The sequence below is a fragment of the Sarcophilus harrisii genome, chromosome 2 (assembly GCF_902635505.1).
Source record: "Sarcophilus harrisii chromosome 2, mSarHar1.11, whole genome shotgun sequence".
Taxonomy (NCBI): domain Eukaryota; kingdom Metazoa; phylum Chordata; class Mammalia; order Dasyuromorphia; family Dasyuridae; genus Sarcophilus; species Sarcophilus harrisii.
In genome coordinates, this window is record NC_045427.1 from 167,429,401 (window position 1) to 167,573,579 (window position 144,179).

Here is a 144,179-nt window from a genome sequence, read left to right on the forward strand (position 1 = left end):
ACTTATCAAGCAAAGCCAGAATTAACAAAGGCAGACAAGCTTATATTAGATATTGACATTATTAGATATGACCTAGAGAAAGGCATAGCCAAAAGGCTCTGTATCCAGAAGCAGCAAGAATAGATGGCTTCCATACCCGAGTAATCATAAAGTTCCAGAATGATCAGAAATCAACATCAGAAACCTGGTGCAAGCCACCAGGACAGTATCACATTAGTGTGACATTAGTCTGGGATATCCCATATACCCAGGGAATTCAAGATCTTTAGTCCTGAAATGTTATACAAGACCCTGAAAATCCAGTGCTCTGATACCTAAAGCTTCAGAATAAGCAATCAGAATCCAAAGCAAGAATAAGATATATGGGCAACCCCTCTCAACAAGTCAGCATAGATAGAACCTGGCAGAAAGCTCCAATTAAGAAACTATAGCTGAAGAGATGGGTAAACTGAATAAGACACAGAGTAGTATCAAAAATTATTGTACATCTAGTACCATCCAAAACTCCATTGAAGAGGGAGAGAATAACTATAACAGAAAGCAGTCACTACAAAGGAATAACTATAACAGAAAGCAGTGACTACAAGGAGATAACTATAACAGAAAGCAGTGACTACAAGGGAAATGTGTTTTCCATAAGGACTACATGAATATCTAGAAGAAATGAAGCAAAACATTTTAAAAAATTAAATCTCTAAATCAGAAACTTGGAAAGAAATTAAATAGCTGAAATAGTAAATAGTAAACCAGATAAAATAGTAAACCAGGCCCCAGAAATGGACTCCTTAAAAACTAGAAGAAACCAAACAAGAATTAATATTCGAAATTCAGAGTGAATTAGAAATTTTCTCTTTTTAAACTGATGCCCCCTTCCCTTTCCTTGACAAATCAAATGAGATTCAATCAGCACACCAATCCATATCTCCAATTCCACATGTGTCTCTGGACTCTTGAAGAGAATTAATCATCATCCTTTCAAGAACGCCCCCTCTCCCAGATTGTACTAAACAATCATAATGAAGTGCATGTGTCACAATTCTTCTTGGCCTTTCATGTGTCAAATTTACACATACACACACACACACACACACACACACACACCTCATTTCCTTCATCATTTATTTTATATATAAATTATAATAGTTTCTTTAGTATCATTTTAGACAAAAATAAAATTCTAGAAATTTGACTCATTTTTTATTCTCTCACTGTTAGAGTCCTTCATTTTACCCCTCAATTGATTACTATGATATACAACTATAGAACTAAGGACTGCTTATTCAGATGCCCTAAGACTTCAAAAAAGTCATTCAAAATCAAAGAATTCTTTCTCCTTTCACATATAAATATAATTATCTTAAAACTTCTTTCAGTAACTCTTTACAGGGTCAATTGGGCCATGGTGGCCATTACTAATGACAGTCTCAGCAAAGGTAGATCAAATCTCATTCTTCCATATTCTTTTCTAATGAGAAAAAAAAATATTTTCAATCACACACAACACAACACCACAAACACAATCAATCCCTCCTAGCTGCTTTAAAAGTAAACTGAGCTCTGAAGAAATCCCCAAGTAGAATTCAGAAGAGGCTTAAATTAGTACACTGAAAGGTCAACAACAGCCTAAGTGGTGGATCTAAAAGTCAGCTATTTACCACAACTATATTCCAAGCACAAAGTTCTTAAGAACAGAGTATACTCTCATTCCTCTCTCCTTGCTGAATGGCCACAGGAAATTTACTTTTCAATCTCCCAGGGAGATTTTGTTGTTCCATTGCTTCAATCCTGTCTGACCCTTCATGACCCCATTTGGAGTTTTCTTGACAAAGATACTGGAATAGTTTACCATTTCTTTCTCCAACTCATTTTACAGATGAGGAATTTGAGCCAATAAATATTGAGTGATTTGCACAGCTAACTGTCTGAGGTCAAATTTGAATTCAAGTCTCCCGACTCCAAGCCAGGTACTCCATCCATTGTGCTACCTATCTGTCCTGGGTTAGAAAAGACAGGACCCATCTCTATCTTAGAGATAGAATAAAGTAAAGCAGAACTGAAGCATTCTTTAAATAGCATTCCTGGAGTCTGTCAGTAATTAGGATAATAGGTGGAAATTCCTCTAGGGCTTGGTCTCTGGTGTGAGTGGAAAGTGATTTTGAAGAGGCTGTGAAGGAGGAAGCCTGAGAGAAGGAAGTTCTTTGGACTAATGGTGTCTTTTAGCAGGCTTTTAAAAGTAAACATATTAAAGGAGCTCATGAGTTATACTTTTAGAGGCTACAAATCCACCGAACAGCTTTCCCTTGGGAGAGAGGAGAACAGATGAACCTTTCCTACAAATTTAGATACAGTCTAGGCACTACTAAGAGCAGCTAGTAGTTAACAGAGTGCTAGGTTTGGAATTAGGAAGACTCATCTTACTGAGTTCAAATCCACCCTTACACATTTACAAGCTGTGTGAACCTGTGAACCTAGACAAGTCACTTAGCCCCATTTGCCTTAACTTTCTTATCTGTGAAATGATCTGAAGAAGGAAGTGGCAAATCACTCTTGTATCTTTGCCAAGAAAACTCCAGAGTCACAAAGAGCCAGACAACAATAGGCACTAATGATACTTTCTTGAGAAAAGATTTCAATAAATGACTATGAAGAAATTATGAGACCATTAAGTATCACAGATAGGGGCATTCCTTGTTGTTTTTTAAAGCATTTCCTGCTAGTATAGAAAAAGCACTGGAATGGAATCAAAAATACTGGAGTTATGTTTCAGCTTTACCATTTCATATCTGTGTGACTTTGGACAAGTCACCTATTTATACTGTTTATCTCTCAAGTGAAAAATGAGAATAATAAATACAACTCAGTTATATAATACTTTAGAGTTTGTTGCAACATTTCAATAACCCTATTAATAACAAAATTAATAACAAAATATGACACCAAGACACAACAGTTAAATAACGTGCACTATTACAATAGCTTATTGCTGTTCAGTCATTTCAATCATCTCTGACTCTTTGTGATCTCATTTGGGATTTTCTTGGCAAAGGTGCTGGAGTATTTTGCCATTTCCTTCTTCACAAAAGGAAAATGAGGCAAACAGGGTTAAATGACTTGCCCAGAATCACACAGATAATAAGTGTTTGAGACTAGATTTTGATTCAGGAAGATCCAGGTCTGGCACTCTTATCCATGTCACCACCTTACTACCTCATTGCAATAGCTAGTTATAGCTTTTAAAAGTCTTGTCTAGGACTTTTTCCATTATAGTGGCATTGCTTCTCTAGTTTTCACAGAGCTTTTGTGAGGATCATAGAGTTGAGACAGTCCTTAGAAGCCATTGAGACCAGTTCTCTCATTTTACAGATGAGGAAAACAAAAAGAGATTGAGTGACTTGCCCAGAATTGTACAGATAATCTCTGAGATAGAATTTGAATTCAGGTCTTCCTGAACTCCATCCAATTTTGTCCATTATGCAAACAGGTCAAAATGCATATTACTCCAGAAGATCCCTAATAGACAACTCAATTTTTTTAATAAGGTGGCTTCTTGACAAAGGAAATATTTTTTGAGTAGGATCCTTTCATTATTCTACTCTTCAGTCTCCCTACAGATTAGGAGAAAAATAAGGTCAGTCATTTGATTGTGCATTGTTGGATCTTTTGTTATTGTTGTTTTTGTTTTAGCAAAACTACAACGTATGAAAGATAAGGGAAATTTTTCTCCTTGCATCTCCAATAAACTCCTTTTCACTTCAGGGAAGTGAAATATGTGTGTGTGTGTGTGTGTGTGTGTGTGTATGTTTACATATACATGCCTATATTTAAACAGGAAAGTGACAATAAGAAATGAAACAGTGAAAAATATGGGAATAAACCAAAGATTCTGAGAAGTTAAAGATAATTAAAAAAAAGGTTTTCTATAACCCAAGAATAGATATACTGTGCAAAAAATCTTACTCCAAACCATGGAGAATTATATTTAATAAACAGGACCACAGTGGCATCTACTGGGAACAGCATGCTAAAGCAGCTGAAATGTCCATCAACCAAAACCATTTTATTATATACCATAACAACAAAAAACTCAATACTTGTTGAATTCCATATATTCTGACATACTAATTTTGGTTTGGTTGGGTTTGGTTTTTAGAACAGTGAAGAATTCAATGGATAGCTTAAAAAATGAAAAAGAAAGTAAAGATGAGTATCATCATTATAGATAGTTTTAACTATGTGTAATGAAAATAACCCCAATTGTAGAGAGTGGATCCCACATGTGTAGTGAGATTCACGTATTGGGAAGCGCTTTATCCCCATTTCTATCATGGAAATGACTATGTGGGGCTCAGAGGAAAGCAGAACAGACATCTCTAGACTCTTCTCTGCAACCCTTTACTCTTCTAAAAGGGAGAGTTTAATTCTTGCAAGAAGCAGGAAGTTGGGCCCAGACAGAAAGGTGCTGGCTAGAATAATATCTATATGCTCTTCTCTCTTAAATATTACAGTATAGGGGATATGAGTGGGTTCAGTTTGACTTATGATCACTATGTCATTTTCATTGTATGTAATGTAATTCACCTTGATCAAGAGGGAAAGAAAATTCTGGATCTCATCCAAGGGGAAACTCCCTGAAGTCTCTAGTATAGTAGGCTGCTTCAAGGACATGGTAGAGACTGCTAGCTCTTCTCATATCTATTCAAAGATTGAGGGGTTTTTTTTTCTCTATTCAGCAACCTGAAGTGGATTCCTCTCTCTCAAAGCTGGAAGTCAGAAGCCCCCAAAGCAACTCAATGATTGAAGAGTCCTGAAGAAGGTTGAAGAAGACTGAAGCTCTCCTACTTTTGCCAACTCCATCCCACCTATTTATTAGTTCTTTTTTTGAACAGTGATAGCATCTTTCTTCATATGTCTTTTATAGTTAATTTGGGTATTTATAATAAATAACTGATTGATTCAAAGTCATTCTTAAAACAATATTACTATTACTGTATGCAATATCTACTTGCTTCTGTTCATTTTACTCTTATTTCATTACATTACATTACATTATTTCACCCAAGTCTTCCCAATTTTTTTCTAAAATCACTGATTTTATTATTTCTTATAGAGCAGTAGTATACCATTACAATCATGTATCACAACTTGATTAGACATTCCCTGATTAATGTGCATCCCTGCAATTACCAATTCTTAGCCATCACAAAGAGAACTGCTATAAACATTTTAAATTATATAGGTTCTTTTCTGTTTTCCCTAATCATCTTTGGAAGGGACCAGGTAGTGGTATTGCTGGGGGAGAGGATATAGATAACTTAATAATTCCTTGAGTATAATTCCAGATTGTTCTCCAAAATGGTTGCATCATTTCACAATTCTACCAACAATGAATTAGTATCCCAATTTTTCCACATCTCCTCCAATATTTGTCACTTTCCATTCTATCATTTTAGCCAATCTGGTAGGTGTAAAATGATATCTTAAGGTTATTTAATTTGCATTTCTTTAATCAATAATGATTTAGAATATTTTTTCATATAACTATAAATTGTTTTGATTTCTTTATCAGAAAACTGCCTGCTCAGATCCTTTTACCATTTTTATATATTTAGACATAAGAATTTTATCTGATAAACTATAATTTTTCCCCACATTTTCTTCTTTCTTTCTGATCTTGGCTACATTTGAATTTATTCTTAAAGGAAGCCAGGAATTCTAAAGAAATGGGGTAAGGAGGGAAAGCATTCTAAGCAAAAGAAATATTAAGGCCATTAGATTTGGGAATTAGGAATTGATAGTAACATTATAGATAGCAGTTTTAATTTAATAATAAGGTCTGAAAGAGGATTACAGAAGAAGTGAGAGACTGCCAAAAAGAATGAGAGAAATGGAAGCAGAAGCACCAAGTGTTAACAGCTTTCTTAAGGAATTTAGCAAAGAAGAGAAGAAACATAGAGTAATAAAAAGGATAGATAGTAGGGTCAAGTGAGCATATTTTGAAGATGGGGGAGAAGGGTTTGTAAGAAGCAGGAAAGGAGATAGAAGATAAGAAGAGACTACAGATTAGAGAACATTCCCTTCCTCCCCCTGTATATGTCCCCATATGTTAAGTATCTTTCCACTTACATAGCCAATAGATAGAAGATACTGAAGGATGATGATGGGGATGATCTGCTGAAGAAGGAAGAAGAGGTAGGATTAAGGGTTCATGAAGAAGGGTTGGGCTAGATATAGATAACACCACTTCATCCGAGAAGGAAATGATGTCAGCAAAGTGTGATTGAGAGGGAATAAAAATGGATCAAATTTTTTTTTTGGGGGGGGTGGAGAAGTGTTAGTGAGATCCCCATCTGAAAAAGTAGGGGGATGGAATGCCAGGATGGGTCTAAGCAATGATGAGAAAGTTTAGAACAAATGATCTTTTTGTTGAGTGTGATAGAGCAAAATTTAATTAGAAAGCAAAAAAAGATATTGCCTTGCTATTGTGAGGACCCAGTTGAAACTAAATAATATAAATTTGTAGTATACTCAATCATTATGGATTTGGGACTTCCTACAGTTCTACTGTGCAGTTTGTGAAGGTAAGGGGAACCAACTTGTTTCATAAATAATTTTTTAATTATTCTGAGCTTAATTATCTAGTTTTTATTAACTATTTAACTATATATAGTCCATGACATTATAAGAAAAGTACAGAAAGTAAGCAAAAGAGATAGTTTGATAACTAAATATCATGTTTTAGCAGCTCTAGAAAAACATTTTGGTATTATTTAAGCATCACAGAAATTTGATAATTATTAGCAGATTTCAGCTAGCTAGTCTATATCTACCTACATCTACTATACTTTTGGATAATCATGAATTGAAGGTACACCAAAGAGTCTACAACTTAAAGGCAAAATTGTTCCCATTTTATAGAGAGACATACCAGATAGATAGCCCAGAGAAATTCTATAGCCATTTAGAATTATTGAAAATTATTGTAGTTCTTAACTTCAAGTAGAATGATAAAAGACTCATTCAAGTAGGAATTAATCCTACTGTATTCCATAGTCATTTAAAAAAATACTAGCATTAACTTTTCAAACTGTGTACATATCCTTTTATCCTAACAAGGCTAAGAAATTAATATCCCAGAAAACTACAAAAAAGGTAAAAATGATTTTCCCAAGAAGAAACTAGTTAGTAGCAAGTTTGACACTAAAATTGAGGTCTCCTGACTCTCCTCCAATATTCTTTCCACCAGACTCTGCTGTCAAAGTCCTCAAAGCCTGAATGTTTAAAAAAAAAAAAAAAAAAAGTTTCTAATGAGTTCATTCTCCTATTATCCTACTTATCTAATCAGAGGTAACTTTTCATTGGCAAAGCTAATAGCCCTCTTTTAAAGTGTATTCAAAATTCACTAGGTTTTAAATGGCCTTAAAAAGGTTTTCCAAATGGGTCAGGCTTGCTACTCTGAAAGTATCTATTGCTGCCTTTTTTCTGACTGGTGAGACAGAAAAACAAGTGAATAGATGTTATTAATGAAGAAATGGGAGCATCTCAAAATGTTGCTATGAAATCATTGAATTCTAGTAAGTTCAAAACCACTGATTTTATATAAATAGAAATTAATGCATAGAATAACTAAACACTTTACCCAAAATCACATAGACCCAAAATTGGTGTCAAAACTAGGATTAGAATCCAGGATTCCATTACCAGAGTTTTTTCCACTATGTCGTTACAATATGAGTGAGTACTGTATATATGAATAAAAGTGCTGAACAATGAATTACATGTTTTAAAAGAAGAGAAGAGCTCAGGGATACTGTTTTCTCAGGAGAATGATCTTTCAACTGGAAAGCCTACAATAGTTATCTGGGAGCAGAAACCCAGGACAAATGCAGAGCAGGTCAGACAATATCTAACTTCCTTCAATCAGTTTAAGTTACCAGTGTTGGTTGACCTAATTCTTGGATAATGAAAGAACTAGTTTATGGGATTGATGTGCCATTGTCAGTTACCTTGGAAAGTTCTTCATTAATGGGAATGACATGCTATTGATTTGGAGAAGGTCAAATGTTGCCCTGATTTTCAAAAAAAAATAAGAGATTAGAGGCTACAAAATATAGACCAAAGAACTTTACTTTATTACTGGTAGAGTTGCAGAGCACAACTTTTGAGCATTCAATGATGTTGTTTAGTCGTTTTCAGTCTTGTCCAACTCTTCGTGACCCCATTTGGGATTTTCTTGGCAAAGATACTGAAATGGTTCAACATTTACTTCTCTAGCTCATCTTCCAAATAAAGAAACTGAGGCAACTTCTCTAGCTCATCTTCCAAATGAAGAAACTGAGGCAAAGTTAATGCTAGTATTTTTTTTTAATGACTATGGAATACAGTAGGATTAATTCCTACTTGAGTGAGTCTTTTATCTTTCTACTTGAATTAAGTGACTTGTCCAGGATTACACAGGTAGTACATGACTGAGATTGGATTTAAATGAATCTTCCTAACTCCAGGTCCAACATTCTATGTACTGCACCATCTAGATGTCAGTAAAACATCAAAACAGATCAATAATAATAAACATTTACATAGTATTTACTTTGTGACAGACACTGTTATGAAGCACTTTACAATTGTTATAACAACCCTGAGAGTTAACTAACTCCATTTTTACAGAAGAGGGCAACTGAGGCAGAACTTAAGTTACTTATATCATTTCTTTTTTTTAATAGGATCTACCAAATAGACAGTCAGAGGAATGCTGTAGAAAGAGAACATTTTTAAAATTATTTAATGAGATCTTGTATTATCTACATGAAAAGGATAGACAGATAAGGGCTAGATCAGAGAATTACAGAATTTCAGAGATCTAAGGTATATCAGTAGATAAATGGAATTAAAATAAAATAACTATACCAACAACATACTTCATTAGTGAATACCCAGCTTTTGTTTGAAGACCTTCAAAGTAGGAAAACTCATTGCCTTCCAAGGCATACTAATCCATTTGGAGATAGCTTTAGTTTTTAAGAATTTTTTCCTTATATCAAGCCTAAATTTGACTGCTAGTTTCTGTTGTTACTCTCTAGAACCAAAACAACAACACAACATTAAGGGAATCCTTCCTTTTCCAACACTTGTAGAAGACGGTGGATCATGAATCAATTTGTATAGTTATCTGATAAATCTGGTGAGATTACAGAGAATTTGGAGGCAACTGAAAGCTACTTCCTGAAATATGAACATGCACACCTCCATGATACTAATTGTGTTTCAGAGATTGTTAACTGCCTCTTAAAGACTAGCTGAATTCAGGATCAACTGCTCAGTCATTCCTTGTGGTCCATAAAAATTAGCTACAACATCCACTTTGTCCATTTTTCATCTACCTTTGTCCTCTTTCCTATTTTCCCTTGTACCTTCTTTTGTAATGTAGCTAGGTGGATAAGTGTATTTGTTCCATCTCCTTTCACTTAATCCCAGAGCAGTCAATAATGGTGATTTACAGGAGAAGCACATAAAAGTGGTAGATGTATACTGGAACATGATCTAAGAAACTAATTAATAAGAAATATTGGTGAACCTTAAGTCTCCTGAAGATTTCCTTATCTTCATAGTCCTTAGACAAAGAAGCAAATATCCACATTGTTCTTGTGTAAGCTCCCAAATGAAGAGCAAAGTCACTCAGGCCATGTAAGTCTAATGAGAAGGAGTTTGCACACTCTTCAAATATCTTTATAGTCCAAGGGGCTTTTAAGTGGCATAGGGAAAATATGTAGGATTCTGTGGCAAAGATTCATCAGAATAACAAATGATTACCCCAATAGCGATTCAAAGTTCAGTTCCTTCTTTCTGTGTCTAGTGATAAGCTGCTGCATTTTCCATGGGGTAAAGTAAAGGCTGCAGATACCTAATCTTTATATTATACATTGAATACCTGTATAGGCATTTGGAGTTCTGTTCCTCAGAGAGACACAAGTTATCTGCAGATACTAAAATGGATCTGTGATTTTCTTGATTCAAAAGTGCACTCCAATGATAAAGATTACAGCCTCCCTTCTTACTTATGCCTATCATTATTATGAGACTCATCCAAAAAATTTGCCAGAGAAGTTCCATCCAACATTTTAAAGACTTACCTTGATTTCTTCTGATATTTCTATAGAATACTCTGGCTTCCTACATGTCATCCTATGATAACATCTATGTCATCCTATCTTCCTTTCTTAGTGTATAAATTATTTGATGACATTATTTTGATCATGTTATTTAAAATTATTCATTGGTTACCTGTAGCAGACTAACTATTCATTTTTCATTGCCTTCTAGGTGATACTCATTTTTAATTTGTGAAAACCTATTGTAGTCCACACTTTGTTGTAATAGAGCTGTAGAATGTTGATATTTAAAAAGACTGGCTTTGCTTTCATGGGAAGTTTGCATTCATTAAAAAGAGCTTCACAGTTTTCCTAAAATAATCCAGTATGTTCTTCCTGTCCAACTCTAGGTCCAACTCATCTATCTGTTCATCTATATAGGAAACAATTAATTTAGATCCCTATTTTATTGAGAATCCTGGCTAGTAATATTTAATTGAGTTTTATTCCATAGGGGCAATGATTATTACTGTTGTACTTGTTTATTGACATTCAAACTAGTAAATCCACTTGCTTACCCAATGCCAGATGATTAAAGGACCAAGCAGTGCAGTAAAGATGACATAATAGTATGGAAAACTCCGCAACTATTTCTTATTGTACCTTCTCCTTTGTCAACCCTTCCATAGGAAACTCCTCACATTGGCCATGAGTATTTGACCATGACCCTGTCTTCACATTGCAAGAGCTGTTGGTGAATCTATTCCCCTATCTATTGCCCAACATGGGGCCAATGAAAGATCATTAGCTCTACCCATGTTTAGATATCCTCTACCTATTAATCTATCACAAGCATAAGCTGAAAGTTCACCTAAAGGTTAAGATATAGGTCTATCAATCAATGAGACTACATATTTTACTTTGGCTCTTCTGTATCATCCAGGAGACAAGCATCATAAAACTAAGATTTTAAAGAAGGGGAGCATCTCATATCATGAGGAAGATCTGAGATCCTGTTCATTAGAGAGGGCCAGGGACCTTTTAATAAAATGCAATTGGCTCAGAGCTTTGCCTTAGCTGCTTTTATTATAAATTGGAAAAAATTGGACCCCATATCTGTAGTGTGTCCTAGATATACATACTTATTGACAAACTTTGTAGGTGATTTCTCCACATGCAAGTAATAATCCAGAAGTAATTTGTAGCCTCTTTTAGGTATGCACAGATTTGTTTGTGGAAAGGGGAAAAAACATGCATCTTTTAGAGAAAGCAGCCCTCAGAGAAAAGCAATTAAATGAAGTCAAAGATGCCCAAAAACTTCATTTACACAAAATGAGTATCAGAACTCTCGATCATTAGAAGTTTTGGTGACTGTCATTAGGTTTTTCAGCCTAAGATAAAAATGATTTCTCACAAGGAAACTTTATTTTAAAGCTGTAGAGTAATAGAAGTCAAGGAATAGAATAAAAACAAAGACTGTCCATAAAACAAAGCAAAAGATAAAAGAAAACTTAAGGGGAGCCACTAAAAGTAGCAACTAGTCCCTGCTACCCTTTGAAAAGAGCCAATCTCAGCTGATGTAGAAAAGGATGTTTTATAATAGTCGCTACTGGATGTACAATTCCAACTTGGTAAATGCCTTAGCTATAAACTATTCAAGTCTACAGTTGATTATTAATGGGAAATACACTAGTAGGAGTTCATGATCTGTACTTTTAGAAGTTTAAACCCAAACAGTATCCTCTAATTGGAAAGTGATAGTAGCTTCTAAGGAAGTATCCCAGATGGATTATTACAAATTGATTGATTCAAAAATCTGAAGAGCTAGTATGTAGGAAAGAAATTAAACTTATTCCCAGGGTGCTAATAAGTAGGAGTTGGGAAACAAAAGGGCAAATTTAGGCTTAGTGTTAGAAAACCTTCCCAAAAATTGCTTATCTTTTCAAGGAAAGGACATGGGTGGGAAGGAGAAAAAAAAATTGGAATTCAAAATATTTTTAGATGATTGTTTAAATTTTTACATGTAATTTGGAAGTATTTAATGAAATAAAATAATTACAAAAACCCTTTCCAACAATAAGAACTTCTGCAAAGTGGAATGATTTTGCCCTAGAAAATACTAAATTTTCTTTCATTGGATATTTTCCAGGAAAGACCAAATGACCACTTTAGAAAATATTTTTGCAATGTTTGTTTTTTAGATCTAGGTTGGAATAGATATCTATTGAGATCCTTCCAACTCTGAAATTCTATAATGCTAGAAAGTAAAAGGACCAGAGAACATGACATTTGAAGGCTTATTGAAAGAAATAGGGATTTTTTTAGCCTATCCCAATAAAATAGGGATCTAAATTAATTGTTTCCTATATAGATGAACAGATAGATGAGTTGGACCTAGAGTTGGACAGGAAGAACATACTGGATTATTTTAATAAAACTGTGAAGCTCTTTTTAATGAATGCAAACTTCCCATGAAAGCAAAGACAGTCTTTTTAAATATCAACATTCTACAGCTCTATTACAACAAATTTAGGATGAGAATGAGAATAAAATTCAAGAATTGGCAGAGCTTTGTAGAACAGGGAATACACTTCTGTTTAGCCATAGAACGCAGAAGTAGAGACAAGATGGAAAACTGAAAAACACAAATTTAGGCTTAATGTTGTAATGTCAAAAGAAACTGAGCAAGACAGAGATTAGAGACCAATTCAATAATTTATTAAATGGAGAGAAATACTGGGACCAATGGATCCCAGGGGCTAGACGAGACTATCATCTCAAAGAGTCTAGCTCCCAACATCGGGACAGCAAGCCTTTTATGGAACAATGACATAATGCAGAGATCTAGATGGGGATAGCCTCATAGATGGAGGTTACTGATATTCTAATGACATTAAGGAATGTCTATAACACCTTTATCTCAAAATTTAAGGGAAGGTCATAATTAAGAAATACAAATAGGACAATGGAGGAAACTGGTCACCCCATTAAAGTGACCTTTTATTACATTCCTTTTTCTCTTGAACTATTCAAATCTTTGAATTCCTTCCTTAAAAGGCCTTCCTATAATTTGAACAACCCTATGTGGAAATAAAATAAAGCTAGACCAATGCAAGGGCAAGTCCTCCCCTAACCCAGAATTTCAGTATATACAAAGTTCCTTATTTCAAGTATTTTGACAATCAATTGTCAGATCCTCTCAGTTGGGGAGCATTGAGAGCTGTGGTCATTTGTGTGACTCGCCTCTGCTTTAAGAGCATCAGGGTGGCGTTAGGTGTTGCCCATTAAGGGGCAGCCGGTCCAGGAGAGAAGGGCGAGGCTTGGGAGCCCCACCTTCCCACCCAGAGGAATAAACAGGGCTGCCACTAGAATAAGATTTTACAGATTATGCAGTTAGACCAAGGCAGGCAACCCAAACTTTAGGGTCTATATCAACAAGGTCCTTTTAATACGCTGAAAACTAATTGGACCTGGGGTAAAGGAATGGAGAAACAGATCAAGACTGCCAGTTCCAAGACAGGTATCCAATTTCTTTGTTTCAAAAATAATCCCACAAACTGAGTCTGCCAGGGCAACCAAAGAATAAGGGATTTCCAAGTTAAACACAACCAAAATCGTGTCTAGTAAATTTAAGCAAGGAGTAAAGAACTCCAAAAATTTAAACTAGCAAGATACCGTTTTAACTTCCAATTAAATCTGAACTAGAAAAGTTTTCCCAATTTCTATTTTTCTCCTCCTTTTTTTTTTTGAAAGGAATTATCAAATGACCATCCCCAATACAAATATAAATATGATATACATAAAGACTAAAAGTCCTCAAAATAATAGCAATAGTTAACAAGTTTAAAATTTCCATTCCAAGTCTTAAACACAGCAGTAATACAGTGAAAATTTAAAAGTCCCACTTTCCAATTTCCCCCCATCAGTCCAAATTAACAGGAAAAATGGACATGACTGTATTTTTTTCCAACTGAAAGGAATGCCGATCCAACGGGGATGGGCGTAGGTGGGCTGAAAACAAATTTATCTGGGTCCCAAAAGCAAGTCAATATATCGCAATTTGACCAAATCTAAAATAAAAAAATCAAAAAGAAAAGTTAGAAAGTCTGAGATGAAAGACCATCCACAAGGATCACAAGATGTCCTCCATTAGTTAAAAGCCTTAAAAACTTGAATATCCAGACACAATATCTTAACCAATAGATGACCAGATAAATACTTATTTGCTGCATTTAGGATATAGTGATTATACATAACCAGATTGGAAACAGCAAGATATGACATAATTGAATTAACAATTTCTTATTGACCATTATAGAAATCAGTTACAGGAGGGAAAAAATGCAGTGTATATTAACTACAAACCCAAGATATTTTACCTCTAGTAACAATCCTAAACAGATATTTACTATAACCTTATCAGTTTGCTGCTTTTAAAATGTCTGGAACAGTTTAGAGGGGGGAGAATAGAATTCCATGTGACTACCCTTCCCCCAATTCCACAAGGGTGGGGAGCGAAATCACTCCAGGCTAACTAAATGGCTCCTATAGCTGAAGTAGCAGCAGTGGGGAGGGGGGAGAGTTTAAATCTTTACAAAAGATCCCTACCCCACCCAACATTTAAAGTCGCAGAAATCAGTGGGTGGGTGGGGGAATCCCATAAAACTAAATGTCCAGCAGAGCTGGATTTAAAGCATATAAAGCATATAAAGCTTTCAGAAAAGTCCTTGTTACATACTTGTAGGTAAAATTAGAGGCACATGATCTCTTTCAGGCAAGTTAACAGAACTTCTTTAACAAGCTATTGTTCCTTTAAGATCTTATACTTAAGGAAAACCAATTCATTTCCCAAATTTAGAATCATCTTTAAATTCCTAATCAAATGTTTTCACCAGCTGGAGTTCAGTATTGAAATAACCAATTCCCAAATTTGATCATTGTACTTAAATTTAACAGAGCTCTTAAGTTACCGAAACAGACAAATTACAATTTCACAAAAATCACATGGAACACAGAGCACAACTAGACTGTCTAATAACATACAAGACATACAGAACACTGATCACACTTAGACTGCACAATTACAAGATTCAGTAGGACACTTAACATTAAAGCCAAACCAAATGGCATTTTTAAAACCCCCAGTCTTTGTAGATAGCCCTCTGAGCATGCAAAAGCTGGAGGGGCCGGCAATACTCTAACTAACACAGGATAATCCAAACAGGGAAACTGAGTCCCACTTTCAAATGTATATACTTCCTACTCGATGGAAGAAGTGGGAGGACCTCTCTTAGAAATGCAAAGGACAGGCCTTTGTCTCTGGAAAAGAGTTGGACAGAAAGTTTCCTCAAGCAAAGCATCTGCTCCAGGAAGAGTTTTGAGGTGGTGGAATGTCTAGATTGCAGACAAGTAAAAACTTAGTTTTCCCAACCTTTGCAGCCTCCCTCGTATCTCTTTTTAGAGAAAGAGCCGCAGCAATTCCTAAAGAATTGTGCCAGAGCTCCCAAGAGCTCCAAACAATGACTGCAGTCTTGATGACTGCAGTCTTGATGACTGCAGTGTCCACCACAAGATAAGGAAAGAAAAAGTCTTTTATCTTGTCCAAAATTCCATCACACTCCAGTAGTGACCCCCTGCGTCCAGTAGGTCACTCATCAACCAAGCAAATGGCACCCCCAAAAAGGGCACCCCAAGTGACACCCGCGTCCGGTAATTCACTAATCAACCAAACCAACCGGTACCCCAAGAAAAGGGCACCCCAAAAGTGACAACCGTGCAACACGGTGAATCCGGTTATTCATCAACCAAACCAAACAAACAAAACAACATGGTACCCCAAAAGGTACCCAGACAAACTTACTCTCCTGTGGCCGAAATGGGGTTGTCTACCATCAGGCTATTGTAGCTGGAAACTGCTCTCTTTCCCAGAAGCTCTGGAAAGAAATCCAGGAGGGCACGACCTCTCCAGGCCAAGAGTTCAGATTCGCAGTCACCCCGGCCCAAGGCAGAGACCCCAAAGTCTCATCTCTTATCCTGCTCATTTTCTGATTATCTCGCTGGGGAGCTCCAAATGTAATGTCAAAAGAAACTGAGCAAGACAGAGATTAGAGACCAATTCAATAATTTATTAAATGGAGAGAAATACTGGGACCAATGGATCCCAGGGCTAGACAAGACTACCATCTCAAAGAGTCTAGCTCCCAATATCGGGACAGCAAGCCTTTTATGGAACAATGGCATAATGCAGAGACCTAGGTGGGGATAGCCTCATAGATGGAGGTTACTGATATTCTAATGACATTAAGGAATGTCTATAACACCTCAACCATTTAGAGGGGAAGGTCATAACCTTAAGGCAGAATACGAAATAGGACAAATGGAGGAACTGGTCACCCCATTAAAAGTGACCTTTGTCATTACAATGTAAGAGAAAGCTTTCTAACAATCGGAGCTATCTAAAAGTGAAATGTGTTGCCTGGGAAGGTAATGGTCTTCAAGTAGAGACTGAAGGGCCACTTATAGAGGGGTCGCTTTTCCCTTTTTCTTTTTTTCCCACCAATGTATTATTAATTTATTTATAGCATTAAAAAATTGTTTTAATTCCAAATTCTTTGTCTCCCTACAATCCAAACTTTAACCTCTGAGAAGACAAGCAAGATGATATAAATTACTATTTCCATATTAGCCATGTCACCAAAAAATAAGCAAAAAAAAATAAAGACTATGAGGAAATTATTCAGTTTGCACTCAGTTTATCAGTTCTCTCTTTGGAGGAAACAGCAGTTTATACCATGAGTCCTTCTGAATTGTCTTAGATCATTATTTTCATCATAGTAGCTAAGTCTTTTACAGTTAATCATAATCACAATATTATTGTTTCTGTATACAGTGATCTCCTGGTTTTGCTCACTTCACTTTATACCAGTTCATATAATTTTTCCTAGTTTTTTATGAAACCATTCACCCTCATCATTTCTTATAGCCCAGTAGTATTGCATCATAATCAAATACAAGAGGTTCAGCCATTTCCCCACTTTATGGGCAAAGGAAGATGCTTAGATTCTGTAATTCTGTACAATGATCTGACTTCAGCTAATCCCATTGTAGTATAAAAAAACAAAAAGTCAAGTGATTAAGAATAACCTATATAAACCATTATGATGGAACAAATGGAAGATACAATTATGATGTCTCGACACCTAAGATAAGATTTGTTTCTAATGTAGTCACTAGCAGAGCATTATAGATATTAAGGAGCAGGGGAAAAAAAGAGTGAAATCATAAATAAACTTCTACTGCAAAAGCAGTGGCTATGAATAAACTAAGTCAATCAGACATACTGAAATGCTGAAGAAAAAGAACCTTTCATAACTATCACCAGGTGGCAGCATACACTGAATCATTTTGAATACAAGCCAGAAATACACATGATCCAAGAACCTGTAATTCTTAAGGATCCCAGGGATAAGTAGTAATTTTAATTTTCCTAGGCTTAAATTAAAATAAATGCTTTTCCAAATTTAACTATTAGTATATATTCACTTCGTCACTGAACTTGGCAGAATTAGATGAGGTGCCCAGATAAAACAAGATTCTTTTCTTTTCTAAACTCTATTTCTTCATCTTTCTTTAAGTGAGTCTTTCTGGTTGTTAAAATTCTAATGATTTTAATAACTATTTACTATATTCATGGTAACGCTTCAAACAATCAACAGGATTCATTAAGAATTTACAATCATGCTAAGTGCTAGGGATATAAAGGCAAAGTAGAACCTTCAAGGAACTTACATGATAATGTAGGAGAGAATAAATAAAAATAAAAGCATATTCAGAAACAAGTTGTGTGAAAAGAGGATAGCCAGGAGGGTGGGGGAGTAGAGAAGGGAGGAAAGGAGGATTAACTAAAAAAGGCTTCATGAAGAATGAAATGTTTGACTGAATCTTGGATAAACCAGAGATTCCAAAAGGTAGAGTTAAGATGGAGGTGGATTCCAGACATGGAGAATTACTAGTACAAAAAAAAAAAAAAAAAACAATAAGATGGGAGATGAAAAATCATATGTATAGAATATGGATAAATTAAAAAATGAATGGGGGAAGTTAAGTATAAAAAGATAGTAAAGGCAGTAAGACTAGGTCAGCTTTATAGTTAGATTGTAGGATTGTTTCAATATAAAATCAGTTAAAATGGCATATTTACATCAAAAAGTATTATGAAAGCTTTTGATAATGTTACTTATTTCTGTCAAAAATCTTAAATCTCAGTAGAGAAGTGGTCAAATAATACAAACAAATGGTTCTCAAAATAACAAACTGGTAATAGCCATTTGAAAGAATACTCCCACTCACTAATTAATAAAAGAAATGTGAATTAAAGGACCCTAAAGCTTCATTTCACCCCCATCAGACTACTAAAAGCTGGAGGAATTGGAGATAGACACATTAATGCCTTGTACATGAAACTATGATTCAGTAAAGCCATTGGAAAGCAATTTTTAATTATTCAAATAAAATAACTAAAATATCCATATACCCTTATCAGAAATTTACTGATAGGTATATACTTCAAGAATATAAATGATAAAAAAGAGGCTTCCTATACAAGAAAAAATTTAAAGTCACAATTTTAATGGAAGCAAAGAACAAGAAACAAAATGGAAGCTTATTCGTTGGGGAATGGAATGCAATGGAATATTATTGTGCTACAAGAAACCACAACTATGATGACTATTGAGAAGCATGGAAGGACTAATGGCTGCATTAGTGGGTAACAGTGTCCGAGGAGAAAAGAGGACATATACAAGAGATGGTGTGAGGTTGAAAATGACAGGACTTGGCAACAAATTTGGTACAGAAGGTGAGAGAGAATGAAGAGTCAAGGATGGTCCTTTGGCTAAGAGATTGAGTATTTGAGAGACAATAGGGAAGTCAGGAGGGCAAGATGTGAGACTGGAGGTCAGAAGAGAAATTAGGGCTGGATAAATAAATCTGAGAATCATCTACATAGAGATGATACTCAAATTCATAATTTGATGAAATTACCATAGAAGAGGAACCAGGATAGAGCCTTGGGAGACACCTGCAATTAGCAGGCATTACCTGGATAAGGATCCAGCTAAGGATTCTTGAGTAGTCACACAAATAAGGGAGCCAAGTAAGAGCAGTGTGATGAAAAGCTAGAGAATAGTGAGGAGAAAGTGATCGATAATATCAAAGATTGTGGACTGACTGAACTGAGCCTAAGAGAAATTAAATGACATATCCAAGATTACCTAAGGTAAGGCCAACATTTGTACAACTTAGACCAAATTTAGGACTTTTCCCACTGTGCCAAGCAAACATATCACCTTTTACATTCCAATTCCTACTACTTCAAAATGAGCTCTGTCTCCATTAAATCGTTTTCCTACTATCCTAAATTCCTATCCCATACTCACTGAGAACTAAATATTTCTTTTTCCCCAAGCCATAAATGAAACACAATCATCTCTTCTTATTCTCTTGCCATAAAATCTTTTCTAATAGTTCTTTTATTACTTGAAGAGGAATAGTTCCTCTTCAAATTGACTAAATCTCTATGATTTCTATTTTGCCAAAGTTTTATTTCACCTACAACAGCAAGTGAACTCAAGAAGAGAAGTCTTTCAGAGCATACTGACATGATGGTAACAGGAGGAAATAATTATAAAGGTAAAGATATCAGACTGGTCCTTTCTGAGAAGGAAAGACAATGCACAACAATTAGAAGAGTAGAGTTTTTGAGAAAAGAAATTAATTGAGTGGACTAAATAATACAACTGCTCTTATGTTTTAGTCTTCAAGCAAAGGCTGGATGGCCACTTATGAAAAATATTATAAAGGGGATTCTTATTCAGATACAAGTTGAACTAAATAGCTGATTGGATCCTTTCCAATTCTTAAGATTCTGTAATTAAAAAGCCCTGTCTGAATAGCGATCACATGGATTTAAAAAAAAAAGAATACATGAAAGAAATGAAAGCTATGATAAGTAACTAAAGATGAATAATACAAGAGAGTAACACTCTACAAGAATAGTTTCAGGAAGCCTAAAGTCCAATAGAAGTTCACATTAAGATTAAATATTAAGGACAAATAAAAGGTTTTATTTGAATGCTTTTAAATACATTTAGAAGCAACAGATAGATCAAGAAAGGGATTCTGCTTGTGGAATATAGGGGAAAGATAATTGAGTGTTGAGAAAAAGCAAGATAAATAAACTCCTTTTTTATTTCTGTTTGCTCTACTAAAGGGAAATTCTGAATTAGGAGAGGGATATTAAACATTGTTTAGAGAAGTGAAACCTAAAATTAAGAGATGAATGCTAAAAAAAAGATCTTACTATTCAAAAATGTCAAGCACTTTGTGTCAAGCACTGTTCTAAGTATTGAAGATACAAAGAAAAATTCTTTTATTTAAAAAAAGTCCCTTCCCTCAATAAACTCACACTTTAATGGGAAGAAATAACATGCAAATAACTATGTGTTTTAGTATGGCAAATACAGAGTATATTGGGAAAATCTTAGCATGAAGATAATAATGAGGAAAATCAGGAAAGGCCTCCTAAAGAAGATAGGATATTAATTGAATCTTGAGGAGGCAGAAAATAAGGACAGCATTGCAGACAAGGGAGACAGCCAGTGAAAGAAAGGCACAAAGTTGAGAGATGAAGAATTGAATAACAGGAAAATTGAGACCAGTGTCATTGAGTCAGAGAATAACTAGAAGGAAATAAAGTTTAAGATTAAGAAGGTAGAAGGGGACAAAGTTGTAAAGGATTTTAAATGATGGAGGATTTTTTTATTCAATCCAAGAAATAATAGATGAACTTTATTCATTACTGATTACTGATTACTGAAAACAATCTGGCAGTTATGACTAAAGAACTTCTGTCAGTGAACTTTAAGAAATCAAGTAAATGAACCGTTTTTTTAAGAATAGAAAGAAAGAAGATATTTTGAAAATATAGATAGATATTTCCAACAGGTATATATTTGGATATATAGGCAAGTAAACAACAATTTGGGGAAAATTCTACAAAAAGATTATTAAAGGAGAGTTTTGCAGTCAGTTAGACTGGGAAATAGTTAATATTAGGAGCTAGTACAAGTTTATTAAAAACAAATTATGCAATAATAATAATCTCTTTTTACAGATCATGGTAAATCTGTAGATATAGTATATTTTGGATTTTATCAGAGCATTTGAAAAATGTCTCAATATCTTTGTTAATAGTAGACAAAGGTATAAATTTGATAAAAATACAGTCAGATGAATTACAGTCCAGTTGGCTAATTACCCTCATTTTATAAAGGCATAAACTGAGGCCTACAAAAGTTAAATTATTTGGCCAAGATTATATAAATAGCAAATGTCAAAGACAAGATTCCAACTTTAGATCTTTTGACTTTAAATCTAATACTATTAACACTGCACTATATTTGAAAAATTAATGTCTCCCAGTCACGGTTGTTGTCAAAACTATGAATGAAAAATATCAATTTGTAAATGATGCAAAAATAGGAATGATAGCTCATCTGTTAGATCATAGAATTGTGATTTGAAAAGATCTCAAGAGACAAAAGAGCGAAGCAACACAAACAAGATGAAATTTAATGGAAATACACACTAATATACTAATATACACACACATATATACAATAAGTAAAGGGAAAGGGGGAATCATGGCTAAAAAGTAATTCAAACTGAAATATCTAAGGATCTAAGTGTAAACTCAATGAGTCAGCAATTTAATAAAGTGGAAGCCAAAAAAAGCTAATGTACTCTTAAGTTAATGTAACAAAATCCTATGATGCTACATTTAGAGATGGAAAGGACCTTAGATTATCTAATGATCTAAATTTACAGATGATGAAACCAAAATTCAGGGGCTAAATGACTAGCCCAGGGTCATGTAAGTAGATAAACCACAGGGCCAAGATTCAAATTTAAGTGAACTAATTAAAATTAAGACTTCTATAGTGTTCTATGATGAAAAAATAGCCTTTATTGTACTGTATCTTGGTCAGTGTACTTCTGTAGTATTGTGTTCAATTCTGGGAAAGGGCCACCTTTCAGAAGGAATATTGGCAAGCTAGAATATGTCATGAGATAGACAGGTAACCAAGATGGTGAAGGAACTTTAAATAATATCATAAATTAAACAAGTTAAGGGAGCCAGGGATATTTAGCCTAGTCTTGAAGAGCACATGAGAACAGTCTTCAAATATTTTAAGTTGTTTTATGGATAAAAAATTATATTTGTCCTTCTTAGACCAAGAAGGCCATAGGGACTAAGTCTAGTGGGTGAAAATTATAGGGATATAAATATAAGTCCAGAATAAAGGAAAACCTTCTAACAGTTGAAATTGTTCTAAAAAAAAGAATAAAGTTCCTTTAGGGGTAGTGATTACCCATTGGTACAAGTCACCAAGTAGACTCTAAAAGACTTCTTACTAGAAATGGCAGGTTTGGAATTTGGGATTTTAATAAAAGCTAAACTAGATGATATCTGGGCCATTTTCATTCAGGTCTAAGTCTTATAACTCCTGGGGTTCTTTCCAGTTCTAAAATTCTGTTTCCTTATAAAAAATAATATAGGGTAATGGGTTATATCCTGGGAGTGGGTGAAACCTAAGTCATCAGGGGTAGCAAAAGGTGATCTATTTTGACCTTATTATTGAAAAATAATATGGAAATTTAGAAAAAGAACAGAAGGCTCTAATCACCATAATACACTGTAGCACTCCCAACTATTCCAAGCTTTTAAAACCTGGCTCAAACTTGGTCTCATGAATTAAGGCTCATAAATAATTGAACTGAATTTTTCCTGAAAGACTAAATGTCTTTCTACTGATAACATGACATCTGTACTGGCAAAAACAAAAAAAAAAAAAAAAAAGGTAAAAAATCAGAGTGAAAAAATAAGGAATAAAACTGAGATCATGTACTCACTCCTTTACCATCTATTTCCCAAAGTACATCCTCCTTATACTATAGTTTCCAGAAGGATATATAAGTTCACAAACCTTTGCTTCCCTTAGTTCTAAATTGCAATCAATAGACCACAAAAGGGAATAAGGACTTGCTTAATGAACAAATAATAAAATCTCAATGCTTGTGACAAGTAGTATCTCTCACAAAGTAAATCTCCAAAATTAGTAGGTAGTAGGAAACTCTGAGAAAACTATGCAGGGGTCCTGGTATTTGTAATACACTCTGCAAATCATCATTGAAATCTGGGCTGCTCTACACAGTGATCGGCTATACACTCTGCTCCCAGGCAATACTATTTCTACCTTCTTAACAAGGTTGTTTCTGATAATTACATAAAGATGAGAAATAGCAGGCATTAATCTTCTACTACAATATAACTTTCTCTTTAGCATTCCTTTTCCCTATTTCTCACAGCTGCCCTTCCTATGCTCAACTTTTGCAATGCCTCATGAGATCCTAGCTGTCTGCTCCAAAGTTTTATAAATATGCATGTCTATTACACAGATACTCCTATAGTTACAAATATATAATTTGCAAATGAATGCACAGCCATGTTCTTAAGCACTTTTTCTCCCCATCCCCAACTCAGCTCACAAAGTTAAGAAATCAAGTTACCCCATATTTGCCTCTGGGAACAGTCTGATCTATCATTTCTTTCTCAATTCCCTTAGAGGGGATTAAATTCATATGCTGGCAAAGGTATTTTTCTCTGTCTTTTATGCCCATGAATGAAAACCATAGAAATAGACTAACTCTGTAAACTGAGAGCAGAGTCACAAGATCATAAATTTTTAAAAACCAATCTTCAAGGGTATGCAACAAAGAAAGGGAATGACTGATGATTTGGAGGGTAACCAGAGTGGCAAAAGACCTCAAATCCATGCCATGTGAGGAATGAAAGACTGGGGATCTAAGGTAATAACAGCTATCTTCAAGTATTTGGAGAACTGGCAAAACTTGATCTGCTTGAACCTAGATGGTAGAACCAAAAGCAGTGGGTAGAATTTGCAAAACTGTGAAGTTAAGTTTGATCTAAAGAAAAACTTCCTAATTGAAGTTACTCAAACAGTGTAAAAATGGATGCTTCAAGAGGTACTGTATTTTCTCTCAGTGCAGATCTTTCATCAATGACTTTAATAAATACTTTTTGCCTATGTCAGAGAAGGATTTCTATGGACACTAAGTAAGGTTAATTAAATGAAACCTATTTGTTAGGCACCTTCTATTGTCAAGCAATGTACTAGGCATTGAGAATACAAATACAAAAAGAAAAAAAAAAAGAAGCAATCCCTTCTCTCAAGAATATGTGTGCAGATATGTGTGACCCTCCATTTTCACAAGAGTAATGACCCAGAAAATGGAGCAAAAGTCAAAAATGGAAGCATTGATATAGTGAACCTAGGGAAAATGCCACTACAAAAACTATAATCTTTCACTAGAGATTAATGAATATATACTTTTCTGAATACAATTCTTTATAACAAAACATTTATTCTGATAATATGTGCTTTTTCTAATATAACTATGACATAACATAGAAAATGCAGTAATCAAAAAAATCATAATCGACAAAACATATTTTTGCTAGTACAGTAATTCCCTAGAATTCTGCAACCTTTTAAACAAAAATTTCAATTAAAAATTTTATTTCAAAGTACATTCACTTTTAATAACACATAAAATTTATAGTACCATAAAACATAAAGCAAATAAAATTCTCAAAACTGAAATACTTTTTAACCTAAATCTTATATTCCACTGTGTCAGATGGTCATATAAGGACATTGTACCATTTATTCTACAGCTATAAATCTCTCTGAAAACCAAGGGAGAGATTGTGAGGACTTTAGTAGCTTCTATAGGAAGAACAGAGAATGATAAAGTCTCAACATCACCTCCAATACTTTGTTCTTCATGGTTTCAATAGCATTAGAAATTATGAAGAACAAAAATAGCATGGTAGAAATTAGGTACTAACCAACATCTAAACCTTATATCAAGATAAGGTCTAAATGGGTTCATGATTTAGACATTAAGAGTAAATTATGAAATGCAAAAAGAATAATTTTGATTACATTAAATTAAAAAGATTTTACACAAACAAAACCAATGTAGCCAAGATTAGAAGGGAAGCAGAAAGCTGGGGAGGAGTGGGAATTTATAGTCAATATTTTTGATGAAAGCCTCATTTCTAAAATATATAGAGAATTGAATCAAATTTGTAAGACTATAAATCATTCCTCAGCTGGTAAATGGTCAAAGGATATGAACAAACAATTTTCAGATGAAGAAATTAAAGGTATTTCTAATTATAAGAAAAAATGCCCTAAAGCACTATTAATTAAAGAAATGCAAATTAAGATAACTCTGAGGCACTACTTCATACTTCTCAGATTGATTAGCATGATAGAAAAAGAGAATAATAAACAATGGAAAGAATGCAGGAAAACTGGAATATTAATGCATTGTTGGTGGCATTGTGAAATGACCCAACTATTCTTGGGAGCAATTTGAAACTATACCCAAAGGGCTATAAAAGCATACATACCCTTTGATCCAGCAGTCTCACTACTGGGTCTGTACTGAGGTCATAAAAGAGGGAAAAGAACCCACATACACAAAAACATGTTTGTAGCAGCATTTTTGGTAGTGGCAAGGAACTGGAAAGTGAGTGGATGCCTATCAGTTGGGTTGAATGGCTGAATTAATATAAGTATATAAATATAATGTAATATTATTGTTCTATAAAAAATGATGAGGAAGTTGATTTCAGAAAAGCTTGGAAAGACTTACATGAACTGATGCTTAGTGATATGAGTAGAACCAGGAAGAACATTGTACATAGTATCAGCAAGATTATGTGATAATTAACTGTGATAGACTTGGGTGGACCGGGAAAGGTTTCATTGATTAAGAAAGCAGTGCTTCAAATTTCTGCTTGAAAGAAGAGACAAATGATGCTGTATGTCAAATGTAGGGAGGGATTGCTTTCCATATCAAGTGCAAATATACCAACACAGGAGATAGAATATTATATGTATGGAACAAAGAGGGCAGTTTGGCTGGATCAAAGATAATTCTGTTTGGGACATGTGAGTATAAAATATCCTTTAGTTTCTAGTTTGAAATATTTAATGGACAGTGAGATTGAAAATCAAGGGAGACACTGAGACTGTATATACATACATATATATGTACGCATATGTGTTTATATACACATATATGTAAATTAAGGGCAACTTCTTTCTCCATCATAACAGCATGATGGTTTCAAATACATGACAGCTCATGATCACATGTTGGCCTAGAGCCAGGGGTCCTCAAACTTTTTAAATAGGAAGCCAGTTCACTGTCCCTCAGACTGTTGGAGGGCTGGACTATAGTAAAAACAAAAACTTTGTTTTGTGGGCCTTTAAATAAAGAAACTTCATAGCCCCGGGTGAGGGGGATAATCATCCTCAGCTGCCATATCTGGCCCAAGGGCCATAGTTTGAGGACCCCTGCCCCTAGACAATAAACATTTATTAAGTGTGCTATGTCACAAATAGTATTTCTTTGAGGGGGGAAAAACCCTCTAGCAGATTGATACATTTAAAAAGTCTAAAAATCTGCAATATGTATAACCGGTGGACCTCAATCTCCATGAAATAGTAGCTTGGGATTGTCTTCTCATATCTCTTCATTTGAGCATTATGTAGCAACATAACCGATGCTAACAGACCCTGCCAAGCTTTAGATTGGATTTCAAAGCTGCAACTGCCTTTTCTGCTTTGTATTTCTTTTCTGAGTGGCTGACTGAGTGATTCTGTTATTATTAATTCTATTTACGCAAGCAAGTTTATGAGTTCAAGAACTTAGAAGCTTCTGAACCTCAGTCAGTATCAGCTGAGCTTCAAGAGTAGCTCCTGTGGCTATTCCACTGGTTCTTAGAAGTGATATCCATAGACAGGTGGGAGACACCAGCCCCTGATTTACCTTGTCAGTTGATGTGGATCTGGAAGACTGCTGAGTCCCACTGAAGGTAAAATGCTGATTCAGCAATCCTACAAAAATGCTCCATATTTCAATTTCTTGTATCAACTTAACAAGAGAGTATGACAATAGTTAGGAATTAGTTGTTATTAAGTCTTTGTTAATTCGTGTTTGTGAAACTCTTGGATTAAGCATTTCATAATAGCTGCACTGTCTACTCCCTTTAGGGGAAAGCCCAGACTGAACAAAATGATTTTCCCTAGAGTTCAGTGTCTGAGCATAAAAAGCCAGAGAATAAAAATAAAAGAGCTTGACACCATCACCCCCTTTTCCCTCCCTTAGGTGCCAAGTTCTCCCATAATTGAACATAGTCTGTAAGACTAAGTAAAAAGCTGAGTGGACCTCTTAGTGGAGAGAAATGGGCTAGTGCTCCAGCCACCCCCAGCTAGAAATAACCAGAATTGGCTCAAATGAAATAATGGATATAAAGTACTTTGTAAATCTTTAACCACTATAAAAATGTAAGTTATTATTATTATCATTATTACCATCATCATCATCATCATTATTATTATTAGCCTCCAGTTAGCAGGCCTCTGGTCTGGCAATGATTTCATTCTCTGGGCCTTCTACTACACTCCTTCTGAGCTCAAGCAATGTTTATGGAGAAATGCAAGGTGTGCCTGTAAATATTTAACAAGTGGGCTGGGGTGGGAGGGGGGGAGGATGGAAGGGAGGAAATGTATGCACACACATTTTTAAAATTTAATCTACATTATTAACACTTTCTTAAGACAATCAATAAAATAATAAATCAAGTTCTGATTTATAACTGATTGCTGATTTTATGAGGTGTAAATGCCTACACTGAAAATTTTACAATTACAATGGACTTTCCCAAGCCACTGAGAGGTAGCTCTATAGCATACCTCCTTGCTATACACTGCACTGAAAGCACCAACATTCTACCTGAATATCCCAGAACAGAGTAAAAAGAGAGTAGCATACTACTTACTGTTAAAGGATACCAGGAAGACAGGATCTTTGAGATGATTTACCTCCTTGTTTTAAAATAAGAAAAATGAGAACCAAGAAGTGAATTGTCTAGGTTCATACAAATAGCAAGTTGCAGACAGTATTTATGCCTAAATGTTCTGACTCTAATAACCCAGAGTGCTTTCCACTACACCATTCATTGGGAAATTTCCCCTATTTAATTCCCAAGGACTCAAAAAGTATTTTTTACTTCTGCTGTCCTTTCTTTGTCTATGATATTAGTAGCTAATGGGAACAATAGCTAGGATATATAAAGATATATATATATATATATTTTTATGCACATATACATATCACTTTAAGGTTTGCAAATACACATATTGTATCATTTAGGCTAAAGATTTGCTGAAAAGATTTTAATGAATATGCTAAGTATTTGTCTGGACTAAACAAAAGTTCAAACAAAATCTCTTCCCTCTCACAAGCTTTCCTGTTCTTTCATCTGCTGAATCTATAGGAAATAAGTTGCTAGCAATTAAATTGACTAAGACCCTTGCAATCACAATACTAGTTTATTTCAGACAGGGAATTAATTCATTAATTTTAAGAGAGGGAGATACAAATTAATGAGTTCAGATCATTTTCTTCTCATATAGACATATACTAGACACAGCCAGACTTTCCAGGAGAACCTTACCTCTCTGCAAATACCCAGAGGTCAAGTATCCACAAATAAATACTATTTGTATTTTTGTAGTTTGAAATTGGAGGATATCTTCACCCTTTGAAAACCACAGTCCCCCACATTTATTACATTTAGAATCATTAAGATAGAGTTAACCTGCTATAGAAAATTCTTAGCTAAGTAAATTCATCAACTTCTCTGAAACTTGCAGTCATAGAAAGCAACCTGGAATATTAAGAGGAATATTCAAAGTGATCCATGTGGGAAGAAGCATGTTTAGGACTCAAATCCAAATTTCCTGACTCCAAATTTTTCCAATAAATAAAACTGCTCTATGTACTCAGTAAATACCTGTTAACTGATGCTTATCTACAGGGCATTTGGAAAGCCCAAATTTTGTTCTGCCTATTGTTTTATTTTAAATGCTTGTAGTTTACTTAACTATTCTGGGTCTCGCTTTCATAATTATACAATGAAAGAAATGGAGTAAATTTTCCTTAAAATCTCTTAATGGAGGAAGTCATATTCTATGAAATCTGAAGAAAGAGGATGGTGAGAATAGGATAATGAATAACAAAGCTAAAAGATATCCTGGGGAATAGAAATCTAAACTAAATTGAATCTTTAGCTTAATTTGTATCTTTTCAACTAAAATGGAAAAGTGCAAACCTTGAGGAAGCATCTCTCAAACTGCAAACAAGATATTAAATTCAGTCTGTCCTCAATCTGACATTTTGCAATTTGCCAAAAGCTTGCTTAATAGGCTCTCTGAATTATAGGATAGTCTATTGGGATGGAATTAGATATGTTTTTAAAAAGTGGGGTGAGATTTGCAATTGGCCCTCTTCTCATGTGCCACTATAACAAAATGAGCAAGCTTTACCCAGTTAAAAAATAGTTTCAGAGCTCTTGGTTAAAATTAAATTCAGCATCTTATGGAATATAATTGTTCTGTAAGAAATGACCAGCAGGATGAATACAGAGAGACTTGGAGAGATTTATATAAACCGATGCTAAGTGAAATGAGCAGAACCAGGAGATCATTATATACTGCAACAACGATACTGTATGAGGATGTATTCTGATGGAAATGGATATCTTCGACAAAGAGAAGATCTTACTCAGTTTCAGTTGATCAATGATGGACAGAAGCAGCTACATCCAGAGAAGGAACACTGAGAAATGAGTGTAAACTCTTTGCATTTTTGTTTTTCTTCCCAGGTTATTTTTACGTTCTGAATCCAATTCTTCCTGTGCAACAAGAGAACTGTTTGGTTCTGCACACATATATTGTATCTAGTATATACTATAACTTATTTAACATGAATAAGACTGCCTGCCATCTAGGGGAGGGGGTGGAGGGAGGGAAGGGAAAAGTCGGTACAGAAGTGAGTGCAAGGGATAATGTAAAAAATTACCCAGGCATATGTTCTGTCAATAAAAGTTATTTTAAAAAATTAAATTCAGCATTTATCTCTAATGAACAAATTACTTTTAGATTTGATTTTTAAATATTTTTAACATCTATATTAAACATGACCGACAGGGACTCTTTACTCAATTAGTTCAAGGCAACAAATGTTTATTAATTAATTACCTTCCATGGACAAGGAACTGTATTAGGCTCTGAAGGCATAAGATAAGAACAAGAGTTCTTGTCTTCTAAGAGTTTATATCTAACTTGAATTTATGTCCCATAAACTCAATGTGAAAGGTAAGATGTATATAATATTTCTTTTATAGAAAACTAATGTCATATAACCCAAAAGTTTGAATGTGAAGGATTTTCAGTAAACCTATTAATAAAATAATGTAACACATTTAGCTCTCCTTCCATTTTTACAGTCCCTTCTTCTGGTCCCAATTACTTTTCTCCTAAATTTTGTAATAGCCTTATGACCAAGTAATAACCTTGTAAACTCAAATCTTAACTCAAAGCCACCCTATACAGCACCCACCAAAATAATCATCGCATAGTCCAGTTCTGATAATGCCATTATCCTATTCAAAATCCTTACTACAGAAATAGAATAAAACAAGTTTTAAGTGAATGGGGCTTTGCCCCAGTGCATTTGAGGAGGAAAGTTTCCTCCCTCCACCATTCCAGTGTCTCACTTTATGGTTCTCCATCTTATTCTTTATCATCTCCAAGGTCCTTTGCTTTGAGTCTTGCTTCAACTCCCATTGGTCCCTATAACTTACCCCGAAGGGATGAGAACAAGACACTCAGGAGAAAGGGCAGTCCCTTCTCATAGCTTGGCAGCATCCTCAAAGAAATTCCTTTCCTGCCACTCCCTCCAAATGCTCTTTCCCCAAGTGGGAAAAAAACATCTATTTAAAGCTTCACCCTCTACAAATTAGCACCAATCTCCTTTTCCAACTTTTTTTTTCCATGCATCTCCTCTTTGTGTATCCTATGCTCTAGCCTAGAAAAATGGACCATTTGCCTTTCTCATCTCTCTTTTTATGACAACACTGTTGTTGCCTATTTGGGGAATTGTACTCTTTCCCTGGCCATTCCCATGCTTGAATGCCCAACATAGGTTCTACATTTTCCATGAAGTTTTCCTTGATTCTTGACTAAAGATGATCCAATTAAATCCTTTGAACTCTCATACCATCTTTTCCACATCTTTCTTAAATATTACTTGTATTATATTATATATACATAACACAGTATAAATGCTCAGGATGCTTCCCTGTCTTGCTAATTAATGCTAATAAGGAGGTAGACTAGAAAGAGTGGAAAAGTCAATGGAATTAGATTTAAAGCAGTGAACAAAAACTGAAATTAAGAAGACACTGAAGAAATTTTTACTATAACCTTTGACTGATTCAGTGACTTAAAAATGGATTTCAATCGCATAATATTAAAATATATAATTTCATGTACTTCAAATACTTAATTATTAATGCAGGTAAGGACATGATTACTCATACTTACTCCCTATGAAAATGATGCATTCTGCATCAGCTTCTAATCAAAAATTAATTCAACCATTTGTTGATATTACTTTTAAGTTATGTTCAAGTCTACATGATCCCATGTTTATCCATGGTATTTTCTTGACAAAGATACTGAGGTGGTTTATCATTTCTTTCTCCAGTATGTCCCTATTTTACAGATGAAGAACTTGGGCAAATAGAGTTTAAGTGACTTGTCATGGGTCACATACCATATATGAGCTTAGATCTTCCTAACTCCAAGCCCAGTACTCTAACCATTCCACTACCAAATTCAGGTTGAATTTTTTTATTTTTTTATTTTTTTTTGGATTGTAAGTTCTGGAAGTATACTTTTTAAAAATTTTTATTCATTTTACTTTTTATTTTTATTATTTTTGTTTTATTTATTTAATTTATTTTTACTTTTAACTTGTGAGATAAAAGAAACACTTCCACAATATAATATAATTTTAAAAGATGATTGCACATGGAACTGCAAATCTATTATGTACAAAGTGCTGTAAAGTTATCATGTAAATTTCTTTTTCTTCTCCTCCATCCTAGAGATGGCTACCATTAGAACTATAAGTTCCAGGGAGCAGCTAGTTGGTACAGTGATTAGAACACCAGCCCTGAAGTCAGAGGACCTTTAGTTCAAATCTGGCTTCAGACATTTAATACGTCCTAGCTGTGTGACCCTGGGCAAGTCACTTAACCCCAATTGCCTCGGCAAAAAAAAAAAAAAAAAAAAAAAAAAAAAAAAAGAAAGAAAGAAAACTAAAAGAAATATAAGTTCTAAAAATCTACTTTTCTGAAATGTTCATTTCATCCATATTAAAAGTGTATTGATCAGTGTTGCCAGTTTCTTTGATTATTTTTTGCAAAACATCAGTATATTTATCTATCATGTCCTTACCTACATTAATAATTATTTGAAGTACATGAAATTATGTATTTTAACATTATGCAATTGAAATCCATTTTTAAGTCACTGAATCAGTCAAAGGTTACAGTAAAAATTTCTTCAGTCTCTTCTTAATTTCAGTTTTTGTTCACTGCTTTAATTAAACTCAAAGCTTTTTTTCCCAAAAGGTTGCATTGCTAAGATGAATGTATTTTTATTTTCAACCTTCAATCCAAAGAGCTAAAACACTCTACCTCATGGGCAGTGATATCCTCCCAAGCCACCAGACTTATACCTTAGATGTCATCCTCACTTCCTCACTATTTCTAATCCCCCCAATTCAATCTGTTGTCATGATTTCTTGATTTTACTTTCTTACTATCTCTAGCATATGGCCCTTCTCTCTTCATCACCTTGGACCAGGCTCTCATCATCTCATACCTGGACTATAGCAGTAGCCTACTAGTGGGTTTGCTGATATCTCTCTGCACTTTAGTCCATCCTCCACCCAGCTGCCAATGAGATCTTCCTGACTCATAGGTTTGACCACATCACCATGACACGCCATTCAATAAACTCTAGTGGACTCATATTCTCTTCAGATATAAATTCTGTGGCATTCAAGGACCTGTCCCCTCCTACCTTTCCAATATTATACTCCATTCCCCCAAATACTTTTTGATCCAGTGACAATGGTCTTAGTGATGATTGTTGTTTGTGCTTCGTTCTTGAAGAGGACAGACATCAGGAAGCTGATGCCATGACAGGCAAGTGAGTTGGATTTAGGTGAGAGAGGCTGTGCAAGATCACCCACCTCCCTTTGCCCTTTAGAGCCATCTGGATCTAGTGGTAAACTATAGATCAAGAGTCCTGGAGATGGCTCTAGAGGCAATGGGAGACCTTGTCCTTTTTAAGCTAAGGTCTTCACTAGGTCTCAATTTGACTGAGGCTGAGCCCATGCAGTGATTAAGGCAAGATGGCAATTGAGGCAAAGAATCTCCTCTTTCACCCAGCCCCCCAAAAAAATCAACAACAACAACAATTAATTAATTAATTAATTAGTTGAGCTGGGAGGGGAAGACCCTCAGGATTTCTGGCAAAGCCGAAATGACTGCTATTTACATTCAATCTGAGCCAATCAGGACCCAAACAGTGACCAAATGGGGTTTGCTTAGGACTTATTGGTGGCCAATTAGAATCAGATTGATTTTGGTTTAAAGCCTGGTCCTTAAGAAAAAAATATAACCAGTAAACTCCAAGATGTTTTGAGAGGGTTCAGAAGTGCGAATAAGGAAAAATATGCTTTTAAGAGCATTTGTAGGTGAGGGTATTTTCAAGCTCCAATTCTCAAGGGTGACACAACACATATAAAAAGTTTTAGCTGCAAGACAAACTGTCCCTCAGGAAGAGTGGCAAAGCAATGGTAATGTCTCTTAAATACATTATGTAGGTGAATAATGAAGAGATGATAGATGTGCAAAACGAAGATTTGACAGAATATATGTATCAATATTAATTCATTTGTAAAAAGAAAAGTACTTTATCGGTATTCATTTAATCCAATTCTAAAAATTTATTTTGTTTAATACTAAAAAATCAGGCTACAAACATTTCAAATTTTCAAATTTAAATTTTAAAGAATTAAACAAAAAATATATGTAAGGTAAGCAAACATAACTACTATAACATTTTAGTTACTGCATTCTAGTACCAAAGGAAATACTTATATCTCATTGACATGTAAATGGTGTGGTCATTAGCATCCTTGATGAAAATGTCAATTCTTCTGTGATTTGTTTAAAAAAAAAAAAAAAACTTCTAGAGTTACTATGACCTCTGAAGCCAACAATAAATCTTTTTTAACCATACTGGTCCATTGATAATAGGCATACAGCTAGTAAGTAGGCACATTCTTAGAAACATTTAGAGCTTTAAAGGACCTGCCTTTGTACTGACTTCAGAAATTCCTAGAAAGACTTACATGAACTGATGCTTAATGAAGTGAGTAGAACCAATAGAAATTGTAGGAGCAATAAGTGTAATGACTCTTCAACGATGAGGTGATTGTTCCAAGGCAATTCCAATAGAATTGTGGATGGAAGGGGCCATCAGAATTAAAAGAAAGATTAAGACATTCTACTCAGAAAACTTTCCATAATCGTTTATACAGCCAAAAAAATGCTTACTTTCCTCATTTCTGTCTCCTGGCTTCCTTTAAATCTTAACTAAAATATCACGTTCTACTATAATACTTTCCAGATCCTTCTCAATCCTAGTGTCTTCCCTTTATTGATTATTTCCAATGTATGCTCTATATAGCTTGCTTGCCCAGAGTTCTTTACATATTGTCTCCCCCCATTAGATTGTGAGTTCCTTGAGAACAGGGGCTATTTTTAATCTTTCTTTTTCCCCCTCTTCTTTTTTTTTATACAATGTTTTTATTGATGTCTTCTGTTTCTTCCACCAGCATAGTTAACCCCAGTATCTTTCTCTCCCTCTCTGAAAGTCATTCCATGTCACAAATAGTATTTCTTTGAGGGGGAAAAAACCCTCTAGCAGATTGATACATTTAAAAAGTCTAAAAATGTGCAAAATGTATAACCGGAGGACCTCAATCTCCATGAAATAGTAGCTTGGGATTGTCTTCTCATATCTCTTCATTTGAGTCATTTGATTTTGTTACTTTTATTTCTAATTTTTTGGTGTGGTTATTCTCTGTATTTACATTTATGTGGTTATTGTGCATATTGTTTTCTTGGCTCTACTTATTTCATTCCACATCAGTTTATGTAGATCTTCCCATGCTTCTCTGTATTCATTATATACATTATTTTCTACAGCTCTGTAATATTGCATCATGTACATATACTACAATTTGTTTATCCATTCCTCAATTAAAGGATATCTCCTCAATTTCTTAGTCTTTGCTATCACAAAAAAAGTGCTGCTCTAAATATTTATATATGTATATGGGGAATTAACTTCTTACAGATAGCTTCCTTGGGATATAAGGATATATAGATTCTCTAACTGAAAGGGTATGGAAATTTTAGTCATTTTATTTGCCAAATTCCAGATTACTTTCCAAAATTTATCTTCTTAGTCTTCAGAATTTAGTACAAGATAGGAACTTAATACATACTTATTATCATTAACTATTGACTGTAACAGTGGCATTTCTTGTTATTTATAAAGCACAAAAACTGAAGCAATTTAGTTTTTTCTTTAATTTCAATGTGTTTTATAATATTTTGTACTGTACATACAGCCATTTGAGCTCCTCTCATTTTAAAGTTACTGTGACCAAAATGTGTACTGTTATATTACATAAAATTTTATTCTAATGTAATAAAATTATTTCTTTCTTTTGCCCTGAGATTTATTTTTATCCATTTTGTTAGGTGTTCTTTAAAAAAAAAGGCACATTTGATAATAAAAGAACATCACATCCATAGCCATGATAGATAAATGTATAGTGAAGATTAAGCAAGCCAGGTTTCAGCTTGTCATTAAATGCAACCTAGTGTTATTTTATAATTTGCATTAAATGGAATTTCTCCTTATTCTAACATTAATTCAGAAGTAGCTACTTGATTACTATATCTTTGATGTTAAAATACTACACTTTATAATATCAATAGAAAATGAGACACTACATGAAAATAATCTTGCAAGCTGGATTGATTTAACAGGGATAGGCAAAAATCAGGGTAAACTCCATCTGGCACTAGATCAGGTCGTCAGGATATCTTTAGGATTTGACAGATCATTTACTAACCCTGAAAAAGAGAGTGAAGTAGTAATTAGTGACAAAGATAGAACAGGGATGTCCAGACTTAGCAAATTCACCAGATGAGCCATAACAGGAAATTTGGAGTCATTACTTCATTGGAAATTTTTTTTTTTTTGGTGAGGGGAAGGCTGCTAGGGTGAGTTAACAAAGCAGTGGTACATTTCCCTCTTTTGTTGCTTCCCTCCTGTCTGAAAAGGACTACACCCCACGTTAGGGTTGGGACATTATTGGGGGGAGGAGTGTTACGTCATTTTGTTACTCAGAAGGCTCTTAAGTCTTCTTTCTTTCCCACCCCTTCAACATAAGTCTCTAGGATGTGAGAATAGTCATTTGCCTTTTTAACACATTTTTATCTCAAGGAAGAGAAGTCTTTGAACAAGAGTTTAGTCAGCCGCCAAAAAAAGAAAACAAAACTGGCTTTTGAGTCCCGTAGAAAAAATCCAGCGGAAACCTGTGGCTGGAGGGTGAGCAGAGTACAAACTTGAATCATCAGGGTGCATCTCTGGCAAAATTTCAGAAGCCCAAACCCGACGCCCCAGGATCTCAGGGAGAAATTTGGAGGGGTCAAGCGGAGAGAACTGCTTAATGCAAGCGGGACCTGGGACGATCATGTCCAATCCAGCCTTTCATCCCTAGTTAGAAATGGGGTTCTTGAGGTTAGTTTGACTATCTAATGTCCAGAATAGAGTCTGAGGAAGGCGCCTCCTCCCTGAAAGGAATGAGACTTAACACGTCTGGGGCTGGGCTGGGTGGGGCGGTATGGGTTTTCTCGTGACCCACCCCTCTGCTCCCCGAACCCTGCAGGCTAACTTTTTGCTCGAAGAGCTGGGGAGAGGAAAAGGCTGCTGCCGGGTTTGCTTAGGGGCGGGTGTTACGCGGAGGAGGTCCCGGGGGCGGTAGTGCGGCTGCTCCCCAAACTGACCTGTAGTTACCTGTCGCGGAACAATCGGAGACGAGCCGCCCGGCCCCGCCAGACTAGGCGGGCTCTGCTCCTCAGAGTTGCTGTAGCTCTGCCGCTTCCACTCCGCGCCCAGCTGGCATCCTTCCTGGGACGCTGACCCAGCCTCCCTAGGACCAGGGGGCGGGGACACGGGGGCAATACCCAGGACTTATGAGCTCCGCTTGTTCCCACCCTCCCAAGCCTCCTCCCGAGCCCTAGGGAACTGTGCCAAACTTGGGAAGCTGTCTCCCCTCTGCTCTCTGGGAGCTGCAGCTGAGGCTGGGAGGCAAGAGGGAACAAGCCCACAGGAAAGGAGGTGAGCTCTGAAGGGGAGACTCCTTTTGGGGTCAGGAGGCTTCAGTGGGGCTGGGGTGAGGGGAAGGGATGCCGTTTCTCCGGGACTGCTGCGCGGTCTAGCAAAAAGAAATCCGGATCCTTCCTAAGTCTGCCCCGCACTAGCCGTATGATCTTGAGCAAGTCTCTTCCCTTTTTAAAGAATCTCAATTCCCTATTAATTTGGAGGGCAGGAGTTGGATTTGATGGGCCCGTTCGGTTCTAGCTACGATCTTCTACATCCCTTAACTTTCATTGACTTTTATATGTTTAGGTGCCAGCCTATACTATCTTCACCCATTGCCCTTCAAACAAGTTAGCTAATCATCCCAGCTCAAAGATGAAAATAAAATATAGAGAGAGATCTCTTTTTTTCTCCTCCTTCTACCTTTCCCAGTGAATGGAGCTCGCTGATATCTCCGAACTGGCCTCCCCTATTTGCATGGGTGCCTTCTGGTTTGGAGTGTCTCTTCCCCAAGATGTGGAAAAAAGTAACACTTAGGGTTTTGAGGGAAGGAGGGAGCTTTTCATCACTTTTACGGTGAACACAGGTGAAAGGTGATGGATGAGCTCTTTTCAGAAGCACTTATACACAGGATATAGGGAATCCCTGCCATACTTATATTTAGAGTAGATTTGAACCAGCTCTCTTCTTTTATAAATGAGGAAAGGGAGACCCCGAAAGGGTGACTTTACCATAGTTCACACAAGTTTTGAGAAGAATCAAGGTTTGAACCCAGAGCCTCTGATTTCAGATGCATTGTTCTTCGTATACCACAGTGTCCTATTTTTGTTTATTTTCAATCCCAACAGTCTTCGGGTCAGTTATCTCAAAAATTGTTTGCTATAACAAGTAACAACTTGCATGGAAGAAATTATGTTCAAAGTTCATTCAAAAATGAAGGCTTGAGAGGAAAGGCTAGAAAAGGAATGTGGGGGAACCAGATTTTCTTATTTTAGATTGAAATTGTGTTTCAATAAAATAACCATCCCTTCCATAAATCGAATGTTTGTTTCCCTAGACTGAGAAAAGGTCAGAGGGGAACGTTCTCACTAAATCACTACAGTACTTTATTTGGTTCTTTAAATGCTCTACTAGAGAAATAACGATCTGGATTGAATAGAAGGAGCATTTGTGTTAACCAAAAAAAAAAAAAAAAAAAAAAAAGAGTAAACAAGTACTGTTTGTTAGCTTAATGTGAAGTGTATTGAAGACTTGTCCCATATAAAGATTTAATCAGTCCTGGCAAAGTCAGACCTAAAGTTGAAGAACTTTTCCATGAGCTTTTCCTCCAAAAACAAAATTATATTCAATGGCGTAAGTTGTACATTCATTTATGTGAGAATATGTGTGTATGTGTATAAATGTTACCTAATAGGGCTTTCTCTAAGATCAGATGACCATTTAAGATACACAGGCTACTTAGATTCTGACAAACTATTTTTTTAGTCTGCTCTAAATAGGGGAGCTTCACTATAATTATCTTTGTGAATATTTGCATTTGTGAACCAGTATGACTACTAAATTATGTTGGTTTTTTTAAGTCCTCGTGATTTCATGGTAGGATAAAGATAGTGGTTCTAAAGGAGAACAGAATACTTGCTAGTCCTGGTTTTCTATTTCATAATTGTGTATTTTGAGGTTTTTTTTTTTGGGGGGGGGGGGAACTACTTGTCCTTAAAACAGAAAAAAAAAATCCCTTCCCTATTGAATCCTTGGCTTCTTTCAAAGCACAGCTCAGAGTCTACCTCCTTCAAAATAACTTCTAAATTCCATCCTCCTTTCCTGCTCTCACCCTCCAAACCCAGTTGTTAGGACCTTCCCTTGAAATGGCCTAGTAATACTTCTTGTTACTTTGTACTTTGTATCTATTTGTCCATCTACATGGTTTATTCTGAGTGAAAAGCTGGAACTGTCTGATTTTATTCCATCCCCTTGGCCTTGCTCACAGAAGGTGTTTAATAAATTCATGTTGAACTTAAGTGTTTATTTTTGTTGTTTTGCACAAATTTCTAATTCATATGGGTGAAGGCTTGTGGAGCATACCATATTTATTGAAATTTGGTTATATGTTATATATATAATTTTGGTTATATATGCTTAAATATGCTTAGATTTTAAAATCTAATATATTTAAATCCTTTGGAAAGTATCTAGATTGTAAACTCTGGGAGGGCAGGGATTGGCTTTTGCCTCTATTTGTATCCCCTGTGTTTATCACAATCTTTACCCTGTAGTATGTGCTCAATACTATTAGGAACTTTTTTTTAGTAGAAAAGGAGTGTGATTAGATTCTTCTCATCATGAGACCTGAATGTGAAGGAATTCATTAAATTAAATTAATAAAATCTACTCTATATACCTCTCTAGAAGTAATTCCCTTTTCCAAAATTTCTCATGTTATTTTGAAAGAATTGATTTTAAATAGTATAAATGCTTTTAGAACGGTTTCTCAATGAAGGAAAAAAGTAGCTTTTCTACTTAGACCTCTTTACATATTATAGAACTAATCCTCTATCACTTCATTTATAACTCACATAAAATAATACCCAAGATGCTCAAAATATAAAGTATCATTAATATTTATGTTATTATAATAACAGATTAGAAGTGACTTTAGTTCTCTTATATTATGCTTGTTGGATTTTCATATTCAGTAAGGTACTGTTAACAATCCTAGGAAGAGACTAGTAACATGGAAATTTTTTAAAAGAATATTCTAATTTTCAAAAATCAGTTAAATGTAATGGCCTTTCCTGAAGTCTTTATTTTTTAATGCCTATGTATGCCTATGTAAGGCCAACTTTGTGTAATTTATATGTATATGAAAAGCCAGCTTTTCCATTTATAACTTAGTCAAATCTGTTCTTTGGTTTTATATGATCCTGTATCATTTCATCTGTTTACCCTTTTGAGTACTCTGAGGCTACTAGGGTAGCCTACAGCCAGAGAAAAATGATTATATATGGAGAGAAGAAAAGGACATACAGTCCAATATTAAAAAAACAAAATATACAACATAAGTTACTACATATAAGGCTGGTTACTTGTTAACAAACTTTATTAAGTGCTTACTGTGCTAAACATTAGAGGTAGCAAGAAAGAAAAACATACTTTGCTTAAAAAAGCACTTAGTCTAATAAAAAAGACAGCATGCAGTCACTTATATACATACAAGATAAATGGAGAGTAAATGGAAGGTGATCTCCACTAGAAGGCAACATGGCAGGGTAAGAAGAGAAGAAAGCTGTCTCTAATTTTGAAATGAGCTGTAGAACCAGAATTGGTTTTAAAAGAGATTATCTCTCATCCAGTTTTAGCCTAAAAAGGTATTTAGAGTAGAAGGAGTAAAGAAAGGAAGGAATATAATTGATTTATAACTTTATGGGCCACATGGAAATCTAGCTATCCTTCAGACTAGGATTGGACTGCCCAAACTAGAGCAAACCCCTCAATTCCCTCCAAATTAATTTAGACATAATTCTTGCTCTCAAGGTGCTTCAAATTGGGAACTGAGGGAGGATGGTCAAGTTATACCTAAGACAGCTAGTAATATAGTGACTATGTCTATGTGATTATGTGCTAGATAGTATATATCATACTAGAGTTGAGAATGATGGGAGGAAACATAGCGGAATATTAGAAAAGAATGCACATGAAATAGCCACCATTATTTGAAAGAGGAGGATGGAGGAATAGTAAAAGATGGTTGTAGATGCCTTTAAATTAAGATTCCACATTGAATACTCTGAGTTATTGGGAACATTAGAAATTTGGTGAGGAATTAACAAGCTTGGAGGGGCAAAATTTGAAAAATTGAAAAACAAAGAGGCCAAATTCTCTTACTTTTTTTTAAAATACATTATCTTGATTTTGATTTTGATTTGGCAGGTTTTTGTATTGCCAAGATGTTTTCTTCTAGTGACTATGGAACCGCCTCCTGGGAGCTTATTATCCGTGTTGATCACCACTATGAAGAAGAACAAAAAGAATTCACACTTAGAGTATCTGGAGATTTGCATATTGGGGGAGTCATGCTCAAGCTAGTAGAACAAATCAGTAAGTTAATTTTAATGTTTTCTAAAATTTCTAAAATTTTCACTCTTTCTCCACATGCACAAATTAGAGAGGTCTTGGTGATACTTTTCATCTCTTACTTGATCATGTATTTTATTTCTTATGTGTGTAATCAAACAAATGAACAGGCTACATTGTATTCATCATCCTGTGTTCAATATTTTAACAGATTTGTTATTTCATAAATGTGGGTACTCACTAATGGTATTGATTAGTCAGTGACAGATAGTTGTAACCCAGCCATGCCCTTAAAACTGTAAAATCATAATTTGTATAGGGTCCCTAAAGAGGATTATTTCTCTTATACTAGTTAGCTCCAGACAGTGTTAGTAATATTGCTTCTATTAGTCATACAGAGATAAGGTCTGATAACCAGGTGTTGTCTGATTTGATTCATGATGATCTGTAGTTTTTTTACAACATTCAGAAAGATTTCTGTTCAAGTAGAACATCAGCTCTGAGCTGCCTCAGCTACTTATGTAATCATCAGTACCCCAAAACACTGGTCTGTGCCTGTTGAAGTTTTAATAGGAATTGCTCACATGCACACAGGAAAGAAAATTGGGCCACAGGTATGTAGAGGAGAGTAGCAAACATATTGTTTATATTGCCAGTGATTTCATCATGAATTTTGCAAGCAAGCCAAAATTCAGAGTTTGGGGAATGTAATGAAGGCAGAAAATCGAAACATTAAGCAAAGTGTGTTCTAGGCTGAGTTATCTGCCAAGTAATTATAAAATTTTAAAAAATGCAGCCTAGAGAAATAGAAATTAAACTTATAAATAATAGCTGATAATGCAACACTGTGGTGGGCACTGATTATTTAGTTTAGTCTCTGGTGAATAAACCAGTTGTATAAGCAAAATAAAGGATTTTAGCTTTCTCGTACCCCCACCCTAACTCCTCCCCACTTCTGGGAACATTCTAAATTAGCAGTGCATGTCCTTTCAAATAGTTTCAAGACAGTTCATTATAAACCAACTTTAAAGCAAATTCCTTTGTTTTGATTCAAACACAAGTGTTAAAGGATTTCATAGAGAGTCTGATAATTTAGTTACAAAGCTCTTTTAAAAGAAAATGTTAGAGAAAAATATCAGCTTACTCATTTACAAAGTAGTCAAGTGGTCTAAATAAGAAGTTACATATTTACAGAAAGTTAAAACTGATATTATAATAATAGCCTTATATTTATATAATTTATATTTGCTTTTAGAAATAATGAGGTTAATGCTATTGCAACCTGTGTAGTAGATTTTGGTAAAGACAATTGGATGACCTCCAAAACTCAGGATATTTGTTTGATTTCTGGTACTAAGTACATTAAGTAGCATCCTCAAAAATTGTTGGTTCCATTCTCTGTCATATTCATCTTTCTTTTTTCTTTTTTCTTCTCTCTAATTATGCCTTTATTCTTCCATTGGCACCAACAGTCAGTCAGTCAACCAATGAACATTTATTAAGTAGCTTCTGCACTCCAGGTACTGGAGTGATAGGATTACAAAAAAAAGGCATAAGACAGTCTCTGCTTTTAAGGAGCTCACAGCCACAGCTTTACTGACTACTTTATTAGCTTGCTGACTTCTGTTCTAGATGACTGTAATACTAATTTGGATTTGAAATGACAGATTTAGAATTGACTTGCTGAACAAATATGCTTTTTCACTGTGGTTTCTTCAATTCAGTGAGCAGATTCAGAAAGTCAATGAAATCTTAAGATTCTGTTTTAGATGACAATATTGAGTCCTTTTGGTATTCCCCTTGCCATTCATTATAAAGAGTTGGCTTCATAATAGAACTATTTTTATTTAATCCATATTCACAACTTCATATAAGGCTTTGAAAGACAAACTGAAAATTGTTTTATGCTACCTGCTTTCTGGAGAAACTCTTTTATCTCAAAAGATTTAATTGAATTGAGGGAGGATGCAAAAGGAATTACTGTGTTTCAAAACTAATTCACTTATTAAGCAACTACTTTATGTAATACACTGTGCTAGATACTGGGAAAAATTGTTAAAGTAGGTCTGGGTACTCGTAAAACTTTACAGTTTAGCAAGAAGACACAAATATGTATAACCGTCCATCATAACATATAGGAGTGTTACAAAGAATAATCTTGTGCAAAGACAGGAAGAGAAACTATTTCCAACTAGGGAGAAGTATGCCCCAAGAAAGGTTTCCTAAAGGATGTGGCACATTAGCTGGGCCTACAATGATAAATATCTTAAAATATAAAGCAGAGAATAAGGCAAGTCTTCCCAAATGTACAGAACAGGGAGGTGGTCTGAATAAAGGTAGGACAAAAAAAGTGGTGAAAGTATTTTACAGGATATGGAGTAGTCTATTGTTACTGAAATGTAGTGTTAGTAGAAAATTTTGAATTCTAGATAAAGAAGGAATTTATCTAATGGGGAGAGTTTTCTTAAAAATTCTCTTATATTGAATATATTGTAAGATATGTTAAATTTATTAGTTTTGCTAAACTTATTTTTCCTCTTTTCAAATTATTACAGAGCATAGTTCTCTGGGGAAGGGAGTGGAGAGGGAAGTATTTGGAAATAAAAGTGATGTAAAAGCAAAATATAGCAACAAAATTTTTAAACTAGCATAATGAGTCATTTTTCAAGACAGAGCCCAAGATTATTCACAAAAAATAATGATGTTCTACTTACTAAATAGCTACACAAGTAGAACCTACTTGTTCTAACTAGTCATACAATATTTGAGCATATTGTTCTCTTTACTTTTAAAGTAAATCCTTTTCTACTTCTCTTAAATTATACCCACTTTTTAAAAAATCTTGATTTGTTTAATCACTTCCACTTATGACCCATTCTTAACATTCAGTTGGGGCAGCTAGATGGTTCAGTAAGTAAATTACCAGTCCTATACCAGGAGAACTTGAGTTCAAATCCAGCCTCATACATTTACTAGCTGTGTGACCCTGGGCAACACTAATTGCTTCAGAATGAAAGGAAGGAAGACCTAGTTACTATAAATCCTAATTATGAAAAATTTTAAATGCTAAAAATAAATTTATATTTTATCCTTGAAAGAGTAGAGTAGGGAAGTTAGAGATGAGCTTTAAGAATACCAGTTTTATAGTTCTGTGGAAGATGGAAGTTAACATGTTACTAGAATAATTTTTAAAAAAAAGATGATGAGGGCATTGCAGTATCAGTGGAGAAAAGTTAACTTAATATAAGAGATTTTGATGAAAAGCACAACTTGGCAACTGTTTGGGTAGTGAGGGTTAAAAGAGTGAAAAGCCAAGGATGTGAATTAATGAGTGGAAAGATTGTGGTGCATATAAAAGAAAGAGGAGGATTAGGAGGAGGAGTGGGTTTAAGGGCAAAAAGTGTTACATTTTTAATATATTGAATTTTAGATGCCTGTGGGACACTGAAGGGAAAATGTCAGCAAGAATTTAGTAATGGTACAGCTCAAGAGATATTCAAAGAAAAAAAAATATTTAGGTATCTTCTACATTAAGATGATTACTGAAAATAGAAATTGATTAAATCATAAAAAGTGATGAAGAAAAGACAAGGGGGTCCACCTGTAGTACATCTATCCATAGTGATCCAACAAAGGTGATTGAGAAGGGAGAATCAGGGAGGAATAAAAAAAAAATGTATGGGGAGAATAGGATTAAAAAAACAATTCCAGGTACTGAAAGATTTTTTAATTTGTCAATCATTGGTGACCTTGGAGAGAGCAATTTCAGGTTAGTATTGTAAAACAGATGACAAAAGGCTGAGTAGTGAGGAAATGAGAATTTTTCCTCCAAGTTTAGTTGTGAAAGAGATGAGAAAAGTAGTTAGAGGGATTGTAAGAGTCAAGTCAAGATTTTTAAGGATAAGAAAGATTTGGGTGCTTTTGTAGATACAGAAAAGCTAATGCTGAGACTTAAGAATACAAAAGATTTGTTCAGTGGGTTTTTAAACTTTTCAATTTAAAGTCCTTTATACATCGTTAAGTCATTTCAGTCCCATATGGGATTTTTTGGCAGACACTGGTTTGCCATTTTCTTTACCAGATGATTTGACAGATGGGGGAAAATGCAGCAAACAGGATTGAATGACTTGTCCAGGGCCACATAGCTGATAAGTATTCGAGGCCAGATTTGAACTCAGGAAGATGAATCTTTCTACTAGGTCCAGCACTATCCATTGTATGACCTTGAAAGAGAAGGGATCATCAAAAGGGAAAATCTGGAAGGAGTGTGGGGTCAAGGGCAGAAGTAGAAAAGTTGACATTGGCCAGGTAAAGAGCCACCTTTCTTTTTGAGCCCAAATGAAAGGAGGGGACAATGGGGGATTTTGAAGGGATTTAAGATGTAGATTTGAGAAAAGGGAGCTCTCATAGTGGCTGATTTCTGTTTTCTTTGTATCAAGTACTAACAAACATTGTGGAGAATACTTTTTAAAAGCATAACACATGGTAGCTACTCTCTAAAAGTTTACAATTTATTTGGGAACATGACATCTGTTAGACAAATAAGTAACAATACAAGGAAGCATGTGATTTAAAGCTAATATGAGGGGTGGAGACAACATATGCTATGAGATTTTGGAGAGGAGAGAAATCAATATGTTAGAGTGATCCAGGAAGCACTTGTGGAGAAGGTGAAACTGGAAGGATATCCTTAGAGGAAAGATAGAGCACGGAGCATGTAGGAGGTCATTCTAGGTGAGAGGAATCAGTAAGAGCAAATCAGCAGACAGTCAGAAGCCATGATGGCCTATTCAGGGACTATCCCTCTTAAATTTCATTAGATACCTTACTTGATTGAAGTTATAAGATTAATGTTGTGGAGTAGAGGGAGATAAAATTTAATATGCAGGGGGGATACAAATTATAGATAGGCTTTTAGTGCTTATATTTTATACTACAAGTATAAGAAATTCCTAAGCAATTAAGTGTTTTATAAAAATTTGGCAAAAACACATAGGTTCAATCAGTTTAAAGAATGGAATGAGGTCAGAATCAGGGTTGTCATTTATGTATGAGGTGTTGCTGCAATACCCTAATTATGAATTGATGAAAGTTTAGACTGACTTGCTGGCAATAAGAATGAAAAAGGAAGGCTAAATGTGAGAGACATATCAAAGTAAGATATAATAAATTAAGATATAATAATAAATTAAAATATAATAATCATATCCCCTGCTAACTGTTCTGTCTTAGATGGGGCAAGAGTAATCTCAGTCATTAATTAAATATAATCTTATCTTAGGGCCAGTGGTCAAAAGCAGAGATGACTGGTTAGATTGTTGTTTAGTTTCAGCCAGGATCAGAACCGTAAACTGTAAAGGAGGATCAGAAGTTAATAAAATTTAGAAAATACTAATAGTTAATAGGGGACAATTAAGTGGCACAGTGCTGGCTCTGGAGTTAGATAGACTCATATTCATGAGTTTAAAAATCTATACTCAGACACTTACTATCTGGGTGACTCTAAGCAAGTATATAACCCTCTTTGCCTCATTTGTAACAGAACTAGAGATGGAAATAGAAAACCAGTCCAGTATTTTTGCCAGTCAAACACCAAATGGGGTTATGAAGAATTGTACACAACTGAAAAATGACTGAACAAAAACAAATAGCACTGAAAAAGGAGATGGCAACTGGAGCAAAAAATGGCAAATTACTCAAGTATCTTTGCCAAGAAAACGATGGCCATTATGATTCACAAGTTCATGAAGAATTGGACAAGACTAATGGACTGAACAACAATAGCACCTTGGTCCCTTCTGCCGCATAAAGGCAAATTAGTTTAGCACCGAGTAAGCAAAGATAATTAATTACAATAATCAGTTCCTCCCTATGTCATAGGCTCCAAATAGTGACCTGTTAGATGATTTTGTGTCTCTAATCACAAGAATTCTGTCTCTCTCCCCGAATGAATTTTTCCTTAAAATTTGAAGGGACTTTTGTTACTTGACCCAAAAGATATTTTGCATTTAGAATTCTTTTCTCGCATCTAAAACACAATCAGTTTAGCCAGATTTGGGGGGGGAAGGATTAGAGGATGTTCTTAATCTTTTTCACCCTGAAAATGTAAGTCAACCGACATTACCAGTTTTTATTACGACTTCTACAACAACAACATTACAAAAGTAACCGACATTTATATAACACTTTGAAGTTTGCAAAGTGCTTTATATTGTCTTCACAACAATCCTAGGTGGTGGATGATAAATGCTGTTATCATCCTATTTTACAAATCAAGACATTAATCTAAACAGAAATGAAATGGCTTGCTCAAGGTCAAGTTACATAAGTATTTGAGACAGAGGAATGATATCTAATTGAGCAGGTCTTGTAGGTTTCTGAGCAAAGGGACAGCAAAAAGAGAATAGTTTGTCATGTGCGCAATAAATAGGAGGTAATAGAGACTAGAGTCAAAGAGAACAGATAGTTCTTTCCAGTAATCTAGAGATAGGATCATAGAGGTATAATTGATGAAGTTTGCAGAGTAAATGAAGAGAAAGGAGCAAATGGGAAAGCCTTTTCCAGAGAAAGTAACAAGGAGTGAATGACAGGAAAAAATCAAAATTGACTTCCAGGTTTCAGGTTTCAAGATAGAAGAACGATGTTACTCAACTGCAATAATGTGATCAATTGAAATTTGCACTGTTGTTGGCAGTTGGAATAGTATAACATTGAGTTTATAGGCTATTTATTTGTTCTTTAACTGGAGATGATTAGCAATTTCTTGCTCAATTTTTGAGAAATAAATAATGTTGGTTAAATAGAGCCATGTTCTATTATACTATCTCAGAAGTTAACTGTAAGGAGAGATTTGGCATTGTATCATGAGCAATTTTCTTATCTAAGTGCTTTCTTTACCAATTGGTTGGACACTGAAGATGAAGTTCAACAACTATTAATTTTTTTATTGTTAAGAAATTTTTTTATAAGACACTTAGAGAGAAGCCATATCCTGTTGTACCTATAGAAAAAAAAATAGGAGTTTCTCATCAGAAGTTATTGAGGAAGAAGAAAATCCGTAAGATTTGTTTCCTCATTCTCCCAGTTTTTATCCTCCCTTTCTCTTTAGTCATCTCTGCATGATTATCTTAGGCAACATCGGGAACATAATTTGCAAGAGCTTAAATTGCCAAGTTAAAAAAAACAACATCGGAATTGTTGCAACTGTGAGACCTGATCTCATTTTTCTAAGTTTTGCACAATGAGAATATAAATTGTAAAATATTCTTTGGTTAATTTTTCCATTCTCTGCCTCTGACGTTTGTAATTTTGTGGAGGAGGGAAGCCAGTTTTAGTCTCTTTATTATCGACATTAACAAAGGTCAATACATTGCTAATGTTGCTCAGTCAAAGAAGCTGCTAAGCCTACGTAGCAAGGTGAAGATGGGAAAGGAAGAGGTGGGAGTGCTAATTCTACTCATCGTGTCTTCTTCAAATAAAAATATATATTTCTTATTTTTACCTTTCATCAAAACAGCAGCATCTCTTTATGTCCTTTTAGATTATCAGCAACTCTGAGATTAAACTGCTGTCATTTTTCTTAATTGGCAGAGAAATAAACTAAGGACAAGCTAGTTAGTTTAAAAAAAAAAAAAAGCTAAGAGTAAATGGAGGAGGGGAAGAGGGTGCTGCAATAGGTGGGGCAGTAGATAGAGCACCAGCCCTGAAGTTGGGAAGACCTGAGTTCAAATGTGATCTCAGATACTTATTAGCTGATTGTTTTTTAACCCTGATTGTCTCATTAAAAAAATACATCTTTGTATTCTCTTATCTCCGGATTCTCTCCACTAGTAACAGAGCTAGAAGAGAAATCAGGTTTAAGGAAAGAGCAACTTCTTTGTTTCCCTTACATGGCAAAAATGATTACAGATAACAAAAACCTGGAACCATGTTTGTCCCTATTTATTTCCATTCTTTTGGAGTAAAAAATGCAAGATATCAGACAGTGAGTGACATTTTACTCCATTCAGGATGATCTGGGAGGAAAACACTATATTATCTAAAGAATAAAAAAAATTCCTACAGTGATTTCGTTTAGTGGTGTGTAAGTAGGGTCCTTGAAGGAACTGATGGGAAGATATAAATCTAAAAAACTCTGTCAAATTGAAAAATTGATGCTGGGTCAAGTGACTTGTGTCATTGATCCCAAGACTCATCTTAGCCAAGTGGGAGGGAGCCTTATAACTTGTTCACAAAATAATGCATGCGTTAGCCATGGCAGCTCACAGAAGCTCTTAAAGTGTAAAGCAGTTCTTTGAAGGAAATAACCACAGTAACTGGTAGCACAAGTCCTTAAATCATTGAAGTAAGGGGCAGTTTGGTTTTCCACATGGAAGAGTTCTCAAGGTGAACTTTACCTAATCCACTTACCTCAAAAAAAAAAAAAAGTTTTCTTCGCCACAGAAATAGTTAATACTTTAAAATAGATGGTGTTTCAATATCTGTCGCTCATAAATTCTGTAATTACCTATGCATTTTGAATTATCATTTTGTAACTTCTTACAGAAATTCTTACTTCTAACAAAATGTATGTATCTGTGAATTTTTGTTTTAATTGGTAACTTATTAGATAAGTTGGTGGGAAAACAATGCTAATGAGACCAAAGTCATGGGTCTTTGAAACCTTTTTGAGCTTTATCTTCATTACTTTCCCAAGTAAAATTGCCTTGTAATTTTAACTCTAGCTAACCATTTCACAAAATGCACATTCCAGCTTTGTTTATTGCCTGCATATATAATGACAGCATGATCTTGGATGAATCATCATCTTAAGGCCTCCTCAACTGTAAAATGAGAGGGTTGTTCTTGATAACCTCTGTAAGGTTCTTTTCACAATGAAATCTATGATGATTGTGCTTTGTCAAACATACTATTAAGCTAGGGCCTATTGAACAAGTATATAGGAATATCTGTGAACAAATACATCATTTCTACATCTAAGCATCTTATTGTTATTATTGTGACAAAAAAATCCTTAAAGTTTGGCATTTTGGTTGATTTTCTCATGTAACAAAATTGATTTTGAAATTACCCTACTCTGTGTTTTTTAATTACCTGCCATTTTATTCATCATGTTTTTGTTCTTGCAGATATACCTCAAGACTGGTCAGATTTTGCTCTTTGGTGGGAACAAAAACATTGCTGGCTTCTAAAAACACACTGGACTCTGGACAAATATGGTGTCCAGGCAGATGCAAGGCTACTTTTCACACCTCAGCATAAAATGTTATGCCTTCGCTTGCCAAACATGAAAACTGTGAGACTAAGAGTCAGCTTCTCATCTGTTGTATTTAAAGCTGTTGGTGATATCTGCAAAACCCTTAGTAAGTACATTTGGAATGCATATAATCCTCTGAAAATCTCTTACTAAAGGAGGACAAGAATAGTATATCTACTCTATACTTTTCAAAAACAACCTGAGGAAAATGCAGGCACTAGTAGGAGAGTGGTATCTGTCTTTTTCAAGTCTTTTCTCACTTTCAACTTCTCCCTCTCTACTAGGTCCTCTCCTCTGTAGGCTTAAAAAGATTTCTATTTATTCTATCTAATTTTTTACTAGCTACTTACTTTTTTACCTGTTTCCAATTTCTGTTCTCACCACTCTACTAAAACAGATCTCACCAAAAACATTAATTATATTCTTATCATCAATCTAATGAATTTTTTTTTCTTTTCTTACCTTTGACCTCTTAGGAATTTGATGCTTTAGACCATTTTTTGTGGTTAACTTTTACTATTCTATCTTTATAGCATAGAATTTTTAGGGTTCACCTCCAACTACTCTGTTCCTTTTCTACTTTCTTTGATGACTTCTTATAGTCCTTCCCCTAAAATATATGTATTTTCTAAGGTTCTATCATAAACCCTCTACATTATTTCTCCCTTGTTGATCTTCACTGTGCCTCCCTGGTGCCTTCAGAATGCACATTTCACTTCCATCCTTAAACTCTCATTTTATATCTCATTAGATATCATCCCATAATTCTCCTTCACTTTGTGACAAAACTCCTTGAGAGAAATATTTACACTTAGTGTCTCTCATTCCCTTCCTCTCTATTCTAACCCCTTGTAACTTTATCACTCAAATGAAAGCACTATCCAGAAATATCTTAATTGCCATATCCAATGGCTTTTTCTCAATTTCATTCTTCTTCAAAACTCTGTAGTCTTTGACATCATCTATAACATTTTTCCCCTGGATATTTGGTCCTCTCAGACTTTTTGTAACACTGTTCTTTCCCAATTTTCCTCCTGCCTTACTAACTGCTCCTTCTCAGTTAGTTAGATCTTCATCCATGTTCATGTCCAATAATGGTGGATGTTCCCCAGGACTTTTTTTTCCAATTCTTTTTTTTGTATCCTTCTATACTAGGGATCAGCAAACTGTGACCTGTGAGTCAAATCCACCCATTACCTGTTTTTAAAGCACAACCTCAGCCAAGAATGGTTTTTACATTTTTAAATAAAGTTTTATTGTAGTTAAAAGTGAAATTCTAGGCTTCATTTATAGACTGTAGTAAAACAGATGATGAGCTTTGTTTGACCCTTAGTCAATAGTTTGTCAGTGTCTGCTTTAAATTGTCTTTCTTGGAGATCTTATCAGCTCCCATGGATTCAATTATTATCTTTCTATAGATGATTCTCGGCTCTCTAACTCTAGTCCTAACTTCTTTTCTGAGTTCCAGTCTCTTATGACTACCTTTTGCATAACTGGAACTGGATGTCCATTGACTTCTCAATCTCAACATATTAAAATAGAGCATTGTAATATCATAATTACTTCCTCAAAACTTAGCTCCATTAATTAGCTCTATCTACAGAAGTCATTTGTGAAATTTTTATTAAATCATTCCAAAGAGCTTTGCGATACAAATTTTCAATTACAAGTTTATATATCTGTCATGTTGACTGATGCTATCATTAACAATCATTTAAGTATTTGTTATGTGTAAAGTACTTTTCTAAGTGCATAGGATACCATTAACAAAAGACAAAAATCACAGGCTCTCCAGGAGGTGTAAATTTTACACAAATGCTCTTCCATTACAAAGGGACCCACAAAAGATGGGTAATCTACTCCATAGACATTTTTATATTTTGCAATTAACAAAGAATGTGGAAGGACTCATATGTGGGCCTCAAAGAAAAGAAAAATATAGCAGTTTAGTTTATACCAGTCATTTTAATAATAAAAGTCATAAGTGCTAAAATTATTTTCAACATAGGGGAATAAATAAGAGACATGCAAATTATCCTCTAGTTTTCAATAAAATACAAATGAGTCAGAACCTATATTTGAAAAGACTTCACATTCCATCTATTCTAGTAAAATAAAAATCTTGCAGAAAATAGCAGGGTCAACAAACAATGAGACCAGTTGAACTTTTTTCCTTAATAATTTTTTTGGTGGTTCTGACTTAATTTTGCTTTTAATGTCCTCTCTTCAATATATAATTGATATTAGGTCACTATAAATATACAGTTGATTTAAATATAAATTTGATTAAGGATACCATGAGGATGATTTTTCTTACAATTGAGAGGGGGAAATAAAAAAGTACATACTAGCCATATTTTTAAAAATTATAGTAAATTAAAATTGAAGTGAAATGAAGTGAATTTATAGTGAATTGACTGAAATAATGAGAGAAGTCTTTATAATTCTGAATTCCTTGTTCACTACAAATGAAAATCAATTATTCCCAATATCCACTGAGGAACTAGCTTTAAAAGGCAGTATGTGTATGTTTTAAATATACCCTTGAATAAAAAGTAAAAGGACAGCATGACTTCTCAAGACTTAATGGAGTCTTAAGAGATTTTGTTGTTGGGATGGAGATGAAGGGTGGTTCATAAAATGTATATAGAATTCTGAACTTAGTTGAGGAGTTAAATACATCATAGATTTGTAAAGCAAATCAAAAAGCTTCCTTTATTTCTGGGTCATTATTTTTCTCTGCCATTTCTTAAAAAAAAAAAAAAAAAAAAAAAAAAACTAACAATGGAAAAATTGGTATTCAGCCCAATTATTTATGTTTTGAACATTACCTAAGCTTCACTCAGATTCATTTCAAAGCATAAAGTAACCTCATGCAAATCTTTTTGTTTTAATCTTTATTCCATCTTCCCCTACCAAAAAAAATTAATTTACTTTTTAAGGACTTTCTGAGCAGTGATGATTTTGATTGAGTAAGCTTTTATTAAAAGGTCTGTTGTATACAGAACAGAGAATACACTAGGTACTAGAATATTTGGAGGGCTATATAAATTTGAGCTATTGTGATTTGGCATTATTAAATAAGATGTGTCCCTGCCCTCGTATAAATTACACTATGGCATAAAAAAATAACAAGTATGAAATAATGCATGATGAGCTTATTAAAAAAGTATTTGTCAGTGTGTAAAGTTGTGGGAGTGGGGGAAGATTACTATTCACTGTCAGAGGTTTCATTTGAAACCAACATTTGAATTGGGCTAGATAATAATTTAAAAGATTACTACAGCAGTGTGGAAGTCGGGGAACAGTATAAACAAAAATATGGTGACAAGAAAATTCAGTATGTTAGGTGACAGTTTGTTTGGAACACTGAATATTTAAAGAGAACTATTATAAAATAAGATTAATCATGTTGGATGATGCTAGATATGAAAGGAACAAAATTTCACATTTTTAAATTGCTGCCTTAAACTCTGAATCTTATTTTTTTCTTTGTTCTTAAGATATTAGGAGATCAGAAGAACTCTCTTTGTTAAAACCATCAGATGATTATTTTAAAAAGAAAAAGAAAAAAGAAAAGAATAACAGAGAACCTATAATTGAAGACATTTTAAATTTAGACAACTCTCTAACTATTTCAGGGTCTTCAGGTAAGACTACAAAGTAATGTTGTATTTGTATTTATGGTATTTCTTAAAATCAAGAAAAGAAATGATTCTTCTTTCTTACACTAAAAAAAATTGCTGTACTTAGAAAATATCTCAATATCTTTGAAGTAAACTATTTCTAATTTTCTCCAAATTTTTCAAAGCACTATTTGACAATTTATTTAAATGCTATTATTTTTCTAACAATCTACAAATAAATTCAGTGGCATAGCTATAAATTGGAGAGGTACCAGTTAAAAATTTCAAAGAGGTCTTGTTTACCATTTAATAATTATAAAATGAACACACTTCTCTTTCCCTTACAATACAGGGGCTAGCTACTTGGGCAGTATTTACTCCTAGGGAAGAAGGGAGGAGAAAATTTATAGCTCCCCTATGCAAACCAAAGCCAGGTGAGTTATTAACACAAGCTAAGTACTAATCTTCAGGAAGGGAGTGTTTAATTTAAAGGATTTATCTGGAATGATTATGGTATGTAACTAAAAAAGAGACTTGAAAATCTCTGCTAACATTGTAAGTTCTCCTTTGTAAATTAGTAGGTAGGAAGTATTTCCCCTTCTCTGAAATCTGAATGTGTTCGCTTGGGACCTTTTCAGCCTCTGGGTCACAAACCTTTCATGATCTCAGAAGATACTATACCTATCTATAAATCCTATAAATGCTTTTTATCTACAGATGCTTAGGGACCATGATTCATAAAATAGATTATTTGAATTTTTAAAGTTTAAAATATGAAAATTGTTTTGGTAAAGTAGGGTGGCACTACAGAGAATTTGTCTTAAGAAGATTTGGCATCTAGGTAAGCATCTGAAATATATTGAATCTGTGATCTTGTATTTCTCAGTGCCCTAAACCTCTCAGACTGTAAGTTGCAAAAGAGTAGAAGATTGTGCAGTAGAAAGTTTTATTTTTTTCATTGAGGGCTTCTTACAACAATAATGCTACAATCCAAACTGTAGCTTAAGTGATTTAATATGTTTTAATGAGGTATATCCTTAGATTGTTGTTACCTATAAGTTCCATATTACATTTTGTGTTTCTTTTTGCCTTACAGCAAGTCCTGGCTTATACAGTAAAACAATGACTCCTATATATGATCCTGTCAATGGAACACCTATTTCTTCTACCATTACTTGGTTCAGTGATAGTCCTCTGAGAGAACAAAGCTGTAACATACTTGCTTTCAGCCAACCCAGCCGTTCACCAGAAACACTTGCTGAAATGTTTCAACCTCGGTCTCTACTTGATAAAGCCAAACTTAATGCAGGGTAAGAGGTATCTCTCCTGATTGAGCCATTGTAAGCTAGTATTGGCATGATAAAATAAAATTATATTGGGAAGCTGTGTGCTTTAAAAAAAAAATCAGTGCTGATTTTGATATAAAAATCAGGATTTGGAAATTTAAATAAATTCATAAATTTAATAAACTTGACATACTCAACTTATATATTGCTTTTTACTGTTTCTCTGTAGTTGAAGTGGAAAGAGACTCGGGCAGAACTTCTAAGTCCATATTATTCCTGAAATTCAAAGTCACTCCTTTATGGATGTTTTCTTACACTGTGTGTGAGTGTGTGTGTGTGTGTGTGTGTGTGTGTGTGTGTCTGTGTGTGTCTGTGTCTGTGTCTGTGTGTATGTGTGTGTGTTTGTTTTATGGATTGAATGGATATGAGCAATCTGCCACAGATAACATATAAGTAACTTGGAAGAACTGAATGTTATTTGAGAAATAATTGAATCAAAAAGAGAGAGAGAGAGAGAGAGAGAGAGAGAGAGAAAGCCTTCTGAAATGGGCAGAACAAGGAATAATAGACAACTCAGATGCTTCCTTATATCCTCACAGTGTCAAGTAAAAGTGAGAAATTGAGAAGTCCCACTGTGGTAAACTTATGGGAGCACATGAAGAAGGGTTATAGAGAAGAATTTTTGTAAGAATTGATGAATAATTTATATGGAAACTTTTTTTAAATTACAAAGCATTATACAGCTCCATAAGTTATTAAGTCATCATCTTCATCAATTGCTTGTTTAACTCATTCTTGCCCAGTGACTTTATTTCAAGGATCTAAGCATAAGAAAGCCATAGTATAGTGAAAAGAGGATTGGATTTGAAATCCAAGGACTTGAGTTCTAATTTATCTCTGTTGTCTGCTGCCGGAGTTTCTTTGGGCAAATAATGTCTCTAGTCCTGAGTATCCTCATCTGTACAGTGAGAGGTAGGAGTATAGGACTGATGTCTTTCTAAGATACTTTCTAAGTTTTTGTATGATCCCTTGAAATAAATTGCCTTTGTAACTCAGTTTTTTTTTTTTGTTTTTTTTTCAGATGGCTAGACTCATCCCGCTCCCTTATGGAACAAGGCATTCAGGAAGATGAAAAACTATTGTTACGCTTTAAATACTACACATTCTTTGACTTGAATCCCAAAGTAAGATCCTATTTCTTTTTTAAGGGGGGGTCACATTCAAATGTCAAAGTGCAAATTCCAAGCATTAAAAAACTATAATTAAAATAAACTGATAGATATCTATTTAGTGAACTATTTTTAGAATGATAAAATGTATTTGGTGTTATACATTTACACATTGTATTTTGTTTGGTCATTGTAACCAGCTCTTAGCTAGAATTTAATAGATATCAGATGTACTTTCTAGTTTCTTTTCTCCTCCCTTTTATTGAAATTCCATTTTAAATTTTAAATTTTTCTGCAAGAATAGCAAGTGATTCAAGTCACTTTAACTTAAAGAACACAAGTCATTGTATTCTTTTAAAGTCCAACTCTTTCCATATACACCTCTCTGATTTATCTAACCTACTTTGAGCATCCCATTTTAATATGTTTTTCTACTTCAAACAAAAAGATTTGCTTTATTCAAAGATTTATTCAAAATAAAGAAAAAACCTGAATACCTCTTGCAAATACAGTGCAGTTCAAGACTGAAATTCTCTCATTTGTTTCATATCTGTTGTTTGTGTCTCTTCTACTAGCTAACATTGAGAACAGCTCAATCATGCTTTTTCTGTGTCCTCTACCATGCTGAGCCATAGCAATTGTTTACTAAATAGTTTAGGTAATTGATATAGCACAATAACTGTGAATCATGATTGAATCAAACATGGCTGATATGTGACTCTTGTCACAAATTTCTACTAAAGAGAAGCCCATGTAGTTAATCTTTGAATTCCAAAACTCTTATAGAGTTGTCCTTCTTTAACGTGCACATTTCAAATTATCTTCAGAATTTCTGAAAGTGAATTAAAAGTACACTTTGATGTTAAGTACTCAGATGAGTTGAGTTCTTAAATGAATATTAAACATGAACTGATTGGGTTAAACATTTTCTTCATTTTTGGTAATGATAAAATAAAATATACTTTTAAAGGGGACTGAGAATATTATTCTAGTTCTTCTTAGAGGGAAACAAGTAACCGTCAAAAAGGGGACAGCGTGAAGAACTCTTTTCAGTAAGCCAGAAGAAAAGGATTAATGGAAAGGGGGAACATTGAGCTAAAGCAATAAAGACCATAGGGGAAGGAGATGGCAAAAGGAGACAGAGAAAGCCTAAGTTTGTCAGGAAAAGAAGAAAAACAGAAAGCTTAACATAGTAATATTGAATATCCTTCAAATTTGCAAACATATTGATAAAAGTTTGAATATCATCAGTGATATAACAGAAACTATGAACAGACGATTCAAGGACATCATTTTAAAATTTACTTAAAAGTAAAATAGAGAACTAGAATATACTATAATAAATGATATTTCAGAACAGGCATAATATGTGGAAGATGATATTAAGAATGTATTCCAATAATTAATTTATAAATGATTATGTTTAGTCAGTATTAGCCTCTATTTGTTTTATAAAAGTATCTTCTATTGTGTAATCAGCTGCTAATTGCTTTTAAATCTGAACTGACTACTTCCATGGCAGAACCTTCCTTACTAGGAGATTCACATAACCCAGGTGATGTCACTCAGGGGCAGTTTATTCCATTTTTTGATAACTCTGATTTTATTCTTATATGTACATACATAGAAATACAAACACACACTCACATATACACACATAGTGTATCTCAGTGGAAAGTTCAATAACTTGCATAACTAACTCTAAATTTATATATTAAAAGTATCTCAATGACTTGTGTTCTTTAAATTAAAGTGACTTGAATCACTTGTATTTTTGCAGAAAAAAATAAAGACCTGTCAATGAGATAGATGACAGTACAATTAGATGGCACTGACAACTGAATAAATGACTGGACCAAAAAAAGAGGATCATAAATTTAAAACTTGCAGAAGCCTTGGGGAAGTAATATAGAGGGAAGAGCACCATCTTTGTAGTCAGAGACCTTCAGTTTGAATCTCAGTTCTTCTTCATATCATGTATGTGATCCTGGACAAATTTTTAACTCCTCTGGGTTTCAGGTGCACGTCTATAAAATGAGGGAGTTAGTCTAGGAATAAGTTCTTTTCTAGTTCTAAAGATCTATGCTACAATGCTGCTATCTGTAAAAGATGGAAAGTATAACATATTGAATGACATAGGTTACAAAAAAAGATTTTGAGAGACAGAACATTGCTTGATTCTAATCAGATGGGATTTCATAAGGATAAATATAGTCATTTCATAAGGATAAATATACTTTGATTTAAAATAAAAACTTCACACCTATAAAATGAGGGAAGCTTTCTGAATGGCAATTTGAAAAGTATTTGAAGGTTTTAGTTTATTACAAGTACAATATGAGTTAATTATGAGGCAGCCAAAAAGCTAATATGTTGAGCTTCCTTGAGAGGTATAATGTCCAGGATCAAGCAAATAAGAGTTGTACTGAGCACTGCATTAGTCACACCAACTCATAGGATGGTTTTCAGTTCTGGGTACCATATTTTAGGAAGCACAAGGATAAGCTAGGAGATAGTCTAAAGAAAGGCAACCAAGAAAGTGAAGTGGCCCAAGATCTTGGAATTTGAGGTGTTTCTGCTAAAGAAGAAAAATATTGGGCAATGGAGCATGGTAACCATTCTCTAATATTTGAAGGACTTTTAAGTGGTAGAGGAATTAAAACTTGTTCTGCATGGCCCCAATTAATGGAAAGACAATGAATGGAAGCTGCGAAATTACTTTAGGCTTGATACAAGGAAAACCTTCCTAACAGCTGGAGCTATACCAGAGCAGAATGGATGCTTTGTTAAGGAATGAGTACTTTCTTCTAGTAAAGGATAGATAACTACCTATCGGGGAGGCTGTTGAGAGAGGGGATTCTTGTTCACATACAGAAAAGCTTGGAACACAAGGTTTTCCCAAGGGTGAATGTTGAAAACTATCTTTGTATGTATTTTGAAAATTAAAAGCTATTATTAAAAATAAAAACTGTGTAATATTCCCTAAGATGTTTTCAAAACAATAATTGAAATTCATTTTTCTTGGTTCTTTACCTATACTCTGTTTTACTGGAAACTTCATATCTAATTATACCTTTATCTTTTCACAACATCAGTAAGAGACAAGTCTGAACAATTTTTCATATTACTTATCTAGGAGTGTAGTTTGCTGATTTTGGCATAACTAAAATGTTTATCTTATGTTTATAATCTTTTCTCTTAGAAACTATGATTATGTATAAATGACAGGTAAAACACAGAAAATTACAGAATTACACAGAACTTTAGAATTAGAAAGGGCCTCAGAAATTATTTAGTACAACCCTTATCTGAATCATGGATTCCACCAAGAGTATCCCAAACAAATAGTCATCTCACCTCTTGATTGAAGACTTCCAGAGTCAGACAACTCTTTATATCAAGAAGAGAGTCCATTCCATTTTTGGAAAGCACTAATGGTTAGAAGGTTTTCTTTATACTGAACTAAAACCTACCATACTGCAACTTCTATCCTTTGATCTTAATTTTCTCATTTATTACCAAGCAGAAAAAAGCATTTTATTTCCCATGTATTGTAAGCTAATGATAATTCCATTTGGGAATTGTCTGAGTCCCTTATTTCTCATTGCTTCTCCCTCCCTTTGGCTCTCCTTCACCATTTTTCACTATTTATTCATATTTTTACCAGAAATTTACAAGTGCAAGGAAAGAGAAAAGATTAATGCATTTCACTTTTTATCTGTTGCTCTTGAAAATTTTTTCATGACTCTGGGAGACGACTAAGAACCATTACATAGAATTCCCAATCCCTGTATTTTTGCTCGCCTGCATTTTTTTGTTTCCTTCACAGGCTAATTGTACAATATTTCAGAGTCCGATTCTTTTTGTACAGCAAAATAACAGTTTGGACATGTATACTTATTTTGTATTTAATTTATATTTTAACATATTTAACATGTATTGGTTATCCTGCCATCTGGGGAGAAGGTAGGGGGAAGGAGGGGAAAAATTGTAACAAAAGGTTTGGCAATTGGCAATGCTGTAAAATTACCCATGCATATAACTTGTAAATAAAAAGCTATTACATTTTTTTTAAAAAAGATGTCCTAGGCTGCAACACAACCAAAAAAAAAAAAAAAAAGAAGAAGAAGAAGAAGAAGATAAATTTTTCAGGACGAGATGCAAATTAAAGGCAAAAATAATGAAGGGATAAAGATAATGGTTTTTGTATCTTTGTACTAACCCTTTCCCAAAATAAGAGATTATCTGACATTTCAATGTGTTGTACAGTTTATCTAACCATGTAGATACTTTTAACAAATGTTTGAATCAATGGATAAACAAATATATTTAATCTAAGACTTGCAGTTTAATAAATATAATCTTTTCTCTTTAAATTCTTTCCCCTCTAACCCATAGTATGATGCTGTTCGAATAAACCAACTTTATGAACAAGCTAGGTGGTCCATTCTCTTAGAAGAAATTGACTGCACTGAGGAGGAAATGCTGATCTTTGCTGCTTTACAGGCATGTATTTAGTTCTGAATACCCTTTGGAGCAAATAGGCAAGAAGAATCCATTGGGAAATTTATTATCATGCCATCTTATTTAAAGTTTTCAGTCTTGTGAGTTTTTTTTTTCTTTTTAAGTTAGAGTGTAGGAAGCAGGGTTGGGTTTTTCCCACATTTTAAAATGGTCAGCATAACTCACAAAAAATAGTATATATCTATACACGTGTAAATGTGTATGTATATACACAAATGTGTATTTGCTTACTTTAAGAATCTATAGGTATTCCTTTCATGAATTAATATTACAACTTTGTAAATGGTCTTCAAAAATAGTTCCAGCTGAAAAATTCACTAACAGTTGGTGAGCCACTCCAAACTAAGCTAAGCTGGTCTTTTGCCCAGTAGTCATATACTCTATCAATGTGCGCATAATCAAAATTGTTGTAATTTGGTAAGACTCAAGTACAACTTACATACATATTATAGGGAAGCATTAGTCTTTCCTTGCTAGAATCTAAAGGAATTCTTCCCATGACAATATGAAAATTGATTTGAGGGGAAGGGCAATTATGATTTAATAGCTTTTATGAAATAATTTCCAAAAATCTCAGAATGACCTGTATAAAAAGATTGTTAAATTCCCTGCATATTTTGAAGAATGTTCACTCATGGTGAACTTTTGATATTGAGATGAGGCAGGGATTAGCAATAAAAATTTTGATTGCCAAAAATAATATTTTTGTATTAATGGCATTTATAAAATTTTCTCTCTCTCTGTTTTAGTATCACATTAGCAAATTGTCATTGTCAGCAGAAACTCTGGATTTCACAAATGAGTCTGAAGTGGATGAAGTAGAAGCTGCCCTCTCTAACCTGGAAGTCACATTAGAAGGTGGAAAAACAGAAAACATTTTGGTATGAGATTCCCTTATGAGAAAGGATCTCAAAACAATGACTATGTTTTTATGCCTATAAAAACAAACTGATTCTTCCATTTTGTTTTAGAACATTTAACCTCATTTCTCAAAAGAAAAAAGTTCTAATCGTGGATATAAATCCATCATTAAGACCTGATTGCACTTTCTCAGATATTAGATGTATACATTTAGAATGTTAATAGCAATAACAAAAACTATGCTATGTGCAAGGAAAAAATGTGAGCCGCTGGGAATACAAAAACAAAAAGAAAAGAAAAGAAACTTCAAGATGCTTTTTTACTGAAGGAGTCTAGGGTTGGGGAAGAATATAACATGGACTCAAACAAATGTTAGTTAATTTCAAGAGGACAGAGCACTAATGGAGGTGTTCAAAGAAAGCATCATAAAAGAAGTGCATTTGAGCAGAGCTAACAGGCAAAAATAAGAGAGTATATTTCAGGGACAGGGCAATAATTTGTGCAAAGGCACAAATATGAGAAGGAGATTGTCACCTCTGAGGAGCACTTCAGAGTCTAGTATAGGTGGATCATAGAATTCCAGAAGGGGAGTAACAAAAAGGTAACATAAAGTAGATCAAAAAATGTTGGCTATAGATTCTGGAGGCCTAAGTACAAATCTTATCTCAGATGCTTACTAACTGTGTGAACAGGGCAAGTGACTTAATCTCTCACAGCATCAGCATAAAGTGAAGTTAACAGTCCTTACATCAGGTAATTTCTAGGCTTGTTGTCAGGATAACTGTCAGCCTTAAAGTACTATCTTAATTTAAATGACTATTTTTAATGGTAGGTCAGAGTTGGATTTGGAAAGCCTTATATCTCAGGCTGAGGACTTTTATGTTTTATGGTAGAGGCAATAGGAAGTCACTGTAAGTTTAACTTAGATCTATCCATTTGGAAGAATGGTTTGACAGCTAAATGGGACATACCTTGGAGAAAGGAGAGACTTGAAACAGAAAGATTCAGTTATGAGCTATTAATAATCTAAGGAAGAATTGATAGGGGTATAAATTAGGCACAGCTATATGATTGGAGAAAAAGTGGTGAATATGTGAGATATTATAGAAATAGAATTGACAAGTTTTAGTTACTTATTATATTTACTATTACAGAATTATCAAAGCAATGCATCTCTTGTTAAGGAAGGATAAGGGAACAAACATTTATTTAGCATTTACCATGTGCTAGGCATTGTGTTAAATGCTTTGCAAACATCAACTTATTTAATTCTTACGACTTTGTGAAGTTGTTGTTGTTATTATCCATTTTACAGATGAGGAAACTAAAGTAGATATATCAAGTGACTTGCCTGGGGACACACAGCTAATAAGTGTTTGAGCTGGAATATGAACTTCTGTATTCAGGCCTAATATTCTGACCACTGTGTTGCCTAACCACCTCAAGGACCAACTAATTAACATGGTGGATAGAAAAAGCACTGAACTAGGAATCAAGCGATCTGGCTCTGTAACTATGTGTGACTATGCTGGTCACTTAACCTGTGTCTGGTTCCTTTTTTGAAATGTAAAACTAATTTATATTAGTTATATGGTAACATTTGTCTTACCAACTTCAATAACTTACTGTGAGGATTAATTAAAATAATGGACTGGCACATTATAAAGTATTTCAAAATCATTTTGAAAAGGAAAGAGTTGAGAAGTTTGAAACACAGAACAGAAAGTTATAAAGGTTATAAATAATATTATAAACAAAAAATCTCTAGTAAAATTGCATTCAAAGCTTTTTAAATGAATGGTTCATCTATGGAGAATTTTAGCAATACTTCAGCCAACAATGAGATTGCTACTCCTATTTGATTGAGTCTTTGACTTTCTACTACTTTTTGTTTGCCTTCTTTATCTTAGAAATAATTCTAACCTTAATGGTATTGACACATGATGAGAGAGGAAGTGAACTATTGGCACACAATTATTGAACTATAAGTAGTAAGAAGGAAAAAGGAAAAGGTCATAACTGTGAAATGATACAGAATTATATACTTAGTATGTATGTGTTTTTTCAATCTGAAAACTTAAATGTGCAGTAGAGTTCAATAAATATTTATTAAGTGCATACTGTTTGCAAGATAGAAAAGAATATATAATAGTTTTACAGTTTGCAAAGCATTTTTTATACACATTACCTCACTTAAACCTCGAATCCAATGGAGGAGGTATGGCAGGCATTTGTTATACTCATTTTATAATGACATGGGCTCAGGGGGACTACATGACTTACATGTTGCCACATAGCTAAGAAGCATTAGAGTATAATTTAATCCAGGTCTATCTTTACCTCCAAGTCCAGTGCTGGAACCAAAACTGTACTCTCTATAAGTTAGGTATCATAGAAAAAGAAACATTTGAGAAAAATAATATGCCAAATGAATAAATTTAGAAAACGTTCATTGTATCCACTTCAGAAATGAATGTGAAAAAAATGTAAACTGATTCTATATTGAAAGTAGAGTTTTCATATAGAGGAGTACTAATACTTAATTGGGAGTTTAGTGATTTAAAATGGAAGCTACAGTGCCACTATTCCTATAGATCAGTATAGCACTCTGTATTAGACTTAAATCATAGCTTCATGGTGAAGCAATTGGATGGCTTAGTGGATATAACACTGGGCTTGAGATCAAGTAGATAAATCTTCATGAGTTCATATTTAACCTCAGACACTTACTGTGTGACCCCAGAAAGTCACCATTTGCCTCAGTTTCCTCATCTGTAAAATGAATTAGAGAAGAAAATGGCAAACCCCTTCAGTATCTTTGCCAAGAAAACTTCAATTGGGGTCATGAAGAGTTGGACACAACTGAAAAGAGTGAACAACCAAATATAAGGAGCACTGGCTCTGCCACCAGAGGATCTGGGTTTTTTAAATCCTTCTTTTGACATTTATTACCCATATACCTTGGGCAGTGGCAGATCATCAGCACTTTACTCCCTTCATCTGATCTGTACCCCTTGTTCCCTTGTGAAATAAGAAGGTTAGACTAGATAGTCTGATTTCCCTCCTAATAGATGTTATTTAATTTGCTTTAATGTATCTAATTTGTATCTACTAAATGGTGTGGATAAAAAAAAAAAAGTGAAACAATCATTCTCTCAAGGATCTCACATTCTGTGAAACAACATTTATCATAGGATCATTGATATAGAACTAGAAGGAGCCACAGGGGCCATCAGGTACAACCCTCTCACTTTACAATGAGAATCAGAAAGGTTAGGTGAATTGATCCAGAGTCACATAAAGTAAGAGGTAAGATTGAACCTGGGATATTGTTCCACATATACATAAGTATATGCAAAATAAATATATGCTACTTGAGGAGACTAAGAGAAGCTTTATTTAGAATGGAATTTTAAACTGGTTTTTGCAGTCCAATGAAACCTTATGAAACCTTTCTCATAATAATGTTTTATTTCTTGTAATAATGTTTTTAAGTTCATAAAAAAGAGGATTTTATTGAAGTTGTTCAATTATTTTAGTGGTGTCCCAACTTTTGTGATTCTTTTGGGGTTTTCTTGGCAAAGATACTAGAGTGGTTTGCTGTTTCCTTCTCCAGCTCATTTTACACATGCCGAAACTAAGGTAAACAGAGTTAAGTGATTTGCCCAGGGTCAGACAGCTACTGGGTATCTGAGTCTGGATTTGAACTCAGGAAAAAGAATCTTCCTGACGACAGGCACTGTATTTACTGAGCTCTACCTAGCAGTCCCTACATTGAAGTACAGCTGTCAAAATTTTTTTTAATAAAAATAAAACAATTTTTAGTTACAAACTCTTGATGTAAAAAGTCTTTGCTTGATTTGAGTCTTGAAGGAAACCAAGAATTCCAAGAGGTAGAGGTGAAAAGGAAGAATATTCCACACATGGGAGATAGCCAGTGCAAAATGACAAGAGATGGGTAGTTGAGTATCATGGATCAAGAAGAACAAATAGGCCTTGAGACTGGCTAGACCATGGGAATGTAAACGATAATAATGTTTAAGAAGACCAGAAAAGTAAAAAGTGAAAAGCTTTTAAAAAAAAAAGTTTTTAAATGTCTGAGAAATTTCTGTTTGACCCCAGACTTTTGGTTCTGTTGTCTTTAGCTAGCATTGCTTCTCATACATTGCCTATATTAGAAAGAAAACATGAAACAGTAGTGTTTTTTGAGTAACTTAGTCTTTGGATATTGTTCTATGAAGCTAAATGATAGACTATTTAATTTTAAAAGATGTACTTACTTGTATTATAAAATGAAATTGAAACAGTTTGTTTCATGGTATTAATCTGGTGTTAATTTTCTGCATAATTTAGAGATCATTTAAAACAAAATTTTAAATTATTGAGCAACAAATGAGTTATTTTGAAAACTATTTCTAGGAATTTTTCTCTTAACTTCGTATAAATGGAAGAATTTTTCATACATGTTAAAAAGAACTCAAGTATGCAATTACTGCTGGTAAAAAGCTGTGTTCTCTTCCATAGGAGGACATTACAGACATACCAAAGCTTGCAGATTATCTCAGATTATTTCGGTGAGTAACTAAAACAATTACACAGAAGAATCAAGAAATTATTGGTAATCAAGTTTTATGGATAAAGAATTCTCTGATATTTAATGTCTAAAAAGAGACCTATTAACAGAGATGAAGCATCAACAATTGTCTTTCTCTGAGTACCAATCAAGGCCTCAAGTGGGAGCTATGGAGATCAAATTAGAGATCAAATCACTGTGGTACTTTGAACTTTCATGCTATTTTTTAACTTGACACAATTAAAATAATAGTTAATAAATGGTAGTCCTACTATAATATTTATCAAAATTAGTTACATAAACAGTTTTGCCTTAATTTCAAGAACAAAAGCTCCAATGGAAAGAGGTGACCGTTGTACTTCAGAGAGTTGTATGATTTTATGTCACTGAATTCAGATAGCTTTCACTGCCAACCTATTTAAAGGCTTGCTATGTTGTCAGGAAGTTTATTCTATAAAAGAAGTGATTGTCAAGTCTGTGATAATGCTAAAGGTGTGTTAAGATGAAAGAGATGAGACTTCTTTGAAGTTGTATCAGTTACTCATGCCATATTATGATTTGTTGATTTTTCTCGGCAAATACACTTAGAGTACTTAACTTAAGAAAACAAAATCACCACAACACTAGCAGTTTTGTTTATAACCAAGTCAAAGGGCAAAGGAAAGACTTTCAAAAGAAATGTTCATTGAATGATGACATATAAATATAGCACAAGTGTTCAAAGGGTGTTTTGTTATATTTCTGATTCCGATCAGTCATAGCCAATATTTTGTGATTCTGGCCATAGATTTACATAGCCATAATCCTAGATTTCCCTCTTTCTAACAAATATGCTGAAAAATAAAGTTAAAATTGGAAATTCAGTTCTCTAGAAATGAATTTGCTATATTCTTTAATCATTTTATATTTCTGAATTACCATAAACCAAAACATTTACATATTATTTTATTGGTAATTACAGAATTATGAGATAGTGTCCTTCAGAAGAGGACTAGGTAGACAGGACAGGTACTTGATCTATTTCAGTAGAGGGAAATTTCTCAGCCTGAGTTTCCTACACTGATAAAATCATGGATCCAAACTAAAAAGAAAAAATTCAGTATTTTCTTTGAAGACTTCCAGTAAAAGTGAAGTCATTTATCTTGCGATCCACTGCAGTATAATTATTAGGAAGTTTCTCTTTGCCCTAAGTCTTTTCAACTTCAATTTAATAACTATACATTAAAGACTTATTATAGCACAATTCTGTGTTAGGCATATGCGCGCGCGCACACACACACACACACACACACACACACACACTAAAATAAATACAAAAAAATAAATAAATACAATCTTCCTTACCTTCAAATAATTCAAATTCTCCTGGCAAAATAATTCTTCTGTGCAAGGAGGAATGTGCCAAATTCTTCCTTCTGCCCTTTAGAGCCAAGCAGAGCTAATCTTATCCTCCTTCTAAGTGGTAGCTACTCAAATATTAGAAGAGAATTATCACGTTCACATTAAGTATTTTCAGGCTAAACTTTCCCACTTGCTTCAATAAATCTTCATGTGACTATAGTCTTCAGATTCAGCTCAAATGGGAACCCTCCTCTGGATCAACTTCACATTAATGGCATTAAAATCCAAAAATCGTAGGTTTAGAGCTAAAAGACCTTGGACATTTTACCCCTCTTATTTTAAAGAAGAAAAAATTGACTTAAGGAAGTTAAGTTAATCAATAAATTAACATTAAGTGTCTACTTTGTGCCAGGCACTCCATTAAGTGTTAGGAATTTTTAAAAAGTTAGGAATTTTAAAAAGGGTTAGGAAATTAAAAAAAAAAAAAAAAAAGGCAAAAGATAGCCCTCAAGGAACTTACAGTCTAATGGAGAGATATTATGCATACAAATATATGCAAAGTAAGCTAAAAACCAGATAAATAGGAAATAATTAGCAGAGGAAAGGCATTGGAATTAAGATGGTTTGGTAAAGACTTGTTATAAAAGGCAGGATTTAGTTGTGATTTGAAGGAAGCCAGATCAGAGAAATAGTAAGGAGCAGAGCTAAAGTTCAAACCCAGAAGTTCGGTAACAGAAGCATCAACTCTGTTTTGTACTGTTTATCATTGTCCTTCCTAAAACAAACCACTCAGAATGTTATCATTTCAGAGGTAGCCTAACTAGGGCATAGCACTGAAGGACTGTAACCTCCCTATTTCTACTTTTCTTACTTTAGTCTAATACCATCTTAGTTTTATCTTTTGACTTCCATAACCTTTTTTTAACTCATATTCAGTTTGCAGTCTTTTAAAATCCCAAAACCTTTTTCAGATAAATTGTTACCTGATCATACCTCCCCTATTTTATACTTAGGAAGTTGGGATTTTCTAAACTATCTATAGGACTTTACAATTATCCCTATTAGTTTTATATATTATTGTGAGCATGATAAACATTAACAGATGTAAACATTCTCTTACATAAAGAATATAAATGGAGACTTGCTTATGATACTACAAAACTATAATATTAGCTTAATGGTTTTTGCTTTTAATTTTTTTTTTGTTGTTTTTAAAATATTTTAAATTTCAAAAGGTTGTTCCAACATTGCCCTCATTGCCTATGCCCCTCTATGAATTTTCTTCTACTTTCATACAGATACAGTTAGTTATAAGACTATGTAGGAGCACCTCAGTGGCACAATGGATAGAGCATCAGGTTTGGAATCTGGAAGGCCAGAGTTAACATCCAACCTCCGACAGTTACTAACATAAATGTACCATTGGCAAGACACTTAACCTTATGTTTGCCCGTTTCCCCATGTATAAAATGGGGAAAGTAATAGCTATTACTATCCTCTGTCTTATAAGGATATAATGATCAAATAATATAATAATTATAAATCACTTACTACAATGCTTGGCATATAGTAAATACTGTATAAATGTTATCTGTTAATATTAGCCATTATTGCATACATGCATACAAATAAATGATATTTTGTGACTTTTTTTTTCTATTCATTTTGGGGGAAATCACTATCACAAGCCTTGCTTTTTTAAGTATAATTAATTTAAACCTATTTATTTATTCACTCTATTTGAAAATGTTTGTCTTATTTTATACTTCTAGAAACACCTGTCTGTCAAGAAGTACAGAGTTTTATCAGTCTTCTTTAATCATGAATAGTCATTACTTTGAACATAGTTTTTTGTTGTTGTTTTTTGTTTTTGTTTTTGCTGAGGCAATTGGGGTTAAGTAACTTGCCCAGGGTCACATAGCTAGGAAGTGTTAAGTGTCTGAGGACAGATTTGAACTCAGGTCCGCCTGTCTTCAGGGTTGGTGCTCTATCATTGCACCACTGAGCTGCCCCTGAACATAGTTTTAAAGTCTTTTACAGTTATTTTCTTTTTTCAACATCATCATTGTATGATGTTGTTCTGTTTCTGTTCACTTGATTCTGTATCATTATATATAAGGCCCACACCTACTTCACTTATTACACTGAATACTTCCTTTTTTTAAAAAAAATATTCAATTACAACTATATATTTTCATAAACCATTTATCCATTGGTGGGCATTCACTATATTTTCACTTGTGGTTGTGTGTGTGTATGTGTATGTGTGTTAAATTTGTTTTTTGACTGTAACAAAAATTATCATACATGCCTTTGTGTAAGGAGATACACAATGTGTATACATTTTGTATATATGTATACAGTAATATTTATATTGTTCTTTCCCTCTTTCTTTGAGTTCTGTGATAACAGTATGGCTAGGTTAGCAATTGTATTCCTATTAGTGATTTTTTGGCTAGAGTACCAAAATGCTTTTTTGAATGATTAGATCAATTCACAGCTCTACCAAAAGGGCATTAATATGTTTGTCCTATCATAACTTCTCCAATTATTAACATTTTCCATTTTTGTCACCTATGCCAATCTGATGATAGCACCTTGGTGAACTTCAGAGTTATTTTAATATACATTACTATATTTTTTAGTGACTTCAAGATTTGTTTTTTTTTTTTATAAAATTGTTAATATATTATAATTGTTGTCTTTTATGAACAATTCAATCATAAATTTCTTTTTTTTTTATTTAATAACCTTTTATTTACAGGATACTATGCATGGGTAACTTTACAGCATTAACAATTGCCAAACCTCTTTTTCCAATTTTTCACCTCTTACCCCCCCACCCCCTCCCCCAGATAGTAGGATGACCAGTAGATGTTAAGTACATTAAAATATAAATTAGATACACAATAAGTATACATGACCAAAACGTTATTTTGCTGTACAAAAAGAATCAGACTCTGAAATTCAATCATAAATTTCAAAGAAAAACTATAGAAAAAAATTTTCTAGGTTCAAAACATTAATCTGCCTTGTCAAGATCTTTTTGGATCCTATAATCTGTTGTTTTATTTATTCTTCCTAATTTTGTATTATCTGTATATTCGATTAGAAGCCACTTATGTCTTTATCCAAGTCATTAATAAACATGTTACATAGCATAAGATCAGGTACATATCCCTGGGGTACTCTATAAGAGACTTCATCCCAAATTAACATTAAACCTTTAATGATTACTTCTAGGCTCCAATCATTCAATAATGTTGCTCCATTGATGTTGTCCTGAGGTCCATAGGAAACCTTTGTATCTAGTGTTGACCCAAAGGGGTAGAGTGGGCAGTGACTAATGCTGCTGAAGGTCACAGGGGTCTGTCAGCTTACCCAGTACTGAGCTGGGGGGTCTAGTGCTAGTGTCTGGTGTGTGCTGAAGGCAGTAGGTGTTTCTGCATTTCTCCAGGATATAGTGAAACACATGGTGGTCTCGCAGTTAGAGGCTATTTGTTAGCTTAGGCATTCATAGAGTTGATGTCTTCCTGTTTGTCTGTGACTTTCTAAAACGTGTGGATGCTTGTCCACTGGACGTTGCCTGTTTATCCAAGGCTTTGCTGAAGCATATTGAGGTTTTCAGAACTAGAGTCTGCCATTCCCCTAGCTATGCTGAAGCATGTGCAAAGTCCTGATTTTGTCATTTGTCTGTTCCACCACAGTAGGGCTCAAAATCTATTGCTGGTTTGCAATAAGTGAGACTTGCTGCTGACTTTCTGAAAAGCTTCCTGTCCTGGACTGGGTGCCCCTTTTACACAACTGAGACAGACCTTTTCTGCTTATTTTCCAAGCTTCTTGGATTAAAAGATCATTTCATACCATCTTTTTCCTGGTTCTGTTAATGCAGGGTTTGTTTGGGGGTACTCTTTTATGGTTGTTTAGAGATTAATATGGGAGAATTACAGTGATATACTGCTTACTCTGCCATCTTGGCTCTGGGAAAACTCCCAAAAATATTTTTTAAAATTTGGTTTGTTCAAATCTCAGCTAGTATTACCTTTTAAAAATGTATTAATTAAAAAATAATTTCTCTTTAAACTAAGGTAATTTTCAATGTTAACCAGAAATTTTTTGATAATTCTCTTAAATATGTCATGTAGGAACTAACAAAGTTTTGTACTTGTTCACATGAACAATATTATTTTCTTTCCAAGAACTGTTCTAAAAGTCCCCAGGCTTTTGTTTTTTCATACAAAAACCTAATTTCAAGTTTTTATAAATAAATTAGTAGGCAGCTGGATATAATTGAAAAAGAACAATACCTAGAATCAGAAAACTTGTATTCAAATCCTCAATCCCAAATCTGTTACTAACTGCCTGTGTAACTGAGCAAGCCACTTAACCTCTCTAGCCCTGAGTTTCCTCATCCACAAAATGAGGGCAGTGGACTAAATGGCGTCCTTCCAACGCTAGATTTTGTAATCCTCAAATTTCAAAAGGATTTAATTTATTATGAATTGTATGAAAGGAGCACTAGAGGAAAGTAGCCTTTTTTGTATCCTTTTCAAAATTATATGTTCATTTGTTTTTCTTGGAACTACTAAGCTATTATTCTTTCATTTTCAGGGCCAAAAAACTAACATTAAAAACTTTCAAACAATATTGGTTTGTTTTTAAAGACACTTCAATAGCCTACTTTAAAAATATGGACCTAGAACAAGGAGAACCAGTTGAAAGACTACATCTTAGAGGTAAGAATATTCAATCTCAGATTGAATTATCATGATTAATCTAACAGGTTAAAGGTAGAAAATCCTTGGAAATTAGGAGATTTAGTCCAATGGTAAAATTATTTTGCATGCCCTTGAAAAGGATGTTTCATCCTCTACCCCAAGTATAATCTGCTTCAAGGTCCCATTCCACATGTAGAATAAGCCTCTTTTTGGCACTATAACTTCTTCAATCTAATATCTTGTTTATGAAAAACTTGCCATTAACCAGTATTTCCATATATTTAGAGAAAAATAAATGATGTTCCCTACAGTGATGCTAAGGTACTACAAGATCCTGAAGTGCCTTTTGACTAATTGAAGTTTAAATTTAATTCAGAATAGTTTTAGCAATGTTTTTTATTTTATTGCACTCTAATTGAAGGTAGTAATTCACGTATGACATATATGATATCTTACTTCCTACTAGGGAGGAGGTATATTCTTAATGTTAAATGAGTGAATAGTAACTGATAACCAGACTATTTGATTAATTATATTCCTTGCCATATTGAATGAAAGTAAACTGCATTTGATTTATTTTAGAGTTTTATTCTTAGTAATAAGTATATATGATTTAAGGTCAACAATCCCAAACTAATAAATTACATTGTTACTATATCTGAAGCAAATAATGGAGTAATGAATAATTTTGCTTTTTCAATCAATTATTAATGACTTCTTGTTAAAAAAAAATCTGTTTTTTCTGTTCCATGTTTTAAGAGAAAAACCTAAGTAAAGATCTAATATTTTATTTCAACAAACAAGAACTTCCCACATTGGCAAATGTTGTCTAGGTACTAGCAATACAAAAATAACTAAAATACAAACCTTTATCTTAAAAAAAGCCTATAATGTAACAGTTTTAAAGTGATACAAAAAGGGAGAAGAAAAAGTCAAAATTTGGCAAAAAATTTTTGACAAATATCATGAGAAATTTGGAAGGAAAGAGCTCACATCCAAGTTATGAAGGAATCAGAGAAAAAGTTCAAGAAGGAGAGCTCACGATTTCATCCCCCCTTGAAGGGAGGAATTTCAACAGTTATAAAATGGGGAAATCCTTTTTTGGCAGGGGGAAATAGCATGAGCAAAGAGAAGGACAAAAATGGAGAACAAAGAAAAGATTATACAGTTTGGCTAAAGTAAGTCATGTCATAAGAAAAACATTTAGGTTGGGATAAAAATGTGGACCTGTCTTTTGTCTCTTTTTATGTTCCCAAAACTTAATACAGTGCTTGGCTCATAGTAGGTTTTTAATGAATATCTATTGATTGATTGACTTTGAAAGTCAGAATCTGAAGGAAATAGAAAGCCAATTTAAGTTTTTGAATAAAGAGGTCATGTGATTAGAACAGATTACTCTAGCAGACACATTAAGTATGGAACAGAAAGGAGTTAAAATGAAGATTAACAGACCAGTTTGGAGACCATGTAAAGTGAAAATAGGAACTTAAATTTAAAGCAGCTACAATGTGAGGGGAGAGGTACAAGTAGCATCACAAAAGAAAAATCAATGCAACTTAACAGCTGTTTGGATTTTAGGGATAAGGGAAAGAAAAGAGCTATAGAAGAATTTAAAAGTGTAAGCCTGGATAACTGAAAGGTTAACAACCTCATCAATAGAATTAAGAAAAATGTAATAAATTTCAAGGTGATGATATGATTTCTATTTGGATATATTTTGAGGTATTAGTGGTGGTACATCCACCTGTATTCAGCAGAAAAATGTGGAATTGGAGCAATTGAGAATGGGGAGGAGAAGATATAAATTTGGAAATAATCTGCATAGAAATCTAAATACAGATATGGGTGAGATACTATATGAGTTCACAGAAGATGAGAATGAAGGGAGGGCCAAGGACTCCAGAGACAAAAGAATAACCAGAGAATTGAGAAAGCCATAAGGCCAAGGGAAGAGAGAGAGTACCAAGAAAAAAAAATGGTCATCCACAATATCCTGTGCTATTTATCAAGGAAGATGAGGGCAATAAATCAGAGACTGGGCATTATATTTAGAATTCATTACTGCCCTTGGAGAAATCCATTTCAGTAGAATAATGTGGATGGAAGCCAGGTTGGAAGGAACTGAGGAGAAAGTAGAGAAAGCGTAGACTTCTCTGTTTAGAAGTTTGGCAATGAATGTGAAGGGGAAAATATGTTATATTGAGAAGCAGAATCAAGGAAAGGTTTTTCTATTTTTAATAAAAGAGAGGTAGATATGTTTCTTGACAAAAAGGAATCCACAGAGAGAGATAATGAAGATGATCATAATGATAATTTACATTTCTAAATATTTTACAGTTCACAAAGGATTAGGGAGGAAGAGAATTATCATTCCTGCTGAGGTGTTATAAATGGAAGGAACCATGAATAAGAACACAAATTTAAAAGGAACTTTAGGGACTAAGTAGAGATTAGTTACAAGCAAAGCAAATTGGGGATTTAAGGAGAAAAGATTGGATCCAGGGTTGTTGGAAATAGTAAATAATTGTTGGATAAATGAATTGATGTATAGTAAGGACCCAGTTGAAATTAAATAGCAAAATTTTTAATCAGCTTAGTCAAAATTTCAGGATTTCTTCCAAGAGGGATCAGCATCTTGGAGAGAACAGATAAGAGAGGAGTAATATAATTTCAAGACCAAGAGATTGCAGTCATAGAAGATTTAGAGAAGTTCAGAGGTAAAGTTAAATTTGGATAATATTAGAATGTAAGGCATGACTAAGCTGATGAGCAACTTCATAATTAATAATCCACATCCTTTTCATAATATGTAAAATTGAATCCTCAGAAATCAACTGCTTTCCCTGCCCTTTTTCATTAGGCTGTGAAGTTGTACCCGATGTAAACGTATCAGGGAGAAAGTTTGGAATCAAGTTGCTAATCCCTGTGGCTGATGGTATGAATGAAGTATATTTGAGGTGTGACAATGTGAGTAAAACAGGTGAAATTGAATGAATGCTTAATTGTTTAACATAACAATTAGTGTGTCAGCAAATAAAGGATTTTCTCACTTATATGCTATTAATGTTTGGAGGGATTATTGATTCAGTTCCCTCTAACTTTAATCATTATTCTTCCCTTTTATACTTTCAAAGCTTAGATCAGAGAGGAAAATAAGAGTGTTTATACAGTAAGCAATGATAAAGTCTACTTGTGATTTCCTTTTCAGTATCCCTGTGCCATTGGTTGCACACTCCTATAGTAAGATCCAGGCAAGAGAGTAGTCAGTGGATGGACTGGACTATAAGGTGGCAAATGCAAATGAACAAATTGTTTTTATTTATTTCTCCTAAAGGGAGAATAAGGAAAGGAAAGCAAATGTTGGAGAGTGATATCTTCAAACATCTGTTGTTTTGATTTATTCATACTCAGTCATTGATTTGTTTTATTTTTTTGCTGAGGCATTCAGGGTTAAATGGCTTTTCCAGGGTCAGCTAGTGAGGGTCAAGTATCTAAGATCCAATTTGAGCTCAGGTCCTCTTGACTCCAAGGTCAGTGTTCTATCCACTGCACCATCTAGGTGCTCCTCCATCACTGATTTATTTAAGTGCCAGTAGTATCTAGCTGTGGTGTTAGACACTGCACAGAACATCATAGAATTATCTGCACTGCAGCAACCTATTAACACTACAGAGTATTAGTTAGCAATTTTATGCTAGGTAATTTAAAGGAAGAAATTGTAACTCGTTTTTTTTGGAAGGAGAGAGAAATCATACCAGTAATCTTATGGTATAAGGAGATCCTAATAAGGAAACTCCCTCTGCCAATACAGCTGGATACCTGCTCTACAACTTACACTCTTAAAAAGTTGCCTGCATCACTGCATTAAGTGACTTCCTCTGTCACATTGCCACTAGATGTCAGAGACAATACATAAACCCAGGTTTTGCTGATTCAAATTCTAACTCTGTGGTCACTCATATAATTATCCTCCTATAACTAACTTTTTTTGGGGGGGAAGGGAAAAAGAGGAGTTGGTAAGACAATCCAAGTTAAACGACTTGCCTGGGATCACACAGCTAATTCAGATTCAGGTCTTCCTGACTCCAGGACTGGTAATCCTCCTAGCTGCTCCTATAACCTACTTTTAACGTCATCTTTTTATTGTGTCAAAAGTATTGGTTGTCTGTTATAGTGGAAGCCAGTATACAGGCAATACTGACATATCTTCCTGATAATATGAAAAATATAGTTACTGTCGATGATGTATTCTTTTTTTGGGGGGGAGGGACCCACAACTTCTACTAAAGTACATTGTTTATGATAATATTTTAGGTTCCTGTCATATTTGTGTTATAGGAAAATCAGTATGCCAGATGGATGGCTGCTTGCATCTTAGCTTCAAAAGGCAAAACAATGGCTGATAGTTCCTACTGGTCTGAAGTAAACAACATTCTTTCATTTCTGAAGATGAAAAACAGAAATACAACCTCACAGACATCTTCTGATCCCGAATGTATGGATATGAAACCAGAATGTTTTGTATCACCCCGTTGTGCAAAAAAATACAAGTCTAAACAGGTAAGTCTAACATTTGCAGAGATATAGCAATGTTGGCAGAGCCTAGAGCCCCTGGGTCTTCACTCCAGAAAACCTAGAAGATTCAAAAATTTAACATATGCTGCTCCTAAGTAAAAATAGAAGTAAATGAGGAAAGCGCAAATTCAAACATCAGCCAAGGAGAGGACGAATGAACTTTGGAGTGGAGTGAAGGCTGTTTACTTTTATGTTTTTCTCCTGACATCTTCTAAGGAATTCCCCCTTCTAATATGCCCTTCCCTGGGACTGTGCCTTTACCCTTTTCCTTTCCAAGAAGACCAACTCCTCTCCTGCTTTCTTTCCATAAGCAGTGATATTTTTCTCCAATAAGAGTATCTACTTTGCTGAAGCCTTTCTGGTATAATAGAAAACAGTATAGAACTTCAAACCCTACAGGTTAGATTAAATGATCTCTGTCATATTTTTTAGCTATTAAATTCTATCCCCTAAGCCACCAGATTAACTAATTTTATCTTTTACTAAACTGAATTTATATTAATTGCTTATTGTATTACATACATTCTGAATTACAGTTTGCTCAGAGGCCCCTTTTATATTTTTTATCCAATTATTTATTCTTGACAATGGATATTGGGTCTAAAGTGACTGGTTATTAGCATGGTTTATAGTAATTCTTAAGTCAAAACATGAATCAAAAAAGAAAAGAGGGAAATAATTTATAATTACAAATAAGGATATTAATAATGAATACTTATTGAGCAATTTCCTCTATAGGCACTATTCTATACAATAGAGATGAAAAGGATATATACTGATGATGATAACAATTTAAAACAGCAGTAACAATAACAATAGCTAGCATCTGTGGGGTACTTTAAGGTTTGCAAAGCACTTTTAAAAATAAATACTATCTCTTTATCTTCATAACAATCATAAGAGGTAGGTACTATTATTTACTATCATTAACCCCATTTTACAGCTGAGGAAACTGAAGTCCATAGATGTTAAGTGACCAGGGACAATTTGAACCCAGGTCTCTAACTCTAGATCCAGTTTTTTATCTATTAAATTACCCACCTATCTTGATAACATAGACTTAAAATTTTAGCAAGATTTAAATGTTTAAGATTCACTTAATAGGACATCCTAAACAAGTACAAAATAAAATGTAATGTACAGGGAACAAGAATAGCAAATTGACAGGGACTAAGAAAAGAATTGTAGCAAATATTCAAAGTAGAGCTCTGATTTTTATATGAAATTGTCCTTGCTTTCATCTGATGTTAATTCTCTCCTCTTTCTCTTGAAATTACATTTTATTACTTTCTATTTACTTATCTAAGTACGTGTCTAATCCTCTCTCTTTTCCCCCATACCCTATAAGATGTAAGCTTCTTGAGGACAAGGTTCCTTTCATTTTTGGCAGTATATACTATTTTTTTTGGCCTAAAACTGCAGAATCTAGGAAATTAGTATCAAAAAACAAAGTCTGGTGCTTTCTAAAAAACAGTAATAGCAAATATTATTACTGGAACATTCTGCTGTTTTCAGTTTCAATTATTTAAAAAGCCACACAACACATTTATTAAGTGCCTACTATATAAAAGGCACTATTAGGTACATATGTATGTTAGTACAAAGATAGGACATAGGTCCTACTCTCAAGGATCTTAAAATACAAAATGGAAGACAAAACAAATTTATAATTGACTGTGACTCAATATGTGATAGATACAAGAGAAAGACCCAGACAAAGGGCCATAATAAATTTAAGGAAAGATAGACCACTCGAGCTTATAAATCAGAAATACTTAACTAGGATCCATGAAGTTATTTCTTTTAAAAGAATTTTTTAATTCAGTGTAATTGGTTTTCTCTGCAGTCCTATGTACTTTGTACATTTAAAAAGATCATTCTGAGAAGGAATAGACAGGTTGCCAAAAATGGAGGTGGAGAGGAGGGAGGGTGATAGTCCATGATCCAAAAAAGGTTATGAGAGCTCAGTAGAAGAGGATAGAAAGGGGAAAAAATATAACTAAGATCAGGGAAGGCCTCATGGAAAACCAGTACCTGAGTTGAACCTTGCATGAAAGGGAGAGACTTGAATTAAAGAAGATGAAAGAAGAGTTCATTACAGGAATAGCAAAGACTTCTAAATAGGAACAAAAGATTCAGGTAATTCCACCAATTAATAGATAGGTCCTTGATTATCTTCTGGGCATGTCCTATCCTCATAAGCATGACCTTTTCTTACCAATAATTTTAATTCTATCCTTGTCCCCATTTGAGTTGAAGTCCAAACATTCATATTTTCTATTAAGTGCTGAGTAAATCCAAACTCATCAGCTTCGTATTCCAAAGCCTGATCCCAGAATATCATGTTTATCTTATTTCACAACACTCTCTGTCAATTGTTACTTCACAACACTCCCTGTCAATTATTACATGTTGTCCAATAAGAATACTCCCCATTCTCAAAATTTACTCTCCCCTTTTCCCTTTTATTGCTTGTAATATGCATGTTCCTCATTCCTGATATGCTTTTCCTCAACTTCTTCAGATTTTCCCTCAGTCTTCCCTATTGAAATCTTATTGTTCCTTCAAGGTCATATGTCCAAGGCTAGTCATCTCATTGTGCATTATTGGTAAGAACTCTTAACATTTCAGTGAAAATTATTTCACATCATTAGCCTTTCTACAGAAACCCTTATAACATGAAAATCACAATGATGTTTCTTTAGGAATTTGTGGTTTGTAATACTCTCATATATATTTGGCCTTCAAAACATCATTCTTGTTAAGTAAACAAGTCAGGTATTGTTATTTTTGTATCACAAAGAGGAAACTGGTGCAGGTGGATTACTTGGCAAAGGATACATAATTAATAACCCAGTCCAACAAATATTTATTCAAGCACCTGCTATATGCAAGGTGTTGGTGATACAAAGACAAAAATGAAACAGTCCCTCAAAAATAAAAGTCCCTCATGGAAATTCTCTTCTAATCCACATACTATATGAAATATTTTCAAGACCAAAAAAGAAGGGAAATTTCAATATCCTTTCTAAACTTTACGTATTTCAAAATCATTTCAAATATGGTTCCAATTTCAAAATGTAAATGACTGTTTAATAGAACTTCTTTGATATCCAAGGAGCATTCCCTTGCTCCAACTAGTAAATCACATTTGGTCTGGAAACTCCTGAGTTCCAGAATCATATCCCTATCCAATTACAAAATTGCATACTTGGGACTAGAACCCAACTCTGAAGTCCAAGGATTTTTCCAATATGTAACACACTAACACAAAGGATTTCTGCCAAGAACTCTTCCAGGATGCAGAAGAGAAAGTGTGACTAAATAAATGGTTTAACAAATGGCAATTTCATCTGAGCAAGTTAGTGGCTATTTAAAATAAAGTGAGAGCAGTAGACTAAGACATGATCAAATAATACCTGATAATACATTGTTAGTGGATAACTTTCACTTTGAATTTTGATTTCAATGTCTTAAAACAATTAAGGAGGAGGAGGTTATTTTAGAGTCATTCCTAGAATTCTTATTATCTTCTTTGAAGATTATTCTAAAACTAATGATGATAATAACAGTCATTGGCCTTCAAAAGTTGTCAGACCATTCTTATTGTTCCTAGTTGGCAGCTCGAATTCTGGAAGCCCACCAGAACGTGGCACAAATGTCTCTAGTTGAAGCTAAGCTCCGTTTTATCCAAGCATGGCAATCCTTACCAGAATTTGGGCTCACATACTACATTGTCAGGTAATAACAACATTGTTTATTCTTTCTTATATAGTTTGATTTTAAATGACTTACTGGGAATTTGGTTCATTTTCTATTGGTATAAATTTATATTCTACAGTTTTACTAATAATCAAAGGTTTTTTGGCAATTAACAGAATTTTTTATATGATAAAATAATGCATCCACAGTATAAGAACCCTGAAATGCAGTTAGAAATGGTCTAAATTTGTTTTTAAGAAACCTTAGTTGCAGGGAGAAAAGTCCAGTCCCTTAGTTTCCTAAAAGTAAATTGTAGCTCCTCATTGTCCTTTTTAAATCATTATTTATGGAGTTGAATTTGATCCTCACAACATATACAATATTCTAGGTACTTTATTTCCATTATAGACATGTGAAGTATCAATTTAAAATATCAAACAATGCTTTTTAAAATATACTTTTTATTATAAGCTTATCAGTAACAAAAATTTCAATTTACAAGAGCAATAAATGAGAATTATGACCATGAATGCTTTTAGATGCAATTTGCTTTTTAAGAAGTATTGTTTATTTCAACATATTACTTGTATTTAGTAGTATGTGATCAACATCACATATATATTTATATATTAGCTACATCTAAAAAGCACATATAATTATCTGTTTTGACACTGACAGAATGACAGTGATTCAACATCATATATGTATATATCGTTATTATATATACATATACATACATGGTTACATATATATTATATATATAATGATTTTAGATCACATTCTGCCATCAAAATAGTTAATGGAGCCTCTTTTATCCCCTATAAAAATTGCATTATAATCTCCTTTCTTTCCCTCTCCCCTCTACATATAATGTCAGAAGAAAATAGCAGCAGACAAAATGGTTTCAAATAGGGGTATAAATACATACTGAAATTCCCATCCATCATTCCTTAAGATTAAAAAAGAAAAAGAAATGTTGTTAGTCATTTTCAGTCATGTCTGATGTTTCATAACCTCATTTGGGTTTTTTGGGGGCAAAGATAATGGAATGGTTTGCCATTTCCTTCTCTATCCCATTTTACAGATGAGAAAACTAAAGCAAACAGGGTTAAATGGCTTGTTCAAGACACACACACACACACACACACACACACACATTCATTATTATCCAAGAACCCATCTTCTCCCTCTAAAAAAAAAGTCCTCCCTTGTTAATAAATGTGCATGTGGTCAAGTGGTTACAATAAAACTTTTTTTTTCAACCAGACTGAACTACGAATGCTTATTGCCCCTTTCTTTAGAAGTGAGCTTTGGAGCCAAAATGGATTGTATGACTATAGAATAAGAGAATTTAAAAATTTGAAGGGGCCCCAGGAAACAAGCAGGCCAGTTTCTTAACTTAGGGTCCATGAAATTATATTTTTAAAAAACTCTGATAATTGTATTTCAGTATAACTGATTTCTTTTGTTATCCTATATATTTTATTTTAAGAATTTAAAAGCATTATTCTGAGAAGGGATCCATGCCAAAGGGGTCTATGACACAAAAAAAAGGTAAAGAATTTCTAACCTAGTTCAATCCATACCCATAAGGAATTCCCACAGTTATAATTGTATATTGTATAATATGTTATTATTTGCAACCATTTCCTCCAAGGAGGAAAAAAAACCACTAGCTTCCAAGGAAGCCTATTTTACTGTTAGACAGCTCTAATTGTAAGGAAGTTTTTCTTGACACTGTCTAGATTTAGTTCTTTGTAATTTCTACCTTTTGCTCTTGGTTCCAGCCTTCGGAGCCAAAGAGAATAAGCACAATCTATCTTCCATGTGACAGCCCTTCAGATATTTTGAAAATAAATTATAATGTGCTCTTCCCTCATCTTCTCTTTTAAAAAATTATGGTCTCAGTTCCTTTCACTGAGCTTCACATTATTTGGACTCCAAACTCTTCACCATCCTGGTTGGTTTCTCTGGACACACTCTACTTTATCATCGTCCTTAAACTGACACCTCAACCTGAACAAAGTACTCAAAATGAGGTCTGGTAAAAGCACAGGACGGTGTGACAGTCACCTCCTTATTTCTTGAGACAATGCTTCTCTTAATAGTTCCAGATTTTGTTTGTTTGTTTACTTTTTGAGGGCCAGACGACACTGCCAACTCACATTGAGCTATCTCTCCACTAAAACACCTAGTTAGTTACTCTTGTTATTTTAAGACAGACTAATGCTGTCTAATGATACCTTCCATACTATAATTCAAATTAAGATTTTATATTTATAACTATTTAATTTTATTGGATTTGATCCAAACTGTCAAAAGCTCTTAGGAATCTGACTTTGTCGTCCCACAAGTTAGATGAATATGCTATGTGGCCTGGGTGCTAAACCCCCTTTCCCAATTAACTACTCAGAGACATCTTCAGGTACAAAGAGAAAGCATTTATTTAGTCCCTGCAGGGAGAGGCCCAGACACACACCTGGGAGCCATCCCAGCTTCCACCATGTACTTGTGGAACCTGACAAGCCAGAAGTAGAACATCCAGATAAATAGGAAAAAACGCAACCCTTTTCATTGGATAGACTAAAAGGACGTAACCATCCTTAACCAATGAATGGTCACCAATGTTGTCTGCTTCCTGTGGGTCACATCACTTCCTATAACTTCACTACCTTCTGCATCCCAGAGTTTGAGGTTCTTCCCTCCAGAGATCATGTGACCCCCACCTCCCAGGGTCCTTCCGGGACCCAGAGTTCAAAGCCCAGTCTCCCAACTCTGGGAACAGGGATCATGTGGCTCAATACTGAGAAAACTTCATCCCATCAGTCCCATTCAATGCTATCTATGCCATTATTCATAGCACAGAATCAAGCACAGATCTCTGATGTACTTCTGGAAACCTGTTTCATTGACATTAAGCCATTAAAATCTCCATTTTGAGTTTAATTGTCTAGTTCCACATCTAAAATTTTATATAATCATCTATTCCATATTTTTTCATCTCCACAAGAATGGCATATAGTAGTGTACAAAACGTTTTCTAAAATCTAGATCATCCTTTATTACATTTCCTTCATCTATCGTTTTAGTCTCATTTCCTTTTTTTGACAGTTATTAAAGTGGAATTTGGCATAAAAACTACACTAGTTCCATGTAATTACAGCTTTTCTTTCTAGCTATTCACAAATCATCTCTTTAATGATGTACTCTTGAATTTTTCAAGGAATTGAAGTTAAGCTTCCTGGGTTATATGGCAGACTTTATTCTCTCCCCTGTTTTGAAAATAAGGACAATACTTGCACTTCTCCCATTTTTCATCATGTTTTAGTTCTTCCAAACAGTGGCTTAGCAGCCATATTTGCCAGTTCTTTTCAGGAACCAAGGATATAGTTCATTTGGGCCAGGGATTTGAATTCATTAAGAGCTCTTTTACTAATTCATTCATTACTTATCTTGGTTATCAACTCCCAGTTACCCATTGTCATTATTTTGAATGTCAAGTAATTCTCCTGGACAGAGATAAGAAAACCAAAATGAAAGTTGAGCAGATGTCTTTTCTCTGCTGACAGTTATTATCATCTGATCCATCTCCAATAAAAATGCTGACCTATCTTTGATATTCCTTTTTCTCAAAAAAAAAAAAACAAAAAAAAAAAACAACTTTTCAGCTTCTCATAGCTTCAGGACACTCTGAGCTATTTATATTTACCCTCTGTGAACTGAACCTGCTTGTCTTTTGTACTTCTTATTTGAATTCTTTGCAGATCCATATTGATCTTTTTAGCCAAATCCTATTTTTCCTCATTATTAGAATTGTTTATTTTTGTGACTTAAGAATTTCATTTTTGATTGTTCCATCTACCGTAGGCTAACTTCCCCCTCTATAATTTTGTCAGTTTGAAACTATTCTTCCTCTGACCTCTTTAACATTTGTTTTCCTAGAATCTAGGTTGAATGTCAGACCATGCCCAAATGTCCTTTATTCATAATCATAAATTCCTAACTCTAGAAGGTTATCTTAGCTTTGCTCCCTCCCCATCCCTTTGGTCTTGTTTCATTTTTGTTCTGACTTCAAATGTGTCCAATTCCCTTATCTAAGAGAGGAGGAAATTGCAACTCAAGAGTTACTAAATTATTTGGCCAAGGTCACATAGATAATAGCATTAAGTGAAATCAAAACAGAACCTAAATCTCAACTTCCAGTTTTCTATTCTTTATATTTTACCTCCCTAAGGTTAAAAAAAAAAAAAAAAAGAAAAAGGCAGCTAAGTCCTTTACAATGCTTAACTTTATAAAAAAAATAAAAAAGGCTTTATTCCTGAAAAGTATGTGCTAATAAAACCTTTTGAAAGTTGATTCACATATTTGAAGAAATTCTGTGATTACTACTATAAATAAAGAGTTGCCATATCATTTATCCTTTTTGTTACATAGTAGGAAAAACACTAGATTGGAATTTAGGAGAATCTAGAGTCTAGTAATAGCTCTACAGCTAACATATATCATCTTGAGCAAGTCAGTCTACCTCTTTAGAATTGAGTTTCCTCTCATATAAAATGATGAAATTTAACTAGATTATTATTAATGTTCACTTTTGGTCCAAAAGCCTATTATTCAATCATAAATCTAGCTGGTCAGGTCCTGGCTTTGCATAAAGCATAGTTATGGCTCCTCTCAAAAACTTGACTTCATCCTTTGCCTTATCTGTAACAACTTTCCCCTAACAGGAATAGTTTTAGGGGATCCATGGCTCTCCTGTTTCCTGGAAAAAAACTAGCTAATATTTATTTATTGTCTCCAAGTTATAGTTAGAAAAGAAAAAAAAAAAAAACATTCTTAACTCATCCCAACAAAGTAACTGAACCTGCAACTATTCTGTTATTCTGCTGTGTTCTTCTAGAGTTAATCCCCCTGAGGAAGAGTTATTCTACTAGCCCAAGGAAAGTATCCCATGACTTTCTATTTTCCCAGCTTTTCCCTTCTCCCTGAACTGTTACCCTCATTTTTTTCTTTTGCTTCCCCCTATCCATGCCCTACCTTTCTCCTTACCATATGTGTTCTGCTCCTGTTTTGATGATTCATAATAATGTACCCTGACAGTCTTAAGTGCAGTGGTTTTATGATTATCAAACTTTCCATGATTTGATCTTTCTTGTGCAGCATATGGAAATATGTTTAGAAGAATTGTACATGTTTAATCTATATTGGATTAATCGCTGTCAAGGAATTTACCAATATCCTTAATAAAATGTGGATGCGGTAAGGTGAAGGGAAGAAGGAAAATTTGGAACACAAAGTTTTGTGGAGAGAATGTTGAAAACTATCTTTGCTTCTATTTTGAAAATTAAAGGCTATTATTAAAAAAAAAAAAAACTTTCCAAAATATGTGAACCAGGAGCATTGATCATATTTACGCACAATGGTATTCAGACATAACCCTTTAGCCACTGAGTTAACGATTCACTCATATAGTTTTTCATTTTGTCAGCAAAAGGAGTGGAAACAGGTGAGATTGAAGAAATGTTATGGCATATAGCATGGGAAGAATTAAGTTACATTTTCATTTGATGCTATATTTTCTTATATGTACTCAAATTTTCACTGCCCATCTTTCCTCTATTAATGAATTTTATTTAGAGATTTGAGGTTAATGATATTTGATATCTGTTCTTGTGTGCCATCAAGAAGTGAATTTATAATTCAGCGTCATTCTTTCTTATATAGCCTATATCACAATAAAAAGGTGTACTTCACTAGAACTTGTTGATGAATTGTCTCAGCCTTTTGTTATCCTAGTGGAATGGTTTAGAGATATATGTATCTCTTTTGTCTTTTCCAAAAAAGAGAATTGAGTGAGAACAATTTATCTAAAGTTCTCTGTTATTAAATGATTTCCAGTTAAATCTTGTTCTCTTAATGAAATACAATCATCCTTTTTACAGGTTTAAAGGAAGCAAGAAAGATGATCTTCTTGGAGTATCGTATAATAGATTAATTAGGATAGATACAGCCACAGGGGATCCAATTACAACATGGAGATTTGCAAATATGAAACAGTGGAATGTAAACTGGGAAATCCGTCAGGTAAAAGTAATTTCTTTTTTTCCCCTCCTAAACAGATGTGTTATTCTAGAGAATTGTATGTTATTCCAGAGAATTGTAGATGGTTTCAAAGGAGGAACTTTTGATTCAAAAGCTAACAAGCCACAAAGATTTTGTAATTGTATATAAAATAATCCATATTTAATTCTAGTCAACTTTTTAAACATGTAGAGACCAAAAAAATAATTGAACTGACATGGCAAAATTGTTTAATTCACATTTTGAAATACAGAATCTCCAGCTCCCTAAAATTGCTGAGCTGTACATGACATTTAATTGTACTTCATTCAGTATAAGCTTATGAGAAAGCTTAGATTCATCTTAGAGAACATTGTTGAATAGCTGCCAACAGATTCTTTTGTTTTGAGCTTTAAGCTCCATTTGTCTAAAATAATTTTACTTATGAAAGAAAAAAAAAGCAGTTAAATGACTCATTTGCACAGATTGGAAAAGATAAGCCTGTTAACACCAAGAACCCATAATCTTTAGGCCCTCAATAAACAATCAGTGCATTTCAGAAAGAATCACAAAACCTCAAAGTTGGAAGAAAAGACTTGTAGCATGAATCTGAATTCAAGTGGTTATCCATCCATATATGGATGGATATCCATATATAAAGATATTCAGTAGAGGGGAAGCAACTATTTCTGGAGGCCTACTACTCTAAACCAACTCTAAATATTAAAGAAGACTGTTTCTTTTCAAACCTACATTCTGTTGCTTCTTTTTCTGCCATCAGAGCCAAGCAGATCAAATCTAATTGTGCTCAAATCATACCTGATTGCAGTCATCATGTTCCTCCTGAGTCTTTTCTACTCCAGACTATACATCTCTAATTCCATCAATTGATCCCAGTATGACATAATTTTGAAACCCTTCACCATCTTGATTGTCTTTCTCTAAATGCTTTCTAATTTACCAATATCCTTAATAAAATGTGGAGCACAGAATTAAACAGAATACTTTACATGTGGTCTGATCATGTTAGAAAGCAATGGGACTGTCTCCTCTGTGTTCTGGGATACTTCACCTTTCTTAGTGGGTTCTTAGTTCAAATTAACTTTCTTGGATACCATATCACATAGTAAGCTCACAATTCTCTAAAATCCTAGATCTTTTTCAGGTGAACTTCTCTCTAGATATAATTCCCTCATTTTATATCTCAGAAATCTTCAAAAGTGAACTTTTTTTAAGTCAAGGGTAAACCTTGGCACAGTGCTTGGCACATAGTAAGTGCTTAATAAATCATTCATTGAATTCATTAAGAGTAATTCCCTAAATTACTGGGTTTCAAGAATTCATAAAATTAAAGAATTTGAGTTGAAAGGGACCTAAATAAGTCATCTAAACTTAAAACTCATCTTAAACTTGTCATTTTAAACTTTTTCCATGCTTGACCTCTTTTCGCCCAATACATTTCTACAGAACTCCTGGTATACAGGTATATAAAATAGGTATGCAAATAAAATGTTTATAGATAATAAATCATAAAGAAATTTATTTTAAAACAATTCTTTACTATACATATAATTTCATCATTTATTAAAGATAAAAGCAAATTTGCATTCAATTAAGATGGATGTGCTTATTTGTTTTTACATAAAAAATTATATTTTGGTGGACTATTTGATACTTTTTACTGTTATTAACTTTTTCATGACCTCTATGAAGTTGCAACTTACAGTTTAATAAGCTTTGACCTAGTCCATTCCATACCTTGAGAAAATCTCACTATAATTTTACTGAACCAGAAACTTTCCAGTCTCTACTTGAGGAAATACTAGGAGAAAAACTACACCTACTCTTTAGGCTACATTTTGAGATAACTATTTTTAGGACTTATCTAAAGTATTTATCAATTCTTTTCAAAGATCATTCTTCTAGACAGAGAAAACAGATGAGATGAACAGTTCTGCCTTTTTTCCCCCTTGAATTGCTATCATCTCCTCAACCTTGAGCAGTCTTATTTATTCCTTTTCTTGATTTTCTTTTTTTTTCACCAATGAACTTTAAAAAAAAAAAATCTTTTGTCCTTAGCTTTTCTCATTAATTTCACCTTTTCTTCTAACATTATTTTTATAGCATTATATAATACTTTCCATTCATCCAAGTGAGGCTATATGTCCTAGAAATGTTGGCATAAAAAAGTGGTAAACTTAAAAAATATATATAGAAGCATATAACATTGGAAGGTTAGGCTCCAATTTCACATAATGTGGCTTTTTCTTGGAACTTGAGTTTCCACTACCGATCTTTTATTCAGTTTTTATGTAGCTCTTTAAGACTTGCAAAGTGCTTTTACAAATTTTATCTCATTTGAGCCACACTAGTACCTGTGAGGCAGGTGCTAGCATTATTCCTATTTTACAGATGAGGAAAGTAAGACTGAAAGATGTTAGGTCACTTCCCCAGGATCACATAACTAGTATATGTCTGAGATAGAATTCATATTCATATCATCCTCACTCCAAGTCAGGCACCTTATCCATTATACTATATAGTTGCCCTTGATATGAATTTTTATTTAGAGATTTGAGAATAATTGTATTTCACATTATCTGTTCTTGTGCATCAGCATGAAAGAAGCTTACAATTTAAAGGGATGGATTTTAAACTTAGCCTTTCCCATGTCATTTAAATAAAAGTAAAAAGGTGACCCTCAGGTCTTATTTCTGTTTTCTGTACGTGTCTTTTTTTTATTAAATTGTTTATTTTTTTTTCTGATTATACATGTATATTAATTTTTTGTACATTTTTTTAGATCTAAGTTCATTGAAAGAGTTCTTTGGACTTTCACATTTCATTTCCTCTTTATAACTTGAAACACTTTTTTTTTCTCCTTTTCAGAATTATTTTTCCTTGTTTATGTATTCTTGAGAACTTCTTATCCCTTCTAGACTGACTGTCCCCTATAGAATTCTAAACACTGGTATTCTTACCTATTATTAGCTACTCCTAATTTTGACACAGCTTGAGCAAATGTTCAAATAATTGAAGTTCCCCATCATCACCATTGTATCATATGGCTGAATTAGGCTTAAGTTCCATTTTCCAAACATTCCCTTTTCTTTTCACATGGTATGGCATATGTCAGTGACAATATTGGTTCAATTCTTGCCTCAGTGTCTCCTCCTCCAGCTCTCTTTCACCAAGTTCTGATCCTCTGGTTCCTTGATTTTCCTCTTATAAGTATATATTCTTAATGTAGTGCTATCTTGTCCCTTCCAGTTAAGGTTTATCTCTTCAGAGGCTTGCTCTGTCATGGGTCTCATCCGTCATACTTAGGAGTTCAGATATATCTCTTTGCATTAGCTCACAGCTCCTACACTGTGCATTTTAGTACATGCATTGACATCTGAGACCATGGACTTTATTACTTCTTTTTTGGTGGATTTTGTTGAATCTTTTCTTTTGTTGGAGTTTCTGGGCATCTCAGCTACTATTTTTCTTCCTACATCATAGCAACTTTCTGTGATATCCAGGTCAGTAGATAACATGTCATTTTTTTCTGCTACCTTCTTCTTTCTTAATTTAAAGTCCTTTTAATTATGTAATTGAGAGTTGAAAACTGGCATTCTGGCATTTGTTATTATAGGGACAAGCATTACAATTAGATTTGTAAGGTTATATGTGAATACATTCTTACAATACACACACACACACACACGACCAAGATTTCATAATCTGATATTTTTGTGTCCTTAAATAACTCTGTAAAAAGCATTTTTACTCTTCCAGCAGAAATCTGTGAGGATGGTGTAGTAAGGACACTTAAAACTCTAAAGTCACTCTGATCTTGGACAGTCAGCATTTATTAAGCACCTGTTATGTGCAAAGCAAACTACCTAACTTCTCTAGATCGCCATTATAATAGTTGCAAAAATGAAGAACTTAGACTAAGAACTTAGACTTAAGTATCTTCTATCTATCATCAAAATTTTCAAATTGCCTTTCTCACCCTTTATTATTTGTGGTATAAACTTACCTCCTATAAAGAGAACACCTTTTTTATTCACAGCTTGCCCTATAATGTAGGGACTACTTGAACAGTATTTGCATCTCATATCATTCAATCAAATATTGATTAAAGACCAATGACTTTCAGAATTTATTTCTTTAAAAGTTGCTACCACAAGAGGGCACCAAATGAGCAGTAAGTTCCTTATTCCCCTAGCCACCCCCCACCCCCCTTTATTTTTAAGCTAAGTAAACTGTTAATTGTTTGCAGACTGTTTCACAAGAAACCAAAGTCTAAATAATCATTAACAGCATGTTGAATTCCAAGATATGATTGCCTGTCTCTGTAGATTTTTTTCTTACTTGTGCTCTGCATTTTTTCCCCCAGGTTGCCATAGAGTTTGACCAAAATGTATCTATTGCTTTCACTTGCCTAAGTGCAGATTGCAAGATAGTACATGAATATATCGGTGGCTATATCTTCTTATCTACCCGTTCGAAAGACCAAAATGAAACACTTGATGAAGAGCTCTTCCACAAATTAACTGGAGGTCAAGAGTGAAACAGCTGACTTGGTTGACCTTTGCATGGTTTTTGGTTTTGTACATAGGTTTTTTTTATCCTTTGACCATTCTTGACCAATACAACATAAATACTGTAATACTTCCCATGTTAAATCCCTAGCAACATCTTTCCCTTCTTTTGTTACTAGCCATTGAACCCACATTTTGTTTGATGCACAAGCCCATGCACATTCATTCCCTTCCTTCCCAAAGTATTGTCTATGGTGAAATTACTTGAACCTGAATATTGTGACCTAAAGTTTGCTTTCAGCCCTCTGGTGACAACAGATTAATGGAGAAAGATGTAAAGTAAAATAGTTCTTGTACATACTCAGAAGCAAATATTTGGTATCACTCCCATGAGGTATCCTGAGATGATCCCATCAAGGATTCTTTCTGATTCCCAGAGGAACTAGAACTTATCAACAAATTTTGAATGATGTTTCCTGTTCTGAAGCTAAAAAATGAGAAGAAAACTTGGAATTCAAGAGTAATATATATATAGAATAAGATCCTCTTATATCTAATTCTCTGACTAGACACAGATGAGGCAAATCAGGAAACATCTTTCAGCCCATGGGAACAAATCTCAAGATTTAAGGCCACCTCTAAGGCTTAACTTGATCCTTGGACCCAAGGACCATGTGGTTCATGTAATAACAAATATATTTGAAACATTTCCTTTTGACAGAAACTGATAATTTGATCATAACTCTGGTACTATCAAACTTCAGTAAGTATCATTTATATATCTAGGTTCCTAATATTTCAGTTTATGGATTAGAATAATTTGAAGTATACAGTCTATTTGTCACAAAGGACAAAGTTGTGTATAATATGTCAAAATGAGGCTTTAATTTCAACTGAAAAGTTTGTATTTCCCATTTGTCTGTGATTTCCATAATAACTTTAACAGATATTGACTGAGTTTGATCAAATTTTGTCCAATTTTGTCTGCAAACAAGAGTTACGGGATAAAATTCAAATTCCATTTATGGGTACTTGGCTATCCGAAAGAAGACAATGTCAGTCAAATGAAAGCTTCCAAATGAGTCATTTGTACTCAGTAGAGATGCACTTTACAAAAAGTCTAAATTTTAGACTAGCTCATTGTCCTCTTAGAATATTAAATTTCTAAATAGCCACAAGAAGTCAACAGGTATTTATTAAATACTTACCATATGCCAAGCATTGTATTAAATAGTCTATACTGTTCATTCTTTCTTCTGTGTAAAGCCTTTTGAGTCCATATTCTTCATAGCCATCATTGTAAAATTTTACACTTATACATGCAATTTAAAACTACTTACTTTTCTATCTATATTAGATGGGGAAAATCCATTTAATTTTTTTATATGGATGGGTATAGGAACTAGAAATAGGGACGATGATTTCCTTGGTTGAGTACACTCCTAAATGAGGAAGTTGCCAATATAGGCTGACTTAGTACCTTTTCTGCACTTGGGTCCTTTTTAATTTTGAACTTGACAAATGCCAGATAAAATAAGTATCTCCTTATACATCATAGAACAGAGAAAAGATTTTATATGTAACTGAAAATCCAATATATACAGTCTGCTTTTCTTTTAAAATATCAGATAACAATTCTACACTTATAGGCTGAGAGTGAACTGGAACACTGAGAGTTCAGTGTGAGAGTCACATAGTTAAATGTTAAAGGCAGGTCTTGAGCCCAAATCAACCTGGTATAAAGACTGGTTCTCTAATATTATGTCTTGTACTTTAACTACACTAATAAAATACACAAAGTTTGTTGGTATTTTTTGGGATCAGTATTGTTCTGGCCTAATTAGCCCTTTTTCATATAGCTGTCTATAAGCTAAGGTAAGTTATGTCTGCTTTTTCTGTTGTTATTGTTGTGGTTTGCCCTTCGTTCTCCAAGAGGATCAGACATCAGTGAGGGAATGCCATGATATGCAAGTAAATTGAATTTAAATGAGGGAGGGCTGGGCAAGGTCATCTGCCTCACTTCCCCTCCAGAGTCATTTGGGTCCAGTGGTAGGACATAGATCAAGATGACTGCAGTTGGCCTTGGAGGAAACAGGAGATCTTGACCTTTTTAAGCTAATATGATTTCTCTGTTACTAAGAGAACACAGCTTTCTGATTTCTTTCATGCTTCCTCATAACTCCAAAAAGAGGCTAGTTCTTATTTATCCATGGAAAAAAAGTAATACTCATAATCTGAACAGATAAGGATGATCTGAAAACGTCAGTTTATTCATGAATTTCAAATTATTTATGATGTCAAAAATTCCAGTGTAACAAGAAATAGCACTACAGTTCTTTGCTACTCTTTCCACCTTTGAGAAGAATACAAATGACCAAGATAGACACTGAAAACGTGGAAATAGCAATTTCATAGTGAATTATAGATTCAATATGAGTCAGGAGTTTGATGAGGCTCTTTGAAAAAACAATAGGATCAAAAATTACAAGCTTTCATGAATAAGGGGATCATTCTTCTGCACTGTGCCATGGTCAAACCAATCTAGGAGGTAGGAATGAGGGAGAACATTCCACACTTGGGAAACAGTGAAAATGCCAAGTCAAGAAATGGAGTATTTTGTACAAAAAACAGCTGTGGGGGCCAAGGATGATAGATTTGGAGTACATAGAGAGGAATAAGCTATTAGAAGAATGGAAATGCAAGAAAGAGCCAGGTTATGAAGGACTTTACAAGCCAAACAGGAATGTTTATTTGTTCCTTAGAAGGAAATAAGTATTATTTATATCTACGATATTCCAGACACTGCATTAAGTGCTTTAGAAATAACACATCATTTGATTCTTACAACAGTGCCCTTTGAGGAGGGCACTGTGATTATCTACATTTTACAAATGAGTAGTCTGAGGCACAAAGTCTTGACTAGTCCAGAGTCACACTAGTGACACACAAACTAGCAAGTGTCTGTGAGGCTGAATTTTAACTCAGTCTTCCTGACTGCAGGCCCAGAGCTTGAATCATTACCATCCAGCTGACTGTAATAAGGAGTTCCTGGAGTTTATTAGTATCTGAGTGATATGGTCATACCTGTGCTTTAGAGAATCAATATGACAGCTTAGTGGAGGATGGACAAGAAGCTTGAGGTCAGGTGACCGGTCATTAAACTATTACCTGTAGCAATAAAAACTTGAATCAATGGTAGCAATATCAGAGAGGAGACTAGATAAAAGTTGTTATGAAGGCAGAAATAACTGGACTTGGCAGCTGATTAGGTAGAAGATAGAATCAAGGTTGTGAGCCCACAGTAACAGAGTATTTTGACAAGAAGATATAGGTGGTTAAAGTTGAGTTCAGTTTCAGACATGTTGGTTTTAAAATGTCTACAAAAATACGCAATTCAGGATATCCTGTAAGATCTTGGAGATAGAAGACTGAAGTCTGGTTAGAAGTATTTAAGTACTGAATATAAGCCAGGAAAGGTGTTAAACTTGGGGAATATAAATATCAAAAAGAAAAAGTTCTTGTCTTCAGGGAATTTACTTTCTAGTGTTAAAAGACTACACATAAAAGGAAACTGAAAGGGATTGGGAGGAGACCAAGATATTTGGTGAGGTGGAAGGGAGTTCTGGTTGAGAAAGTTAAAAGAGTACAGCTAAAAAAAGAATGAGACCTGGCTGGCTAGGGCACCCTCCTTAAATTGGAATTTGGGGAGGAGCTATCCAATCAAAGAAGAAGGGTTTCTGGATACTTCTAAAGAGGAATTGGGCTTCAAAGATAAAAGGATTTCTGGGGCAAAGTAGAGGAAGAGTACAGAGTGAATTTATACCACATGGCAATATAAAGACAGATTGATTTAATCAGTTTCATTGCGTGCTCCTTATAATTAGATGGAGATCAGGCAGGATGGTCAGGCAGAGAGTCACTTTGGATTTGGAATTAAACATACCACTTCTTTAAGTTCTTTAAACAAATTCCCTTTTAGAGGGAAAAGGGCAGGGGAGAGGTTCTATCTGGACAAATAGATCAGAGAATCATCTGAAGAGGTTATAACTAAATCCATGGAAGCAGATGAAATCAAACAGAGCAGGAAAAGAGAAAAGACTCAGGAGAGGTAGGGAGTGGAAAGCAGGGTGAATGAAGATCCAATAACAGAGATTAAGAAGTAGGTTGGTAGAAATGAGAGAGTAGCAGCATGAAAACCTATAGAGATGTGAATATCAAGAACAAGGTAATTTTGTCAGAGACTCCAGAGATGAAGAATAATGAGGATTGAGAAAAAGGCATTAGATTTAAGAGATCAGTGGTTGCTTTGGAGAAAACATTTTCAGTTGGATGATAGGATTGGAAACTAGATCATAGAGTTGAGAAAAAGGGGAAGTAGGGCATCAATTATAGCCTTCTTAAGGAGATTAGTTACAGTAGGGAAGAGAGAGAATGAAAGCTGTGTGAACTTTGATTCATACAAGCTCAAAAACTAAAATTTTGCTCCAGAACTTAAATCTAAAATTGTATTACACTCTGAAACTCTTCTCTTGTTATTAACATAATCTTTATTTCCTTTTGGCTCTTGGGCCCTTTCTCTATCCCCTAATCCCTTGAAATTTCTCCCTCCTGACTTCTCTGGCTTCCTCCTCCAAACTCTTAATTCTCCTACCTTTTTTCTGTCAATAATTTCTTAATTACCTTGTGTGGTATTTGCTGGTTGTTTTCCTCATTAGATTGTGAACTTTGTGAGAGGAGGGACTCTTGCCTTTCTCAATGCATAGTACCTGGCATATTGTAGTAAGTGCTTAGATAAATAAGCATTGACTTCTCAAACCCTATCATACTAAGAATCTCTTCTAAACTAAATTAATACCCTAATGCTATAGTATTTTCACCTTTTTTATATTGTTGACTTGTTTTTTTTCCTTTCTTGTGGCTTTTTTTTTCACTTCTGATCTGATTTTTCTGGTGCACCATGATAAATATGGTAATATGTTTAGAAGAATATACATATTTAACCTCTATTGAATTGCTTGCTGTCTTGGGGAGGAGGGAGAGAGAAAGAGGAGAAAGATTTAGAACACAAGATTTTGCAAAGGTGAATGTTGAAAACTATCTTTGCATGTATTTGGAAAAATAAAATACTCTATTTAAAAAAAAACTCAAATCTAACAAAAACCTGACCCTTAACTCCTATTCCAAACACCATATAGAAAGTTTATGCATATCTTGACTACCATCACACCACTATTAATTATATGCCCCATTTACAGAATGCAGATTTAGTTTCCTCATAGTATCAAATGAAAAAGGACAAATACAAAGAAACTGGAAATTAGCATACAGTGTGCTTATATTGAAGCCTATGATTTTTTTTTGCTAGACAAAGAGAGAACTGTATAATTAATTGCATAATTATAACACTATAATTTATTATGTAATTATAAGCAATAACTACTTTAGATTTGCCACTGACATGCTTTATGACTCCTGGCAATAAATGACTTTTATATCCGTGATGTTCTCTTAACATTCAGATTTTCTTTGAAAATCCCCAGCTTCACGTTCCTCCTCCCCCACCCCCTGCAGTGAGAATCTACTACCTTAGTATTTAAGGAAATGCACTTTCCAATTCAGAAAGATGTCTATGTATCTGTGTGTACAAATTGGACAATGTACTAGAAAATTCCACAATTTTTTGTTGAATGAAAGCAAGTGAGAAGGTTCTTTAAAACTCCCCCCCCAAAAAAAATCAGTAGAATAAATACATTCATCTAATACTTATCACTTTGTTAATTATATTCTCATTTGATACAATTGCATGAGGTATTTTTTGGTTTTGTTTTTACAGGAACTTGTGATTTTTATGGTGGTGGGAAATCTGGTGAGGAAACTGTCACTATTATGCTTTGAAAGTCCAACAACCTTATCCATTACTTAATTGACTAATCCTCTCTAATTATCCATTTTTATCTCTGTATTAAAGTTGAAACAGATTCCATTTATCATTCATATATATAGAGAATTTTTAAAATGTGGTTTTCAAGAAACCTAGAAGAAAAGTGATATAAAATTTCAAGGCTCCTTTTTTCTACTTAAATTGGTAAAAGAATGTCTTTCTTTGGTCACTGTTTACTTGCTCCCAACACAAATCAGTCAGTACTACACCTTCTAACGGGAATTTAAGGATGAGATTTGAAACATTCCAAGTTCAGTCCTTAGGGTTCTGGGATAAAACAGATTTACCTGATAAGAGTTGCAAACAGAACAGACCATTACCCCTTTTTAGAGAAGAAATCCTAAACTTCTAGATAACATCACATCTCTAATATTTAGGAAGGATATTGATAAACTAAAGATCATCTAAAGGGGAGCAACCAAGATGAAGGCCTTTGAGGATTAGTTGAATGAAAAGAAAATTCTTGGTAGAAAGAAGAAAAGATGGGATATGGAAGAGGGGGAACATGGTAGCTGCCTTTAAGGATTTTAAAGCTGTGATCTGGAAGAGTGATTAGATTCTTCTACTTGGGTGCAGAAAGCTGAGTCAGTGATGAGTAGAAGTTGCCAAATACTGAATTTAGACTAATTATAAAGACAGATTTCCTAAGAATTAGAATCAGCCAAAAATGAAGCAAGTAGTGGTAGTCTTCAAATGTTGGGTGAAGTGTATCACTTGTCCAGTAAATTGCAGAGGTAATTTTTTTAAAGGTGTGGTTTAGACCAAATAGCTGATGGTGTTCTTTCCAATTCTGAAATTCTATTATAAACAATTCTCCAAAGAAGTTAAAATGAAGACAAGGGTTGATTTCCAAAATCTTTCTCAGTCCAGTCATTGGAAAAAAATCTTTTTTTGAAAGGAGCCTTATCTAGACTGTTTTATCTTATCCTTATAAATCTTTTATAAATTATCTATCTTTATCTATTTCTTTAGTTCCCCTCTAGTGGCAAAGGAAAGCTCTGGGCATGAAGTGAATTTATTAGAGTTTGGATATCAATCTAAAATTATGTGGAGGGGAGGAAATAGTTTAGAGTTAATAGGGTAACCTGGGCTTTTAATTGGATCTGAAAAATATGAACATGAATTACAGAAGAAGTCTATGGAACTAAAAATTTACAAATGCTTTCAAGAGTTCTGAATAAGGCAGAATTTCTTGGTCTCTCAAATTGTTCTTTGGACTAGACTAGACTAGAGAGAGTTTAGCCAGTATAATTCTTTAGAATTCATCAAATATGAAGAAGTGAGTGTGTCCCAATATATTTTACCCCATCTCCACCATGGCAAGAATTGTTAAGTTGTCTTAAATTTTTTATTAATGGGAAAAGTAGCTTTGTGCCAAACCAATAATTTTGTATCTCATATGATAAATCCCTGCAGCCACCACCAAAAGCATGTTGGGGGAATAATAATAAATCCTACAAGGAGTCAGAAAGAAACATTTAAATATAAAGGAGCCACAGTCAGGATTACACAGGACTACTATTTCTACATTAAAGAATCAAAGGACCTGGAATATGATATTCCAGAAGACAAAGGAGCTTGGATTACAACTAACAATCAACTCCCCAGCAAAACAGCATATTCTTTCAGGGGAGAAGATAGACATTCAATGAAATATGAACCTTTCAATCATTTCTGACAGGAAGAACTAAACAGAAAATTTGATATTCAAATACAAGATTCAGGAGATTCAGAAAAGAAAAAACAAACAAACATGTTATTCAATAATAAGGTGATACTTGTTAAGTCTTAAGAATGATGTTCTTTTATTAGGGCAGTCAGAAGGGGATATACATAGGCAAAAAGTGTGACTATAAATTGGCTTTTATGTAATAATATAAAACAAATTTAAGTGGGTAGAAATAGCATTGTACTGGGAGAAGATAGAAGGGGAAACAAAAAGGGGGAAATTACATCACATGTAGAAGCACAAAAGACCTATTACAATAAAAAGAAAGGCAGGTGAGCACTGTTTGAACCTTAATCTCATCAGATTTTACTCAAAAATGGAATCACATGTCCACTCAGATGGATATAGAAATTTATCTTAGCCTATAAGGGAAGTAGGAGGGTAAAGAGTAAAGAAAAAAGAGGGGGTAGATAGAAAGAAAGCAGAAGTAGGTGGAGAAAGGGAAAAGAAGGGAAAGGATGGATAGATGAGAGGGCAGAAGCAGTAGGGGAAAATGGAAAGAAAACAGAGGAAAATTGTTAGAGGAGAAGGCAGACAGAGAGGCAGTGATCAGAAGCAAAATACTGGTGAGGAAGAACAGTGAAAAGAGAGAAAATAAGTATTAATAGAGGAGAAAATAGGATAGAGGAAATACATAATTGATAATTATAATTGGGAATGGGAATGGGATGAATGAGAGAGTGGATTAAAAACTAGAATTCTAAAATATTTTGTTTACTAGAAACACACCTGAAGCAAAAAGATACAAAGAATAAAGGTAAGGCTAGAGCAGAATATATTAAGCTTCAGCTGAAGTTTAAAAATTTTTAAAAATAGGGGTAGCAATTCTGACCTCAGACAAAGCTAAAGCAAAAAAGGATCCTAATTAAAAGAGATAAGGAAGGAAACAGCATCTTGCTAAAAGATACTATGGACAACAAAGTAGTATCAATAGTAAACATATATGCACAAAGTGGTATATATCCAAATTCTGAGGAAAAGTTAAACGAGTTACAGGAAAAAATAAATAGCAAAACTATAATAGTAGGGGACTTAATCATCCCATTCAGAACTAGAAAAATCTAACACAAACAAGAAAGAAATTAAGGAGATAAATAGAATTTTCGAAAAGTTAGATGTAATAAATCTCTGAGGAAAATTGAATGGGAATAGAAAGAAATATTCCTTTCTCAGCAGGATATGGCACCTACATAAAAAATGGCCATGTATTAGGGCAAAAAAACCTCACAATCAAATGCAAAGAGATAAATAGTAAATTATTGTTTTTTACATTATCATGCAATAAAAATTACATGCAATAAAGGGTCATAGAAAAATAGACTAAAAACTAATTGGAAATTAAACAATCTAATCCTAAAGAAGGAGAGGCTCAAAAAACTAATCATAGAAATTATTACTAAATTCATCCAAGCAAATGACAATAATGGAAATAATATACCAAAATTTATGGGGTGCAGCCAAAGCAGTACTTAGGGGAAATTTATATCACTAAATGCTTACATGGATAAAGTAAAGAAAGAATAGATCAATGAATTGGGCATGAAACTAAAAAAGCTAGAAAAAGAACAAATTTTAAATCCCTAATTCAATGCCAAATTCAGAAACTCAAAATAGAGACTAATAAAATTGAAAGTAAGAAAACTGTTGAACAAATAAATAAAACTAAAAGCTGGTTTTATTAAAAAAAAATACAAAAGTATAATACACTACACAACTGGTGTAGTGGATAGAGCACCAGCCCTGAAGTCAGAAGGCACTGAGTTCGAATCTGACCTAAAACTTAACACTTCCTGGTTATGTGACCTTGGGCAAGTCACTTAACCCCAATTGCTGCAGCAAAAAAAAAAAAAAGAAAGAAAGAAAGAAAAGGAAAAAAAATACAATAAAAAGCATGTCTTTGGTTAATTTTATTTTTTTTTAAAGAAGAAAATCTAATTACCAGTAGCAAAAAATGAAAAAGGATGAATTTACCACCAAATGAAGAGAAAATTAAACAATAATTAGGAATTATTTTGTCTCATTACAAGAAGTGATGAACAGGAGGATTTCAGAAAAGTGAAAGACTTATATGAACTAATTCTGAGTGAAATTAACAGAATAAGGAGAACATTGTACACAATAACAGCAACATTGTGTGGATGATCAACCTTGATAGACTTTGTTCTTCTCAGGAATACAAAGATCTAAGACAATTCCAAAAGACTCATTCGTGATGGAAAACGCTATCCGCATTGCCTTGTTCAACTGCCTAAGAATATAAATTACAGAACAGTTGCTGAAATACTTTGTTAGAGGAAATGTCTTCAAGGGGAGTTTCCTATAGCAATGAAATTACAGTTTCTAAACAAAAATGTAAAAAACATTAGTCGGTTAGTTGTCCTTTGTTCTCAAAAAGGAAAAAAATGACATCACTGCATTAGTCAAGTTAAAGTTTATCCAACTATGGTTGATCAAATCAATATAATTTCACAATGCTTTATTACAGGACAGACATAAAACTCCACGTGAACATTTGGGGTGGATTCTGTCAATTTGCACATCTCACAATTTTTTGGAGCTATTTCAATTCTGCTTTGCTCATAGGGCACAGCACCTTCTCTGATGAAGGCACATCATACTGGGGTCCTGTGCCAGTGCCTCCTATGTCACACAATAAATTCCAAAGTCCTTAAGAGAATCCTTGAGAGTGTTCTTGAGTCACTTTTTCTAATCACCATAATAAGTGCTTGTCTTGTGTGAGTTCTCCATAAAATAGTCTTTTTGACAAGAATATATTTGGCATTTGAACAATGTAGTCAGCTCATCGGTTACACTCTGCAGTAAAGTTGGAATGCTTGGCAGTTTTCTTTGAGAAAAGACCTCAGTGTCTGGCACCTTATCATGCCAGGTGATTTTTCAGAATCTTCCTAAGACAATTCGAATGGAAGCCATTCAGTTTCCTGGTATGGTGATGGTACACTGTCCAGGTTTCACATGCATACAACAATGGCCAGCAGAGCTGCTCTATAGACCATCAGTTTAATAGTGGTCTAATATCTTTTCTCTCTCACACTTTCCTTTGGAGCCTCACAAACACTCAGCTATCTCTGGCAATATGTGTGTCAACCTCATTACAACATCATCCTTGGAAAGTGTACTGTCCAGGTAAGTGTATTTATTCACAATATTCAAAACATCTCCTTTTGCTATTAACCAGTGGTTATATGGTAAAGTGCTGCCTGATGAAGCACCTGTGTTTTCTTGGTTTTAACTGTTAGGCCAAAATTAGCACAAGCAGCAGAGAATTGATGCACACTTTATTGCATCTCAGGTTCTGAGACTGCATGGAGCATACCATCATCTATAAATAAAGAATCATGCATTAACACTTCTTCTACTATAGTCATGCCATGTAGCCTTTTCAAATTGAAAAATTTGCCATAAGTGAAGTAGCAGATCTTGATGTTCATATTTATTTAAAATATTTGACAACTTGGCTAAAAACATCATGCTAAAAAGCATGAACAAATACACAGCCTTATTTCATCCCATTGGTGACTGAGAAAGTGCAAGAGCATAATTCATTATTCAGAACCTAGGCAAGCATGCCCTTGTGAAATTGATGGACAATCCTGATGAACTTCTCTGGGCAACCAATTTTTGTTTTTGTTTTTGCTTTTTGCTGAGACAATTGGGGTTAAGTGACTTGCCTAGGGTCACACAGCTAGGAAGTGTTAAGTGTCTGAAGCCAGATTTGAATTCAGGGCCTGCTGACTTAGGACAACCAAATTTTGACATAGTTTTCCATAAGCCCCTGTGACTGACAGTATCAAAGGCCTTGGTCAAATCTACAGATGTTGTATACAGACTTATTTTCTGCTCCTGGCACTTTTCTTGGAGCAAATACATGCCAGCAAATATTACATTGGCCATTCTTCAGCCCTTTCTGAAGTCACACTTGTTCTCAGGTAGATAACCAAATAGATTTACAACTGAATTCTACCAAACATTTAAAAAACAATTAATTACAATATTGTATGAACTATTTGGAAAAATAGGAGACTACTAAACTTTTTTATGACACAAATATGGCACTGATACCTTAACCAGGGATAGTCAAAACAGAAAAAGAACCATTCTCCCTAATGAATATTAACGCAAAAATGTAAATAAAATATTAGCAAAGAGATTACAGCAATTTATCACCAGGATAAAACACTGGTGATTAGGCTATCAAGGAGGATTCTGGCAAGAATCTTGCTAACAATGATTTAGAGAAAGATACCTCCCTACCCTCCACTCCCATGATTGTCACCGGACAACATATTCCCTTCATATTTATAGATAGATGTAAAGGGTTTAAACTCTTGAGTCAATGCTCAAAGGTTGGTTCGAGCACTTAAGGCTAATTACCAATTGGACAATACTCTATAAGCATATGTTTGGAAAATGGCCTGCCCCACTATTCTCTGCTGGCTTGATAACTGGTGTATACAGAGAATTGTAGGAGGGACTAGAGGGTGGAGTAAGACCAGCCAAACTTCTGGGCAGGAGATGAAGAAGGAAGGTCGTGGAGATTCTGCTTTCATCCAATTCACTCCTACCTCTAAAGACCAAGAATAAAGACTAAAGACTTTTGCTTATCCTGATTCCAGCTGATTCTAAGGTATCTAGGGTGCTAACGCGATTATCACATTTGGTGCCCAATGTGTGGACCAAGGACCCTAATTTCACTGAAGAAGTCTCCAGTGACCAGGAAATAGGGTGAGTATTTTAATAGACAAACAGGGAACTTACTTTGTTAAGGGTTAAACTAGTAACCTTTTCTAGCTGAAATGGGGCAGATGTTAAGAAAAGATTCTCCCCCAGCCCCAGCCCCACACCCACACCCACCCCAAGGGGGCACTATAGAAAGCATAATTAAGGACCAGGAGATCATTATATACTTCAACAACAATACTATATGATGACCAGTTCTGATGGACCAGGCCATCCTCAGCAACGAGATCAACCAAATCATTTCCAATGGAGTAGTAATGAACTGAACCAGCTATGCCCAGAAAAAGAACTCTGGGAGATGACTAAAAACTATTACATTGAATTCCCAATCCCTATATTTATGCACACCTGCATTTTTGATTTCCTTCACAAGCTAATTGTACAATATTTCAGAGTCTGATTCTTTTTGTACAGCAAAATAACGTTTTGGTCATGTATACTTATTGTGTATCTAATTTATATTTTAATATATTTAACATCTACTGGTCATGCTGCCATCTAGGGGAGGGGGTGGTGGGGTAAGAGGTAAAAAATTGGAACAAGAGGTTAATGCTGTAAAATTACTCATGCATATATCCTGTAAATAAAAGGCTATTAAATTAAAAAAAAAAAAAAAAGCATGATTAAGTTGATCAAGGGACAAGGCTTAATTATAACTTGGTTGCAGATCCCTAGACTCTTGGGTACATTAGGACACATGTCCCCTTGTTTCTTAAAGGAAGAAAAGATAGGGCTAGATAATTGGAAGCTGGTAGGAGATAAACTATGTGAATACTACAATGATAAAGGTCCTCATTCAATTTCCAAAAAAACATTCTATATGTACAACATAATACAATTGGCCTTAAAGAATCCTGCAAGTTATAGAAAAAAGAAAAATTCTAAGAACAGCCAGATGAGAAAGTGTGAGGAAAAAGAGGAAGACAATGAACAGACTAATGACTATATCACTGGAGGGCATGGGGAGTTAAGTGAGAATGAAGGGAGTGGTGAAGGGCATGGTGATTTTTGCTCTCACAAGGCAGCTTCAATCCCAGTAACTCCTGAGACATCCAACACATCTTCATAACAAACATCCATACCTAGCCCTCCTTGGACTAATCCTTGCTGCAACTGGGAAATCAGTCCCATTTGGCCTACACTCATGACTACCTTCAGCCATAGAAGGCCTTACTCCCATATCAGCATTACTCCACTCTAGCACCATAGTCGTTGCAGGTATCTTCCTGCTAATCCAATTTAACCCTATTACACAAAACAACCAAACAGCCTTAACTATTATACTTTGCCTAGGAGGAATTACAACTCTATTTACTGCTATCTGCGCTATCACTCAAAATGACATCAAAAAAATCGTAGCTTTTTCCACATCAAGTCAACTAGGCCTAATAATAGTAGCATTAGGAACTGGAAATGGTTCTTGACATGTCTGCATCAACTCCACCTTCTGGGATGGAGGGAAGAGGAGTAGTGGGAGGGGCAATGACACCACCAGCACCTCCTCCCTAGCAATCACCCCCTCCTATGAGTAGATTGCAAAAGGCAGTACTTAAAGCCACAGAGGAAGGGAAGGATATAGCTGATTTGAAACTAGAAATGTATCTTGTGATTCAACAGTTTAACTCTTCAGGTCAAGAAAGTAGAAGATACACTCCTTTTGATATAGAAATCCTCAAAGACCTGAAAAAAGGCTTGCACTCTTTTGGGGGCTACATTAGCTTATGTTAAGATGTTATTACAGAATTTGACTTATGAAGTTCCCTAGGGATTGGAAATCTATAGCAAAGACATGCTTAGAACTTGGACAAAACTTGTTGTGGCTTTCTGAATATAGTGAGCTCTTAGAATACAAGCCAAACAAAATAGTCATAGTGGCGTTAATCCTCCAATCACCTATGACCAACTAACAGGGGTAGATTCTTATGCAGAAATTTCCAAACAGATTAATTACCCCATAGCAGCATATGAGCAAATTGCTGCAGCTGCTATCAAAGCATGGGATTTTATTCCCAATAAAAATGACAAGGATGAAGCATTCACAAAAATTACACAAGGGCCAAATGAACCCTTTGCTGATTTTGTGGGAAGTTTGCAGACAGCTGTCATACAAACTAATGACGAAAATACAGTAACAGACATTTTGATAAGGCAACTTGCAAAAGAAAATGCTAATGAGGTTTGTAGAAAAATTATACTAGGACTACGCAAGGATGCTCCTTTAGAGGACATCATAAGACACTGTGCCACAGTGGGCACAAATGCCTTTTATAGCCAGACTATGATGCAGATTTCCCAAGATCCGAACATGGGAAGACAGGGTCCCTTCTGGCAAGGGACTTCCAGAGAGACTCGTCAATGCTTTCAACATGGTAAAGTAGGGCATCTGAAAGCTCAATGTTGGCATAGAGACAGAATGAGAAAACAGGGTGGGAGAACAAGACCCAATACCCCATGTCCAAAATGCAACAGAGGCTTCCATTGGGCCTCAGAATGTAGACTGATTCAGGGAAATGGGATAAGGGGCCCAGCCCCAGAGCCCAAGACAAAAAATACCTGGGGCATGATGTCAGCCAATAGTGCACCCAGAGAGTGTCTAGAAGTTCAGTACCCAGACATGATCAATTAGCCAGGAAGCAAGTTGATGGGAGAAAGGGATTATACAATCAATCAGTCAGGAAGCAACCTGATTGGAAAAAGGGATTACAATTGGGGAGAATAGAGTTGTATGCAGCTGGGATAACTAAGATACTCTCTGGAGAGGTGAAATCTGTTCCTCTCCAGCCTATGGATTCCTTGCCTTCAGGCACAGTAGGCTTAACCATTTCACCTCCTGAGAGTATGTATAAAACAGTGTCCATCCATACACTGATGTGGGAAACTGAGGAATATGTAGATAATATCCCAGTTACTAATACAGGTAGACAATGTGTGCCTTATCATCCAGGAAAAGTAGTAGCATCAGGTTTACTGATACAGACTCCTAATAAGCAGTCGGGTGATAGTCACCCAGATTCTGACTCCAAGCAACAAAATCCAGGAATATACTGGACAGCAGCTATGACAGCTGACCAACCTATGCTCACTATCTATATAAATGCATACCATTAGAAGGATTGGTAGACACTGGTGCAGATCGTACAGTCATTAGAGGTGCCAACTGGCCCAGTCACTGGCCAAAGATTAAGGCAGATACCTACATGTCTGGCGTAGGAGGATCAATAGCAGCTGAAGTTAGTGCTATCCCTTTGAGATGGATATTTGAAGATGAAACAGGAGTTTTTACTCCTTTTATAGTTGAAAAAATCCCCATCAACCTGTGGGAAAGAGACATTTTACAACAATTAGAATTAAAAATGAGTACTTCGGTTTTTAGGCAGGGTTGCTGTTGAAGGCCTGCCAACACTTTCACCTGTTCCTATCCAATAGAAAACTGATACACCAGTGTAACTAGAACAGTGGCCCTTAGGTAGCAATAAAATTCAGACCTTATTAGATATAGTACAGGAGAAACTTGACCAAGGACACTTACAACCTTCTCTAAGTCCTTGGAATTCCCCTGTATTAGGTGTAAGAAAGAGATCTGGAAAATGGAGGATGTTGACTGATTTAAGAAAGGTAAAAGAACAGATGGAAACTATGGGAACTCTTCAGCCTGGATTTCCATCTCCTACTCAATTGCCTAGAGAATGGCCTTTTTGGGTTATAGACATTAAGGATTGTTTCTATTCTATCCTTCTAGATAAGGAGGATATGAAAAGATTTGCCTTTTCAGTGCCCAGCGTTAACTTAGCTGAGCCCTATAAAAGATATGAATGGACAGTTTTGCCAACAGGAAATGAAAAACAGCCCTACTATGTGTCAAATGTATGTTGCAGCTGCTCTTACTCCAGTAAGAAAAGCATTTTCAGGGGCAGATAGGTAGTGCAGTGGATAGAACACCAGCTCTGAAGTCCAGGAGGACATGAGTTCAAATCTGACCTCAGACACTTAACACTTCCTAGCTGTGTGACCCTAGGCAAGTCACTTGACCCCAATTGCCTCAGCAAAAAGAAAAAAAAAAGCATTTTCAAAAGTAATGTTATTACATTACATGGATGATATATTGGGATGTGCACTTGAGGAACAAATGTTAGAAGCATGTCTACAAAAGACCATGGAAACACTAAAGTACTTCAAATTGCACATAGCTCCAGAAAAAATTCAAAGACATGCTCCTTTTCAATATTTAGGATATGAAGTATATACTAAGGTGCTTATAGTACAAAAACTGTCCTTAAGAACAGAGAAGCTAAACACCTTAAATGACTTTCAGAAATTGCTAGGCGATATCCAATGGACGCATCCAGTGTTAGGCTTGACTACCTATCAGTTATAACCATTATATGACATTTTAAGGGGAGCAGTGCTTTAAACTCACCATGCCAGATTACAAAAGAAACTCAAAAGGCTTTGAGAAAAGTTCAACTGGCTTTACCCAATGTGGTTGAAAGAGTCACTCAAAAACCCTTGGAAATATCAGTTTTTGCTACACAAGAGGTACCCACAGCAGTCTTTCATCAAGGATACAGTGTGATAGAGTGGGTAAACCTCCAGGCATAACCAGAACAAAGCCTAACTCCTTACCCAGTGCTTGTGGCTAGAATTTTATTAAAGGCCATTAAGCGAGCAGTACAATTATCTGGGATAAGACCTGATAAGATATACACCTTTTATACTAATATACAAATTAATGTGTGCTGTGAAACCATCCCAGAGTGGCAAATTTTATTGGCCACAGCTCCAAATTTTACACATGAGTTTCCATTAAAGATAACACAGCTATTACATCACTGGCAATGGATTTTTGAAGAAAAGGTTTCTAAAGTTCCTCTTAAAGGACCAACTATCTTTACAGATGCATCCAAACATGCTATTTGTACTGTATACTCTTGTGACTTAACTATAAAGAGAGTAGTCAGAACTTCTTTTCAGTCCACTCAGCAGAATGAATTGTATGCAATCATTTTAGCTCTTATCATCCAGGAGACATAAATATAATATCTGATTCAGCCTATTCAGTAGATGTGGTACAAAGAATTGCCACAGCCCAAGTAAAATTTGTAGCCTCTAATATATATCAGCTCTTTAAGGAACTTCAAGAGAAAGTGAGAAAGCATCCAGGTAAGATTTATATCTTGCATGTCCACTCTCATAGTGGACTTTCAGGTCCTATTTTTTTTTATTTTAATATATTTTTATTTTAAAACAGGTCACAACACTAAGCTCAATCCTGTTCTGCTATTATACAAAACACAAATGCTTGCTTAGCAGCTGAGGGGCAATCTTTAGAAGCATATTTGAAAAGTGAATAAAAATCCATATAAAACAAATATTCAAATAGTTTCCATAGGAACACAGATAAGTATGACCCCATCTCTTACATCTTCCATATCGTTGTATTTGTGCCAATTCTATTTCTTAAAACATTTAAAAACTCTAGCAGGAATTAAATTAATGGTCCCCCAAAATGCTCTAATTCAAGCTAAATTTGCAAATAATGGCTACAAACAGCTTCTATACATTAATACTAGCTGAAGTACAAGTTGTCAAGTGATGTTCCATTCCACTTTCCCAAATGCAAGATAATGGCAAAGTGTTGATATCCTGATCTTCTACTTCTGCCAGAAAACCTTGGTTCTTGATTTGTTTCATACATTGCCATGCTGGCCCAGACATCACATAATTGATAGTGGGTATCTGGAATCCATTAAAAGTGGCAGCAGCAGCAACAGTGTAAGCGCCCATGTTTTGAAACAGCATCCAATCTCCTACATACATTTCTGGTAAATCACAGCATTCAACAATTTGATTAAGGCCATCACATGTTGGTCTCCATATGCTAGAAGAATAATACTTCTCATCAGGTTTGGGTCTCTTTTGTAGAATAGGTTTAACATGTGCATGATCAAACAGGATGCAATTAAATGATTCATGTACTCCATCATTTACATAGTACATAAAGGTTTGGTCATTTGCTTCATCTTCATCATCAGAACCTGTCTGTTCCTTTAATGCAAGTTTTTTGGCAGTGATATTAACTGCAAGCCTGAAAGCTGATGCAACACAATATATGCCTGGTTCAGCTATGATTCTCCCTCCAGAGTCAGAAGGAAAATACTTTTTTTTTTAATTTAATAGCCTTTTATTTACAGGTTATATGCATGGGTAACTTTACAGCATTAACAATTCCCAAACCTCTTGTTCCAATTTTTCACCTCTTACCCCCCCACCCCCTCCCCTAGATGGCAGGATGACCAGTAGATGTTAAATACATTAAAATATAAATTAGATACACAATAAGTATACATGACCAAAACGTTATTTTGCTGCACAAAAAGAATCAGACTTTGAAATATTATACAATTAGCTTGTGAAGGAAATAAAAAATGCAGGTGGGCATAAATATAGGGATTGGGAATTCAATGTAATGGTTTTTAGTCATCTCCCAGAGTTAGAAGGAAAATACTTGTCTAATTCTAGATTGATTACACTTGAGATCTCTTCAAACTTAAGCTTTATATCTTCAGAACCAGGAAAGCCACCACCAATATCAAGAAGATACATGTTAAAACCAAACTCCACCCCCATGTCAAAGACACATTAGGCATCAGAAACTGCTTGGACAAAGGTTTCTAGATCAGTACAACCACTTCCCAAGTGGAAACTAACTCCAATAATATCAACATTCAGTTCCTTTGCTCGCTCAAGAAGTAGCCTACTAGTTTTAAGAGTGGCACCAAATTTAACACTTAGTTGACAGACAGCTTTGGAGTCATCAGTGGCAATCCTTAAAACAAGCTTTGCCTTTGGATGCACTCTGGCAACTTTCATTAGCTCTACTTCACTATCAAAAGTCATCATTTGTACTCCATTGTTGGCAGCATACTTAAATTGTGACACTTGTTTGCATGGATTTGCACACATTATCCTCTCTGCAGGCACCCCAAGGCTCTGTACTAATTGTATTTCAGTCTTGCTAGCACAATCAAATCCTACTCCTATAGTAGCAAGTATCTTCACTATAGCTCTGCTGTCATTACATTTAACAGCATAAAAAGGAGTTACTCGAGGAAGAGCTTTGTATGTTTTTTTAGGATGTCACCAAGGTCAGCAACATAGAAGGTATCTTTATCATCAGAAGAAGAAACTTCATTAATTTTCTGGTCCATAATATCCTTTGTAGTAAAGCCTTCATCAAGGAAATTGAAGTTAAATTTATCATTGCTAAAGTTGTTCATGGTTTCTTGGTGTTCCTTTAAAGTGCAACAAAATGGAAAACTAAAAGAATTTAAAGACAAACTATTTTGAGCATTACACCCAAGGTGGTTCTCCAGGAGGATAAAGTCCTGTTAAATACAAGGCTACAAATGTCCCTTCAGTACAGCTGTGGCACTGGACATTCTCTTAAAGGGCATGGACAGAGTGGGCAGACCCCATGGAGATGCTCAAGATGAAAGGAATTTGATGGCTACAACACCTTCCCCCCAATCTCTGCTCCCAGTCAGCTGCCTCCTGCCCAGATGGAGGAGCCACACTAAGTCGCCGGCCCAATGTGGCACAAGAGCTGGTGGCAGAGGATTTACTGGCAGCGGAGGCTGAAGGGATCTGACCCAGGTCCTATTTTTGATGGTAATTCAAAGGCAGATAGCCTTCTAACTATGTTGGCCAATACTCTTATTTCAGGAAGCCTAAGAATCTCATTTTAAATATCATCAGGCTGCTCGAGCTTTACATTGGCAATTTGGGATAACAAGAGAGGAAGCTAGGAGCATAGTAAAAGCCTGTACGGCTTGCCTTCCTTTCCACGCTCCTACGCTCCCTCCAGAGAAGAACCCTCGTGGTTTGAGACCCAATGAAATTTGGCAAATGGATGTGACCCATTATAAATCTTTTGGTCGCCTGTCTTTTATCCATGTTGTGATAGACACCTTTTCAGGATTCACTTCTGCAATACCAGCAGCAAAAGAGACAGCCCAAGTGGTCACTGAATTCCTCATACTAGCATTTGCAATTATGGGTGTGCCACAAGCAATAAAAACAGACAAGGGTCCTGCTTATACTTCCAAACATTTTACACACTTTTGTGCACAGTATAAGATTTCACACACCATTGGCATACCTTTTAATCCTCAAGGACAGGCAATAATAGAGAGGAGAAACAGAGACATTAAGACGCTCCTCCAAAAACAAAAGAAAGGGGGAACTACAGGTAACCCTAGAGAACTTCTAAATCTAGCTCTTTGTACTATTAATTTCTTGATTTTTGACAAAGATGTATTGGCTCTGGCAGACAGGTTTTATAACCCACTGGAAGGGCAGCGTCCAGTGCGAGCGGTGCCACTATCTTTAGATAATCGCCAGGTGATGTGGAGAGGCCCAGAAAGTGGTGAATGGAAGAGACCAGATAGGCTAACTGCTTGGGGGAGAGGGTTTGCTTGTATCTCCACAGGTGGAGAAGGAATCAGATTGGTGCCAATGAGCCATATTTACCTTGTCCATTGGAGAGAGACAGAGCAGACCCTTGAAACGAAGGAGAAGATCCAAGAAACATCGGGTGGTTCCATTGCTAACTGTGCCCATCACTGAATGAGCCTGGCAGTGATGGTGTTTGACTCATGGACATCAAAAATCATTGGACTTCAAAACCCTCAGGAATCATTGGATTCTCTAAGACATGCTAAGACTGTTGTAGGATTTCAGAACCCTCAGGAATCATTGGATTCTCTGAGATATGATAAGATTGTTGTAGAACTTGAAAACCCTCAGGAATCATTGCATTTTCTGAGAAATGATAAGACTGTTAACAAGATTTCAAAATCTGCTGGAATCATTGGATTCCCTAATACATAAAAAGATTGTTGTAGGACTTCCAAACTTGCAGGGATCATTGGATTTCCTGACACATGAAGGAATGGACAATAGATTGGTTTTGGACTATCTCTTGGCTGCTGAAGAAGGCATATGTTTGACTGTTGTTTACATAAACTCCTAGGATTTCTGGAAATCTTTTACAACACTGTGTTGATTTTATATTGTTTGTTATATCACTACTTGCATGTACAATTCATGTCTTTTATACCACATCAAGCCTGCACTGAGGGGAGAGTCATCACTGATATCGCCTGTACGTTATTGCTATGTGCTTGTGTAATATCTCCCATGCTGATGGGTTTGTGCATACCTGTTTCTAATAAGACCCTTCAGCCCAGAAACCCGCTAGCAATCCCCACTTGCCTTTAGTGCTTCTTATCTCCCTTTCTGAGATGTCAGGGAGGGCGTGATCACCTCCTTTTGGGGGTTCTCATCTCCCTGAGAAGTCAGGGAGGGTGTGATCACCCCTTTGGGGGGGGTTCTCACCTCCCTGAGAAGTCAGGAATGGTGTGACCACCTGTGTTCTAAAACAAAAGAAAGGGGGAGATGTAAAGGGCTAAAACTCTTGAGTTGATAAACTGAGTTTGGTTTGAGCACTCAAGGCTAATTACCGATTGGACAATACTTTATAAGCATATGCTTGGAAAATGGCCCTTTCCATTATCCTGTGCTGGCTTGATAATTGGTGTATACAGAAAATTGTAGGAGGGATTAGGGGGTGGAGTAAGACTAGCCAGAGTCACTTCTGGGCGGGAGACAAAGAAGGAAGGTTGCAGAGATTCTGCTTCCATCCAATTCAATCCTACCTCTAAAGACCAAGAATAAAGACTAAGAACTTTTGCTTATCCTGACTCCGGCTGATTCTAAGGTATCCAGGGTGCTACCTCGGTCATCACAGATAGAGAAGCTATCCTTGAACTCCTGGAGGAAAACTTCCTCTTGTCATATATCCTGAAAAACTTCAATCAGCTTTTGTATGAATTGTGTCCTTCCCCCTTTTCCCTCAACACACACTCACCTTGTAAATCTTAGCTGGAATAGAATCAGCATCAAGTGCTTTGCCACATGAACAGAACCTAATGGCTTTCAAAAACTCTTCTTCAGTTAGAATTTCAGCTAGAGAGGAATTGACTCTAACCTGAGGTAAATGTTTCAGCATCAATGGATATCAGTCTGTTGAGAACACTATGAAAATATTCAGCCCATCTCTCTAGGATCATGTCCTTATCACTAATCAATATGATTCCATCAGCACTAAGTAGGTGAGATGCACCATATGTCTTTGGCCCATAAATATGTTTCAGGACATCATAAAAGCACTTTGGATTGTTACTATCAGTATAAAACTGAATTTAATCTGTTTTCTTACTGAGCCAAAAAATTCTGCATCTCTCTAAACTTCACTTGTATTTTACTTTTGATAGAATTAAATGCTGCCTTCTTAGAGATGAATGAACTATCCAAGCAGTACACCAGAGATACTAATATTTCCTAAATACACTCTACATGCCCCCAAATTAGCAAATGATTCCTAGTAGTATTTTGGCAGTTCTGACTCTGATTGACTGTATAATCCTTAACTGCCCAATCTCAGTTTCTTAGACTACAAGGGAATATAAAGACATCTTTATCCATGACTTATGTACAACCAATTTATACATCATCATTATCATAGCATTTATTTAATGCTTATTATGTGCCAGGCATTTTGCAAAGTGCTTATATCATTTGATTCTTACTACAATAATGAGGTACAGGTACTATTATGTCTCCATTTTATACTTGGGAAAACTGAGGTATAGAGAGGTTAAGATAATTTGTCCAATGTCCCACTACTAAGTAGCAAAGGAAAGATTTGAAGTCAGATCTTCTTGACTCCTGACCCAGTGTTCTATTCACTGTGTCACCCAGCTCTCTAACTTACAAAAATGGTCTATTTGGTATGATGTTGTGAACTGAGGCAGTCCTAGAGGTGCACATACAAAAATATGAAGTAGACATCATAGTGTCAGTAGAGATAAAATGTGGTATAGGACACTGACACAGGACTTGGAGTCAGAAATAGCACCTCAAAACCTTCCTAGCTGGCAAGTCACTTAATACCTCTCAACCTCACTTTCCCACCTGTAAAATGAAGGACCTAGACTTAAATGGCCTCTAACATCCCTTCTAGTACTAGATCATATGGTTTTTCTTAGCTTCAATAAGCCAACCCACAAAATAATTCATAATGATTAGAGTTGTTCCATCTGAATTTTTAAGATATTTGTTTAGATAACATTCGCCCCTCCATCTTTACAACATTCCATTCCCAGAATATATAAGGCACACACATGCTATAGCAAAAACATTTAATTCGGACCAAAAAAAAATGCAGTTAATGGTAAAGAAGGAAAGTGGTTGTGATTCTCTGTCCTATTCTCAAATAGATGTATACTCCCTTCATGAAGTATTATTCCAAGCACAGAAATGCTCAGGATCTTCCTGAATGCTAAGCTGAGCTGTTTCATAATCTTTTTTTTCTCCATGGTTTTCATCTCATTCTTTTCCAAGTTTGTGCTCGTGATGCAAGATCTCATCCCTGTGCAAATCTTCCAGGATTCTGAGGTCTTGGATCTTCTTAATAAACAATAGCTCTCTAAAACCTCATAGTTAGGGACAAATTAAAGCCATAGTAGAAAGCTTCCATTAGCCCATATGACATTTGGAAAATCTGAAATCATAATAGAAAATCCAACCAAAAATCCACAGGAATGGGCAGCTAGGTGGCATAGTGGATAGAGCACCAGCGCTGAAGTCAGGAGGGCCTGATTTCAAATCTGACCTCAGACACTTAACGCTTCCTAGCTGTGTGATCCTGGGCAAGTCACTTTATTTTTTCCTCAGAAAAAAAAAAAAAAAAAAAAAAGAAAAGAAATCCACAGTGGTTCACCAACATTTACTTGGACTCACAAAAATCCCAAATTATTACTTATTTGAACGCTCTGCCAACATAGCTATAAAATGGAAATGGGGTTTTATATGTGTGTGTTTGTGTGTATACATACATAATAAAACCTTAATTAGCATGTATGCTAAGAATCCCATGCAAATTGGTTATTAAATAGTAATCTCTTTTATATGTTATTTCTTTGCAAAGATTTGCTTTGATTTATTAGGGATATATCATTCTTTTAATGACTACCTTCTCAGTGTTCTGCTATGTAATCAGAAAGGTCAATAATGATAATAGCTCACATATTAGAAGTTTGCAAAGCATTTTATGTACATTATTTCATTTGATCCTTACAGCAACTTTGTGAGGTTAGTGCTATAAGTGTAACTTCCATTTTACAAATGAGGAAACAAAGCAATAGAGATTATCTGACTCACCTGTGGTCAGGTAGTATCAGAGTTGAGGAGAGAGGAAACACATTACAGTCAGGCATGTCTCTCAAGGCCAGAAAAGAGCTTCAAAAGTCTGACTTTTGTCAGCAACAAAGAGTCAGTTAGCAAGAGAGAAAAATGGGGCTGGAAATCGAATTGGGTTGTAGAGAGGACTTCTTAGAGGGGAGGGAACAAAGCATCCAGTCGTGGGGCTCAGCCAAGGCAATAGTGTAGTGTCAAAGAAAAGGCAGATTGGCCAGGGTAGCTGGATTACAGAAGAAAATGTGAGCCTGGAAAGCTAAGAGGGGCCCAGATTCTGAAGGATTTTAGATGCCAAAGGAGCAGTTCTCACATGTTTACTTAAATAAGTTCAAAGAGAATAACTCTTAATGACAAAGAATCTCCCTCCATGAAGACCTTCTTCTTCTTAGACTTCTTTTTTCCCTATGCAAGTTTTCTTGTCCTGATTTTTCCCTTTATAAATGATACAGCCATTAGATGGATCTACAGGAAAAAAAAAAAATGCAAAAGGAAACGTACCTTGAAGGGAGGGGCAGTAAACTGGATCTGTGAACTTTTTTTTTTTTTTTTTTTTTTTTTGGATAATTGCATTGTGATATATTTGCTTCCCCTGTAATCCTTTGTGTTTTATTTATGCATTTAAAAACATCTGAGAAGCGGTCTATATTTTTGTTCAATTGTTTTAATCACATCTGATTTTTCATGACCCCATTTGGTGTTTTACTGACAAAGATACTGGATTTCCTTTTCCAGCTCATGTTACAGATGAGGAAAATGAGACAAACTGGGGTAAGTGGCTTGCCCAGGGTTACATAGCTAGTGAGTGTTTGAGGCTGAATTTGAACTTGGGTCTTGCTGACTTCAGTTCCAGCTCTCTATGTACTTTGCCACCTAGTTGCCCCTGAGAAGTGGTCTATATGTTTCCCCAGATGGCCAGAAATATGATACAAGTTAAGAAGGTAATGACTTTGCAGAAAAAAACACATTTCATAGAATCACAGAATACTAGAGTTGAAGGAACCCTAGAGGTCATTTACAAATTCCCTCATTTCTTCATTAGTGTTGAGGACCATGAGGTTTCGAGAAGTCTTAAGGGAAAGCCCAGAAAGGTCACACAGTTAGTTTATAGCAAACTAGTTTATAGCAAAGCCAAAATAAAGCCTACTTTCTAGTTTAGTTCCCCTTCTTTCGAATCTTCCATGAGTAAACAGCCCTCTTTCTACTTTCTATAATATCAGGAAGGGGGAATAACAATAAATTAAATTAATTCCTTCTCACTAGGGTATGAGTAGAAGCATAGCCTGCTTTTGAACATATACATTTTATATGTATATTTTAAATTAACCTTATCACTTCATATAATTACAACTCAAAATAAAATGCTACTTGGATTCTACTTTTTTATATTTTTAAGTCTAAAATTTTGTATGCCAGCACTGGACATATTGCCAAGTTAGCTGATGAAATCCTGTCTTTAGCCACATTTTTACTGAATAACAAGCATCTTAAATTGGTACTATTTTTAAATATATCAAGTTTATTTCCTCACTTAGGAGTTTTTTTAAATTAATCTATGCGTCACTTTGATGTTTTTATGTTTTTATTCCAATCAGTTGAAATTCCTCTATAATGGATGTTGCTTGGAGACTTTACAACCTGGTACCATCTCCTCCCATAATGGCCCTCTTATTGCTTTTCCTTATCTAATGTGGTGTCAGAGAAGTATGCTTTCAGTCTTTCACATTCCAATTCTTGTAGTCATGGGGATTAGGACACTCACAACCCCAAACCATCACTTCATAAAAGCTAAAAGGGAAGTTAAATTTAGCGTTCTTGAGAACAATGACAAATAGCCATACCTGCCCCCAATCTACCCTAGTAAGTTATTTTAGTCAGACAACCTGAATGAGAATAGGTAGAGAGAATATTCTCACTGGGTCATTCTCCCAGTGGTGTATTTTTTGCCTTGTGGTCTGTCAACATTTTCCTTCTCCACTCCTGTCTCATTAACAAAAATCTATTTTCTCTCCTTCCCTCATTCTTCCCATTGGAAAAAAAAAAAAAGAAAATCAACACTCGTGTGAGAATTATGAATAATCAAAATTAATTCCTACATTAATTATGTCCAAAAGAAATAATTCTCACTTGGTCCTCTATGTCCATTACTTCTCTGTCAGAAAGTCAGTAGAGTGCTTCATCATTATGTGTCTTGTTGAATCATGACTGGGCATTCCATTGATCAATGTTCTTAAGTCTTTGAAGTGTTTGTGCTTACATTGAATACTTTATGTTTTGTTTTGACTTTTTGGACTATTGGACAAGTAGCAATGTTTTAGGATCAAAAGGAATGAATAGATATTTTGGGGGAGGCGGCAGGGTTCCAAATTGCTCTACAGAATGGATGGATTTATTCACAGCTCCATCAAAAGTACATAAAAGTACCTGTTTTTCTGTAGTCTCTCCATCATTGTCACCTTCACCAATCTTTTTAAGTGTAAAATGGAACTTTACAGTTGCTTTAATATGCATTTTTCTAATTATTCCTCCAGTCACTTGAGAAAGGCTCTTATTCTTATAAATTTGAATACGAGACCCTTATCAGAGAAACTTGCTAGGAAGATTTCTTCCTAATTCCCTGTTTCCCTTTTAATTACACTTGGATGGGTTTTGTTTACACAAAAACATCTTAATAGTATATTATCAAAATTGCCTTATAACTATGTTCAAAGGTTTTAGGAAGAATTAGAGAAAATGAATAACAGACAGCACAATGAACGTTTCTTTCTGCTTTGGGGGGCTGTTCCACTTTGCTAAGAATAGGGCTGAAGTGATTGGCCATTGTGGCTAAATTAAGGCAACATAACTGGTTTGTTAGGATAAGGATAACCACACTTTAGAATAGGATGATTGATTTTCCCCCTTCATTTTATTTGCAATTGATAGCCTATAACTCATAAATCTTACAAATTTTCAAGGGTATAATCATAGGATGTAATTTTTGTACAAAAGGGCAACAGGGAAATTGTGGCTAAATGGAAAACACACGAAATTTTTTTATGGGCAATGGTTTTTACTAACACTTGGATTACAGTGGTGTGTAAATTAACTGCTAACAAGTAAAATAATGAAATTTTTTGACTTATGTAATCAATTGTACAATTTTTGTACCTTTGAAACATATTAAATATGCAATATATCCTTCTTTTGCTGCCCTCTCTTATTTTACATGATTTAGTATCAGTCACTAGTTGTTAATACTTACTTGAATTCTTTATCATGATATCACACTTTTATGAGGCTCTATGAATGAAATTCCAAACATAAAGGTGATATTGTGGAGAAGATGGCAGGGGGAGTTACAGACAATCTTGCTCAAAGAAAGACCTGCCACTCATTAAAGCAATGCATCAGTGGGATAGTTTGGTTTATTAGGGACTTTTACTTTATATCAAGACCATATTACATCATATTTGTATGGTATTTTGTGTTTATAAGACATCTTGGATGTATTATCTTGTATGATTTTCACAATGATGGTATGAAGGAAAAGCTAAATATATACACACATGCATATATATCTATGTGCACATTGTTGTTGAATTCAATTGTATCTGACCCTCCAAGATCCCATTTGGGATTTTCTTAGCAAAGATCTTGGAGTGATTTACCAAAGTGATTTGTCTAAGGTCACTTAGCTAATAAGTGTCTGAGGGCAGATTTGAAGTCAGGAAGATGAGTCTTCCTGATTCTAAATGCAGTGCTTTATGCACTGCACTACCTAACTGATTTCATATACATACATACATGTGTATAGATAAGTTTTAAAGATAAAGACTCTGTCAGAAATGACAGAGTCAGTGCTCTTTGGAATCTTTATTCATTGGTCTTTCTCACTATTATCCCTTTCTTCTAAATCCATATTTCCTATTGACCTTTTCCCAGCCTGATTACAGACATGGGCCATCACAACAATAAATTCTATCTGATCCTAGCTTGTATAATCAATGACTGGTTGGTTTGCCCCTATAAATCAGAGATTTGGACTCAGTACTAAATGGCCAGGGAAATGTACCTATGCCTTAAACTGAAGAAAGTCAATTACTTTAGCTCATTGTTTTGTTGCCTGGACCCAGTTATTGGCAGAATCAGAATACTAAAAATCTAATCCTTTTGGCAGATTGGGATATATATTTGAGTTCATGAGAACCAATTTTTTTTGGTAGCTAGGATTTTGATTCAAAGAAAGTTTTTGAGATTTTAGTGTGAGGAAAGAGATTATGTCCCTTTAAGACGAATGCTATGATTGTCTTAGAAAATCTGGTGTTTTTCATTGCCACCTAGATAAGGAATGACAGGAAGAGAGATAAGTTTTGGTCTGATCTCAGAATCTGGTGCAATCTTTCATGATTAACTCCTTCTCACCTTCTATGCTCATACTCTCTCCAATTTTAATGGGACTGGAATAAGGAAAAGTTTCCTATCTGTTTGATCAAGGATTGAAGAGAAACATCATTCTATGCTTTGTTTTTCACATGCAACTCTGAGATATAGAATTCACCCATATTCTTAGAATTATGTCAGAGAAGTATAGGAATTCTTAGGATGTTCATAGAATTATAGGAATCAAAATTTAAAAGTTCATTCAAGATCATTTGCTTCAGTTTCCTCATTTTCAAGATGAAGAAACTGAGGTCCAGAGAAGTCAAATTACTTAGGTTACACAGCTAGTAAAGCAGCAAAGCAAAAGTGAATGAACTTACAGACTAAGATAATATTTTCTGCACTAATAAAACTTTTAAAGAACTAATTAGATAGCAAAATGTAATTGAATCTCTTCTACTTAGAGTCAATGTCTGGGTAAGATCCTTTAAAAAATAGTTTAATGCTCTAAAAGACCATCCAAAAGTGGAATGAACTGCCAAGAAGCTTAGTAGTCTTCCTCTTCTTGGAGGCTGCCAAGTAGAGAATGATCACAGGTCAGAAATATAATAGTGGAAGCCCTTTTTGAATATATATTGCATTAGATGACTGTTGAGCTTCTTTCTAATCTTCAAATTATATGAATATAATCACAGGAAGGAAAAAGAAAATCAAGGGAACAATATAATGTAATTAAGTCATCAAGAACTGATTGAGGTTGTCACAAGAATTAGTCATCTTTACCATGATAAATTCCAAATGGATATATATGACTTAGATGTAAAGAATTATATAATTTTAAAATGGGGAGAGTAAGGAAGAAAATATTTTTCATAACCATGGAGAAGGGGAGAAATTTATTACTATTAAGACTATAACACAAAAAGATCAAAGAGGGAAAAATATATGCATAAAAATATTTATACCACCTCTCTTTGTTGTGGCAAAGAATACGAAGCTGAATAAATAATGGAAGGTGAATGTCATAGAACATTTTAGCATTGTAAAAAATAGCAGAAGATATGGTTTCAATTAAATCTGGAAAGGTTTGAATGAACTGATGCAGAGTTAAGTAAGCAGAGTCCAAAGAACAATTTATTATTTTAAATTATTTTATATCTTTTACCTTTAATTACCTATAATTTCCTCCCTATTTCTTCTCCTCTTCTTCCCAGAATTGTTTAATTCTTCCAAAACAGATTTTTTTTAAAAGAGAGGATTAAAAGAAAAAATTCATCCAAAGTCAATCAGCATATCAAAATAATCTGACATTATATACAATGCTCCACACCCATCAAACACCAAGTAGGGGAGGCATTTTTTCATAATTTTTTGTGGGGTCAAGATTTTTCTTAATAATTTAACTAAATTACATTTCAAATTCATGATAATTAGTGTCAAGTAAGCTCCATTTCAAACTGAAAGTAGGGTTGCTAAAAACAAAAAAGGTCATCAAAGCATTTTAAAAAGAATGTACAGAAGTAAGGCAGTTAGGTGGTACAGTGGGGCAGCTAGGTGGGGCAGTAGATAGAGCACCAGCCTTGAACTCAGGAGGACTTGAGTTCAAATGTGACCTCAGACACTTAACACGTCCTAGCTGTGTGATCCTGGCCAAGTCACTTAACCCTAATTGTCTCAGCAAAAAGAAAAAAAAAAAAAAGAATGTACAGAAGTGTACAAAAGGAAGAACAGAGAGAAAGAGATGAGCAAAATGGCTTTGTATATTTGTTTTTATTTTTTAATAAATAAGAGATTTATTATTATTTATTTAATAGAAGTTTTTATTGTTCAGTTTGAAGACCAGTAGTATGGATGGATAATTAATTCTTACAAAAATAAAAAAGTAACAATGAATTTATTATAAATTTTTAAAAAGTAAACTATATAATAAATTTAGTTTCACAAATAGTCCTTTTCTCTTCTTTTTACACAAAACTATTTTTTTTCTGTTTCTCTCTTTTATAAAAGGAATTAAGAGAAAACATTAAATTTAAAAAATAATAATCAGTTTCACCTCCCTGGAACTTAAAAGTATGCAAATGCCGCTGTTCAACATGTGCTATGTATACAGTTTGTTAATATGATTATTTTGTTAGGTGGCAAGCATGATCCATTAGATTGCGAATTTCTTCAGGGCAGAAATTACTTCTTTTTTCATATTTGTACTTCCACTGTTTAGTACAATGCCTGATACATAGTAAGTGCTTAATATTTATTAACCACTAATACATTGTTGATGAAGCTGTGAAATGATCCAACCATTCTACAGAGCAATTTGAAACTATGCTCAAAGTGCTATAAAACTGTGCATACCCTTTGATTCAGCAGTGCTACAATGATACTACTGTATCCCAAGGAAATCATAAAGAAGGAAAAAAGACTCACATTTGCAAAAATGTTTATAGTAGCTCTTTCTTTGGTGGCAAAGAATAGGAAAATGAGTAAATGCCCATCAATTGGGGAATGACTGAATAAGGTATGGTACATGAAAGTAATGGAATATTATTGTTCTATAGAAAATGATGAACAAAATTATTTCCAAAAGGCCTGGAAAGATTTACATGAACTGATGCTGAGCGAAAGAAGCAGAATCAGGAGTGCATTGTACACAATAACAGCAAGGTTATGTGATGATTAACTATGATATAGATCAGGCTCTTCTCAGTGGTTTAGTGATCTAAGGCAATATCAATAAGCTTTGGATGGAAAATGCTGTCTGCATCCAGAGAGATGGAGACTGAATGTAAATCATCATGTGCTATGTGCACTTTTTTTCCTTCATGTTTTTTTCTTTCTATTTTTTCTCTCCCAACATGATTCATGAGGAAATATGTAAAAAAAATATGAATGTACATGTATAACCATGTACTGGGGTGGGGGGAGGCGAAAGTAAACCTTAAAAAAATAGATGTTTATTGACCATTGACTGATCTTAGGAATTCCACTTTTATTGTAAATGAAATAAAACACAAAGGAAACTTTGATATATCATCTAGAAACAGATTTCCACTGCAAAATGAATGCAAGCATGTATACTGAAAGCAGGACAAAAGTGATTAATGCTCTTTTATTATCTCTGTTTTTGAGATCAACTAAAGGCCTTTCCAAGCAGAGCTCCTTTCATTTTTTCCTTCCTCTTTCTTCCTCTCACTTTGTACATAATCAAATCAATCAACAAGTATTTTTAGGTGTCAACTTGGAGAAGACACTTGTGGGGGACCTTCATTATATTCTTGTTTTTGGAAAAGACATTTGGGGCACCCTCGTTAAATTCTTGCTTTTGGAGAAGACACTTCTAAGGGGATGCTCACTCTATTCTTGTTTTTGGAGAAGACACTTCTGGGAGGACTCCTATTATATTCTTGCTTTTGGAGAAGACACTTCTGGGGGGGGGGGAACCTTCATATTCTTGTTTTTGGAGAAGACACTTGTGAAGGACCCTCATTATATTCTTGTCCTGTGTTCCAATGCTATCAGCACTGGTCAGCAGACTACGAAACATAAATTGTAACCGAGTTCATTCCAGATTGACATTTGGCTGTCCTGCCTTGAGTAGAAAGGGACAGGCTTTTTTCTTTTCTCACTATTCAGCTTCTACTTCTCCCATGGAAATGGCAATCACCTGCAAGCGAAAAGCCTAGGTAGAACAAGCAGATTGCTGAAAAACGAGGATGAAGCTGCTCTCTTGCCTGACCATCCAGCCCCATTAACCCTTGTTAACCCCGATCCTGAGAGAGCAAGAACCTTTCATACTTTACTATCAGAGAATTCAGGCAATGTAAAAAACAAGAGCTGGAAAGCTGTAACTAGCTCAAAGAGGAGCTGGCTTTAGAGGAGGGGGAGGGGAGGGGCCTATGGGAAAAGGAGAAAGGAGCTAATAACTATGAGAGCTCAGTGAAGGAGGAGGACCAGAAAGGGGAGGGGGCGGGGTTCAGGAGGGCTGGAGTAAGCTCTGCCCCTAATCATGGGCGGAGGGGCAGAAAGAACGTGGATGGGGAGAAGTTGGGAAGAGCTGCCACTGGGATCGTGAACAAAGCTGCTGGCTGACTCACAAGTTCTTCGTCAAAATCTATCTCTATATTTTAAAAAAGAGAGAGGGAGAGGGAATCTGAGGAAGACTGGAGGGCTACATACTTCAAAAAGTGCCTGTCTGGTAAGTACAAAGTGAATGAACTTCCTTGAAGCCCACCCCATCCCACCCCTCCTCATCCCACTATCAAGAACAGATTCTCAGAATCATGGCTATTGTTGTAGAAACTGGAAGGGATCTTAGAAATCATCCAGCCTAGCTTCCTCATTTTATGGAGAAAGAAACTGAGGCTCAGATGGTGGAAGTGGCTTTCCTATTTCCTATAATTAGAAGTATGACGGACTACAATTCATCGCTCAGGCTTCCCAGTGAGCAGAAAAAAATGGCTCCGGTCATAATTAACATTGTGAGCTAGTGCAGACATCAATAGCTGGACTGAGGGAGTAGCTAGTTTGGAGATCCCATATTCTAGGGGTTTCTTTGCTCCCTCACCTTAATAACTGAATTTTATGTAGTACAGTATAATTTGCAAACATTTTAGAAACATTGTTTCTGAGGTCTATCCCCATTTGACAGATGAGCAAACAGAGGCTTACAGAGATGAAGTGATTTGTTCTTGGGGTTTGTTCATGATCACTAGGGCTTAGCACAGTGCCTGGCACATAGTAGGTATTTAATAAATGTTTACTGATTCATTGAAGTGTTGGAGGCAGGAATGGAAACTTTTTCTTCCTGACTCTAAGGTCCGCTGTATCTTGCTGTTTCTCTAGTAGTGAGCAAGTCAGTTGTACAACTGTACAACAACAAGCCAAGTTGTACAAAAGAAAAACTCATGTTTTTCAGTTTTCTTTTTTTCTTTTTGTTTTGTATAATGATATATACATGTTTATTGATGTTTGTCAAGCTCATAATTTTTAAACAAATATTTAAAAAAATATTCTGTGTTCCCAGAGACCTTGGAATGTAGCTTGTGCTTTCTCTCTCAGCCCCAATCCATTCCTATAGGGAAAAGATTTCAGCTGGAATTCATCAAGTTTTCATGCCCCACACTTTTTGAGCCTAGGAGTGGCAACTTAATATTTTAGCTTGATACATAGGGGCCTCAGGAATTATTAGGAAATGGTATCTACCTAGAAAGTGAGGGTGTTGACCTTGGAGGTTTTTAAGGTCTCACAATTCCCATGTCAAAATATCCCAGGCTTTTCTAAAATTATAGCAATGGCTTTCCCTTCTAAGCTTTTTAGAAGGATTGATGTTCATTCCAGTAAAGACCTTACTACATCCCCTGCTTCTAGGTAACCATTCCAGGTATAACAGGAAAATCCACCTTTTACTTAGAAACTCCTTCTGAACACTGAACAGCAACTGTATTTGCTATGTCTTCTGATGGTCTTTGCTACCCTCTCCCCAAAAGGTCTATGCTTGGAGGCTACTGAAAATACAGAATGTTGTACTTGCTGCTGCTTACCATGATGGAGCTGCGATGGGCAGCACCTGAGAGCCCACTGAGCATGGAAGGTGTTGCTGTGCCAAAGGCAATAGCAACTCTCTTTCAAGTCACAGAACTTGGTCCCCAGGAAGACAAACTCAATTTTTCTAGCTCATCTTGCAAGGAATTCAATAAGACAACAGTAGCCACCTTGTTTCTAGTCAACAGAAATCTTGAAAACTTCCCTCCCTGTCTGCCAAAGACACTACAAAGCTTAGACCTAAGCAGTAACAAGTTGAAGGAACTGAGAGATCAGGACCTGAGGGACCTTTCCAGTCTTAAAGTTCTTATCCTGAGGAACAACCTGATCCAAGAGCTTCACTGGGGGGGAACCCCAGTCTTTGAGAGCCTTGAAACTCTGGACCTAAGCTACAACAAGCTCTCATCCATGCCCAGCTGCCAAACTATGATGTTGCAGAACCTGACAGAGCTCTCACTTGTTGGAAATCCTATTCTGGAAATCCAACCTGGGGCATTTTCCTGCTTTCCATCCCTACGTCTCCTTAACCTGTCAGCTACCCTGTTGGGAAAAAATGATCAAGGTGGAATTAAGGAGTCAGCTTTTGCTCAAAGAATATTAAACGAAGCTGGAGAAAAGATACCGATGCAAACCATGGAAGTACTGGATCTGAGTGGGACTTTTCTTCCAGAAAGTAAGTCTGAGGATTTTTCTGGGAATGGGATTGGGATTTAAACTACAAACATAGTGGGGAATTTATGATGTGCAAAAACATTTTTTTTTAATTGCTGCTACTCATGTGCAACTTAAGCAACTTTGAAAAGTGAAATGACCTTGCCCATCCTCAAAAAGCCAATATATGTCTGAGGCAAAAAGTGCTTGACTAGGCACTGACTTCTTCTGTGGCCAGTGTGGCCCTCAAAGAAGGAAGATATTAATACAAAAGGATACACTCAAAGACACACACACTATCATCTATCTATACGTAAGCATATACTTTTATGTTGCATTATGTGTATATATATACTTTTATGTTACATTATGTGTATATATATATGTATATATATACACACACACATGGATACACATACATATAGACATAATAACATATAAAGTATATATATTTGCATGTGTTTGGGTATGTATATGGTGTCATAAGGGGATAAAGAAGAAAGCATAGTACAAAATTTTTTTTCTTTACTGAATAATACCACCCAATACAGACAGTCTGGGAATATAAATATTATATTATACACACACATATATATATTTATAGATATACACACACATATATACACCCCTATAGACACACATGCACACAATACATATATGTATACACACATATGTATACGATTACACATAAACACATATGTAGTCATTCTACTAAATAAGCATTTATAGATGCTCAGGAAATAGACTTGATGAACTCAGCACTAGGTCTGTACACTCTGAGTTCCATCCACTGGAGGGTCAGTCCTTTCTCATACTTTCTTGTTTAGTTGGTTTAGTAGAGAAAGAGAACATTGGACTTGAGTCCCCCTCAGACATTTACTAACTGACTTTTGAGTCACTTTTCTTTGCTTCAGATTTTCTCATCTGTTAAATGGGAATTACTATGTATTGCTCACGAGGTTCTTGGGGCAATTAGGTAGTGCAGTAAACGGAGCATCAGACCTGGAAGACCCAAATTCAAAATCATCCTCAGACACTTATTAGCCCTGTGTGCCTGGGCAAATCACTTAACTTTGTTTGCCTCAGTTTCCTTATCTGTTAAAATAAACTGGAGAAGAAAATGTCAAACCATTATGTTGAGTTTCAAAAGGAATGGAATTATCCAAAAGGTTGAGGTTGCAGACTAGTGTCATGAGGTGTCTCAAAAGAATTTGCAGGGCTTGAATCTATCTCTAAGTCAAGGGGCAAAATTTATTGTAATTGTAATGCCAATTGAAGCAGTCTAAATTCCAAAAGATTTTAGCAAAAAAACAGGAGAAAGAAGATAAATTTATAGGACAAGACAAAGATATTTGATTCTTCGTGTCACTGATATGCTAATTTTATGGCTTAGAGATAGAACTAAGGAAAGGTCTGTTATTCACCTCAATACTGAATTTTATAGTTTAAAAGTGGGGTTGAGCAGTAGTCTGGTATGCACCTCATCTTTTGTCTCAGAAACCTGTTATTATTGACCAACAGATTGTTATCTGGCAGGAAAGTTTCTAGGACTATACTATAATATTCTTAAAGCCAGGAGACTTTAGGATCATAGACAGAACAATTAGATTAGAACAATAGCACTCCTAAGGTCTGGGGGCCTCAGGATTACTGCTACATTTCTTTTAGAAGCTGCAGTTCCAACATCATTGCCAAGAAAACCCCAAGTAAGGTCACAAAGAACTGAGCACAACAAAATTATAGGGTTCTTAGAAGGGCTAAATGAGGTACCACAAGTAAAATATTTTATAATCTTATAGCATAATATAAATGCCCCTTATTATCATTATTGATAAATTTATCTCAAAGAAAAAAGTCTTTTTCCCACATAAATCCCATTTAGAACAAGAGAATTTAGAAAATTGAATTAGAACTTGGAAGGTGAAGCTTTTGCTTTTCTAGGGAAGAAGAGGAGGGAGTCGGGGTGGAAGTGGAGAGCAATCAAAGTATAAGAAAAAGTGCCCTTTTAGTGCCCTTTTCCTTTTGCTTCTCTTTGCATGGTCAATAAAATTTCCTCTCTGTATTTCAGTCCAGCTGGGATGGATCAGGGACATACCAAACCTCAGGTCCCTCTACCTTAAGAAGATGGCAAGGCTGAAAAGCCTTGATGGGGAAATATTCAAGGCTACACCTAACCTGCGAGTGCTGGATTGTCAAGATTCTCAAGCACTAAGTCTTGTTAAAACAAAAATATTTGAAGATACTCCTCATTTGCAATCTCTTCTATTCCAAAAGTAAGTGTTTCTCAGAGAGATAGACCTTAGATCACTATGCTTAATGTTTGTGCGTCTGTATTTTAAGATCTTACATTAATGATTTAATATCTTTCATCTATGCTGTTATTTTTATAACATATCAGTATCTCAGGTTTAATGACATCCACAAAAAAGTAGAGAAATTAACCCTGAGATTTTTTCATTTTAAAAGAACCTTAAAAGATGCTTAACTCAAAGAGAAAAAAATTACTAATGGGGGGATATCAGACACTATTGACGCCTCAAGTGATGAGTTTATTTGTGAGCAAGATAGCCTTTACAGGTCCCATGGATTATGACACATAGGCAATTGCCCTCAACGTGTGACCAACCATATCCAGAAAAATAATTCTCCCACATTGTGACCACCTTTTATCCAAAAAGGTTACATTGGAAAAAATCCCATCAAAGCCAATCCAAGCTATCCATCTTTGTTAAGTCCAGAAAGGGAATAATAGCTTGATTAAAGGCATAGATACGTGTGTAACAACTTGAATCCCAAATCTTAGCCTTAGCTTCCATAAAGATTTTAAGGTTTATTTTAGCTTCAGAAAGCTTAGTTGTCAGGGTCATTGTTGGATTCTGACTCAGAAATAGCATGGTATGGTAAAGTTTCCAGTTTTCCTAGTTGGGAACATACAGTTCTGGTTTAGCAGCTCCATACCTTGGAATGTGTGGGAGGATTGGTATAAAACCCTTCAGTGCCTAGTACCACATATGAGAGTACTGCAACTATGATGACTGAATAATAGTTTGGGGAGAAAACACTGAAAATATGAGGAATCCAGAGGACAAAAACTATGAAAAACTAGAAATACAGCACATACCAACAGGGGAAAAAATGTGGTCATGAATTTAAGGAAGAGTAAAAAAGAATGGCCCATCCAAGATTGTTACTAATTGTGTATATAAAAAGATACTTCTTTTTAAAACCATATTTCTTTTTACCTTCTTTAAAGAAAAAACAAAACAAACAAACAAAAAAAAAAAACAAAAAACCTGTGTTTCCTGGCCAAAATGCCCAGTATTTTAGTAATTTTAATTTGTGTGTTTTGTGTATGGTTTTCAGGAGGCCCATTAGCCATTACTTCATAGGGGCACTCTGTAACCTGTTAGCATACACTAAAACATTACCATAACCAGTTTGTTCCAGGGGAAAAGAGCCTGGTCTTGAAGGAACCAGAACTAAGAATACTGTTTTTGGTTTTCTAATTTGTTGGACTGACTGGTGAGATGTATTTTACTGTATAGGCAGTCCCTCTCCCCACTAATGCAAGGCACAGCTTCTTCATTATTTATTCTGTAGGATTCTTGTTCATATTGTGTCCCACAGAAGATATACCCAATGTTCTACAAGCCTTCCCTTGGTTCTTTTTCTATTTCAGGGATGTCAGTACAAGATAGAGTTGGGGTCAGGATTATTCAAGTTCTAGTCTCTATTTTAATTTTCAGCTACAAGACAGGAAAGTCACTTGACTTTCATGTGCCTCAGTTAATTTACTGGTTCTGAGACATGCAATCTGATTTGTTATAACTTACAATGTAGATGGAACTCCCACACTGATGGTTCCTACCATTGCCCTTAAACAAACTTTTTCCAAATCTCTGCAACAATTAAGCTGACATTTCTTGTTGCATATATTTGTGACATTTACTCTGTATCTTATTTTTGGGTCATATATGTAATAACTTCATGCCAGTTCTCTAAACATAATTCTAAGTAACTTGCTCCATCCTCTATATGTATATCAAACTTCTTTCCACTGGCTTGTGGGTTCTTTGAAATTTTGTTTCTCTCCTGAGATAAAGTATTCCATTATTGGGAGTCATTGCTAATCCTAGGAAAAATATTGGTGTGAAAAGGAGAGCTTTCGTTGTACACAGTAGTTAGCACACATTGAAAACACCATGGAGTTTTTCCAAATGTGATTTATCCTGATTTACCTCTACTAAATTCCATGCTTAATTGTCTATTTGCAACACCTCTTAAACTTGTACGTACTAATAATGCATTATTTTAATGGGCTTCTTATCCTAATGCAGGTTAATATGAATTTTTCATTCACTTTGTTTTTGACACTAAATTCAATGTACTTTCTACCAGTTGTTTACATTTTAATGTGAGGGAAAGATGGAACTAGCAACATTTTGCCTTGGGAGCAAGACTATCTGTCACCAATTGCCAGACAGTAGCAGAAAGATGCTGGGATATCATTTAGGGAATTGGCAGGGAAGAAAGCTCTGAAGAGGTGGTGCTAAAGAAAGAAACATCATCTTTTAATTTTGCTGAGATTTGGTCCTGGGTTGAGCTACTTAAACCTTGGCATGGGCTGAAAAAGTGACTGCCGGGAGAATCAATCTAAAATTGAGGCAGTTGGATGGTGCCACAGATAAGAGTACTAACTCTGTAATCAGACCTGAGTTAATACTGGAATCAGGAAGACTGTCATTCAAATCCTGCCTTAGATACTTATTTTAATTGTGTGACAAGTCACTTAGCTCCTATCTGCTTCAATTTTCTCAATTCTAAAACTGGAATAATAGCAGCATGTACTTCACAGGATTATCAAATGAGATATTTGTGCCTGGTACATAGTAAGCATTAATCAGTGCTAATTCCCTTTCCTCCAAATATATTGACAAAAACTTGTTAAACAAATTAGAGACCTTGCCTATTTGTTTTACATTACTGAAAATGAAAAGAGTTTTCAGTAGGAAAAGCTAGATTTGATTCAAAACAAGTAAAACATTCTTTCCTTTTAGAAAAAAAAGGAATGCCACTGTCTGGTAAAATGTATGTCTTGTACATAGAAGACACAAAATAAAACCTTATGAAAATGAACAAGATTGAATTGCCTGAATTATCAGCAAAGTTCCCATTTATCCACATTATTTCAAACAATTCTACCAATACTAGGAGAAATCCGTTATTGCTATTCCAGTCTATAAAGCAATCATTACTAGGATTTTAACATTTGGGGCTAATGTCTTGAGCTGCTAATTTTATAGAAAGAGGATTTCTGGGGATTCTATGATCATAGATTTGGAGCTTGAAGCCACCTTTAAAGTCATCTGGTCTTCCTCATTTTAAAGATGAGAAAACTGAGATCTTAAGATCACACAAGTCAGAGTAATTAAGTAGAATTGGGATTCAGACTCAGGTCTTTTAACCCAAATCCTGCACTCTCTCCCATTATAACATGTCAATTTGAACAATGAGCATTCATTTTTGATAAATGTTAGTATGAGGTTCAGTATGAGGTTCTTTCCCAAAATAATCATAGTTTAAAGCTCAAAGGGCTTTTCAGGCTCAATCAGATCATCCAACTCCTTTGCCACTGAGAAATTTGAGGCTGAGAAGAGTAAGGAGACTTGTCCAAGGAGAAAGGTGACTTAAAGTTATGACAAAAATTCAGATTCTCTGACTCTAAATCCAGTGTATTTTTCAAAACAGCCTGTTTTTTCAAGTTATGCAGCAGTTTGCCACTTGTTGCTAAAAAACAAACAAACCCTAACGTTCACAAGAAGATAATCATTCTATTAATATCTAAGGAAAAGTAGTTTCATATCCCATCCCCCAAACTGTAGGTTGCCTTTTTGTAACCACTCCCCTTTTTAAACTGCCCTAGAAACTCAATTTAAAGATTAATATATACAAAAATGTTAGGATGAGATAATTCAACAAAGGGGAGGGAAACATAAGATATAAACAGAAATCCAGAGGTTAGTTTAGTGAGGCTACTTTTCAGAGACAAATCTGAAACCACTTTTCAAAGTGCACTAATAGCAATAGCAATAAGCTAATTTTGAGTGAAAGGACACAAAAAATAAAAACAAGAATAAATCACGAACAAAATTCTCTTTTACACTAGAATAATTTGCTAGAGATCTTGAGGTTATCTCTGGAGTAATTTGGGAAATGTGCTTGCCAGTCTATGTAGTAAAATTATTGAGTCTAGAGATTGCTCCTGACATCAGCCATAGCAGAATACGCATCCTAATTCATCCACTCTACATTTTTGTCATCTTCTCAGTATATAGTATCTCTCTCTCCTCTCTCTCTCTCTCTCACTCATATAGAATGTTCATACATGTATGGATGTGCCCATGTATTGTGCAATTGGTATAATGTCTGAGCCTAAGAAAGCCTAAGAGATTAAAAAAAAAAAAATCAGGGCTAACTACAATTGCGGGTTAATATTTCTAAAATGACAGTGAAATAGCAGAATGTTAGAGGCCATCATTTGAGATAGTATAGGTTCTCAATCTTTTATTATTAGTCTTGTTAACAAATTTGAATGCTTATTCCATAGTAATTTATTGGGCTTTATTGTTCTTAAAATGCTTTTTATAGCTATTTCAGTTGATTCTTATTAGAAGCATCTGAGATAAGAACTGGTATTTGATCAAAGTAAAAAGTAGGATACAAAGGTACTAAAAGTGACTTGAAGATCATAATTGGTTAATGGTAGAAGTGGGCCCAGGACTCATCTCTTATCTGCTGATACAATTTTTTATTACCTTTGTAATATAATCATAATAATAAAACTGACAATTTATACCTACCCCTCTCATCCTTCTCTAATTCTTTACTTTTTGTTGTATAGCTGCAACTTGAGTTCCTTCAAACCTTGGTCTCTGGATTCCTCCCAAGTCATTTTCATCAACCTATATGGCAATCCTTTAACTTGTAGCTGTGACTTGTCCTGGCTCCTCTCTAACACAGAGAAAATGGTCCTGAGCAGGTAACTGGCTTTGTTATTTCGCTGGGAAAAAGGACTTTGTGATAGAGGGGCCTCAGATAATAATAGCTTTACTAATAGCTCTTACACAAATTACTTGTCTTTTCTACTGCTGTGTGATACTTTATGTTCTTTTTGTCTTATTCCACCTAGGATTTTAGTTTTTTAATAAAAAGCATATAACTTTGAGGATTCCTCCAAGTAAGCCATCAAAATGGTCCTTTGTCACTGTTTATCAAATACCAGTACACCATTATGACAAGATAATAGGAAGATCCCCAGAATTCTCACAGCATTATCAATATATCCCAATTCAAACAAAATCCATATAACCCTCCAACAATAGTTTATATGCTAGTCATTTTATTCTGATGGACATTCTATTCAGGAATTATGTATTGCCTTTATTAGAATGATTCCTCAAATCCCAGGACTGCTTAACTTACAAACACAAATACTATGATTTCTTGCTCCAGACTGAAATTACTATACTAGAATATAAGACACCCTAACTGAATAACAAACTTAACATGTTAACAAGAAATTTTGAGGTAGGCATGCAAAGGTTAACCATTTTGCTGTAATCAAAAAGTAGCTTAAAAAACCTAATTTAAAGGAAGGATAGTTTTTACAAAAGTCTTCATTCCATACTTGAAGGATCTAGAATGGTAGTCTAAAAATTCACAAGCATTTATTAAGTATACATGAGTGAAGCACTTATTAGGGGGATGGGAATTCCAAACCAAAAGTTAAATTCCTTCCCTCAAGGAGCTTATATTCAGTCAAAGGAGACATACACAAATCTAAGTATATAGAAACAAACAATTCATCACCTTGCAGCTTCCTCAGTAATGAACCCTTCTCTGAACTTTGATAAGTTGATCTCTAAGTGACAAGAGTCCTCTCACCTATCTCATATTAAATTCCAATTTTGTAGGGTTTCTCAGAACTTGCACTTTTTGGCACAGCCTTTGAGAAACCTGGATCCAGTCACCCCCATGATCTTACTTCCAATTAATGATCTGTTCACCAGCTTCTGGAAAATACATGAAAAGTAATCAAAACAAAGAAGTCCTTCTATTTTATAGTTCATATAAAGGTCAGGGAAATTGATATTTGTGAGAAAATTTGCTTCTTCATATCTTTACCCCTCTAATTACAAGGCAAGTAAAAAGTTAAGCGTATGGATGTTGGTTGTCCTTCAAGCTTGTTCAGAGCTCTCCGTTCTCCAAAACTGTGCACTGTGCAGTAGGGACAGGTTTATTGGTCATTCTTCCACTCCCTTCTCCTCATTCATTTGGTCCCTATTAAGGTTCAAAGCATCCATACTAGGTCCTAGCTACTCAAAGGACATTAGATTCTACTTCCATATCCAGAATAGCTTTATCTCCCATGCAGGACTTCATTATTTGATCTTCCTCCTTTTCACTACACAGTTCCTTAGCAAAATTACTGCTACTATAATCTGCCATTGCTCCAAAGTTTATTGGATAAACAAATTCAGTTAAGGTGTTTATGGCTGATTATAATTTAGCACAGGTCTCTCATAGTAACAAATGATTTTTGTAGGGCTCTTTACCCAGAGGAATGATACATATAGGAATCTGAGATCTTTTGGAAGGGATCAGGATTAGTTGGATAGACAGACAGACAGATAGATACATAGATAGATACCTTTAGGGGCTTAGTCCATCCATCGACCCCTCATCACTCTAACATTAATATAAAGTATTCTCTAACTGGTTTGTCTCAACTTTCCAGGTCCAATGACACTATGTGTACTCCAGTTGCAGATCCCAACAGTACATTTTCATCTTCTCTTTCCCTTTCCCAACTGTACAACAAGTGTTATTCTAAAAGAAACTCAACCTTCATGACATCAAGTCCTTCCTTGGAAAGCAGTGCTAACAATTCTAGTAAACCATTAAATGGATCAAACCAACCAGTGACACTGGCTTCTCCCAGTTTCCATAAAACAGAGCCCACAGCATTTCCTGCTTTAGGAACACCAAACGTTACCAAGGAAAATTCTATCCCAAGCAAGAAAGCTACCTTTACTACACTGAAATTTGTACTGCCTACCCAAAGTGTTGGAAGGATAGCAATCATCCCAACCACAGTCCCTTCAGTAGGTCCTGATGATGTGACTATTCCACCCAGGATTGGAAAAACAGCTCCAACAAAACTAAGGAAAGAAAATACTATAAGGAAAAACTTCTTTAACCAATCTTCTATTGAACCAGGTATCTCACTAACTACTTCAAACTCTACTCCATTCCCTAAGCAACACCCCAGGATTCCCACTCTTCCACACACAATAAGCACTCCCAGAACCAATGAAAGGGCACAGACCACTGGGGGACATCAGCCAAGTGCTTCAATTGCAGGAATTCCAATCTACATGCTGGATGACTACAGTTATGAGGAGGAAGAAGACAGAAAGGAGCTGGTTAAGCAGGATATCCCCTGTGATTATCATCCCTGCAAGCATCTCCAAACTCCATGTGACATACTACAGAAATCATCACGCTGCCGCTGTCCCGGCCTCAGTGGAGAAGACACCATCCCAGACCCACCTAAACTCCAGGAAGTATCCGAGACCACTGATACATCTGCGCTCATCCGCTGGTGTGCACCCAATTCCGTGGTGCACATGTATCAGCTTATCTACCACCCTGAAGACAGAGCAGAAAAACAGACAGTGCTGAGAGAGATCCACACCATAGCCAGGGAGCACCCCTTGCACGGGCTCTCACCAAGTACAACTTACAACGTATGTGTATTGGCATCTAACAAAGCAGGGCTGAGTCTAACCAGGACGAGTGAATGGAGAAAAGCCTGCACCACATTTACAACAAAGCCAAGTTTCTTATTCATTTTTGCAGGTCTGTGCAGCACAAGTGGACTACTATTACTTAGCACTTTTATACTGTCTGTGTGTCTTTATAAGAAATGCAAAACCAGACATGCAGAACAATATGATACGCATCTTGTTTCTTACAAAAATCCAGCATTTGACTATCCATTAAAACTTCAGACTTTTAAGTCTTAAGTGCCAAGGCAGCCTTTGCTTAAAAGTTCATTCTAAGGAACTGGCAATCTTTGATCAAGTTAGGTCAAAGTCCTCCCAAGGGAGAATAGAGATTGATGTATGATCTACATCAGTGATAAATTTATAAGTATGGTTTGTCACTACAAACATTACTGACTTGTTTCTAGAGCATTAAAGAGTGTATCACCTGTTTCCAAATTCCTTTTAGAATACTCCATTGCAGAGATAGAATATAAAGGGAAGTAGTTTTATGTGCAAGACTAGGTCATTACCAGTTTCCCAAGTTATTGCAGACTATCTTATATTTCAAGAAGCCATAAATTGTGTATAGGCACTCCTTTCAATGATGTCTAGATTACAAGAACTGACAATTATATAGTGCTTTAAACTTGGAAAGATGCTTTATAGGCACTATCTCCTTTAAGCCTCTCAATAATCATGTGAATTAAGTACTATAGCTTTTATTAATCTTTGAGACTTGCTATAAATACAATTTGCCCAACTAGTAGTGTTCTTCCAAACTGGATCTTCTCCAAACTCAGTAAGGTTCTTAAAACATATTGTTCTTTTCCATCTCCAGTCTTACCATATAACTTGATTACTAGATATAGTTATTTAGTTCATTGACATTTATTGGATATTTGCTATGTAAATTAGATGTGCTGTCTGGTAAAAGCCATTGAATTTTTTATAAATTAGTGTCATCTCAATATTTAATAAAAATATGTAAAATAAAGCCTTAATGCAAACAAATGATTCTTACATTGTAGGCTTTGCCTCTTTTAAAGCATTAAGTCCAGCCAAGATATAACTGATGACAGGACACTAGCCAAGGAATTTGTCCAAGGATTTCAGTAGATTCTTCCCCTGAAGGTTGGAATATATGGATATAAATACAGATCTTCTGACTACCTTAGCTAAGGATAAACAGGATTTTCTGGTATATTAATTTCAATTCATAGCTAAAATGTCTTATTTCCAAAACACACCACCAGGACCAACTACTTTGAGAGACAAGGAAGATGTCTCCTCTTTTTTTAAGTACCTGGAAAAAGCAACATCTGCTCCTATAAACTTCAGCCTGTTAGATTTTAAAAAGATCTACTATGGAAAAAAAAAAGTTAATAAGATATTTTGGGACTTCTGGGTATCAAATATGGACGAAATAAATTCTTATATGTATAACTTACAGATAAAAACAATTCTCCTCCTAGTCTTTTAAATCATAAGGTTTTGTTTTTAATGTTTTTCACAAAAATATGGGAATAAATACTGTATAAAGACTTTAATGGTGATCATATTTCCTGAGTTTGGTTTACTGCTTTAAAACTTTTTGCATTGCCCTGTTTGTAGTGGCTAGAAACTGGAAAATGAATGGATGCCCATCAATTGGAGAATGGTTGGGTAAATTGTGGTATATGAATGTTATGGAATATTATTGTTCTGTAAGAAATGACCAGCAGGATGAATACAGAGAGGCTTGGAGAGACTTACATGAACTGATGCTAAGTGAAATGAGCAGAACCAAGAGATCATTATATACGTCAACAATGATACTGTATGAAGATGTACTCTGATGGAAGTGGATCTCTTTGACAAAGAGACCTAATTCAGTTTCAATTGATCAATGATGGACAGAAGCAGCTACACCCAAAGAAAAAACACTGGGAAATGAATGTAAACTGCTTGCATTTTTGTTTTTCTTCTCAGGTTATTTTTACCTTCCAAATCCAATTTTCCTTGTGCAACAAGAAAACTGTTTGGTTCTGCATACATATATTGTATCTAGGATATACTACGACATATTCAACATATATAGGACTGCTTGCCATCTAGGGGAAGGGGTGGAGGGTGGGAGGGGAAAAATTGGAACAGAAGTGAGTGCAAGGGATAATGTTGTAAAAAAATTACCCTGGCATGGGTTCTGTCAATAAAAAGTTATTATAATAAAAAAAAAAAAAAAAAAACTTTTTGCATTGAAAAAAATTTGCTTCAAATTGCTATAATCACATTTGTAAAATGACAATGTTGTAACACACTTTCATAGCAGAAAGCTGAATTATGTGTTCTTTTTATAGATGTAAAAAGTTTTGAAAGGTGAAGGTCTAAGGTAATCTGAGGACTGGGACTCAAGTTGCACAGGCAGTATAGTACAAGATCTTAGGTTTTTACAAACTCATCAAAACCCCCTTTTCTGTCCAATGTATAATCCAAACATACCATCTGTACTTAGTTAAGTTAGAATTAATAGTTTTCTCATACATCCCACCTATATGTAAATGATATCTTATTTAAAAAAATATCCAGGGCAAAGTAACATACATGGTATATATGAATGAAAACTTAATACTGTGCTACTTTACATTTCTATAATTAAATTAGATTTAAAATCAACCACAATTTGATAGTACAGTACAAAGTAATGCCAATATTTAAAGTCAGGTGAGGGAATTCAGTTGTGCTCCAAGTTGGATCAGATCAGCTAAAACGTTGGTTGATCAGAAGCTTTGGGAAGGAAAGAACTAGTAAACATCAGAAGTGAACATTTTATCACTTAAGATTGCCAACTCATTAGCTATAGCAATAAGCAACATAATGAGTATATAAAAATCTTTTTATATCAATACATAACCTTGTAACTGTAAAATTTGTGCTAAGTGTTCCCCTTCCCAATATCTTCCATCTATAGTCAACTTACTGTGATGCTTCTGAATTTTTCCTTTTCAGGACCTTCTCAATATTTAGAAAAACCCAATACTCTATGAGCTAAAATGATGAGAAATCTATATAATTCTATTGTCAAAAGTCCAACTAGTTTTCTGTTCCTTTTCTTTGGAGGATCTAGATTTGTGTGTGTTGTTTGTTTTTAAAAGGAAGGAGGAACTTTAGAGAAGGTTAATAGTAAAATTTACCTCTATCCTAAGAACCTTAAAAAAATGGTGCAAAGTTCAACATTTTGCATTATTTACCATTTAACCCAAGATAGGGAAGGAAAAGTAGGGGATATCTACAAAGATTTTATTGCCGAAACAATGTCTTAGTGTATCATTTTCTATAACAACAATAACAGCATTTATATAGTGCTTTAAAATTAGTAGTGTATTTCAAATTCTATGTTATTTTGGTGTTATCACTATACTAATTTTACAGATGAGAAAAACTGAGGAAGAGACTGAATGACTTGCTCATGAATACTTAAAGATGTATTTTCAAGCCCAAATCCTCCTGATGCACTGTAACACTCTACTTTGCTGAGCTCTATTTTTCCAGTTCATATTTAGGAATACTTGTTTTAATTCACCAGTGATTCACATACCTTGAAAAACTTTATTTGAAATAAAAAGTTTACTAGTTTGTTGTTAATTCAGAATCCAGGAAATTAGTAGGCATATGATGAAATAATATTTTCTGCTATTTTATTCTTTTATTATTTTCATGAAAACAAGATTTCCTTAAGTTTAAAAAAACTTTGAAAAATACACATCTTTAAATTATTTATATATCACATGAATACAAGTTCTAATATTGTGAAAACTTGTCTATTTTACGAACATAGTGCAAAGTCATAAAGTAATCATTGATCCTTAAGTAGCAAACAGTAATAGATGTATCCTCTATGTTAAGCTATAATACTATTATTATTCATTATCCTGACATAAATAATAAATTATTGGGCATCAAAGATTTGGAAGACTTAAAACAACATGAATCTTAGTATTCTGGTATGTGTTTGACTTTATTTTCAAAACACTGCATTTTAAATCCTCTTTATAACTTAGCTTGTCATATATATTACCAATCTAAACTAACAAATGACATATCCATATCAACTGCTACAGGCCAGATTTGAATAATAAAACTTAAATATGTAAGTTCACATTGAATCTAATTCCCTTCCCTTCCACTAACTTGGTACCATATAATGTTTTCTTAACAATGAAAATTCTACTTCATATACAAAGGAACCTGGATATATTTTCAGGAAACATTGCTTTAATAAAAAAAAATCAAAATTGACTAACAATAATTAGTGAATTGTAAATTACTTTAAGAAATCTAAGATTAAAAAATCCCAAATTATATTTTTATTTAAAAATACATTGGAAAATTCCACATATGTACAGTACATGATTTAAGCTTAATTTCAATGCACTTGACTTCAATTGGGATGACACTGACATGGTTTATGTTTTGTTAAAGTCTTTTCCAAACTAACAAAAAAAGGGAGATTCCTGCAGATTACCAGCTGGTTCTGATGTAGATATCTTACTGCTTTCCAGCTAATAATGTTGTGCATGATATTTATTTGTCTTTTATCACCTGGACTGTTTTCCGGCCGTAATGATAATAACTGTAGGCTGATGCAGTTGTGGTGAAAGCTGTAAAATACCTTTTGTTGTAGGAGGGGAAGTAGGAAGAAAAAAGAAATACAAGTTATAACAATTATAAAAAATATAATTGCCTTACATTAAACTTCCTTTTTTGTTTATATGAGTCATGATATAATGAAATGTTAGGATTTGCCAAGTTACACAAAGCTTCTTAACTAAAGTCTAGTAGGCATAATTTTCAAAAGATAATTAAGTCAAATGATCTTTTAAGCATTTTTTTAAAAAATGATTTGTCTTGTATGTATCAAATACAATCAAACATTTGAAAGACACAATGCATGAATGAGCATTCTATGTAAGTCATTAATAATAACTTGTTGCTTAGTCACCTTCAGTTATCCCTAAAACTTTGTTGACTACTTTTTGGAGTTTTCTTGGCAAAGATAGTGGAAGAGTTTGACATTTCCATCTTCAATTCATTTTATAAATGACAAAATTAAGGCAAACAGGGTTACATGATTTGCACAAGGTCACAGAGCAGTAAATACTGTCTGAAGACTGGATTTGAACTCAAGTCTTCCTGATTACAGGCCCAGCATCCTATCCATTGCACCATTTAATTGTCCCCAATGCTAACTTCACATTTGTTAGAATGATGTAGAATAAGGAAAACCAAAAGAGTAACACATGCAGTGACTGAATAACAATGCCAAAGAAGAAAACATTAAAAGGAAATAATATTCAGATTAAATATATATAATGCTGGTTTCAAATCATCAAAGTTCAAGCACAAATCTTTACTTTCTCTTCAATTGCAATAAACAAAACAGGCATGTACAATCAGTCAATGTACAAACAGTTTGGGTTAACTTATTTTTCATGGAAATTACTACTAGAGATTATTTGCAGGGAAGTGACAACTATTGAAACAAACTGTTAAAAAAAATTTCAAACAACTGTTAAGTATGCATAAATATCACAATCTGCTAGCATACTTTATACTTATAAGTTGGGCACATTTTCAATGCTACATATTATTATCAGTACTGTTGAAACTGCTGATAAAGTAGCACTACAAATAAAACTGCCAAGGCATATCTACATTAAATTCTCAAGAGTGAGAAATTAAAATTTTACCTTACCAAAGTATCTGAAGATAAATGCTGTCAACATAATTGAAAACTGGAGCTGCCAAAGAAGCTGCCACTAAAATCAATTGAACTGCTGTATTCACCTACAGAAAAATAAATGTTTAGGGAAAAAATAAATCAAAGTCAATTATTCTTATTCTCAATTACATAGCATAATAAGGACAAGTTGACAATGAAACTGGCTGTTTTAAAATAGAGCATCCTCTCCAAATGTCTGATGTTATATATATACATAAAGGATAACATATGCATACAACTTTTCTTTTAAAGAAATTTTAGCTATTTAATTTTGAGGGTTTACAAATGAATGACTATTTGCAAGATTACTCTTTTTGTGAGAATACTATACCAATAGAATATAATACCAATAGGTTTAGCAATAATCCAACATCTTTCATTTGTATTTGCTTTAATAATTTTTCAAACTTATTTCACATAACCTCAATTTGTGTGCAACCCTATGAGCAAGCATTTATTGAGCAACCTATTATATGTCATGTGTTATGCTAGGTACTGTGGATACAAAACCAAAAGTAAAATAGCTTCTACCATTATGGGCTACCATTATCATCCCCACTGTTTAAGTGGGGGTAATATAGAAATGAAATAATTTATATAAAATAACACATCAAGTTAGTTGCAGAATTAAAACTAGTACTTAGGGCTTCTGAACTCAATGATCTTTTATACCATCCAATCCCCTGGACCAATAAACTTAAAACATTCATCTCATTGCTTAGCCTCATTGAAGCAAATTTTCTAGACTTGGGAGAATGTCCTTAATATATGGGCTTGAAAAGGGGACTAAGAAAAGGGAAGAAAGAACATAATGACTTTCTGACTGGAGTATAGAGAAGAGATAATGATGAAGAAAAGAAAACAGGGAAGAAGAATAGACCAAGACTTCTTAAAAACTTTCTACTCATGACTCCTTTTCTGGCTTGAGAAATTCTTACAATGCCTTGGGTATATAAAATAGACATATTTATTAAATAGGTAAAATTTACTGATAATAAATCATAATTTCACAACCTTCACATTCAATTATGAAACTCCATATAGGGTTGCAAACCACAGTTTAAGAAGCTGAGGTGTAGACAAGGAAAAAAGACCATTAAGAGACCTGTAACATATTATGTATGTTATGTTACAACTTTCCCAAAAAGATAAAAAAACAAAGATTTTTTTTTTTTTTTTTGCTAATAAGAGGCAAAACCGTATTAAACATCCACATACTGCAGGGTACTGTGCTAAGTGATGAAAGTAAAAGGTTGAGTAAGGAGAAATCAAATTTAGAAAATCCAAGGTTCCTGCCCTCAGTTTACAAGGTTACTGTGATCACAAAATACATAAATAACAAATACTATGAACTATTTTATTTTTATTAT

The 144,179-nt window shown here is 34.7% G+C and overlaps 4 protein-coding genes across 7 annotated transcripts in view; 2 read left to right on the forward strand and 2 right to left on the reverse strand.

Moving 5' to 3' along the window:
- Window positions 1–37,213: 37,213 nt before the first annotated feature.
- Window positions 37,214–93,737, forward strand: FERMT1 (fermitin family member 1). Its single transcript, XM_003758201.4, has 15 exons — window positions 37,214–37,651; window positions 41,561–41,728; window positions 50,833–51,066; window positions 54,464–54,610; window positions 55,683–55,896; window positions 56,954–57,056; window positions 61,440–61,547; window positions 62,315–62,446; window positions 66,951–67,000; window positions 72,952–73,076; window positions 75,919–76,025; window positions 77,397–77,618; window positions 81,250–81,374; window positions 87,278–87,419; window positions 91,783–93,737. Exons 2-15 carry the CDS (start codon window positions 41,578–41,580, stop codon window positions 91,954–91,956), a joined length of 2,034 nt encoding a protein of 677 aa, XP_003758249.1. The 5' UTR covers window positions 37,214–37,651; window positions 41,561–41,577; the 3' UTR covers window positions 91,957–93,737.
- A 15,900-nt stretch (window positions 93,738–109,637) lies between these two features.
- Window positions 109,638–111,668, reverse strand: LOC100926454 (ornithine decarboxylase-like). The gene is given in 3 exon segments (XM_031951123.1): window positions 109,638–110,533; window positions 110,861–111,476; window positions 111,479–111,668. Coding segments are annotated over 3 exon segments (1,395 nt in total). The 5' UTR covers window positions 111,633–111,668; the 3' UTR covers window positions 109,638–109,908.
- Window positions 111,669–125,001: 13,333 nt separating this feature from the next.
- On the forward strand, window positions 125,002–137,908 carry LRRN4 (leucine rich repeat neuronal 4). Its single transcript, XM_003758207.3, has 5 exons — window positions 125,002–125,224; window positions 126,516–127,243; window positions 129,290–129,494; window positions 134,123–134,260; window positions 136,019–137,908. Exons 2-5 carry the CDS (start codon window positions 126,547–126,549, stop codon window positions 137,307–137,309), a joined length of 2,331 nt encoding a protein of 776 aa, XP_003758255.2. The 5' UTR covers window positions 125,002–125,224; window positions 126,516–126,546; the 3' UTR covers window positions 137,310–137,908.
- A 3,471-nt stretch (window positions 137,909–141,379) lies between these two features.
- Window positions 141,380–144,179, reverse strand: part of CRLS1 (cardiolipin synthase 1) — a 14,000-nt gene continuing 11,200 nt past the window's right edge. For all 4 annotated transcript variants that reach the window (XM_023494888.2, XM_031951127.1, XM_031951126.1 and 1 more), the window contains exons 6-7: window positions 142,783–142,874; window positions 141,380–141,699 (exon numbers count right to left, since the gene is read on the reverse strand). In XM_023494888.2, coding sequence (XP_023350656.1) covers window positions 141,612–141,699; window positions 142,783–142,874 — 180 coding nt within the window. In that variant the 3' untranslated portion in view covers window positions 141,380–141,611. The remainder of the gene's footprint in view (window positions 141,700–142,782; window positions 142,875–144,179) is intronic.

Excerpts from the sequence above, each read along its gene's own strand:
- FERMT1 (XM_003758201.4), top strand. The coding sequence starts at position 41,578 with ATGTTTTCTTCTAGTGACTATGGAACCGCCTCCTGGGAGCTTATTATC. Across the intron at positions 55,897-56,953 it reads AAAGCCAAACTTAATGCAGG|ATGGCTAGACTCATCCCGCT; the intron begins GTAAGAGGTATC and ends TTTTTTTTTCAG. Across the intron at positions 87,420-91,782 it reads TAAACTGGGAAATCCGTCAG|GTTGCCATAGAGTTTGACCA; the intron begins GTAAAAGTAATT and ends TTTTTCCCCCAG.
- LRRN4 (XM_003758207.3), top strand. The coding sequence starts at position 126,547 with ATGTTGTACTTGCTGCTGCTTACCATGATGGAGCTGCGATGGGCAGCA. Across the intron at positions 127,244-129,289 it reads TGGGACTTTTCTTCCAGAAA|TCCAGCTGGGATGGATCAGG; the intron begins GTAAGTCTGAGG and ends TCTGTATTTCAG. Across the intron at positions 129,495-134,122 it reads CAATCTCTTCTATTCCAAAA|CTGCAACTTGAGTTCCTTCA; the intron begins GTAAGTGTTTCT and ends TTTGTTGTATAG.